This window comes from Lineus longissimus, chromosome 15 (assembly GCF_910592395.1).
Source record: "Lineus longissimus chromosome 15, tnLinLong1.2, whole genome shotgun sequence".
Taxonomy (NCBI): Eukaryota; Metazoa; Nemertea; class Pilidiophora; order Heteronemertea; family Lineidae; genus Lineus; species Lineus longissimus.
The window spans coordinates 825,374-959,290 of NC_088322.1; the positions used below are offsets into that span (position 1 = coordinate 825,374).

A 133,917-nucleotide genomic window follows, 5' to 3' on the forward strand; every position below is an offset into this window, starting at 1 on the left:
GCCTGGTACCTTCTTCTTACTGGTGTCATAGAGTGTATGATCTTTTGGATAATTACTGAAGTCAAAATAGTGTTTCAACTCCTTTAAGTCTTTAGTTAAGTCATCAGTATTAATGTTAAGTACAAAGGAATCTGTATCTAGATACAGCAGTTCAATATTTTTCTCACCAAAGTACGGTTGAAGAACTTCATAATAGAATTCATACATTAATAATTTAGACAATTCAAGTACTGAAGCTCCTATGTAGATTGGTTTGTTGAATTTCATTGATGTTTTCCTCATGCTAATAGCAGCATTATGTTCGTCAAATACGCATATCGATGAAAACCTGGGATTGGCCATTACATTCCTGGCTCTCTCCCCGTCCGATACAAATTCAATTTCAACCCTGTTCCTTACATTCTCACAAGTCTTTCCGTAGAACGCATTATTCATGAGCTTAAAATAGTCTTTCTCAAAATCAGTCTTAGAATCCATACGTCTTTTAGTGTTAAAATCAATGTATGGTGCTAACCACTTTGATTGTTTAAAGCTTATCACTGAATGAACCCTCTTAAGTACCATTCCGTGCTTGAGGTAAAATTGTAGCATTCTGTAATGCACTATGTAATTAGTTTTATCCTTTTGTGTTAGTATTAGTTTCTCTACATTTGATCTTTTATCATCGCCCAGTAACTCTCTCTGGTAAGGACTTAATTCATCATCTTCAATAAAGAGAGATTCGGGACAGAATGGAAAGTTCCTTGACTTAAATTTAATATTTCCTGGATACTCCAAATCAACCTCTAAAAAGTAGCCTACTTCACTATCACTTGGAATTGCCATAATCTGCTCTTTACTGATAACATTCATGTTAAGTGGATCAATATCTATCATTTCAAAACTACCATAGGGTTGAGGTTCCATCATGGACCAGCCGTAGAGATTATTTGCGTCTACGTAGAGTAGTTTGTGGTGTTCATCTGCCTTGACATGTCTTGTTCCCATAACACCCGAAATTCCACCTCGTATTGCTTTCTCAAAAGTAAGTAAGATGTTGGTATCAGTCAGTAGTTCTAGGTTTATTCCTGTGTACTTCAAACCAGCTTGCCAGGTTAGGCCTGGTGCCGAGTAACAGTGACATGGATCTATCTGAAAGTAGTTCAAATTGACATCCCTGAATTTCTCAAATAAATCAGCTAAAAGGATCACATCAGTTTTGAGGTAGAGGTCAATGAACTCACCGTGATTCCTGATCTTGAAATGATCCCATATTACCTTAGCCTCATCATAGGCAGAATCAGGTGCCATTTCATTTTTCAATTCGTCAAAAAACATAGACTTTTCTAGGTAAGTAACATTGTAGCTTTCATGTGATGTGTAAAAAGAGTAAGGTACTGAACCCTTCTTCCTCAATAGCTTAAAGTCAGTGGTATTTGGGAACAGCTGTCTGGTAATTTTAAAATCATCATCCAACATTGATTTGGTTATGTTGTCTAAACTGGACTGCAGGAATCTGTACGAGTCCAAAAACCTGAAACAACCGAACTGAAATGAAATGTATTCCTCTGATGTTTTGGCAAGTATTTTCAGTTTCTTGTACTGCGGTAGCTTAGTCATTAATTCTTTAATAAATAAGTGAGAATCGTAATTACTGAGATTGTGAAAAAACACTGGAACAAACATAGCTTTCTTTTCATTCAAATTACACGAGTTGTGAGCAGCACCTCGATATCTACCACAGTAGTGATCATGATCCTTGACCTTGTCATATCCCAAAGGTTGATTACAATAGTAACAATGTGTTTCTAATTGATATTTATGCCAGTCTTCATCTGTCATTGTTAGAGGAAAGTTACAGTTCAATAAATTAGAGAATTGTTCTTCCATCCTGATTAACCAATTACAGAACACATCTACAACATCAGCACCCCTGTGAGACACATACTGGCTACTGTAAAGGTGTGTGTAGTCTGAGTGAACATAAACACCAACAGCTGATGCATTTTGTTTAAAAAGTTTTTTAGTGGTAACAGTGGTATCTGTCTGAGTTGTGTCGGACTTCGTCCTGAGAGCAGAGCTCGAGTTATCATTGACTGTTGTGCTTATCGCTTCGAAATCAGCATAGATCACAAACGGAACTCTATTTTTGAATGAGTGTTTTTCAAATTTAATTTGTGACCATTTACTCTTAGGTGGAGGCAAAGTAATCTTACAGTAATCGTGTTCTCCACATTTCTTTTTATGCTTATCTAGTGTTGACTTCCTGTAAAAGTAATTCATGCATCTCCTGCAAAGATACACTCTATGAGCTAGTGTCCTGAAGAAAAGATTGATGTCTTTTATGTACATGAAATGGTCCTTGAAATACAGCAGATCGATGACATCATCATCATCATAATTCTTGGACAGGTAGAGAGGTTCTAGTTTTGCCTCACAGGTGCTCTTAGCCCATTCGTTCTCTAACTTGAACACATTAATCTTGAGATTATTATCACTCTCTATCTTAGGAATATCCTTTTGAATACATACAGGAAATGAGTCTATTACGACATCAGTATTTTGTAGCATATCGGTAGTAATATTTAATGTACTCTCGAGCTCTGCTCTCAGGACAAAGTCCGTCTCTGGATTTTCTTTCAGATATTTAGCGGCCAATAAAGACCAGAGAAAACATTTATTGTCATTTCATTCCACATTTATTACTGCTTTTGTTTTAAATGGTAATTTAGTGTAATGACCACCTTTACACCTCTTGTAAGAACAGATGGTCATGTTACAAGACTCTATTTTGTTCAGTGTAAGTCCAGACCCTTGAAAGTACCTTTCCTCAATCTGTGTCTTAATGTAGTTTAACTGGTTGGTTATAGCATAAATTGCCTGGTTCCTTGAAATTATGCTTTCCATTGGAGACTGAATGGGGTGTGTAACACTTTCACCTTGACGATCAATGCTCTGCTCTTCTACCAAAGGTCGATCAAACTGAGCAAATACTGATATGCTAATTTTGTGATGGTAATCATTGAGTTGAAATAATACCTCCTCTAATTTATCTCTGTATTCATACACTTGTTTAGCTTCTCTGTCAATCTTCAAACTAATGGTGACTACAGGCTTTCCAAATTGTTTTACTATTTCTATTCCACTCACTTTCTTTATGCCATCTAGCTCATTTTCCTAAAATGCAAGTTTCTTATCCATAGTTTTAGGGATCGGGGTTGAGCAATAGGGACATAATCCGGATTTAATTTACTTAAGTGACCTTTGGTTCTCCTGTGAATGGCCATATTATTGTAGGATATGTACTTGTCACATGTAGTGCAAAGTATTTTCTGATTCTTATCAGTCATTCTATTTATTAGATTAAAATTTATTAAATTCAATAAATCTCTTGAATTAAATAGAAATGGACTTCATAATCAATGAACAAGAATGTAATGAAGCCAAATTTGAGTACTACTTAACAGACCAATTAGACATAAAATCCATTACTTTGAAATCGATAACCTTTTACAATTCATGGTGGTCAAGCGATAACCTGCCAGCGAGTGCCCAAGTATTCATGTTTCTTTACGAAGAGTTTAAACTTAATAAAAAACTGAATGCAACCATAATAGAACAGTGCCTTGAAGTCATTAACCATACACCCGATGCGACGCCAGATGAATTTTGTAAGAATTTTTTAGTTAACCCCTCTATTAGAACAATAATAAAAAACAGACAATCTACATTGCCATACTCTCGACATTTTAGTTTAAGTGAGTTTTGTGAGGAATGGCAAACATACATAAAAGAAAATGGAATAAACTATGTGAAAATTTACTGTGATAACAATAATTACATAACCCTTGAACTTACAGAGGACAAATACTTTTACTTTAATAACAGATTTTATGCTATTGTAAATGATACACCAGCTGGCAAAACATTCTCCACACATATTGCCTTTGTGGTAAATGAATGGTTCGGCTTTAAACAAACTGAATTCACCAAGAAAGGAAAATACTACTCCATAAGACCACTCAACTTTTACAGAAAATATCTATTCCTGCAAGCTAATTTGGTTGACAAAGCTAAGACCCTCTACAACAATAAACCATCTAACATTTTCTGCATCATACCTGTAGAAGATGGTGACCAAATAAAAATGCAGCGATACGAATCGAATTGTAAGAAAACGATAAATAAGTGTACTAATCACATAAAATTCGAAATCACTCATGAGAATGGTAAGCTAGTTAATTTCAGAGGAACAGAGGTTTCTTTAGAGTTAAGAATCGAGCTTTGCTCTCAGGACGAAGTCCGAATAGAGTTAAACTCTTGTGGTGAAGACAAGCACCTCGGACTCGAGCTCTGCTCTCAGGACGAAGTCCGACTAGGACAAGGTCCCGAGAACAAAGTTCGACCACCTGATGAGATCATTCCATTAAAGGAATAGTACATTTCTTCTCTTTAACTACAGGTTTAACAAGAGGGCTAATTGACCCCTTCATGACTGCTTCATTCGGACTTTGTCCTGAGAGCAGAGCTCGATTCAAGCCTGATCGCTGCTCTTTACTTACTTTTTTAGGAAGTTTCTTAAACATGATAAATGCTGCTAAAATAACGGCACCTAAACCTAGTACATAGACATAAGTATTACTACTAGATTCACGCAGTGATACATCAGTATTTTGAGATTGTGGTTCTTCTTCCTCTACTTCTTCTTCCTCCTTTTCCACAACTCTGTTGTTTGGTGAGGAGTCCTGTACTTTAAATGTCGTCTTATCCTTTTTTATCCTCTTAAATTCCTTAGATCTTCTACCCAGTTCTCTAGACCATGCTAATTGTTTCTCTGATCGAGGTTTCTTAGACACTGAAACTTTAGTCGGACTTTGTCCTGAGAGCATAGCTCGAGTAGTATCAGTTACAGTTTCAAGTTCCATTTATCTTGCTCAAATTAATTGGAACTATGTTCTCATAACCAGGTTAATTTAGTCTTCTTTATCATCACTACCTGTGATATCTAGACTTTCATCTATTGATTTGTCACATTCAGAGACAGTCATATTTGGTGTATTCATATTTGATGCAGTCATACTCGATGTATTCATAGATGATTCCTCATGACAATGACCTAAAGTAATAAGTGTTGTTGAGGCAAGTGCAGTTAGTGCACCCATTCTCAAACTCAACCATCCAAGCCATTTATCCAACTCGTTAGTTATCAAATAATCATTTCTAAGATCATGGTAAAGATCATCCTCATCATCTATTGGTAATAACCACCTTGATAATTTAGTGTAAGCTTTAAGTACTGTCTTACCCAAAGAATCATTAAGTCTAGCAGCCATCTTTGTTTCATACATTCTATGGTGTTTTAAGATTTCTTTTTCAGTCATATTGTCTAAGTCATTAAAAGTTATTTGTTTATTAAGGAAATCCTTGCTTTTACCAGTTGCAACTAGAATCTCTTAGTCTTGTTTGGCTTTAAGGCCACTATCAGTCAAATAGTTCAAATTTTGCTGATTGCTACTTGAACCTTGTTGATTGCTAGTCGGACTTTGTCCTGAGAGCGTAGCTCGAGTTGATCCTAGTTGGCAACTAGAATTGACTATTCCTTGACTAGGAGTAACAAAATTTGAACTATTCAACTGCTTGTTTGAAACTTGTTGATTTGTAGAGCAGTTCTGTTGAAAGTTAGTTCTGTTTTGTTGGTAACTACCAGTGTTCTGTTGGTTAGAAGCCCCAACTCGAGCTAAGCTCTCAGGACTCATAACACCAATCTGTTTCATCTGTTGTTCAATCACTGCAGATGTCTGACTATTCATTTGCTGATTATTCATTTAAAATTATGGAAAAATGACTGTTAAGTGCAAAATGCTGTTTTCACAACTTTATTGCATCTTAACACTAGCTCGAGCTATGCTCTCAGGACGAAGTCCGGCTCGAGCTATGCTCTCAGGACGAAGTCCGGCTCGAGCTATGCTCTCAGGACGAAGTCCGGCTGGTGTAAACTTAATACTACTGATGCAGTTATTGTCTCTACCTGCACTGGCACTCAGTAAAACGTCAAACTGCTTGTCAATATACTGGTCATATTCCTTCTCAACCTTGTAATTCTGGAAGAAAATACTTTGAGTGAAATCATACCATAATCTCTCCAAATCATTAACTCGCTCCTTGTTGGTTAAAAAAGGTGTAAATATTACATAATCAATTTTCAGCGTTTTAAAGGCTTGGTGTAAAAATACCTTGTAGTTAATGGTGACCTTGACACCACAGTAATGCAGAAATCTAAGGAAAGCATAGTACACTAGTCTAAGGTCAGTGATATTCTCATCGGTTAATTGCGGTTTACCAATTGCCCTGTTAATAAATTCAATGGCAAGAAACCAATCATATTCCCCACAGTGAAATTTAAAATGCATGGCTTCACCATGTAACCCTTGGTTACATAACTTAGAGGGGAGAGTGTTAATACCCATTTTTAGGGCTGACTGAAGAGTACTTTCATATCTCTGCTTACTAAGACATTTTCTGTGACTTGAAAAGTAGCACTGTAAATACCCTTCCACAAAGTCCTTTAAATACTTAACTGCCGATTCGGACAGCCGCCTCCATCCAAGTTTCCTTAGAATACTGTCAAAGTAACGTGTCTTGTTGTCAATATTGATCTCAAGAGTTTTAAAATCATCGTCGTAAGTAGTCGAATTGCAATTGGTGCAGAATTGATACTTCACAGTTTTAGCTGCGTACCTTGCTGAATTCAAGTTTTTTTGATACTCAAAAAGGGTCCACCTTTTACAATTACGGCAGAATTGGGCATTAGTGTTGGTACTGACGTCATATTCTTTCATTCTTGGCAGGACTACTTTGTGTGTCTCAGTCAGACTTCGTCCTGAGAGCAGAGCTCGAGTAGGCTTATCAAATTTCCCACTGTCATAATTCTTGCTGTCATTTTCTTCACTAAAATTTCTAGTCGGACGCAGTCCTGAGAGCATAGCTCGATCCATAACCCTAGAACGAATGTATCCTTTAAGATTCTCATTGTTCCACTCACTAGAATACTAATCTTTAAATGAGATGTATTTATTCATATTTACATGATAATTATTTTTTAAACATTGTTTTGATAGAAGTTCACCTAAGACCTTTTATGTTTTTTACTGTTTTACGTGATTTTAAGGCTTTAACACCCTCTATTAAACCATAGATTATGGAGCTCACAATAGCAATAACTGCTATGATCAGATGTTCAGCTAGAAAGCCAACAACTGCACCAATTGTTTTCAGGAGAAATGATACGATAGAACCGATGATTCCCGGTAAAGCCGCAGCTGATTTCTTGGCTAGTTCTTTTAGCCATTCAGCAAACTTCTTGAGACCTTCTTTTACTTTATCTGATATTGATGGTTTTGGTCCTGGTCCAGGTTCTGGTGTAGGTCCAGGAGTTGGTTCTGGTCCTGGAGTTGGGTCTGGTCCTGGAGTTGGTTTTACAGATTTAGTGGCACCACTTAAAGCACTACTGATACTGAGACCTAGAGTTGTAAATGTCATTACAACAGCTGTTATTATGACGCTAATGGTTACACCATACGTCTTAAAAAGTAACTTTATTCTGTCCTTCAGAGGAATAGTTGAATCTGGTTTCTTTAGAACATCAACAATTAAACGTTTAATTTTTCTAGTTTGTGACTCCCTGTCATTGTCTAACCTCCATACCTTTGACTGTTCCTCATGCAATTTGTCATTTAGTTCATCTATTTGCTTTTTCAACTCCCCTTTATCTTTAATATCTTCTTCTACAGACTTTACATAGTCTCTTTCTAAGTTTTTAAGCTTATCTTCTAGTTCTTGTATTTGCATGTCCTTATCCCTCTTTACTGCAGCTAGATCATCACCAGCCTGTTTTAACCCTCTAAGTTCTCTCAAGGCATATTCAGTAAAACCCAGTGATTTAAGTTCATCATCATTAGAATCTATCAGTTTATCTATTGGTTTGTTTGAACTGTTTACCTCATTAATTAATATATCTGTTTGAGTGGACGCAGATTTAGGTTCCCTTACTGGTGGGTCAGGTGCAATCATACCTCTAATCATGTTAGCAAATCTAGTACCAAACTTATTCTTTAATGTGCCTTCAGAAAGGAATTTACCATCTGATTTAATTAAAGGAATGATAAAGGCATTCCCTCCATTAGGATTAGGAATTTTATTCATATTGTTCTTTTGTTGTTCTGTAAAGTTTGCTAATTCTCCTTTTGTAGGAAAGAAGTAAGGTTCCTCGTTGTGCAAATAAATACGTGTTGCTAGTTTACTTAGTTTGTTAGGGTCATATTTCCATTTACCACTTTTTTTCAATGCTGTATCAAGTTTATCCTCTTTATCATCTAGAAATGACTCCTTTTCCATCAATTCAGGGACAATACCTCTTGGCCTTTCTGGTATACTTAATGAAGTTTCATCAGTAAGATTTTCACCTCCTGTGTTGTATGTTGTGCCTGGCCTTTCTGGAGTTTTAGTGAATGAAGTTTCATCAGTAAGATTTTCACCTCCTGTGTTGTATTTTGTGTCATCATCTTTAAACTTTTTATTAACACCAAAGATATCATCATAATTTTCACCTCCTGTGTTGTATGTTGTGTCATCATATCGAGGCTTTGGATTAATACCAAAGATATCAACATAATCCTCAGGTTTGTAATCAGATTCGTAATCAGGATTGTAATGTGGATAGTAATCATCCATTTCATAATCTTCACCTCCTTCAGCCATAATTACTTATTTATCTAACCATAAAAACAATCAATGTACCAACAACTGAGTAAAGCATGAATTTAATTGTTTCATGAGTATCACCCACCTTCTCAACTTTGGTGTCAAGTTTAGTAGTAGTAGGAGTATTCTTTGAGGTTTCAGTTGTTTTTGGTGTATCAACATTACTCTTTGGTGTATGACTAGTCATTGATGTACCAACGCTACTCTTAACTCTTATTTTCTTAGAACTATTTCCTTCCATCAGTGGTGGTGGTAAGGTCTTTTTGTGGTTAATGTCATTCTTACCGGGTTTGGCATTTTTTGGTGCTATTAAAATGTTATTATTGTAGTTATCCAGCTTACCAATAACGAGTACCATATTTGATCCTATGACATACAATCCTGGTGCTATTACATAATCTAGTCTTGTATGAGTGTCACTCACTGCTTTTTGATATCTTTGAATTGAAGTGGGAATATCAGGATGTTGATTAATCGAGTCCTTTAATAGTTTGTTAAATTCCTTCTGAGCATCCAATTCTGTACCCGGTACTCCAATTATTGGTGTTCTGGTCAACGCCTGAGCACCCAGAATACAGTAAACATATGTTCTTATTGTGTCATTCAACCTCTCTATTCCAGGATTAGAGAAACCATTTGATTTAAATATCATGAATTGTTGATAGGTTTGACATTCATTTTGTGTAATTACATCAAATACATTCTTGTGTCTCCTGACATGATCCTTGATGAAAATATCTGGATATTTGAAATTAGCCATTCCAGCATCCCAGTCTTTACTGAACATCGGTGGCATTCTATTTTCATGAACTTGCATGAGGAAGAAATTGATTTTAGAATCATTGATGTAATATCCGGGATCAGTTATGTTCGGGTTGTAATCCGGTACACTCCATGACCTCCAACCACCGTTATTTTCAAACACCGAGAAATCGTACTCGTCTTTTAAACCAAATTCACTCAATAACCCTCCTAGTTTCCTACGGTTAATGTTATTGTTTGTCTCATTAAAATCACTTTCACCTGGAATTGGTATCTCTAGATTCTTCATGATCTTCAATATTTGATAGTAAACATGAAACCTGTAAATTGACCTTATCAATGGGTCACTGTGATTCAAGTGATCGTCTATTGAAATACCACAACCTGTTGTAGCAAACCAAACAGCCGTGTTAAATTGGTTCTGGTAAAACGATAATGGATTCTTTTCCAGTCGTAGACAGTCTTTCTTATTTTTCAGGCTCAAAAACCCAGGTGTTATCTTAGTTTCTTGTAGTCTGAAGAAATTGTTAGTGTTAACAGTTACTTCTAAATTAAAGAAGTCATAGGTGAATTTACTTTTATGTTGATTTGCTATTGGATAATACATTTAATTTACTTGAATTTTTTCCTTGAATTTTGGATAATGAAGATAGTAAAAAAGCCATTTATTTTAATGGAATAACCCATTGAGCTCTAGTATTCCCTCACCATTTCATTGACCATTTCATTGCAACGCTTCACTGGGAATCTCATGAATGATAGAAAGTGTATATTGCGGTGGATGGTTCTTTGGGGGTTGTAGGCTTATTTGGGGCAAAAGACCTGTAAGGTCTTTGGTCAAAAGGGCCTAAAACATAACCTAGTTCCTACCACCGCAATATACACTTTCTTATCATCTTTATGGTCACCTTAATCCCACACCCAAATTGTCCCTTCAAATCACGTGCACGGAGCTATATAAATACGATTGCCTTGTGCATGCACACTTCCGACTCCAAAAGAATCGACTCGAATCTTAGGTCTCGTTAGGAAGTTTTTCCCAAGTGAACGCGATGATGACGTGCCCCATTAACATGACGTAACATCTATTTTAAAATGCGTTTCCAAAGTGAATGCATGAGGACAACCCATTTGTGTCGTATATCACCGGAAACGCCCGATTCCCCTGATTCTGCAGGATGTTATATCGGGCATTTTATTTCTTTAAATTATTTATTTATTTCTCGTACTCTCGTACATTTCAGGAAATTGTGCATTGTGCGCTTACATGATTAGGTGCATTGGACAAGACAAATAAGAAATGTAACACTGTTGTTTAATAACAAACTACATATATATTACATAGTGGGGCGGCCACTCATGCGCATGCCAGATGCGTAATTGCATCCGACAGCTCATCTCTATCAAAGAGGTGATAATTACCCCTGTCCCTCATCAACAGAAGATCCCTGAGCACGCTACCTATGTCATTAATTTCGATTTCGCCAACTTGGTTTCCCCCTTCTAATCAGGTTGTCCCTATCGGTCCCTATCCTCTCACAAAGTACATTGATGTTTCCCCCGACAGAGGAAGTACTCCCGTAAAAAACTAATTTTGCAGACATTTCAACCAATTCGTTATTGCTTCTCAGAACAGTCTTAAGGAATTTTAAGAACCTGCTGTACAACTGAAACTCCGGTTTGTTATCCCGGCATATAGTAGGCAACAAATTTGAGTGAGTCCTATATGGTAATTTAAATAGATTCCTTATGCATTTCCTCCAGATCGTAAGCAATCTATCCATGTGCCTAGAAGAAAAGTCCCAGAGCACGCTGCCGTATAAACACATGACATATGTTTTGAACAGGCGATATTTTACATCAATGTCGCAATGACCAAATGCGGAGACAAATGCGTTTGTTCGGGCAATCATGTTTCTAATAGCTTCGTCAATAATAGCTTCATCAAAACAGGAATACTATTCGAACAAAATCGAAGAATTTGGCAGGGATAAAAAAGCAATTTTCAAACTAACAAACCACTTGATGGGCAAATCAAAGGAAGTTATTCTCCCGAACCATCACTGTGCCAAGTCACTTGCAAATGATTTCAATCGGTTTTACCTAGAAAAGATTGAGCGTATTAGAGCAGGGTTGGACGATCACACAACTTCGTTAGGTGCCTTAGACAGGGACAGTGCTTTCCAGGGCAATTGTTTGTCCTCCTTCAGACAAATATCTGAAGAGGATGTTCGCACTGTCATTCTTAAGTCTGCCACCAAATCATGTGATCTGGATCCAATCCCAACTTGGCTCATGAAACAGTGTGTTTCGGAACTATCTCCCATTATCACTTCCATGATAAATTCATCTTTGGACAATGCGGAGGTACCAGCCTCGTTAAAGACCGCGCATATACGCCCATTGTTGAAAAAAGCAGGGTTGGATAAGGAAGAGCTAAAGAACTATAGGCCTGTTTCAAATCTCCCTTTTGTCTCAAAGGTTTTGAAAAAGGTAGTTGCATCTCAACTTGATGAGCATCTCCAGTTTATAATGATCTCTATGATCATAACCAGTCGGCCTATAAAGTGTTCCATTCCACCGAAACCGCTCTACTTAAAGTTCAATCGGACATTGCTGATGCCTTGGATAAAGGTGAGATTGTGCTCCTTCTCATGTTAGATATGTCGGCCGCTTTCGACACAATTGACCATTCAGTTTTGTTGGAGCGGCTTGAGCATTCCTTTGGTATCGATGGGAAAGCTCTTGCCTGGATAGGATCATATCTTTCGGAGAGGACTCAGTCTGTTGTGATAGGGGATAGTGTGTCAGACAACATGAATCTTAGATATGGCGTACCTCAAGGGTCTGTACTTGGCCTGAAGTTATACTGCTTGTACACGAAACCAATTGGTTCCATTTTCAGAAGTCATGACTTACCATATCACCTATACGCTGATGACTCACAGAACTACTTGGCCATAAAACCATCTCTAGCTAACATCAATGAGGCCATAGTGTCGATAGAAACCTGTGTTAGTGACTTAAAGCCATGGCTTAAAGTCAATGGTCTTAAGCAAAATGATGAGAAAACTGAGTTCATGGCATTTTACCCAAAGCACCTCAAGCATTTCTGCCACGAGTTATCACTGAGAATTGGTGGCTGTACAATCATTCCTGTTTCTTCGGTGCGAAACCTTGGAGCACTGATGGATTCGACGCTATCCATGGAGAACCATGTGAACCATGTATCAAGAATATGCAATTTTCATTTGCGAAATATTGGCAGGATCAAACCTTATCTTAACCAAAACGCTTAGAAATCCTTGGTTCAAGCAACAGTAATCTCAAGATTGGATTACGCAAATGGACTTTTACATGGGATAACCAAGCATCAAGCTTCCAAACTTCAAAGAACTCAAAATGCAGCTGCTCGCTTGATCACTGGCACAAGAAAGAGAGAGCACATTACGCCGGTGCTGTACCAACTGCATTGGTTGCCTGTAGAGAGCAGAATCAAGTACAAGATACTCCTCTACACGTATAAAGCACTAAACAACACAGCGCCGGTGTACATGGCCAACCTCATTTCAAGACATCTGCCCGGGCGACGGTTGCGTTCCACGGACCAGTGCCTCCTGTTGGTGCCAAGAACAAGGACTAAAACCTATGGCACGCGGGCCTTCAAACAGGTGGCCCCGGTCCTATGGAACGCACTGCCGCTCGAGATCAAGATGAGCAGCACTGTCTCCATTTTTAAACGTTGATTGTTTAATCAATGTTTTATTAATATTTTTATCAGTTTTCTGAATAGGGCGCTATATAAATATTGTATAATAATAATAATAAGTGTCTGCTCGGCGTGGGGACCTATGATATGACCCAGGTGATTTGCTCTATCTTCTGCCACAAGTCGGTTGTCTTATAAATGCATTGGCTGCTTCTGCTCCAAACAATAGGAAGTGTGTTTTAATTACATTGAACAATAGTCTATACACCTCGGAAAATCTATCGCAAATCTTAAGCATTTGCTGCATGCCATGTCTGGTGGGGCACAATAGAACTGCATCATCAGCGTACGCCAATGCCCCTACAAAAAATTGGCCGATATAACATCTGAAACCCGACTTTTTCAAGTCCAGAAGCATTTCATCCGAATAAATGCAAAATAAAATAGGGGACATCACTCCGCCCTCCTTTATACCATTTTTTACATTGATTACCCTACTGAGAGTGACCTTCCATTTCACTTGAACATACTGACACATGTACAGCGTTGCCAAGAATTTCGCAATCAATGGACAACATTTCTTTTTTACTAACAAAGTGAACAGCCTGGTATATTAAATTCTTTTGAACGCACGACTGGCATCTAATAGCGTCACATAAACATTACTTCCATGAGATAGATAGTAGTCAACAACTTCTTTGAGCACAAATGTACACTGGGTGGTGGAGCTCTTTTTCTTAAACCCGAACTGAAGATCACATGAGCAAAAAACCTGAGGGCATTTTTCCATAATGATGTGGTCTAACACCTTACCTAAGACACTACTTAATGCAATCCCTCTATAGTTTTCGGAGTCGTTAATAGACGTTCTCTTGTTCTTGGGAATAGGAATTATAATCGACCTTTTGAAAGCCTCTGGTATGAAAGAATGAGACAACATAAGTGTGAAAAGCTCCGCTAGCCTCTTGTCAATTGCCTCTGTGCCATGAATCAAATGGTCACTAAATAGAGTCTTCTCACCATCATATTTTCCTTTATTCAGTTTGAGAATTGCAGATCGTACTTCAACTGCTGAAACAGTATGGCTAATGCAGCCACATCCGTTAGTTTCACATTGAGAGTCTATATCATTGCCCAAACCTCTGATTATGTCACTCATCTGTTCCTCGTCATAACCAACCGATGAGTACAAAGCTTCATATTTATCAGCAAATCTTCCGCGATGGATCTGTCATCCATAGCACCATCAATTCTCACCGCATAAGTCTGTTTCTTCTTTTTCCCCTATTGATCAGCTTCCAGAAGTCACTGTCATTATTTTCCAAACATGCACCTCTATTCTATTACTCTCAGCTACCTTTTTCCCCCTTTTGGAGAGTTTGATGGCATGGTGGTATCTCGCCCTAGTTGTTTTACGGATCTCGAATACGAACCCTTGCCTTTGCGACCCCCGGCCTTCCAAATGATATGCCAAAACAAAGCCCTTTCTCTAAGCCCTCTAATATTTTCGTTCCACCCTGGAAAGGGTTTCGGACCTTTGGCCTGAGTATTAGCCTGACTAGGGAAACATTCTTCCCCTGCTGTTAAACATGCGCCGATAATATCATTGTGCAGAGTCTCGGTCACTTCCTTGTGGTCATTACATTTGAATGTATTACAGTAGTCACGTGCCATTCTTTCCATGGCGTTCACTTCCCGATCTCGATTCAACTTATATTGCACAATGTGTTCTACGGTTAGTGAGTCCCATTAAGGCACATTTCGTCGGGCACCGGATGACTGCTCTTCATTATAAACATGTTCAATCTGCATGTTAAACTCGACGGAGAGTGGCGAGTGATCAGAGAAGTTATCGATATCGTGAGTTACTCCATGGTTAGATATGTCCCCCAAAAGGTTCTCTGTCACAAAGAAATGGTCTAACACTGACCTGCTGTTATTTATTTTACTCTCGAAGGTAAAATCAATCTCACCAAAATCGCTGATAGTCTTAAGAGACTCTGACCGCAGGAATATCTCAAGTTTTCGAGTCGTGTTCAGATGCGTTCAGACCCAATCTACATTTAAATCACCTCCCAGAATTATTCGGTCAATGTCTTGTTGTGCAAACAGAGCATTCAGTTCTTGCAAAGTGTCTTCGTACTAGGCGGGATTAGAGAGTATTCGCACCCGCACGGTTAGCCAAACGACTACATTAGGTCATCAAATATTGCGGTCTTATGACGTTTACACATACGGTTTGGAGAGATCATTATCCGTAGCTAGTTACAATACGTGAGTGAAAAACGGTTTGACAAAACAGCATGATTATCCAAAAAAAATCTTCCCACAATGATAGTTTTTCTTTTAAAATCATTAATGAACAAATATCTTTGCAATTTTTGTGAAACATTTCGTTTCTGGCATTTGTATCCATGTTTATTTCACTTTTAAATATCTTGTTTATAGCCGTCCATAAGTGTCTTTTTCATTGATGTCCAAGGCAGTCAAAAGAGGCATTTCGCAATTTAACTGATTACAAAATCAGCACTGTCAAGTCATCGACTTCTGTGCGGTCGTTACGTGTACACAGACCCTTATAAGGCTGCGTATCCATAGGCTGTTCAGTGCCCTGCACAACATTCCCTTTTTACCGCCTGGCGCGCCACACGGACAATGAACCTTCGTTGGTGTTATTGATCGTTCCCATAGGTTATGCCGTGTCACATTGCGGGCATATATGCACTGTGGATTGGGAATATAGGCCCATATTGGGATTGAACATGTCCATTCTTTTGCGAGTGAACAACACGGAAGCAATGTCTGAGGCGAAATTAATTCAAGAGGTTCATCAACGGGAACTACTCTGGGACCCCGAAACTGATGATTATCATAACAAGCACTAACCTGTAATTTGTTGCATTAAAGTCAAGTTTTATATACATGTACATGTCAATTTGATGTTGCAAGTGAAAATACAAGTTACTTGTATTTTCATTTTCAATATTCATAAGAAATTGTCTTCTGAAATAATGACAGCGTGCGGATAAACGCGATTGACCGCTGCGAAATGAGGACTACAAAGGCCTACATGACCAAAAAGGAACATCCAATGGAGACTCAGGGCATAGTGCCAGGTCACAAGGCTGTTACGCCATAACGCCACACTATACAAGGGCATACCCTATGGATACGCGGCCTTAAGCCTAGTTCATACTCCAACGCACGACCGCCAGCGACCGACGCACGATCAAATTCTCGACGCCGACGTCGTGGTGTTGATTCATACTTTCGCGTGCGACGGCGATGGCCATCGGCGTCCGGACGCGCGTTCGGTCGGCGTGCGATATTAAAGAGTTCAACAAATTTGAACTCTCTGCGTCCGATCGCGGCGTCGTACCAATGAATGATCACTTTTCTGGTCATGGGACCAAGGACTCATGTTTATGCATATTTTCAAAGGCGCCTTGTTCAAACTGGAAAGACGGGGAATGGGAATTGATTACGTCGTTTTACGCTTGAGCTTCCTCACATAACGAAGTTAAAATGTCGGACGCAGAAGAGCTACTAATATGTGAAGTAAAACGTTACAAATTTGTTTATGACATTTACAGATCCGACAACAAGGACAGCCTGAAGAAGGAAAATGCGTGGCGGGTAATTAGAGCAGCTCTAGGCAAAGGCAGTGAATATCTCCCTGTTGTTTTTTCACTTTGTTTATGAGACTTGCATTTTTCCGTCATTTTGAGTCGATTGTGGCATACATCATGTATATTGGCCAGTACCAATGCATTGAGTTAGCAGTCTTTACACCCTCATTGTAGGCCCATGTGTTTTTGCGGTGCCAGATACAATGTGAAGATTTATATAACCCGACGAGTGTCTCTATTTAAAGAAGATTTATTGTATGAGACATGGGACCAATAGTGTGGCCGCCTCAATAATGGAAATGTAGTTTTTAACAAAGGGGGCCTATTGAAGTATAGCCCAAGTCCCGTCATTCAGTCAGTCACACTGTAATCTTATAGAATGATAATCACAATGCCCCACAGGACGATGGTACTTACGCGAGTTTGCAGTGATTTATTGCCCCCCCCTCCCCCATTATGAGCAGGGGAAGTTGCCCACTGACGCGAATTTTGCTAGATTTCAAACGCATTTCATTAAAATACTGAAGGGAGCTCTTTAACTGTCCGTGGACATGAAAAAATGTTCACCAATCAAGTTAATTTTTGTTGCATTATGCGTGGAATGCCTTTAAGAACAGCCTCCATAGCCGGCAAGTGACGTACATTGGCCACAGCGCCTTGAAATTTAAATTTAGTGCCTGAGTTAAGGAATTTTCCTATTAGCGTTCAGTGGGGAACCAGTGGGAAACCAACAGGGTAATTAGCGCATGCGCAGTGGGTTATTCCTAAAATTTCTGGTAAGGCAATGCAATCACTGCAATCATGTATAGAGACACGATGCAATTGGACCAAACTTGACGCTGCAGTAGACAGGCCAAGATCTCTGTGAACACAGTAATAATTAACATTCTTCATAATTATATTTCAATTCTTTCCAGGCAACTGGGCTGCAAAGAGGTTCAAAGGTCTACGAGATGTCTACCTAAAAAAGAAACGAGAAATATCTAACATGAAGAGTGGGTCTGCAGCATCGTTTAAACCGAAGTGGAAATACTATGATTTGATGTCATTTCTTGCACCATTCATAAGAAGTGGAAGGTATGTACCATTTTAGATTTATGCACGGTTTGAGCTGCTCTTTCATGAACAAACCTATCCGTAAAGTTAGCTGCTATTTATTCCCGCACACGGTAGCAATTGAACAGGTGTTGCATTGAATTAGCATACTGGGGTGTTCATTGGTTATGCGGGGAGGGTGTAGGAAATTTCAGAAACCGGTGATTTGAATTCGAGTCGAAGGTGCAGGTATTTCCTTTCTAAATGACGACAATTTATTTTTCAGCACTGATGGCAACTTCAAACCCACAACAACCTGTACGGACACAGGTGCAAGCGCCATTGTGGAAGATGTTGCAGACGACCAAAGTACTGAACGGAGGCGTATGGAACCTTTTGAAGAACCCATTGAACAGGAGGACCAGTCAGCTGAAACGTCTGTTTCGTCAATTCCATCTACATCTAAACGTAAAAGAACGGATAGAGATTCTGTAGATAGTGAAATCCTTTCTGTGCTAAAGAAATCTTCAGATGCGATTGGTAACATCAAACGTCCAAACAGAGATGAAACAATGGTATGGGCTGAATCAATCGGTATGCGCATGCAGAAGCTGACATCACGCCAGAGAGTATTGATGAGAGTTAAGGTGGAGCAGATGATGTTTGATGCAGAATTTGGAGAACAGACAACAGCGCTCCAAGATGGTGTCAAGTCGCAAGCTGATGATTCGTTCTCCGGAAGTTCACCCCATACGTACACCGAACTGACATCTAATAACGTTGTATCATTTCCTGGTCTCCAAGATTATCAGCCGTATAAATATTGATACCGGCATGTGAAACTATGGTTTAAATTCAGAAGGCATTGCTACATGTATCAATCAGATCAATTGATCATTTGCCTAATCTGTCAAGTCTACATGTATTCATTGATAAATTGTTGAAAATATATCTTATTACACGATGATCAAGTTCGTTATCAATATTCATTCTATCAATCAGGCTTTGAACCCCTCTGCACGTGGTTAAGTTGCCAGGGCAGGGCTCCTTCTTCACTGGTGAAGTAGTCTTTGACATTGTTCCTAACCTCTGCAGCATTTATATCGTAATTATTAGCACCAACGCGACCGATGGGGTTAAGAGCAGAGCCCTCGCCTACTTCTTTCCTCCACACTCCCTCTGTTATGTTGTGTTGTTCATCCTCCTGGTCAACAAAGCCTGCGCTGCAGGTTGTTTTGCCCGATCGGTCTCTCGTAGAAAGTTGTGGAGACAAAGTGTAGCTTTCACTATACCAACATCATGCTCCGGTTTAGAAATGATAGGCTTTCGGAAGATTCGCCATCGGGCAGCCAGTATTCCAAACGCATTTTCAATTATTCTTCGAGCCTGGGAAAGACGATAATTGAAGATGAGTTGATCCTGGGGTAGGTTTCGTCCGGGGAATGGACGGTGCGCAAAGGAAACGCTTCATCTCCAACAAGCATGTGCGGGACTTCTCGATTTGTCCCTGGTATGTAAGCCTGAAGGGGGAAATTCATTTCTCCACGTTCAAGAACTTTGCCGAATGCTGAATTTGCCAATACACCTCCGTCACTGTTGCGTCCGGGTGCTCCTACGTCTAATAGCGTGAATTTGTATTTCGCATCACAAACGGCCATAAGTACTATGCTGTGTGTTCCTTTGTAGTTGTAGAATGCTGACCCTGCATTGACGGGGGCCTGCATGACCACATGTTTTCCGTCAATGCTCCCAACACAGTTCGGGAAATTCCAAAAGCGGAAAAAGTCCGAAGCAATTTCCTTTCATTTATCAGTAGATGGAGCTGCGACAAACCTACCCCCCAGAACTGTCCAAATGGCATTGCAGGTCTCACGCACAATAATGCAGACGGTTGACAGTCCCATACGATAGGCAAACGCGATTGATTGCTGTGAATCCCCAGAGGCGAGATACCTGAAATAAAAGAATGTGGACATTATTATATTACCCATAAAATGTGATTCTTCAGAGGAAAATAAGGATGCACGGAATAAATTAATTTAATCGGTTATTGAAAAGTAACCTACCTCAAAGTAAGAACAAGACGTTGCTTTGGGTCTATGTGTGTCCTGTGGGTGTGATGGTGCTGAAGAGATGGGCCTACAAGCTGGAGCAGCTCTTCTAGCAATGGTGGGGTAAGGCGCAGATACTTGAAAAAGTAGGTGTGGTCACCGAGTTCCATCTCGCGGACTAGATTGTTAAAGTCCCCTTGTTCCCACCGCCGAGCGAATATCTCCCTCACATACATATCTCGTCGGTGGTGTTTCCTTCGCATCCTGTAGAGGACAGCCATTGCCTGGACTTTCAAAATAAGCAGTGCGTCCTCCTCCTCCATTTTGACGTGGCAGAATGGTATAATCGCGTGAGCATTCATAGTCACGCGATACGACGCCTACAAAATCGTGCGATGGCATAGGCGACCGACGCAGGACGCTGCGTTCGACGCCGGCGATGGTCGTGCGTCGGAGTATGAATCCACCTTTAGAGGCCTTTTGGCTAGCCGTCTGCATTTCACGCATAACAAGCTGGATATTCGCAAGGTAAATGGCGTTTAACATGTTTGGTAAAATACACTACGGGTAGCTTGATTTTCTTTGGCGGTAGATCTCAGTGCCAGAAGTAGCTAATTTTTATTAATCCTTTGTTTCGGAAATAATTTCGTATTCTTTAAATGGAATTTTATGATTTTAAAAAAGGCCTGCATAAAACTTTCCTGATTCTCTTTTAGCATGGCGACCGAAGGTGCAAGTACCAGCAAGTCAACAAACAAAAAAAACGCGCCTACTCGATTTTTCCCAGCACTTGACATTCTTCTTCTCAGAGAACTGGTTGCGGTACAACCAACAACTAAGCCAGCGTGGGATCAAGTCCACCAACATGTGAACACAGCTTTGACGGAGGTCACAGTGAAGCGCGACAGCTTTGTCACTCTCCGGGCATGCAAGGATAGGGTGAACTCTCCGTGGCTCACAAGAAGGACGAGTTGAAATCTCTTAGAGCGTAAGTATATCTTAAACACTAAAACATTGCAGTGTAACACAAATGTGGCTGAGAGCGGTCATAATAGGCCATTGGTGATTTTTAGTTACCAGGGAGATATCATTTTCTTGATGGAAAAATTGGTCCAAGTATATATACATGTACTATGTGTTTTTCCATTGCTTTAGCACCAATTAAAACACTATTTTAAAATTTATACTCCCAGTTTCTTTCCCGGCTGAAAATGCGTCACGCTGACCTTTGATCAGGACCTGCAATGTTACTCATTAACTTTTGTGTCACTTTTTAGGTCTGGGACAGATGAGGAATACGACGAGCGAGCCCAGCCGCTTACTGAGTTGGCCAACCTTAGTGATGAAAGGGCGGCCAAAAAGCAGGAAGAAAAACCCGATCTCAAGGAAGCCCAGGGACGACAAATACGCCAGGCTGCTATGGAGACGCTGAAAGTAAGAGACGATCCGGAAAAACACGCGGATGGTTTTGATCGTGAGTTGGACGGAGCTGATGAAAATCTCGAACAACATGGAAAGAATGGTAAGAATAATTTTTTTTTCTCCACGAAAGTATGAAACTCGCTTTAATGGCAGCTACTGATTGACAGTACGTACATTGTATTACATGTAACATAACCCGACTCTGCATTAAACGGCGGGTACACTATTCTTTTTGCAGCTGCGAATTGCACCACCATGCTGGCAACGAAGAAGCGTCGAACTGATTCTGCAGAGTACGTGACGTATCTAAAAGATAAACTTTCCTTTGAAAAAGAGCGTTTCGAACAGTACAAGTCTGGCACAGGTGAGACAAACCCCAATGTTTTGATCAAACTCCTCAAAGTGACAGTGCGTCACGGTTGATAATAAAACTGACTACGGTAGTTTATTTCTGCCATCGAACATTCAAATCAACACTTCGCATACTTTTGCCCATGATCATGATGATGGCGATCATCGATCATCATGATCACCGAGTAATTGCTCAAACAGTTGCCCTATTCTGATTTTCATTCTGTGTATCTAACGAATATTTATCTGTAATTCCAGATACTGAAGATGATGACCTACCAGCTTCACAAGAACGATCGACCGCCCTCATATCAAGCAAAGACACACAGCATGTCCTAAGACTGGCTTGTATACTCCATATTATTAGCCATACGATGTTGGAGAGGCTCGAGAGAACCGAATCTACAGATATACCCTTAGAGGTACCATTTGGCCGCGTGGTTGCCGCAAAAGCTCTCTATGCAGCCATGACACAACAAAAGAACATATTTGTCCAGGTAATCAATCATCTTTCGACTTATCTACTCTCTGCTTCTGAATTTTTGATAAAATGAGCAGAGTCAACTTAATGTCGCTCTCATCTCATTGGACGCTACACATGAAAGGTGGTAATTTTCGCAACTGGTTTGACACCAAACACGGTTAACTTGCAGGGCGTTGATGTTTTGGAAAAATTACAATAACAATCTTTAAAAATTTAATCAAATCCTTTCCTTTTGCATTGCAGTCCATTAGGCAAATATCTTCAGCGGACAGTCACAGATTAGCCCCAGTCAAGAGCTTGCAACAGCGGGTATTACGCGCCATTTGCAACAAATCCGGTCCAATCACAACTCTTACCGAGGTTCAAAAACACGTGAAGGGATCTCTTGTACTGAGCCTTAAAGGTCAGCATCAGTTTACTTTAGTCTCCGGATAAAGAACTCAATCAAGTTGCTATGGGTTGCTATGAGGCATGATCGCATAATACGCATTGCTCCTTCTTCTTTTCACGCAGCAAAAGAGCGTTTCACACGGTAGAAATAGACCTATAGGCATTGTTTTGTCACGTCAAAAGCTGTCAACTGTTATTGGCACACACCGACAGGTCCTTTTGGAGTCTGGATATCACAAAACTGTATTATTCTGAACAACACTTTACTATATTGTTGCTTTTTCAGATGAAATGACCGAGATCACGCGAGGTGGCTTCGGGAAGGTGGTAACCACCAATGATCGATGGAAAACCACTGTCTTCATGAAACCCTGGCCAGGTTCAATCAAGGAAATGGACAAGCATTTGAAGTTGGCAGGGTCAACCCTGGGCCGCTATACCGCCAACTTTAACGACGTGAGTCGCCTCTCGGAACGACTTACCGACATCTGCCGGGAGCACCACCCTCATATCGAGGCGATGGACAACATAATAAGCCAAAAGGAGGACAGCGAGACCGAACCGGAGTAAATTGGACAGCACTTCACATCACAATAATCACAGATATTTAATTCCAAAGTGGTCAATTCGGATGTCAAAGTATAGTTCGCACATCGATGTTTAGTATTATTTGTAATGACACAAGGAAGCAATTATTGTCTTTGCGCTTTGTTAATATTATATGTATAGGCCTACCTACATGAAACTGCAGATTTCGAAATAAGACTGCATGATCTCATTGTTTGAGTGAAACGTATGTTTTGAATAAAATGCATGTTGTCAAATTTCTTTCGGTGTTAATTTTAAATAATGTGATCTTACGAAAACGACCCAAAATTCACACTTACCCATTATTCAACGGCCACTATTAGGGACCATCTCAAAATGAACTTGAAGCCAAAATGATTGAATATTTTCATCTCTTCTCTGTGAGTTTTTGCACAGCTACCCAAAAGGGCATGGATATCTACTTATGAATGATAAGTCACATCTAAAGACGAAGTGGAAAAGGATGACGTACGGTATGTGCCCATTCTGCGATACCCAGCGTTAGACTTCTGTCGTCCCGGGCCCGGTTGCACAATCAGCGTTAGACAAAACACTGACGTTAACTCTTTAATAAGCAATAACTCTTTTTAATGGAATTTACTAAAGGAAATAACGCTACACTATACTACCGGGAATGGTAGACGACTGTCGACAATCGAATTTCATAAATTTGACGTCTAAAGGGATCATCTCTTGCACTGGAGCCTTAAAGGTCAACTTTGGTCTCCTTTATTGAACTTTATTAAGTATTTTGCATTGAACCTTTTCAGGTTAGATCTTCTCAATGAATACCAACGGTTTTGGAAGTGGTTTTGAGTTTCCGAAAGTTCACATAGGAGACCATGGTGACTGTTCGGCGACGAAAATCGCGAGGGGCAGCTACTCTCGGTTTCAAAAGACTGGACCTACAACGCTCGAGGACATCCTCCACCTGGTTCAACGTCCGCAAATCGACATTATCAGATGGCTTCAAGACCACGGCCTATTAACAACACAGTACTTGTGTCCAAAATGCTTGCTACCGATGCACTTTAAACAAGCCACCGGATCGAAACGCAGCAGTGATGGATACGAGTGGACATGCCAAAGGACCATTGATGGAAAAAGACACAGGTATAGTAACAATTATCTTGAGAACGTTTTAAATTCCACCAGAGTCCTAGGACCGTCTATTGATTTCAATCACCCGTCAAAAACATCGGACCGGAGCGACGTTTGTTACTTAAGAGACCCATCCCAGTACATGTACTTCGTTTGAATGAATTGTTATAAATGTACCATCATCCTTATCATTTACATTTTTATCACAGGGTGACTAGATCCATCCGCAAGGGGTTGTGGTTCCAGAGCATGAACCTTACTCTGGGCGAAGCACTTACGATTATTTATTACTGGACAAGGAAAGAGAGTCAAGCCAATGTTCAGCACGAGATGAAAGTTTCGAACAAGACAACAGTGGACTGGTTCAATTATTGTAGAGAGGTCGCGGTCAACATTTGTGCAGAGAACGGTTCCCCAATTGGAGGAGAAGACATCGAAGTAGAGATAGACGAGAGTAAAATTGGCAAGAGAAAATACCATCGGGGCCACCTCGTCGAAGGCCAGTGGGTGTTCGGTGGATGCGAGAAGGATTCAAGTGACAATATATTTCTTGTCGCTGTACCACAACGAACGAAGGAGGTATTGCTACCACTGATACAGAAATGGATTCGACCTCAGAGCATAATTTCGTCCGGTATGTTTAGGTTGCCTCTGACAAAAAAATTGTTGTTGTCTGATCGAATAGAGGTACATAGAAGTAGTCGCTTTCCTTTCGTATTCACTGGGATGGAGGAACCTGTACCTAGAAATAATTTCCGCCATAAGCAGGCGACCTTTTGTTCGATCATAAGACGTTTGTTTCCTTATCACACTAGCTTTCGCCAGAAAGGAAACCTGATGGCAAACACTACAAGTTATAGAAACTGGCAAGCCAGTCGCGGTGGCCAAAGTCATTTCACGTTTTTTTAGAATACTCATCATCGTATCCTATAATTAATTCAATTCCTGTATGATCTTGTCATTTTTTTACAGATTGCTGGAAGCCTTATCAGGGGATCTGCGATCTTCCCGAGTGCTACGTTCACAAAACCGTGAACCACTCCATAGAGTACAAGGCAGCAGATGGAACATGTACTAATACCATAGAAGGCACCTGGAGGCACCTAAAGAGATCTCTCCCGCCGGCTTGCCGACATGACTTCTACTGTGGGTATTTGGCCGAGTACTTTTGGAGGAAGAAGAACTCCAAGACATACGACCTCTTCCTGAAATTCCTATCCGACATTGCACAGTTCTGCCCACCAATGCAAAGGGACTGAACTCATGACATTTTGAAGCGCCCTGCCTCTGGAAATTTTTGAACCAGGCATATGGGACCACAGAATGTACTTGTACAGGTCCTCGGCTGAGACTAGAGACACATCAGAATGATGCATGTAAATGTGATGAATTGTGTACACATTTAGTAGTACTAGTATATATTATAAAGTGCAAATTGCTGAGGATGATGATGATATATTTAAATGATTGTGACAACATTTATTATTTTCATTCTTTTCAATTCTCCTAGAAACTCTTGCCGGTGACTACCACTGAAGGAACATTACAGGAGAGTCGATTGCAGTACGGTCGGCCGGCATAGAGGGACAAGGGCATGAATTCAAAAAAAGGATATATATTGAAATAGCCCTACCTCTAATGACTAGCGTGGTGAACGCGGACCCTTCCACCGGACCAGGACAGTAAACGGAGTGGGTAGTTGTAAAACAAGAAACACAGAAACGAAACAGAAACACAGAAACGCAGAAACGAAACGCAGAAACGAAAATCAAACGGGTTTTCATAAAAGTTGGAATCAAGCGGCACGCCGATACTTTCCTTGCCCAATCCGTTGTTATTGTCGTTTAAAAGTAAAATCTGAGGTTGGTGGGTTGCGGCCAGCCGGAATGCAATAGAGTTGTTGAGGGGATACATGGAGCAACTTTGGGGGGGGGGGGGGGGGGGGGCGGCACGATATGGGTGAAGTCTTTTGAGGTGGTGGTGTAGTACTTTGGTAGGTTCGATTCGATTCCTACAGCATGTTATTTCAAATGAAGGTGCAGTGCAACATCTTGCCTTGTGGTGTTCAATTTACATGAAGTACCAGGATCATCCTACAAATCCCGTCTGATGCAGCACTAAATACAAGGTACGGTACCAGTACATGGGTGAATCATTTCGACGTTATGTGAGACGTGAGAGACCAATTTTGGCGACTAGAATAGAGTAAAGTGGGGGGGGGGGGGGCGGGCGGGCACTAGACTTGGACTTGGAGTAACTCAATCTTGCCTGCCCAGCTGCTGCCTTTAAATAGTCCCTTTAAATATCTGTTTATGTTAATGAGGTTGCAGTAGGGAAGTTCAGCCTAGTGTCGTGCACAGGCCATGGAATGTACAAAAGAACAGGACTCGCTATTCGAAGGACTATTTTCTATTTACGCCGTGTAGTACATACATGTAGTGTATTGGGGAGGTCAGTGTAAATAGAAAATAGTCCTTCGAATAGAGAGTCATGTTCTATTGTACATTCCTAGCAGGCCTATGGTCGTGTTCTGGTCATTGGTCATGCCGACTTACTGGCGGCTCATATCGATCATAAAGTCCTCATGCCCTACAGATGGTGGATCGGCATGGTCAGGGGCACGATCAAGGCCGGATGCTGCCAATCTGCGCACACGTTGATGAGGCTAAAAGGGGTATTGGGAAATGAGCATTCCTCCTTCCATTCCGACTGAATACCAGTTTTAGTTACACCCGCGTTCGCGGCCACAACCATGGCAACAAGATGGAGTCTGCAGACCAGAATTCGCCACAAGACTGGTTTCTGCGTTTCGTTTCTGTGTTTCTGTGTTTCTGTTTCGTTTCTGTGTTTCTTGTTTTACAACTACCCAAACGGAGTAGTGTATTCGATACCAGCACAGGAGATTGAAGTTTGAGTCAGTGATCTTTTGACACGCTGATTTGATGACGTCACGCATTTGACGTTGCGTCTAATGACGTTATAGTTGGTAACTCGGCGCAGCGTTACCATGGAGATTGATTGTTGTGCATTGATTTCGGACTGCAGGGAAGTTTATTCTCTGCATTATTTCCGATGTATTTGTCTATCTACTAATAGAACTTCGAGCTCCTGTGTCGTGCCAGAAAACTGTTAGACGATTGGGCCTACCATTTATTAGAATATAGCCCCGTTCTGCGCCCCGACTCGATAGAGTACAAAGACAAGCAGGAGAACACTGCATGGTGGAATGAATCACTAGCTGATAGTAATTAACATCTCGCGACCAGTCCAGATAGGAGACTGACGCCAATAAACATGTTGAGACCGGAGCGACGGGGTTTCCACTACCGGTACTTTCAGGTTAGCACGCTGCCGGTCACCTGACAACTTGACCACCCGACCAATCGACCAATCCGCCCCTCGGCCTCATCCCCTACCGACCAATCGACCACCCGACCAATCGACCACCCGACCAATCGACCACCCGACCAATCGACCACCCGACCAATCGACCACCCGACCAATCGACCACCCGACCAATCGACCACCCGACCAATCGACCACCCGACCAATCGACCACCCGACCACCCGACCAATCCACCATCCGACCAATCCACCACCCGACCAATCCACCACCCGACGAATCCACCACCCGACCAATCGACCATCCGACCAATCGATCAATCCACCTCGATCATCCCTACCAATCGACCACCCCTCATCCCCTATTATATTACCTCCATGCCCCAACGGCTCTGCTATTCAGTGCAATTGATTCCGGGACTACTTTTTATATTTTTTATTTTCATTTTTATTTTTTACTGCGCTACTTTTGACGGGGGATTCTACACTCCTTCCTAACATTTTTATGGTAGGTTCTCCTAGCAAGGATACATCAAATATCACTGTGAAACGTGAAGACTAGAGGGCTGACTTGTCCCGTACGCGGATTAAACCGATGTGATTGAGCGTTGTGTCAATCAGTGTCAATACCGTTGCATTGTACTGAAGTCGCTGCGTCATCCGTGGATTCGGTGACGTCGGGTTGACCCGTGGCGTCGCTCTTCGTGGAGAGACGTTCCCTTCGATGACGCAATTTGGCGTCAGATTTGGTGGGAAAACTGGGTCGCGCATGTGTCCCGATAGGTGGCGACATATAGTGTGTTTGCGGGTTTGGCTCGCCGGGTGATGGTTGCCATGAAAACGGTTTCGAAAAGGTGTTTTCTCATCAGTAATCAGTGCGGGAAAGAAGGAGTATGGTGCAGGTACCAAAGTGAACCCTGTGAAATCTTATGTGTGGTAAGACTGTGAGTATGTCCCGAAAGGGTCGATATTCACCACTGTATTGCCAAAGCAGTACACAGAAGGGTTGTGCTGGGTTTGCAAAATAAAGGAATGAAACTGCTGAGGTGTCATTCAAAAGGTGCGACAAAGTTGGGTGTGAGGACTTGGATTCTGAGTGATATCCCGGCTGATGCGCCGTAGCATGGTAAAGAAATAGTACGTGGGACCACAGCACTGTGAAGTGGTGTGCGAGACCAGGTAGCTCAGGTCCATTGGAGAAAATTAAATAGTGGAAACGCCAGGATGAATAGATCAAGGCTACCAAGACGTATTGTCTGTGTTGAGACCGAGAGGCGACATGGTGCGCAAGCGGTGGATCCAATATGACTCTCTCGCGAGTCTGATGGATTTGGAAAGTGGCGCCTCTGGTGGGGCATGTAGAAATTCCAGTACTGTGATAGTAAGGTCCGGTATTTCTGTGTGGGCATGGCGGTTGAAATGATGACCTATGACATCCGAGTCGATTTTTTTGTTTATGCTATAGAAGTGGCCTTGGAATCTTTCAAGAATGGAGCGTTTGGTTTCTCTCACATACTGTTTGTGACACCTTGAACATTGTTTGCAATAAATTAGATTATTGCTCTTACAACAAACGTTGGTCTTCGTTTTGTATGTTCTGTCCGTAACAGGACTGGATATGTGTCCCGATGTGTTGAGTTTAGGGCAGTAGCGGCATGTCCGAGGGGACAGGCAAGCGTGGTTACGGGGTGTAGGAGACGAATTGTCACTGGGTTGGCTGAGTTTTGCTCTGACCAGCCTGTCACGGAGATTGTTGGGTCTCCTGAAGCCAAAGACGATGGGCGTCTCGAATAGGTGAAGTGTGTTCCTATGTCGTGCCAAAATCTCTGAATTCTCCTTGATTATTGATCGTGGGGCTGAGAGAGCCGGGTTGAAAGTGGAGATGAAGAAGAAAGAGGGTGTTTCTTCTATGTCCTGATTCTGAGTAGGAAGGTTAAGAAGTTGATCCCTGTCTTGGCGATGTGCTTTGATAAGGGCTGTTTCGATGAGGTGCTTAGGGTATCCTTTGCGAATGAAGTCATGCGCTAGTTCGAGAGCGTGTGTCTCAAAATCCCCAAGGTTGGAGCATATCCTGCGTAGGCGTATGAATTGGCCACAGGGGATGCCCTTAACGCATGAAGGGTTATGTGCCGATGTGTACAATAGATAATTGTGAGCATCAGTTGGTTTGACGTGTAGGTCAGTATGTACTTCCCCGCTTGGTGCAATTTTGATTTGGGTGTCCAAAAACGTGACCATACTGTCAGAGATGTCTGCAGTGAATTTGATAGTTGGGTGTTGAGAATTGAGGGTTTGTACATATTCCTCAACCTGTTCCCTGGTGTTGGTGAACATCACATATTATATGAGTTTTTGATTTGACCTGCTTTTCAAGGTCACAGAGGTCAAATGGCGTAAATTGGTCATTTGAGTGTAACTATGGCACGTTTCTTAACCAATAAAGCTATGAACATGACTCCCTACGTCATGTAACCTCGGACACCAAATTTCGATCTGATTTTGTACTCAACTTGGCCACCAGGAGGCCAAAACTAAAATAGGTAAAAAGTGCAATATCTCGTTTATAAGTGACTTGTTTTTGATGATATTCTTATGGTACTTACTCCAAGCAACGATACATCACATGTCATACCGACTTTGTTCCAAATTGACATCGATCTTCGAACAATTGGTCATGTTGCTCTGAGGCGCGACGATGAGAGCTCTCTTGAGTAGTAGTTGAGTCGCTAAGTTGATTATGTCAGTTCTTCGTCATTATTTGATGTTCGCCCACCAGAACGGCTTTGATACTCGAAGACAAAATCAAAAACAAAACTGCACATTTTTGCTGTTTGTAGAAAAACTTTAATAATATACAATGTAAACGTATACAATGCACACTTACACCACTTCCTTTTCATCTGACACGTTATCTTCATAATGTATTATCACTTTATAAGGTAAGTTATGTTTTAGCAAGATTAGATAATCATAGCTTTAGCCTTGAACATGCATCACTGGAATGCATTGCATTTGCCAGTTCATTTGTTTTCAACGCTGGACCTGATACTCCTCTGACTAATTTCATATCGCGTAGAGTTTTAACCACTGAGGCAAATCTGCCACTGGCCTAATGCATATGATGCTTACTATGTATGTCTGACTCGTGCCTCTTTAATGTAATTCTAGCAATGTTTCTGTCGAATCGAATTCAGATTTGAGGACAGTTTACAGACATTAGCCCTACAGAGGGAAACAAGTTTCAATTAGTGTACGGTGTACTTTAAGATTAGGATCGCTAGTTGTGGGGGTTAACGTTTCTGGCATATACGTGGTCTATGTTATGATAAAATATTTTGCTGATATGGCAGCTTACGAGTGCGTGTGATTCCTGTAGGATCTATATATCACTGGCAATCGGCCAACACGCTACCGTGAGGTATACTGTTCTGTTTTGATGTTAGTTAACGTGCAGAATATAAATTGATTCCAAGAAGTGAGGTACTTTGATGGTTATATATTTGATTAGCTCGTGTAAAAGTCGGGTAGACTAGAGCTTCTAATGGGGAGTACTGGCTCTCTGGTGGCAGGGAGAGAGTACCTTCAAGGATCGTACCTATCTGCTAGGAGTAAATTTTGAAACACAGCAATGTTAGCGAGCACTCAATATCACCGAGAGAAGATTCAGATGTGTTTTATAATTCTAATCGAGGAAGTTAACAATATTAGGTATCTGGTAATGAAGGGCCTAAACCTTGGCTTGTGCTTTCAAAACAGGGTTAAAGGTAGTCTGATAAACTTGCTAATACCAAACTAATATATTATTTTTCTTTGCCAGAATATTTCAGAGTCGGAAGCTTTCAATAAACTTGCTAACACTAGAATAATTCTTTCTTTAACCAGAACATTTCAGAGTCGGAAACTTACTGGTTTTATTATTAATTTCGGCAAATAATTTCGGCATAAAATCCTTAGGGTGAACTCCCGGAGGTGAACTCCCGGGCGTTGATATCGTGCCCTTTTCATACCTGTTTTTAACCTATTTCTTCACAGTAGACCATTCGGTCATTACTATTTTAGCTGATTAGCTCATTTTTCGGATTGCCTCATTGTTGCATTGTTATAAATTCTTGTTTTTGGGCAAATGTTTCAAAGCAGATCCTTAATTACTTTCTGACTTACATTCTATAGATAGCCACTTGGCTACAATTCAAGCCTCTTTGAGCAGGTGAATCCTCACAATTATGCAATATTTACAGGTATTTTCCAATAATATGTATCATTTGGAAGCAGAGCCGCTAGTGTGCGAGGCCTATGTGGGGTAAACATGCAACAGAACGTGCATAGTTACATATGAAGAATGGAGTGATTTAGCTCCAAATTGTCCCTAAGTATAGTGATGAAGGCAGCGCTAGACATTAGGCTATTTGACAGGACGTGTCGACAACCGCTGGCTACGCCAGTTTCCGACATACGAGACTCCGTCACGGCGCAATAAAGTTTCTTGTACATTTTTCAGCACAGAACTTTTTTCTTTTCGGTGAGTTTTACCCCTCTCTGCTGGATTTATATGTAGGCATAAAACTTTCAAAGATGAACGAATGATACATAAACTGTACTATATAACTGGCGAAATTCATGATGTGCTGAAAAATACATTGCATTCATTCGATCATTGTAGATCCTTTTACCTAGGGACGGAAAAAACCGAGGTACGAGGACGTATGTTGCGTAGCCGACTTTCGACACCTGTAGGACAACCTCGTTTACCCAGGGGTCATTGCACGCTCATATGGTCACTCGGACTACCCCTGGCATCATGTTGAGCTAAAACATATTGGATTTGTCAACGAATAACGCTTGTACGGTGGCTGGGAAAGAACATCACATGATTTCTTTTTCTTCAAAATGAATTTTTTTTTCAGGAAATATTTCGATCGATGGACATATTATTATCTCAATCGCTCGAGATATTATTTCGATCACTCGAGATATTATCTCGATCGCTCGAGATAAATAACTCGGGCGCTCGAGATAATATCACGGGCGATCGAGTTACGAAATCGAGGCCAATCAACATTCAAACCGAGACTACAACTTGAATCACACGATTTAAAGCGAGATAGGGGATAAAAATGTTCGTCTTTGTGTGACGTTTGTACATATCTAGGGTGCTGAATCGAGTGATTCAAGTTGTAGTCTCGGTTTAAATGTTGAATGACCTCGATTTCGTAACCTGATCGCTCGAGATAAATAACTCGACCCCCAGATTCTGGCGGTGACGCGGCATGTGACGTATAGGTGTTTTGAATGGTAATCAAGTAGACCCCGGATTTAGAGGTTGCCTTGGGTATCTCTGTATATTACACTTTTTGGCTCACCGCAGTGTCCGTCGTCATCGTCGTCGTTGTCTGTATCCTATTTCAAAAATAGTGGCACGTTTCTTAAACGCTAGGTGAGCAGGCCCCGCATGCTATTTATAGCTCAATGGGATGTTGACATCGATTGGTTCCTGTGCGATAACACATGTTCTCAAGGTAAAACATTTCGAGGGCAAAAAAACTCAAACAAAAGCCACAACGACAGCCTATTTTTTATAAAAGATTGAATAGTTGTCAGTTGGCTTTCTCAAGGTGATGAGTAGATGTGTATGAATTTTTTTTTTCACCATCCTTGTTAATCTTGAAGTTATAAGGCGTAAATGTGGCATTTTTTCAAATTTGCGTTAACATACAGAGTGTCTCTGCATTGTGCTGCATCAGTCTATGCATGACTGTATGTCTAGACGAGGTTGAGACTCGTTTTCGATACAAATGGTAGGTTCTCCCAGCAAGCTTATCAGTAACTTGTTTTCAATGATATTTTTATGGTAGGTTTTCCGAGCAAGGATACATCACATATCATACGGGTTTGCGATTTGACCTATTTTTTAAGGTTACAGAGGTCAAATGGCGAAAATTGGCCGTTTGAATGTAATTATGGCATGTTTCTTAACCGCTAAACTTGAAATTTGGTTAACATGACTCCCTACGTCATGTAACCTCGGACCCCGAATTTCGATCTGATCTGATTGTCAACTTGGCCACATGGAAGCCAAAGCTAAAAAAGGCAAAAAGTGCAATATCTCGCTTATTAGAGACTTGTTTTCGATGATATTTTAATGGTAGGTACTCAAAGCAACGATACATCACATGTCTTACCGACTTTGGTTTGACCTTTATACTATATATGTAGAATGTTTCTTAACCAGGATGAAATCCTAACCACCAAATATCTAGACAGTGAGCACAATGGCCCCTGGCCGTTTCATTGAAGCTAGCGTTACCATTTATATTCAGGCTCTGAGGCACTCATATCAGCACCAACTGTCGGATGTTTACAACACTACACTCAAAGGATTTCTAACCAGGTCCGACAAAAAAAACGTCTTCTGAAATACATTACAACAGGTCAAAAGAGATAAACGAGCGCGTTGAGTTCTGCTCCACAAAAACAATCTATCTTTGGATGCTCCGAGGTAATTCGGTACATTCCTGAGTTGAATCTTGCGCTATCACAATCCCATTTGCAGGGCGGGGTTTTAAAGGGCCAGTGCCCGCGCGAGTAATCAAATCTGCGTTGAATTAGGGTAGCAATCGGGAGGTGTTAGTGCTTAGCGCCATATACCTCCGACAGTGCCGGCAGATATGACAAAGCATGATTAAAACTAGCTCATTCGCTGCTGATCACGGGGTCATTTTGCAATATAGCGAACGTGCAATAGCAAAAAGTTTCTTATTTGCGGTGTATTGCTATCTCTAAAAAAGATAAGTTGGAACTATAAGGCGGAGTTGAGCATGAACATGGTAATGACTGTTGTTCATAAAACAGCAGAGGACAACTTCTACACGGCGGTGGCCATATCAAAAATACTTTAGCTGCGTGATTGGCGCTTAGCTGCACCCCTTTAAAACTTCACGGCCGGTCCATAATGCGCTGACTTCCTCTGTTGGCCAGACCCCTCCGCCAAAGAAAAAAACCACACTAATTACAGATAAATGCATAGGTTTATTTTGCAATATATATTCTCCAAGACCAAAGCTTCCCGATTTGATATAGAAAATGTATCTACACGGCTTTGTATTATTTTGAAAAATCTTGGTTTAAAAGTTTTAACATATGATCAAACTGAACCCCATTTTCCACCACTCCTCCCCCCCCCCCCCCAAAAAAAATTGTCGATATCCGATTTGCTTAGTTCAAGCGAATTTAAAAATGTTCAGTTCTGTTTTTACCCCTAAGATGGCGATGGTGTCGTTCCAGCGATATTTCAATGATACCTCCTCCGATAACCAACCGGGGAGGGGTTTGGACCACCTCGCTCTTGGTGACTTGGTCGTGAACGTAAACGCTTTTTTTGCAACTGGACCGATGTTGAACACGCTGCGTCGTGCGCTGGTCGTGCTTAGCTTGATAGTGTCATCGCATTAGTAAAACATATCATGGTTAGTGTGACTTGGCATGAGCCAGATTCTTCTGTTATTCAAAGCTGACTGGTAAAATATCCGTAGTAAGGCCAAAACCAAGCATTCAGAATGTTCGTGAAGTGTATTTTGATCTTCTGCTTCATATAGCCATTGCCTTAGTGCACAACTGAAGCATTGTCATTTTCTGCATGCACCGCATGGTACACTTCGAGTGACAGCTAAGAGATGCATTCTGAAATCATGATACAAATGTCTTGACGGCAACGTCGGAAGATGACAACTCACCGACCACTTGACTGTATCACCAAGAGTCTCATCTAAAACATGGGTTTGCAAATATTAGTCGACCAAACTATTTACATGCATTTTTAGCTTTAAAGGCCTAAGCCGTGAAATATTTGAAAACTTTCATTGAATTTGAAATGTCCTATTGTGGGAGACAGATAAACAGGATGTTTCAAAAAAAGGAAACTGAGATTAATTTGTTAATTTCCTGGACATGGCTAAATATTTTCGAAATTGGCCACCACAATTTATTACCCAATGATGTCCTCTTCCTTATAACACCAAACAATTCAATTTACTATCACAGTGACTGAACACGAAAGTAAACAAACAACCATGGCAGAACTGGCCCTTTAAAATCTGTCGACGCCAATATATCACTACAATGTCTTCGGTTTATCATCAGTTTATTAACCGAATTTACGATAAAACATTTCCTATATCGGTTTCGGTTTCGGACTGCATCTCGATTGTGCCGTACAAGATACAGGAACTTCAGGAGCATTCACGACTGCTCGGCCTTGGCCTAACGCGGGGAAGTATATTTCAGCCGTCAGCTCTAAACATACTCACAGTCACGATCTCATATAAGAGTTGCATCCTATCCAATGTGCAAGGAAATTCATGACATGATGTTGCCCATCATCAATTATAAGAAGAAGCCCCTAAGTTCTCAATACCTGACGTTAATCCAAAACTGCCATATCATGTATTGCGAAACTAATACCTAAGGTCACTTAATTATGAATGTCACAAAGTAATAAATCCGGTGAATAACAACAAAGATAAAAACACTACTGGCAATATAAAAGATGGGGTAACGCCCCTACTAGAATTGCAAAGGTTGCTTTCACAACAAAACGTCCGATGTGTCGGCCCTTCTCCGTCGGCGACGTTTTCCTTAGCTGAGTGTGGTTTATCGCTGCATTTTAAGTGCTGACAGTTTCGCTCAATGACATGCGTGCCTTCTTCATTGTACGTTTTCTGCAACGAAAAAGAAGAAAGTCAACAATAGCTGCCTTCACGTCACGATTTTAGTGTTGTGCAGAAATCTTTGCTGTCCTAACTGGATTGTCGTTTCTGTCATCTATGCAGTGAGAGAGGACTTGCCCTTTTTTGCCACACTCCTTCTGGAGATAGGCCAAGCATATATGGGCCGTGACATTCCGTACCAACGGAGAGCCTACTGTTTTCACCGTGTTTGTATTGGAAGACATCGATTATATGGGGTCACAATAAGAGTTTTAAGTTCTGACCACCCATCTAATTCTCCCAACGGCTTGTTATAGTGTTATTATGTAGCGTATTTTGGAACTTTTTTCACGATTTCTTTTGTGCAACCTTTAACAAATTTTCTTACTGATTCATAAAACTGTCAAGATGTTTAGGTATGCTTATCAATGTAATACGAAACTACTTTTCAACAACTTAAACTAAACAATATTGTCTAGGACACGTCCGGCAACTCGCCTGAACGTGAACGTCCACTTCACTCTCTTTTAATGACATCACTCCCTGTCATCACAGAATGGACAATGGCACATCATTTACTTGAGCATTTCGAAGATCGGTGTAACTCTGGATTAATCATCCGCTTCAGCAAAAATCAATCAAATCTCACTGCCACGATCATCAATTAAATACTGCGTGCCCGAACAAACTCTAGGGACTGGTCAACATTTTATTAAAAACGGCACGTTTCAGATTAATTAAACCGTCCGATTTACGAGTTATATAAATTCTTAAGTTCGCGTCTGGGCACGACAGGCTCCAGCCAAAAATGTTCCTTTTCCAACCGTCCAAACATGGAGGACGTCGATTGGTCATCCTAGTGAGGGTCATAGGATGTCGTTTGTGGTTCGAGCATTTTGATTGGCTCCGGGCATGGTCTAGGCCTGCTTTATAACATCTTAACCCAGGCGGAATCGTCAGATCATGTTGCAGGAGACCAAATAAACTTCATCTGACCATAATTGACATTCTTGTCTCCTTTTCTACAGGTAAGCCAACTTTTTACTACAATTTTCATTGGTTATATTTCACCACACCTTTAGCTCTCATGACGCGTCATACATGTACTTGATTTGAGTCTAAAAACTATATGCCTGCTGCCCAAATACTTCTCGAGTTGTATTTAGCTTATCTGATATTGACATGTACAATCTGTAGCTAGCTTTTATATCACCATGTGAATCCGTTACTGCAATTGTATTTATATTGTATTGTATTGTATTATATTGTATTGAGATCATGTTGCAGGAGACCAATTAAACTTCATCTAACCATAACTGACATTCTTGTCTCCTTTTCGACAGATTCTCGTTATAATAGTGTGAAAAGGTCAAACTGTCTACGAGCAGACGTGTTTTCTGGGGATCAACTCATAACTTAATTACATGTAGATAACAGATCATCATCATCATCATCAAGTCCCTAAACCTAATGGCCGTTGGGGCAACGCAGCAGTGTTCACAATTAACCTCCACTGATTTGTTTTCAGCGGCCCGTATTAGCTGCTTCTTACATAGTCCGGCGCACTCCTTAAAGGCCATAACTCCAGGTTTTTTGCCATTTTCTGCTGTAAGACGATTTCAAAAGTGTACCTAACACTTTATACAATACAGAAAACCAAATGCAATTAGCTCCATCCATTTTGAAGATATAGCCAATTATGTGTTTGAGAACTTGATTACCTAATCAGGCTAGCAACTGGCTTGTTAGAGCCAGGCGGCGGGTTCAGCAAAAGTTGTGATGTAGATCAGGCTATCTGTTCATGTCATGCAATCATAAAGGCAGGAGGGCCTTAATTAATTATGCACACCTGGAAGTAATGTGTTTCATTCACTATGGTGTATTGCGTGGCTCCGAATTGTGTCAAGGATAGCAAAAAGAACAATCGAATGACGGATGGGACCCATTTTCATGAATTTCCAAAGCCAGTTGAACGAGAGAGGAGGAAGCTGTGGATTCGGAAGTGCAAACGTTTGTAGTGTTGGAAGCCTGGGCCTTCGGCCAAACTTTGCAGTGATCACATTATCGATACGGATTATCACATGAAGCCGGATATCTGCATCCAACTGAATATTAAATGCCACTTGTTAAAAACAGCTGTTCCATCTGTATTCGATTTGACCAACCCAACTTACATGCGACAGCCTCCAAAGGAACGTTCGTTAACCAAAAAAACGTAAACATCAAGAAGTGAGTTGAACACTATTTCATGATTTATACACTGCTGATGCACACAACACTCATACTACCCAAATGGTACATGTCATCCACTGTACAGTGGCTACACACCCATGTCAATTGCATTTAATGCCCGAGGCTGCTGAGGTCGGTTGTTGTACATAATGTGTAGGCCCTATTGGGGCCTGTGATACCGCATAGTGTCTTCTTGTGTTCCAGCCATAGCAAGGTGACAGCGACACAGGTAAGTGTCAGTGACAGCCACTGTCAATGACAGATTATTGTCATCTGACATCTAGGCCTATCTAACGTTGCACGGCATTATATCGTCACATCAAGATGATTGTGCATAATACCGTCACTTTTCAATAGTAGTTCAGCGTCATGACATAACTGGCGATACAACACAGACGAGGCGAAACAATATTGTGCAACATTAGTCTGTTCAAAAATCATACATGTTATGCATCTGCAACCGTCTATCAATGTCTTCTTTGCTATATCGGCAGGTCTGCCATGCAAATTGATTAACCACAAATTCTAATTTATTAACTTTTGACTTTCAGGCACTCCGAGCTGCCGTCCAAGACCCTCGTTTAGGCCTACAGCAACCCGAAGTCCATGTAGATGCAGCCAGTGCTCACTCCTCTCACTCTCTGAACTGTATGCGGAAGCCATCTTGCTTTGTTCTGACTAGCCTGATCTACGTCATCAAAAAATCCCTAGCGGCCACATGTGGAACTAATCTAAAGTTGTGTGTGGTGGGAAATTCAAATAGTTTAAAATTGAAAATTGAAATAACTAAATAATGACTTTATTATAAGAATTTTTTTAATGTCTGGGATCTTGTTTTTTTAACCCTCAACATATTTCATGAGTATCAAGCATGTTTTCAAACCTAGATATATGGCCTTTAATATCGCTATTAAGGCACCATCGTTTCGGTCTGCCCCGTTTCCTTGAGCCCTCAACTGAACCCTGCAGAACATTTTTTGCCAGAGTGCTCTTTGCACGGGTGACACGACCGAACTACCTGAGCTTTCTTTTCTTCACAGTTATATGCAATATTTCATGTGGCCCTATAAGTTCAGTCACTAGATTCATTACCCTCACATTGCTAGTATGGGTAGACCAATGGATTTGTATAAACAGTCTCCGATAACCATTCATATCGAATGCCGCAGTACGTTTCTCAATTTCTGAATTGAGCGTCCATGATTCGACTGCGTGCAGAAACATGGATAGAACAAGCAAGCGAAGCATACAGAGTTTCGTCGCAGTTGAGATGGTGCGGTCACACCAAATTTGCTTGAGTTTTGCCAGCGCTGCTGTTGCTTATGCAATCCTAGCCTTGACCTCCATTGGTGAGCTGCATGCCTTCCTCGGTTTGGATTGACCCCAAGTATGGGTGAAATTCTCGTACCTCTGAAACAAAAGACGACGGATTCCTTCTATCCAGATACCATGTCCTTTTTTTCGCAGGCTAATCTCCATGCCGTATCTCCCGCTTATCACCCTCTGTGAGAGGCTAACGGGGGACTGATGGTCAATTAGCGCTTCAGACATAATACTATCAAGGAAGATGTTGCACAGGGCAGGGGAGAGTAAGCAGCCCTGCCGTACTCCAACTGATGTTGGGAAACAGTCGCTGAACTCCTCCTGTCTTAACCATGCTAGTCTACGAATGTGTGGAATATTCTTCGGTTGAAGATCTGTTCTGCTGTTGATCTTCCTTTCCTGAAACCAGCTTGCTCTTCCGAGAGGACAGCTTCTGCTTGTGGTTGTAGGCGCCTCAGAAGTACTTTCAACGGAATCTTGCTTGGGTGACGAATAAGGCTAATTGTTCTGTAGATCTGGCATTTCGGTAAGTTACCTTTCTTGGGGAGTTGGAGGACAATGTATGTTGTCCAATCATGGCGTCAATCTCCAGTGCGGAACACATGATTACAGATTCTGGGTAGGCTTTCACGACAGGCTCACCACCACTAGCCAGAAGCTTCGCCGGTATGTCGTTTATACCTGGAACCTTTTCGTGTTTGAGGCTTTTAATTGCTGCCTCAACATCGTACATATTGGAGTATATCTGGGTCTGGATCATCATTGTCATATGTTCGTTCCTTCAATTCCCGGAGGATGTCCTGTTCTGCGGATATCTGGTATTTGTACAACTATTTGCAATAGTCGTGCTAATGCTTGTGTACTAATGCTTGTGTGCTAATGTAAAATATATTGTTAGTTGTACTATCTAGCGCACTACTGCGCATGAGTAATAAAGCAGAGGCTTTCGAATGGACTCCCAATCACAGAGTTGTTTATTCATTAACACAGGTTACCATCTTCATCCTTCAGCTCCTTGGCTCCTCGGTGTGCATCCTTCATGTTGTTTACTTTCATGTTGTTCTCAATCCTGATGATAGCAGATAGCATGCACCAACATACTGTGGCATTGTATTAAAAGCACTGGGGGTGGTGGTGCTATATGAACACTACACACTGCATGGACGAACGAATAATGATGGTGGTTTTGTTGGTGGTGGGAAGGGGGGGGGGGGGGCTTGCCACCAGAAACAAAAAAAGGGATTAACTAGGCAACCGAGGTGAGAATTCTCGAATTAGCGTCATGTAGCCAATGTGTGAACGCCAGACTACATGAAAGCGGACCTCATTATTGGTTGGCATCCTGCCAAATTCGCGTTGTGGTTGTCGAAGCGTTTACACCATTCGAAAATGCCGGGTCTGGCGTTTACACCGTTGAAAATTTGATCCAGATTAGTTTAGCACGCCAATTGCCGGGCTATTTAGTCTGGCAATGATTGGAGGTGCAGACCCACCTTTTGACCCGGACCAAAATTTAGCCCGGTGTAGAAGTTTAAAATGTCCTAGGATAGAATGCCCGGGAAACAAAGAATTCTATTATGCGCTTCAATCTCTGAGCTATTGACTGTCAGGGTTTCTATAGAACCATATTGCAGAATACAATAGGGCCGGACACTTTTTACAGGGGGGCATTTGTTACTGTTACACCGGCTTTAGGCATGGTGTGGACAGAAAAAGCCGGGTTATAATGTTTATTTAGCCCGGCTACAGATGGCGCTTGTTGGACCTCTCCTCATTATACCGGTATACTCTGTAATCATAGGCGACTTTTACAATGTATTCGGTTGCACTATAGTTTAGATCTCACACTTGCACATATATTAGTACATGACTTACGGTAAAATAAACTTATTTGAATCTTTGTGGAGATTAGAATCACACATATCAACACAAACCACGCTGTCAGTGTAACTTTTTCATCATTTTCGATTTGCTATCGCCATCTGCCGCCATTTATCTATCGCTGATGCTATTTATAGCGCCATGACGAGCTTACGATGAGGGGGAGAAAGTATGGTGTGGACGAAAACGGTATTGGATCAGGGACAAATTATGAACCGAGTTAAATAAGCCGGGTCAAATTTGTATGGTGTAAACGCCGATGGAACCATCGTAATACTTACGATTTGCCGCAGTGGTAACGGGCGACAGGACGAGGCCGGTCCTATGTGTCCGGAGTGTATCGGTGGTATAGGCCTCTCACCTCAGTGTTTCTGGTAATGGACAACGGGGGGGGGGGGGGGGGGGGGAAGGGGGGGATGCGATCCCAGATACATCAATGCCTCATAATCAATTTACTTCCACCATCAATTCCCCATACTTTTTCAATCAACAGCGCCAATAAAAAAAACACCTGAAACTCTCCTTTAGCATTTTCAAAGATGCGTGCCATGCTTGATCTTATATATCATCACACAGTTTGGAAGTTTGCCTCACGACTTCGTGTTACGTCCAATTTACATGAAATTCATTTGGGGCAATTCTGCACCTAGGATAATTTGCTAGTTAACAATATCATTGAAGCTATACGAAATATATCACGCCTCAGCGGTAACTCTTTCACCTATTCAGAACGAGGTGGCAGCACACTATCTCATGTAATTTCACTTGCAGCTATTTTCCCACCAGTTCCCTCAATATGTGGCTTGTTGTTATATTTACTGCACGACGAGTGCCACTGTCTGTGCATATAAGTAGTATTAAGCAGACTAAAATGCGAACTTACTAGACAACTGAGTCCAGAGCAAGTAGCCATCTTCTCTCCACTGAAGGGCTCCTTCCCACACATCCAGTCCGAGGAACGACGACACTGATAGCACTTGACAAAATCATCCTCAGCTGAAAATGAAAACGTCTCGATAAATCAGGTTTGTTGGATGTTTGGCAAGAGCAGGAAAGTTAGGGGAAGCCACCATTGCGATTTGATATGTGCCAAGAGAGCGATAACGTATCGTCAGTCTTATTTCCAGTCGTCACCAGTCAAAACGGCGCCAAAACTTTATGCCATTGCATAGAAGCCGAATAATTATATGTTGTGATGCTCTACTATTTAGTATCCTTCTCGTGTTGCACTCTGAAGTACAAATCACTAATGGTGGACTTCCTAGGTTCCCTTGAGAGCAATTTCGAGAACGTAAGCATCACTGCTTGGCCAGTCTAAGCTTCTCGAATTCAAAATGAACCAACGAAAACGTGTTGCTTTGTGATGTAGCATGCGCTGTGCGATTTAAGCGAAATCACATTAAGTGGAAACCTACTGAGGGCGATTGCGACAACGCATACGTAATGGCTTTGCTATTTCTCGCCTTACTTCTAACCGAAACAAATGATTTTTTTGCGATTAAGCTTAGCTTGCTGCCTGCGATTCAAGCAAAATTGCGACATCGCAGATCGAAAGATTTTGTTGGTTCGGTCTGGGTGGAGTGAAGCATGTTATAACAAAACCGTGAAACCCGCTATTCGAGAAGGTTTCCACTGAGTGTTGTTGTGACAACGCAAGCAATATTTTACCTTCAAGATTTGAAAATATTGATGTTTTGTGTTATTTTAATAACTTGATATTTTAATGTCATTTGGCACAGGATAACAATATTTGCACGTGATCAAAAAATGAAGAGGTATGGCATGCAACATTTAATAGATGAAGTAGTTTTGGTCAGAATCGCAGATATTTTCATGTATATAGAAAAGTTTGGGCAACACTGTCTCCCCCACTGTTCAATCAATCAAGAGATTAATAACTGGAAATAAAGCAGGGCCGACTCTCATACCATTCATGAGTTCCTCGATCTAGGTTGTTTCGTGGCTTTATCAGCATAAAAACCTTTAGTTTTTATACATAATTTCAGGGCCTTTTGGAAGCAAATGTGTAAATGTTGCGCCGTCAGTGCAGAGCTCTACTGTAAAATACATTAGTGCTGGCCTGCATTATCTCTCGCTAATCAGGTCGAAAATCGAGATGACATTCTTATTTGATTCTGAAAAAAGATTAGTTGGGATCTAATTAGGTCTCATGTACATTTAAATGTACACGACCATGTACATTCGTGAGGTTCATGTACAGTCCTACCAGAAAGAAAATATCCACACGTTTTTTTTTCAATATTACAGAGAGATAGAATAAGATAATTGAATGCGGTTTTGAGCAGATAATGGTATATTAAGTTGTTCATGTATCCGTTGTATTGTGGCCCAAGCTAATCCTGTCTCTTCATCATGTAACAGGCAATTTTTAAAATGTCCAAAATCTAACTTTTTTATTTTATTTCATTTTCGTTCTTTTTCATAATGTAATAGTGAACTATGATGCAACACGAGGGAACCTCGATAACACAATTGGTAGAGCAGTGGACCGGCAATCCAAAGGTCTGTGGTTCGAATCCCAGTCAAGGCAACTTAATTTTTCTGTAATAATTTCATTCTTTCCTTTCACATCAGCTCATCAAGAGCAACCTGTATTTGTCATTTATCAGCCAACAGTAGGCACCAGGCACCACAAAATGCTAATTAATACTCGTCCAACTCAATTAATATGGTCTATGGCCAACTATAATGAGGTTAATGGATGCTAAAATCTCAGTTGGCTCAAAAATGGTGTCACACAGAAATGCAGGGAACTCGAAAGTTCAGTTGGTAGAGCAGTGGACTGGCTATCCAAAGATCTGTAGTTCGAATCCCACTCAAGGTAACTTGATTTTTATGTACTAATATCATTCTTTCCAATGAAATGGTCCAGGGACCATGTGCACACCCCGGGTAATGTAATGCATGTCATTTGCAGTGGATATGGGGAGAACAGTTTCAGGCTAGTTTCATCAGTTTTGATTCCATTGAATAATATTATTCTTCTCGGTTCAATGGCACAAAGAAAATTACCGGTACCATCTAAGTATATCATTTTGCTTACAAAGTTGACTGAATTTCAGGGTTATTGAAGAGTGCACATGTCACATGGAAATTGGTTGACATCTGTTCAACAGTTTAGGAGTACTAGGACTTTGTTGGATTTTCAAGATGGCGGCCTGGTGGCCATATTTGTCATGGGATTTGACTGAAAATTAGGGATATCGATAAGAGTGCATAAATACATAATCACATGAAGTTTGGTTGCAATCTGATCATTAGTTTCTGGGTATAGGACTTTGTTTAAACTTCAAGATGGCCACCTGGCGCCATATTGGTAGATGGATTTGACTGCAAATCAGGGATGTTGTAGAGACTACATAGATATACAATCACATCAAATTTGGTTTTAATCCGGCTTTGTTTAGTTCTCAAAGTCTCAAATATAAACGAAACGTGCCACCTATCGGTGATTTAGTGAACGTTGACCTCTGTGACCTTGAAAAGTAGGTGAAATCAAAAACCCGGGTGATATGTCATTTAACCTTTTTAAGTACACCCACCATAAAATTTTCGTCACTCTACGTACAACCATTAGCTTCAAAAAGGCCAAAAAAATTCCAAGATGGCCGCCTGGAGGCCAGAAAGTAGATCATATCTCGAAAAGGAATAGCAGGTCTGTGATTATTGCCCAAAGCTACCATCACACCAAGTTTTAGCCATCTAGCCCTAGCGGTGACGAAACGTGCTCCGCTAACGGATGACGACGCACGAAGATGACGACCTACGACGGACGCCACGGTATCGCATAAGCTCCCCAGAGGTGAGCTAAAAATGGTATCACACAGAAATTCAGGGAACCTCGATAGCTCAATTGGTAGAGCAGTGGACTGGCTTTCCAAAGATCTATGGTTCGAATCCCAGTCAAGGTAACTTGATTTTTCTGTACTAATATCATTCTTTCCAAAAAATTATGGTCATGAAGCACAGCTCAGTATGGGCTTGTGTGAATTTTTAGAAAAGGCACATTACTTGAAAAAGTTAATTTGGGGCCTTTTTAAAAAATCGATTTTACATAATGAAAGGCTGGAATTAGATGCATCCAAATACAACAGATATATGACCAACTGAATATACCATACTCTACTGAAAACCGCATTCAAATATCCTATTCTATCACTGTGATATTTTTGAAAAACGGTGGACATTTACTTACTGGAAGGACTGTACGTCTATGACCAGATTTTTATTTAAGATCATAATTCTAAGAAACTTACAGGTGTCTGGTAATGCTTGTAAGTGTGAGTAAATTGCACGTAGGAAAACCAAGATTTTTTACTCTTAATACCAGGAAAAAGTCGACAGAACTCCTGCTATTGTATTCGATTTATTTCGACTTGAGTCACGAAATTGACGATATTTCGATTTTCACAATTATTTTTATTTTGAGCACATTCTTACATTTTTGACAGATTCCGCGGGGCAGAAAAGGGCCGAAGACAGGTTGCGACATCCCCCCCCCTGAGAGCCGATTCCTAGGCTTTACACAAACGATTAGTTCCCCACGACAGTCCAAAAATTACCTCAGAAACACAAATGTATCCACTGAAGGATGTTCCTTTTCAAATGTCAGTTATCCAAGTCCTGACTTTGTTAAATGCTTTAGAACATGGTCTGTCTCTTAAACCAGTCAAATAGTTTCTGAGCATATCACCAAAATCACACTCTTTCAATGGAACCCTGGGAAGTAAGTCTGATTTACGAGAATTGTATATGACATAATCTTGGTTAATTATATCACAGTGAACATGAAAACAATCAAATGGTTTGAAATTAATTGGTTTGTCATCTAGTATTAGATATTCGGGATCAAACCTAGTTAAATTGGGATCAGTGAACCCCAAAAGATATCTTATCCCCTCGGTTAATGGTAAGGTATAATGCAGTCGTTCTCTACTGAAAGTGGTGATGGCAAATTTAACAGTAGCCTCCTCTAATGTAAAACGAACCGCATTCTTAGGCAGATTTTGACCCTCCATTTGTTCACAGAATTCTTTAATGAAAGACTTTACTGTGTATAAACCGTCTGGAAGTATAATAGTGTATTCATTGTTGGATCTTCTCTTAACATCGACCACCCTAATTACAAAAGTACTGTTTCCCAGTTTGCTAGAAATGTTGTAAAACGTACAGGGGAATCATGCGAAGACAATTTTCATCCCACCAACATTAGTCAACGACTCATCCAACTGATTTGTCAGATCATTGCTATTTTGACCATCCAACCACTTAAACTCAATCATAACTATGTTCTTACACATTTATCTAAGTTAGTTTTTATTTTTATCTTGGGGTGTCGGCACGAGTGGAAAAGTCAGCTCTCGCTGGGGGTGCTTTTTAAAGTTGGTTTTTAATGGGTGTTTTTGTGTTTTTTTTAAGTTGATTTTTGTGTGTTTTTCTCTTTTTATTTTTTATGTTTGATGTTTTCATTTTTGGTGTTTTTATTGCTTCTTTATCTCGCAGGGGTAAAGTTTATTGCACAACGAGATATCATGGTGTTAGTTTTTATTTTTCCCATTGTAAACAAAGTAAATCTCGGGATTTCCTTTCAGGGTTTCCCTCTGGACTTTTGTCATTTTGATGAAACGTTGTGGTAGGTAAACTGTGATTTCATCAGTGTTCCGAATGGAACTGACGTTCCCCAATTCCGAAAACTCTAGAGTAATTTCCAATCTGTTGCCAAACTTACTTAGAGTTTTGCAAGTACTTTGATTTTTTATTTGCGCTTATTATGTTTTATAGTTTACCAGGTTTTTGTGTTTCATGTTTGAAATCTTCTTTAAAGACTTCTTAAAATGTAGAATTATTTTTGCTCTCTTCAACATCTTCAACATCTTCATTTTTTTGTTATTTGCCCTCCATTTAAAGCACATTTTTTTGTTGTTAAATAGAGGAATTTACCAAGTTTTTGACAGTTTAAGAAAAAATACTTATCTTAACTGGAACATACAAAGTGCAGTACTCACTCAAATAACAACTAAAAAAGAGGTATTGCCAGGTTTGTATCTCTGAAGTTTCATAAAAAAATTACAACAAACATCGAAACTCTGAAAGAGTGGAAATATCAATGTCTGTCCAATTAGCCGATTATCAAAAAATTTCCGAGGTCAACTACCAGTTTACTTTTTACCGTTTACCTGCCCGACTGTCCGGAATATCATATCAAAATTTCAGATTCACAACCGCACGCAGTATTTGATGCGTCGCGGTCAAACATTGACAATTGAACTGCTAAAAGGCTTAAAAAATCTATGGTGGTCTTGCCTCCAACAGAGACAAGACCACAAAGAACGCGTGGTGTTGTGAATCTGAAATTTAGATTATGTTATTCCGGACAGTCGGGCAAGTAAATGGTGAAAAATAAAATGGTGATTGACCACGGAAATTTTTTGATAATCGACAAATTAGACAGACTTTGATATTTCCACTCTTTTCAGCCAACTGGCAGAAAAAAACTCAAAACACGCCCCCTATTACCCAATTAGCAAAATTCGAAATTAATTTTTTCATCAAATAATTTCTTTATATCTGTAGACTTGCCACAACAAATATTTTTTCAATACCTCTCCAAATATGTACTTGAGAGTTAAAAACATGCACTCGTCTAATTGATAGGGCCTCGACCCTCCAACCTATGAATATTCGTTAGTGGTCTTGTCTCAACATTTCCTGGATCATGGGCGAAGTCATGTTGAAAAACAATCCCGAAATGCAACGCGCTAAAACTCTTATCCAATGGAGGCGACAATTCATTGCCAGCATGGCAACAAGCTGTATTTGTTGGAAAACACTGGAAAACACTGAAATCGCTGTTAGAAAGAAAGCTAGGCTCCTAATGGTTGATAATAGTTTTATTGGGGAATCCCGAGGTAAAATAAAAACGATGTTGTGACGTTGTTTCTGTAAACAGCGATTGAGTTTGGTGATTTTTACGGATTTTAGACCAAGTAAAGGAGATAAAAACTTATACTTGAGTTGATTAAACGTCAATTAAAGTACTTTTAAGTCTTGTTTACTGCAATTTTGCTGTTACAGACGATAAAAGAGATATTAGGTAATACTTTTCAGCAATAATTAGTCTATTGATAATTATTTGTAATGCATTTTGATAATTGCAGGCTCATAACACGAAACAATTCTGTGCGACAAGCGACTCTTTTTGCTGGAGCTCACGCATTCATCCGGCTGGAAACAGTCTATTCTTTGCGACAGAAGAAAAACTAAGTGGCTTCAGATAAACAAAGAAGTAACATACATACACAAGTAACATACGCACAATTCCTAGTTCTGATGGGTAATTGCTTGATTAAACATCGCTTGACCGAATATTTAGAATCAGGGCTCTTTACATCCATAATCATCTCAAACATGATTATGAGTGTAAACGATCGTTCTTTATTGTAACAAGCCCTTCGGCGATAATGGCTCACTGTGAGAAATGATTGCTATAATGTTGTCAACAGGGACTGGACCAATTGGTTCACTTACTGAATCCAAGATGGCGGACCACCAGACTAAAATGCGAGTACTAATTGAAGAGCTTAGAGGTATAATCAGGCTAAGGCACATTTTAAACCCTATATTTGGAGAAAAATGCAAAAATATGAAAAAAATCTTCACATTCCCTGGAAACACGCAAGTGATGATTTCTAGATATCGCTGAATCATTAAGAGGCACAGATTATATGTGTTGAAAGCATTTGCTTCTTTAAGGGTATAAATACTGCAAAATGTGCATAAACCAAGAAGGGTTGTTACAACTAGTTACACTACAGACTTAGTGATAAGGCCTCGTCCCATCGCCCTTACCGGCCACTACGACAAGTCAATACTCTTGCTGATGATTCGTCATTATTGGTCGTCGCAAAAACAACGAATTGACACAGATATCAACTAGGTCAACCAATCACGCGGTAGTCTGACGGACACACCTCCACGACACACTTTATGTGACTTAGCATGGTGTCCCTGATGCGGCCACTAAAGACATGATGACGTAGATTGCCACAACAAACTTGTGGTGTGAAGCTGTACTCCTCCTACTATAATATTACGTCTGGAGGCAAAGTCGTAAGGTGTACAGTTAGCCGACGACGTTTGGTGTGCAGGTTTCTAATGTCTTCGGCATTCCGCGGGCGATGTGGAATTAGTCCGCCGAGGTTATGGAAGAAAAAAACCAAAATGGCGGGAGTGTCGGAGAACGAGAAGCGTACTGCAATTTTTTCCGCATCAATTTTGAAGTACGTGGATAATGAGGCGTTGGGGAGTTCGTTCAAGAGCCATATAACTTTTGCATACCAGGGTTATGAAACTGCCGGCTTGTTTGAAAAATGTCGGCGGATTAGATGGTCTTCGTTTTTGGACATTTTTTTGTTGGTTGGCACGAACGATTGTTGTAGTCGTGCCAGTGCAAGTGGACATGGTGGAGCCAGTGCTAGTGGGCCAGGTTACTCTACCAGTGAAATATGCAGGCGTATTGATGTAAGTTTTATCTGTTATAGTGGTGACTTCTCGCTACGTTAATTGCAAAATACATGTACATGATAAGAATGAGTTTACATGAGCAATCTAATCTTTGTTTAAAAATAGTGAAATACATTGAAAAGACTTCACCACGGACACGAAGGAGTGCAGGGAGTTTTCATATCCATCGCTGTTGGGAAGAGAAGGCAAATAAGCCTGGCCAAAGCCTGGGGCCAAATTGGTTGCCATGGATGAGCCGTCATCAGTGAATTCACCTTTTTCATTACAGATTGTTAAATTATTCACAGACATACTTGTGGGTAGGCCTAATCCAGAAAAAACATACCGCCAGCCTTTCCTCCGGGTTTTTCCTACAGCCTTCTAGCACAGATAATTCACTTATTTTTCAATATATTGCAATAAAACTTGCTTTACATAACCTATTTTATTGATTTATGTCAAGAAAATATAATTTTGATAACTTTGAAACCTGGTGGACGCTGGTGGACGCTGTTTAGGATGTCCGGCCTATACGTATACGTTGACTTCAGAATTCACCGGCCATCTGCATCAGGCTACAAGTGCAACTCTGTCAGTCAGTGTCACCCAAACCAGGTCATACCAATGCTGCCAGCGATTCACAGACAACTAATTGACACTTCGATGAGTATTTCCATCACCTCGACATCTGAAAACTTACTGATTTTGTACGGAAAGCAGGCACAACACCGGTATCGTTTTTTAAGTCATTTTCCAGTTGTTTCAAAAATCAGCGAAAAATATCAAATCCGGGTTTCAAACCAAACCGCTTTAGGGGGTCAATATACATCATCCGGGCCACTTACCCTGAAAATTTTGCGTGGGGTTCACCACGGAAATTTTGAGAAATATTGATTTTTAAAAATGTACCCTCAGATTTCACACGCTCAGTCAAACTTTCTACTGGTACAGAAGCTCTCCTCTGTGCTGCCCCCTGGCATTAGTTGGACGAAACCCCTGCCCAAAATGAATTTTATTCTAAAGCTTGAATCCAGTTTAATATTTCAAATCCCTATTTTTCTACTTCAGCTAATCATTAACCCCTTCTATTCCAGTGTCTAAATTATGTTTTTTATATTCAACAATTTGACACCCATTCCATTACAGTTGGCTCTGGTGTTGTGCCAGCAAGCAGTGAACGATGTAAACATTAATGGATGACGGGAATTACGGTGATTACCTCGTTCCGAATGCTCACCATAAGCTTAGTTGCATACAGTCCTACACCTGCAATACTTCATCGATCCCAGGTTGATTATCGGCTAATGTAGCATATCATTATCACACCCCCGGATCAAACCTTACTAATCAAACCTGAAACTATCGAACTGGCACGATATTCGTTCTTTTCTTTAAATATTTGTGATGGAATCAAATGGAATCAAATGGAATAAATTGTTTGTGGCCGATTTGAACTACTCACACGCGTCCAAAAAATCAACATTTTGCGAATGTACTCGATTTGTTGGAACATAGTAAGCTCGTCCCCTTGTACGAATGTACGTACATATGACCATAATAAATCAATATGAATAACACCCTGGAAAAGGGGCGTGGCAAAATTACATGGAAAAACGAAAAAAACAGATATATACGATGGTTTGTTGTCCAAAATCACTTCACGAGACACACCTATGATGCCAAACACAGCCAATGATGCCGATTGCGCCCGAATCGGTCAGCCCTTATGGACAAACGAGGTTATCGCAAAATGAGGTTAAAAAACCCATGCAACTTTAATGGTCACTATAGACAGTGAGCCAATAAACTAACTACATTAAGTCCCCATGCTGTGATATTGTTATTTTCTGAAACGATCACTGATTGTCAAATATGAGACTCAATAATTATATTTCCTTGGGGGGGGGGGGGGGGGGGACCTGTCGACGACCCTTTTTACAGTTCTCCGGAGGACAAATTGGATGAGTCTCAGGATTTCCAAAAAACTACGCTTCTTGCCAATTTGCGGGACACTGGAGACTTGCATTTCCCTGTCCATCCAACTCAAAAGCTTTCCTACAGCTCCAAATCTTCAAATATATTTTATATGCGGGAATCACATGTTGTAATAGGAAACAAATGTTCTGTAGGTGTAAATTTTGTGGATGTAAAATGATTTAATAAAGTTGCTACGAGACTTTGATAGTGACTGGGCTGGCGATGCCGATTTCTCCTGGACGCCACCATCTGCAAAAATATATAGCTCTTTTTGAGTATTTGTTTCTCAAGTATTGGTAAGTTATATCATCACTTTCTGTACAATTCAATTCTTTATAGTGCAGGGTTACTGCTGGCTCATTCAAGAGTATACCTTTTGCTTAGTTAGAATAGGGCAGCGGTCATGTGGAAATTCACCCATAATTTGGGATTTGGTTTACCTGGATTAGTGTAGGTAACAGTACCTCCCGAACGAATCGATCAAAGACAAGAGACAACTAGGTTGGTTGTGCCCATCATTTGTAAGCATTCAAAACGTATGTGTGTATTGCGTTATGTCTTTTCAATTTACCGAATATTATCGGGTCGAGTATTCAAGCCTCATCTGAGATTGATTAAACGAAACATTTCGAGTACAAGACATGTGCCTTTCCAGTGACTGCATCACATAGTAAAATAACATTTACGTAAGTCAAAGATGGCCCACGGTGGATTGGACCTTTTAGCCAATGCTGTTCAGGAACAAATAGCTCGTGAAATGCTAGAATTTGAACGTGAGATCAGCTATCTGCAAAAAACGCTGAACGTTACGCCGCGTGCTTGGCCCTGGCCTAAGCCAACCAGCAAGGACAAAGCATACCTATCAGCCCAGGATAAGGCCCGCGACGCCTGCACCAAGGACCAGTACCCCCTGTCACCGGTTACGGTTGAAATCTACACTAGCAATAGCATCGCAGCCTGTGATCAGTAGTCCTGCGTCCCCCAGCCAGGGATGAACGATTCCGGGTACCCCAGTCAGGGGGTACATTCTCTAACTCGGCCTGCTTTCCAACCTACGGTACCTGCAGCTTTCAATGTCGGTGAATCGTACCTGAATGATAACCTGTCGTCAGTTGCTGTAGCGAGGGAGCAAATGAAGTCGAATGTGGCCAACGACAAGTTTGATACGTTCGAAGACAATTTAACAGTCATACTATATGCGCACAAACTAACAGCTATATAATAAGCTACCTATTGCAGTTAACAACTACACTCCAGTGCAGTGGACCGGCTGTTACGCTCCAACTCTATAATAGTGCCAACTCTGATGGACATGATTCCAACTTCAAAATGCCAGCTCTGATGGCGATAGATAAGTACTCAGCCGCAAGATGTCTCTACCCGGTGAACGGTTTGTTCCAACTCTAATATGCCAACTTTGAAAGCGGAACTGTGTATACAGTTTCGATACACGTGCGAGTCAAGATATTGCGATCATTCCTTATACTTTCTTCGGTTATCTTTTGTCATTGTGAATTGGGGTTGGCCGGTTCCGATACGGTACGTACATGCATTGGTTCACTGATTAATCTCATGCGTCTGTTCTAAGAAGTTCGTTGACTTAGTTACACAACTGAGTTGCTGATGATACCCTCAATGGCCACATTGATATGCTTGGGTCTGTGCTCGTGCAAGGTGGCACAAAATACACGCTTTTTCATAGCAGATAGGGCCGAAGGTAAATGCTCTATCCCATGCTAGGCTGGATAGGCAGTGTTGGAGCAGTCCAAGCCCCGGCCTAGGCCTACTGCTAGAGGTTGATGTTAATAAATGGACGTTCGGCCTCCTGGAAAAAAAGATAGACATCTTCAAACACTTGTCACGGGAAAGGGTACATAGGCCTACATGTATTTTCAAAAATTCTATCAAAGAACTCGGCCTGGAAGGGGGAGGGCTGAAATTCACCTGAAAAAATTCGTCGGTTTACCCGATCGATGATGACGTTTATAAGGAGTTGTATCGTTTTCTGTCGGAAGACGTACGATGGCGGGAACTTTCAACGCCTGCGGAAATGAAAGCAGACCAGAAGAAGAATTCTGGCAGGTACCGAATCATGAGAAAAACCAATCCGCTAAATGGGAACGACGAGGAAAGAATTGTGGAAGTCGGTGGACATAGGATATTTCCGAGGATATCAGAAATTGAGCCTATAGTCAGGTATTTCTTTGGCAAATATAAAGGACTCGCTGCCAAGAAACTATCCGCCGTTATATCCAGGCAATACTGTGCGATGGGAGAAAAGCTTGTGCGTCGATATCTTGCGAAAATGAAAGAGAGTCAGAGCCGAAAACCTCTCTTCTCCAACAAAGCTTCGGCCTGTTCTGGCAAAATCAGTGATGGCCCGGATCCAAATGGACCTTGTGAACTTCTCAAACATGCCCGTAGAAATAGAGGACATGAAGTACTGTTACGTTCTTTCAGTGCTCGACATCTTCTCAAGATATCTTTGGCTGAGGCCACTTTGCGACAAAGGGTCGCCTAGGGTGGCTGAAAAGATTGAACACGGCTGACCCAAAATAATCCATTGCGATAACGGCGGAGAACTCAAGAAGATGGTTAGCAGACCAGCAGAGAGGTTAAACGTAAAAATCATCAAGGGTCGGCCGTATCATCCCCAGACCCAAGGAAAGGTTAGTTTCAATGCGCTTAAATGTTTAAAAAATGCAAGTTCAGTAGGACAGATTAGAATTTGTTTCAATGAATCTGAGCAAGGACACCCCCCCCCCCGGGAAAATGAATTTAACTCAGGGTCTTGGAGACATATGTAGTTCCACTGGTAGGTCCGACTGTCAGTGAATAAATTTATATCCAAATCGTCACTTTACATTTATCGCCTGTTGTTACTGCAACCCATGAACTCCTCCATGAAATTATAGGTCCCGCAGATATGAAATTCGTGCTTGTGAATAAATCTTAACGGACAATAATAATCCTGTTCTTTGTTTTCAGGTTGAAATGGTACAAAGAACGTGAAAAGAGAAACTCGCGTTTGACATTTCACAATTTGTGCAAACGGGTAAGGCTCATTATTGGGTTGAAGGATTGCCGTCCTACGCAAGACTGTATAACAACTCTCCGCACGAAGCTTTTAAGAGTAAGTACACACCTAAAGGTTTTTATGATCCGAGGAGACTACAGTACTTGGAGATCTCCAGGAGATCGCCATCAAATTTTGCCCCCTCCTGATACCCCCCTCTGAATTAATACCCCTAGGAATTCCTAGTAGGACATGAAAGTTTTCGTCTGTGATCAGAGGGGCAGAAAATATTTTGGGGAAGACAGAAGTCCGGTACATGTTCCACAAAGCAATGGAAAATTGCCCGACGACTTTTCATGTGTACCTTTTTTCAGATAAATATTGTCCTTTTGAGTCGTTCTTCGCCCGAGTGCCTTGGTTGCCTGGCAGTAAAGAAAAGAATAAGAAAGACGATGGAACAACAACCGAGGACGAAGACGAACATGAGGAGGAGGACGAAAAATAAATGGGGGTGATTATCCTTTATAGATAATTCCTAGATGCGGGATGCAGTCATCCTTCGTCCAGCGGGTTTATTTTTGCTTGCTCCTTTTTCATGTGACAAATCAGTAAAGAGATTCTGGCTTAAATTTCTGTGTTGAGCTTCCAAGATAGTTGAACACCTGAGCGAGAAATCACGACTTAATGCTCCGAAAAAAACGAAGGTGGTAGGTTCGAATATTCCTCGTCCTCATGTGATATTTTCCTCGATGGGCCCTATGTGTGCTGAAGATGAGCCAAATTGGAAGGGGGAGGGGGTGTTGTTTTGGCATGGAATGACCCACATGGAAAGTAAAATCTCTCCCGTTGTTTGCCTCATACTCTCAATGTTTCTACGTCTTTTTCAGGTGGATACAAAAGAGAACAGTGCAACCTGGATGATATTCAAGCTTTCACAGCAGCTGCCGATGAAATTAGGGAAGAGGTCAGAAAGACTTCGAAGAAATACGCACAGAAGATGGTTAACAAAAAGCTAGGCAAATCACCTCCAAGTGTATACGCAGTTGGGGATAAAGTGTTGGTGCGGATTCAAGGTACAGAACAGCGGAAAAGTGGAAAGAAGGTGAAGGCACCAAAGGCAGTCGAGGGGGTCGTTACAAAGGCTCGGAAACAAAAGTGTTGGTGCGGATTCAAGGTACAGAACAGCGGAAAAGTGGAAAGAAGGTGAAGGCACCAAAGGCAGTCGAGGGGGTCGTTACAAAGGCTCGGAAACAAAAGTACTGTTACAGGGTAAAATACATCTTAGATGATACCGAAAATGAAGGATGGTTTTCGGTGAGCGATATCACGTCTATGACGCGTAAAGAAGAAGCGAAACGCCGACCGAGAACTGCAAAGACAACAGAGGAATATCTATTCGAGGAGTATTTAACGAATACAGCGTCTTTCTCATCTGTGGAGGCAATGTTGGAATTCATTGAACTCAACCAAGCAATTGAATGCTCAAGATTGGAACACCAGTCAAGAAATAGCATGCAAGAGCGATTCTTCGCAACCATCACCAACCATGGTCTCCAGGTTAGACGAAAAATTGAAGGCGATGGGAACCGCATGTTCGCAACTCTCGTCGACCAGTTGGAACGCGTCGGCATAAACGATTTTAACCCGAGAACGCTGAGACTAAACATCGTAGAGTTTTTACGACGCAACCCAAGGATGTCAGATGGCACCGAATTATTCTCGTTTGTGAGTGGTGACAACAGTTGGGAGGAGTACCTGAGTCGAATGAGCCGCCAAGGTACATGGGGAGACCACTTAGTTCTGCGCGCTGCTTCAGAGATGTTGAAAATGCAAATTGTGGTAATTTCGAGCGTATCTGATCGTCCTGTTACCATCCACCCTTCTGCTGAAACCACTCAGTGCCCAAGACTCCTACTAGGACACCCCTTTGAACTACATTACACGAGCCTTGAAGAAGCCCAGCATCAGGCAGAAAGTCCCAGTATCGGTGCTGCACACTTGGACCCAAATGATGCATTTACAAACGAAAGTGTTCTTGAGAGTACCGAGAATACCTCAGATGATGTGCGTGGTTCCGTAGACTTGCAGTCCCAAACAGTGTCGATGGGAAAACCCCATGACCCATCAGATACTTTACCTCTGGATGCTGAATGGCCTTTGGATGATGATGAAATAAGACAGGCTGTAAGAGCGGAAAGGGGTGAAAATTTAACGGAATGGGATGCTGTCCCAGAAAATCACTGGCTCTTTGGCATAACGAATGCGAGCGTGCTGTGGGCCAGAGATGCACAGACGAGAGGAATCACACTGGAAAAGGTGAATGGGCATTACGTTTTGAATGAAGAACTGATGGACGATTTTGACGCATTCCAGGGGAAAATGACAGCAGAGGATTCTCGAAAACGCTTCAAAGACAAGCTTCTTAAAATTTGGCTTGCCAAATTTCGACCTTCAACAGCTTTTCCAGAAGACGGTGATTTTTTTCCTAATGAACTCAACATCAGCTAGAGAATTTGATGAGTGGAAGTGCTCCTATCTGATATAGTTAATAACAACCGTAACATGTGTAGCTTCACTTTACTTTACCGTGAACAAAGGTCTAGTTTTGTTTAGTAAATAGTCAACTAAACATATACTTGAATATGACATGAACCATGATTATACACTTTATGATAATTTGGATGAGAACATTTAATTTCGTTCAAAGGCTATCATTCCAGATATTTTTCTGAGAAAAATATATCGTAGTCAGTAATTGTACTATCTGTATCTATTAGAAAATACATAGTAAGTGATCTTGATCTTAATGTTTTTATACTTGGTTTTCTTGCTTTTTAATGTATTTGTACAGATTCATTTTACGTCAGTCAAAGCACCAAAAGAGGCGAATTTTGCATTTCTAGACACTTTAGGCAATAGCTTTGTTCGAAAAAGACTAATAAGGGTCTAATTTGTTAGCCAACTCCTTGAGACACAAAAGGATGTCGTGTCTTTTTCACAAGCTAGCTTTCAAAATTAAAGTGCAATTAGACCTTAAAGGCCATATATCAAGGTTTGAAAACATGCTTGATACTCATGAAATATGTTGAGGGTTAAAAAAACAAGATCCCAGACATTAAAAAAATTCTAATAATAAAGTCATTATTTAGTTATTTCAATTTTCAGTTTTAAACTATTTGAATTTAATTCCCACCACACACAACTTTAGATTAGTTCCACATGTGGCCGCTAGGGATTTTTTTATGACGTAGATCAGGTCAGTCAGAACAAAGCAAGATGGCTTCCGCATACAGTTCAGAGAGTGAGAGCAGTGAATTTGAGGATGTTTTGGTCGATACAGAAGGATATTTAAACGTTGAGCCGTACATGTTCGAGCCATTAATATCACTAGATCATAATGAGAGTGATCATTCGGACGAAAGTGATTAGAATTTGTGGTTAATCAATTTGCATGGCAGACCTGCCGATATAGCAAAGAAGACATTGATAGACGGTTGCAGATGCATAACATGTATGATTTTTGAACAGACTAATGTTGCACAATATTGTTTCGCCTGGTCAGTGTTGTATCGCCAGTTGTGTCATGTCGCTGAACTACTATTGAAAAGTGACGGTATTATGCACAATCATCTTGACGTGACGATATAATGCCGTGCAACGTTAGATAGGCCTAGATGTCAGATGACAATAATCTGTCATTGACAGTGGCTGTCACTGACACTGACCTGTGTCGCTGTCACCTTGCTATGGCTGGAACACAAGAAGACACTATGCGGTATCACAGGCCCCAATAGGGCCTACACATTATGTATAACAACCGACCTCAGCAGCCTCGGGCATTAAATGCAATTGACATGGTTGGAACAGCTGTTTTTAACAAGTGGCATTTAATATTCAGTTGGATGCAGATATCCGGCTTCATGTGATAATCCGTATCGATAAAGTGATCACTGCAAAGTTTGGCCGAAGGCCCAGGCTTCCAACACTCCAAACGTTTGCACTTCCGAATCCACAGCTTCCTCCTCTCTCGTTCAACTGGCTTTGGAAATTCATGAAAATGGGTCCCATCCGTCATTCGATTGTTCTTTGTGCTATCCTTGACACAATTCGGAGCCACACAATACACCATAGTGAATGAAACACATTACTTCCAGGTGTGCATAATTAATTAAGGCCCTCCTGCTTTTATGATTGCATGACATGTACAGATAACCTGATCTACATCACAACTTTTGCTGAACCCGCCGCCTGGCTCTAACAAGCCAGTTGCTAGCCTGATTAGGTAATCAAGTTGTCAAACACATAATTGGCTATATCTTCAAAATGGACGGAGCTAATTGCATTTGGTTTTCTGTATTGTATAAAGTGTTAGGTACACTTTTGTAATCGTCTTACAGCAGAAAATGGCAAAAAACCTTGATATATGGCCTTTAATTACTTATTTCTGTCCAAAGTTAGGCCTCTTTTTGTCTAAAAGGTTTAGAAATGCAAAACCTGCCTCATTTGGTAATATTAGTGGTGATGGGTGTCCCCACGACTCGATCATCTGACTAGTCACGGGTAGCTGGACCTAAGATCTTTGGATCTCAATGCCAACTGTCAACTGAGATATCCTTCATCTACGATTGTTTTATCCTTACTAATATCTGTCACAATAACCTATGTCTAAAGATGATGAGCAAATGTCAATAGACATGAATAAGCAGGGACAAGTCCTGATGCAGGGCGGTCAAACAATCTTTGGAGGACACCATGTACTTTTTCTACACTCAAAAAATCAACATGAAAATCACACAGCCGACGTAGAGGCATGTCAAATGCCTGTGCCGTCATTTTACAACCCGCATTCATTAAACACCAAAATACCAATGGCTACAATCAAATTGTTGCTCTTTTTGTGCCCAATATCTTCAGGATGTTCAGGAAGTCAGCTGAATGGACCATGGGAGATCTTTGCGTCCTTGCGGATAAGAAGACGAACGATCATCCTGCTTTACTTTAGGCGTTTTTAAATCATTCAGACTGATTGCAAACTCTCGTATAGTTGGCATATTAGAGTTGGAACAAACCGTTCACCCGGTAGAGACATCTTGCGGCTAAATACTTATCTATCTCCATTGGAGTTGGAATATTTAAGTTGGAATCATGTCCATCAGAGTTGGCACCATTATAGAGTTGGAGCGTAACACCGGCCACCTTCCTCATCCTAACCACTGCGACAAGTGGTGAGCTTTCAGGGGGTTTGTGCCGACGACTACAACAATTTGACGGGTGAATGTGGTGACGATAGTTTATCAACTGGCTGAAAGGGGTACTGTAGTTGGCATAACATTTTGTAATTAAGTTTCGTTAATTGGCACAAATAAAATTTAAAGTTGTCGTATATCCAGTTAGCTAGTGTAACCTGAGATTTTATAGTACAACGATTTTTGCATTTAATCGTTTTGTTTGTTGTTTATTCAATGCAGTCCATCTAAACCATGGGAAAATTGCAGTGTATTGCAAATTGCTTGGGGTATTCACACCTGAACGTCGAGCTAGGATCCCAAGCAGCCATAGCCAAATTTCAACAGTACTATGGGGATCCTGACTATGCCACCCAGGCTATGTCTTGGACTGACATCAAGCTAAACGATGGACCAGCCTTGGACGCTTTTGCGATATTTCTCCGGTAGTGTCAATTCGCTGTTAATGAAATTGAAGTATCCCGACCATCTGATACGCTTGGTTCTAATGCTGCCAGATAGGTTACACTATAAATGGCGTACGATTGTAGACACTGCTTGAGATCAGAATCGGTAGCCAAATTTAGCCAACTGGTGGAAACCAGAAAAGCCAACGACCGAGTGGGGTCATGCAAGAATAAATTAATAAAACAATAAAATACACTAAGAATACAAGCCATCATCATCGACAAAGCCATCAAAAAGACCTGTTCCAAATCCGAGGATGCTTAATGCAAGATCGTCTGAGCCCCAGGGTTGCACCCTGTTAAACATGGCCTCATCAAGGCAAGCAACCGCACCATCGGGGGGAAACAACCGCATCCGCCCACGGTGCCTGCAGGAGGGGCACACTATCCCTAAATGCAAGAGAAGGGCGTAAAATAACGATGGCAGTGTGTCAGAGGCCTTTAACTCTGCTTCAATTGCATTCGGCTCTCGCATCAAGTAAGACCGTGTAGAACACCGTCACGTTGTTATGAAGAGGGGTGTGTGTGGTGCCGCCAACCATGCCTAGTTGTATCAGCCCACCAAAAAACAGGGTAACCAGGACACCCCCGGAAAGCAAATCCAATGTTACGCTAGCAAGATGGTCGCAAGCTCCAGCCGTAACACTCAAGGTCCTGCTTCCAATCCTGCCGATATACTGTCTTCTCCCACTTAACCGAGCGCCAGGAAAATGGCTCGAAAATGACTAAGTCCAGAAACATGGCAGTCTGTAGTTTTGTACCGGTGGGCTGCAAACATTCAATATGACAGCCAATTATAGTGATCAATCGTTATATATATAACGCCTGGTCGCGGCCAGGGCCAGTAATCCTTGCAGTCAGGGTGATGATTATTGGAAGCTACGTACGTCTATTACAAGTCCGTGTAAATGGTTGACCAATCCAGAGTCTTTCAAATGAATTTATTTTATCTAATCGATTATGAAATCGTTTTCTTGTGGGCGAATTCTAATAAAGGGCACTTTCGTGTCAAATGTCATAATATTGTTGTCTGCCATCTTTCTTTGACCACGTTCTTTTGTTAAGATGCACGCAATTCGATTGATTTTATTGGTAGGCCTAGCAGGCTCCCTGATGATCATAACGTATGGAATGATGACGATGACGACGACGACGACGATGATGATCGAAAATCGGTCACACCGATGATCAAGAACATTGTGAGCGGATCACCAGGCGGGAAGTGGTCAGGATGATCAGCCTCGGCTGGGAAAGGGTCACACTACAGACGATTATGAACAGTTGGAGAGCCAGTGGCCTAGTTCCTGAGGACAATGACGAAGTCGGGGAGGGGGTAGAGATGGTAAATGGTGAGCTTGAGCAGTTTGTTGAGGGGATTGAGTTTTCGGAAGGGTAAGAGGATGATGATGCTATTGATGATGACGTGTAAACCCCATTTGGATAATAAAATTGATTGATAAATTGATAAGTAAATCTGTGATCTTATTTAATTTATTCGTTGACAGCAAGACTTCTTGATCGGGACATTCTGCAGACCTATGAAGCTGGCTTTATCATAGACCCCAGATTAGAAATATCTGGTCAACCAACACTATAGGCATAAAATGAGGACGCTAGTAGTATTGTATTCATTCATTCAGTACAGGACTACCCCATGTCAATGTTCATGTCTTTTATCCACTTACGTGGAAGGCATTGGCATTGTCCACGAAAAGGGAGTCAATTATCAGCTGTGGCTGTTCTTTCTAATGTTCGCCTGCCACCAGTAAAATCAGCCTATTCATTCGGACTTAAGTCATTTTATGATTCAGCCGCGCTCGGTTAAGTGGGAGAAGACAGTATGTGTGTGGCAATGGCCGATCGGTCCCAACGGTTGCTCTTTTAAACTCAGCGAGTCACTCACAATCATCCGCTCCTCTCTCCACCTCGAAGGAATTGAGTTTCAAGGGTAAAGCACGAGTCCTGACCATAGATACCGTTGAAGGTTCGGCAGTCAAAAGAAGCAGAACTTTGTCCTTAGACTCAAATTCCAGGACTTGTCCGTCGACACACCACTGCACCTCAATGGAGCTGTCTATGGACTTGCCGTCGTTCCAATGCGGCACCCAATAGCTTGACCAGCTGGAGACATTGCCACAATCTCCACACCCCCCCCCCCCCCACATTATCAACCCCTCAGAAATCCACATCCTAATTGGTATGGACCAGTCAGAGGCGCACATGCAGCTTGAAATCCGAAGAGGCCTGGATAACCAACATGTAGCCGTCCTAACCTGCCTGGGTTTGACTCACATTGGGGGTAGAAAACAGCAACAAACCCCGCGTCAACAATTTGACAGCCGATGACGCAACGCTACACTAAATGATGGAGAAGTGTTGGATGACTGAGTCCTTTGGTGTAACCACAGCTTTCTTGCGTCAGAAGACAAGAAATCAGAGAAGATCTTACAAGATACCATATCGCTGGTAGATGGGCGGTATCAAGTGGGAATGTTGTGGAAGGATGCTGATTCTATCCTGCCGAATAACCTGCCCATGGCACAACGTCGTTACAACCACCTGCTGAATCGTTTCCAAAAAGACTCATAATTTGGTGAGCTGCATCAAGAGACTACGTCGATAAGGATCATGCATGTAAACTGACTCCTGTTGAAGGGAAGACAACATCGAGGAGAACGTGATATCTCCCACATCATGGGGTTGTTAACACTCATAACCCTGGTAGTGAGAATGTATGACTATTGTGTGTGTTCGTGTGCCTTGGATGTGACGTGCTGGTAACATCACCATCTATTAGTATGAACAGTATTACGTAGCGCATGATCGCCTATGTTACGATTGAACATATCCGCATATTGCCGTCAGTAAATCTGACCAGCTAAACGCACCTCTGTCTTAACCTTCACCTTTGAAGTTGGGCTTTGCCCTCCATATTTTGCTTTTAAAATATTTTTTATTATTTTCTCTGGGTAAAGCTAAAGGGTTGAATTTAAGTGGATTCACAGCTGGGCACAAGGTACACATCGGTGGAACAAGTTTTGAAACAAAAGCAACTTTAGCACCTCTGAGAACAAATTAATGTATGTCATTTTTGTCTTGTAAGAGAAAAATGCTCTACTTCTTAGTCATGGGAATAACGTATGCAAGCATGATCTGTTGTAACCTTTTTGAACTAAAATTTACACTGTTTGAATTGTGTCAGGTGAACATGTGAGTGAAATTTGATAAAAAAATTTAATCTAAATAATGAGTGATAGAAATCAAAAGGTTAACTGTCCAACGTGTAATAAATACGTTTCTTACGGCAATATGGCAGCTCACAGGAAGGCGAAGGGGCATGAGACAATACCACCAATGAATATTCATAGGTTGGAGGGTCGAGACCTGTCAATTAGACGCGAGTGTGCTTTTAACTCTCAAGTACATATTTGGAGTGGTATTGAACAAATATTTGCTGTGGCAAGTCTACAGATATAAAGAAATTATTTGATGAAAAAAATTTATTTTGAATTATGCTAATTCGGTAATAGGGGGCGTGTTTTGAGATTTTTCTGCTAGTTGGCTGAAAAGAGTTGAAATATCAATGTCTGTCCAATTTGTCGTTTATCAAAAAATGTCCGTGGTCAACTAACAGTTTACTTTTCACCATTTACTTGCCCGGGTGTTCGGAATATCATATCAGTATTTCAGATTCACAACCCCACGCAGTATTTGATGCGTCGCGGTCATACATTGACCATTGAACTGCTAAAAGGCTTAAAAATCAATGGTGGTCTTGCCTCGCATTTAAATAAATTAATGATACCTTCTATTCCATCGCTAATACCTGGTGTAGATAAGAAGCTTGAGGAGCTTGAGGAGCTTGAGGAGCTTGTTAGCATAAAGAAAATTGAAGGAATTGAAGAAGTGAAGGAGTTTGGTAATCCTGTGGTTTCCATTAGAGTGAATATTGATAGAGAAGCAAAACAGGTTTATGAATACAGGGAGAAATTAGAGAGAGTCCTTTTTAAGCTCAATGATTACCACCATAAAATAAGCATATCAGTTTGCCCAGTTCAATCGACCTTTTGTCGCAGAGCAGAGCTTTAATCGGCCATCGGCTGTAGATCATAGCTTGAATCAGCTTTCAGCTGTAGAGCAGAGCTTTAACTGGGAAGGTGATACAGTTACCCATCCAATTCAATCTCCAATGGAAAGCATAATTTCAAGGAATCAGGCAATCTATGCAGTAACAAACCAGCTTAACTACATTGATACACAGATTGAGAAGAGGTACTTTGAAGGGTCTGGCTTGTCTTTTAACATAATAAAGTCCTGTGACTTGACAACTTACAAGGGGTGCAAAGGTGGTCATTACATTATATTACCTTTTAACACTAAAGCTGTAATAAATGTTATGTGAAATGAACAGGGAAATGATCAGAAGTGTTTGCTCTGGAGTCTACTGGCTGCTAGATATGACAAGGAACATAAAAAGAACTTCAAGAACATGCGGAGCTTACTACTGAAATGCTGGAAAAGATGTATGCAAATGATATGAAGATCGAACCAAGCTCTCAGTTCGGAGTTCGAGTAAAGAACTTTCCTGTATGTATTTAAAAGGATATTCCTAACACATCCGTAGCACACTGTTTTATAAAAAATGCATCGCCCTGTCCCAAAAAAATCCGCTAGGTATTTGTCATCTCTTTGCAGCGGGTTATTTTTATTGCTTGCGAATAGTAATCAACAGGCAAGTACATTCTTGATCCAAACACCACGCTCGAATGTAGAGAAAATGTCGACCAGCGATGTTTTATCATCATGCATACTTTACGAAAGGAACGCATGGGTATTTTTTCGGGTTACCCTGTATGAACTGAACATGGACCGATTAAATAACACTGATTGCATAAACCCAATCTCCAGACACGGTCTGGAACACTCGAGTAGTTTGAACGCCGCAATAGTAAGGCCTGGCGATTGGTCATCCACAGTGAATGAGTTTTGTGTACCTATTTCGGGGGCGGTACGTAGAATGCAAGCTTGAATATCTAGAAGGGGTGTTATTGAGAAGAAACGAGAGTATATTTTATCCTATCAGTCTTTTTCCGTATTGACTGTGCATTTAAGATACCTATGGTCAGTTTCTGGGCAATTTGTTGAGCCCGAAATCTGATCCCGACCTCTCTTACCCCTATGGGTTGGTTTGTGACGTTTAGGGAGAATAATCCTCTTAAATTTGCAATCCAACGTGGTAATCCATGGGTGATCGGTGGTGATCACAGTATTGCGTAACTGGATAAGGCGGTCTCTGGTGTACACAATGTTCTGCATTGTTGGTTCTCCTGAATAAACACCCGAGTGTATGTCTTGTACAACCATGTACATACACATGAACCAAAATGGCTATAGTCGCCAATGTAGCCAACCCAGAATGTTCACCATCAGAGTATTCCTTGAAGACCACATATGGGCACAGTGAAAATAGGTTCACACGGGTCCATGCACATTCACAGGAAAATCCAGTCCAAATGCCTAGAACCACATGAAAAATGTGCTGATGTTCGGAGCTGATGTGAACGGCTGCTCCTCAGCGCCTGTTCACCTTTTACCTTTGTTTTCCTTTTCAGTAGTTAAATTACTTCTAGTATTGACATCAGTGTTGTAGCTTGCATTATCATCACGAAGTCTACTTAAAATATTAGTATCATAACTTTCGTCACTAGTATCATTTGGTCTAAAACTTCCAACCCCCCCCCCCCCCCATTTCAAACTCTTCTCCTCCCTCAGCCATATTTATTATTTCTGCAATTATCTAATCAGAAATTATCTATTCAGAAATGATCTAATCAAAAAGTTATGTAATCATAAAAAGTAAATAATGCTCCAAGACTACCAAGCAGTGTGTCATAATCCTGTTTAATAGTAACATGAGTAACAATATCCTTCTTAATAGGAAAATTAGTACTAGTACAAGTATCGTTTTGTCTATTTTCTCTCACATGGGGTCTTAAACGGAGGATCCTTAACTTTCTCAACATTAGTCTTAGCCTTTATTTTCTTAACACTAACTCCTTCCATTAGTGGTGGTGCTACTATATTCTTTTTATTGACATCGTTAATACCTGGTTTAGCATTACTTGGAGCGATCAAGATGTTATTATTGTAGTTATCTATCTTACCTACATCTAGAACCATGTCTGACCCTATGATGGGGTGTCTACAAAACCAAGACCCAAGACCCAAGACCCAAGACCTACAAAACCAAGACCCAAGACCCAAGATGTTGATGGGTCTTGGTTTTGTAGGTCTTGGGTCTTGGGTCTTGGTTTTGTAGACACCCACACGGGTGTCTACAAAACCAAGACCTACAAAACCAAGACCCAAGACCCAAGACCCAAGACCTACAAAACCAAGACCCCCATCTACAAAACCAAGACCTACAAAACCAAGACCCCATCTACATCTCTCCTTTTTTCAGCAGGAAGTTGCAATTTATCAATAAAACAGAAGCTCCTATATAAACAAGCTCTTTGATGCTTTGTACTCAGATTCTGTTCAGAACATTTAACACTGGTTAAGCTTTTCCAAGAAAATAAGGATCTCGGGGTAAGGATATAATACAAAAGCTAAAATACCTTAAATAGTCCTCTCGAGGCTATTCGTGATAATATAGCCTAGCTTTCTAAAGGGTTAGGGTGAATGAAAAAAAAAAGAACAATGTAATTACTTCTTGGGCAGGTACTATGGTACTAGGTACTAGTTTGGAGTAGGTTTGTTGATGGATCTTGGTTTTGTAGATCTTGGTTTTGTAGGTGGGGGGTCTTGGTTTTGTAGGTCTTGGTTTTGTAGACACCCGTGTGGGTGTCTACAAAACCAAGACCCAAGACCCAAGACCTACAAAACCAAGACCCATCAACATCCTGGGTCTTGGGTCTTGGTTTTGTAGGTCTTGGGTCTTGGGTCTTGGGTCTTGGGTCTTGGGTCTTGGGTCTTGGTTTTGTAGACATCCCCCCTATGATGTACAGGCCAGGTCCTATTACAAAATCTAGTCTTGTACATGTATTGGAAACTGCATCCTGGTACCTTCGACATGAAGTCGGAATATCAGGGTGTTTATTTATCGAATCCTTTAGCAGCTTGTTAAACTGCATCTGAGCATCTAATTCTGTCCGGGTATTCCAACTATCGGTGTTCTAGTATCTGCTTGTGATCCCAAAAGACAGTAAACATATGTCCTGATAGAGTCATTCAACCTCTGTATACCAGGATTACTTAAACCTTTAGATTTTTTAATCATAAACATATGATATGTTTGAGTAGAATTCTGATTTTGAGAATTAAACACATGCCTGTGTTTATTAAGGTGATCTTTAATCCACCAAAGATCCAAACTTAGGTTATCCATACCAGTTTTCCAATCTTCTTAGAACATAGGAGGTGTTCTATTTTCATAAACTCGATGTAAAAGGAAATGAGTTTTATTATTCACAAGATAAAACCCTGGAGCTTTTATCATATGTAGAGTGGTTCACTCCATACCTGCCAACCACCATTTACATTGAATCCTGAAAGTCATACTGATCCTTTAAACCAAACTCACTCAATAGCTCTTAAAGTTTCTTACGATTAATGTTGTTATTACCTTCATTGTAAATACCTTCACCTGGTGTTTGTATCTCTAGATTTTTAAGTATCTTTAACATTTGATAGTAAGCATGAAACCTGTAAATTGATCTAATCAAATGATCATTGTGATTGATCATTGTGATTCAAATGGTCGTCTATTGAAATACCACAACCAGTGGTAGCAAACCATACAGCTATGTTGAACTGGTTCTGGTAATTTGATAGCGGTTGCTTCTGCATCCTTAAACAATCACCCCTGTTTTTCAATCTTAAATGTCCTGGAACTATGTTGGGTTACTTAAAGGGAAGTGCCCGGGAAAAAAAAGGGAGTTTTGCACGGCCCGGTCAAAACCTTAGGCGGGAATAAGGTTTCATTGATAAATATAAGGAGTTTCAAGGCCCCCAAATCACTTGTAAGGTTCAATAGATACTGGCCTTTCATTGGTTTACCGTTTGCGTATCATTTACATACTCTCATCTTGATAAATATGACAATATTTACGATCACGTTATTGATTTTTGCAACATTTTCGGTAACGCGCCCCTTGCGGATCTGTAAGGTACCATTCGGATGCTTGAAAAATGCCTCGTCTCGTCGATTCGCTCGCGGATAAACGCATCAGGTTGACTGCAACAATTCTGGCAAATATCTTGAGTCATCATGGTTGTCAAACAAGTCTTGGATAATATGCTGCTCTATTTCTTCTGCACTGTTAGGATCAGGGGCCTCGCTCTCCACCGGCCCAGAATCCACCGGCGATTCCAAATCCATAATACTATTCTCTTCATTTTCCATTTTCTCCTCTCTTCAACTCACTACTATCGCTATTGACTGCGTAACATACATTAACATTCTTTCATTTTCATTGCTAACTTCATTTACTAGAACACTGGCCTTTTTGTAGCCGAATATGTAATCCATAGTGGAAACACCTGACAGCGCCGCCCGGCATGATCGACGTGCTACTGGCATATTTATAACTCGTAGTAAATAAGGTTGTAAAAATATGCAAATGAGATGCCGTATATGGAAACCATGACGTCACTAAGCAGTTCTTGTTTCTGCTACGGGTGGCGCTGTGGCTTGCTTCTGGAGGCGCTATTCAACCTCTTTAAGTTTAAATACGTAATTAGTATTAACACTTATTTGTAAGTTAAAGAAATCGTATGTGAAATTAGTGTCTTGCTTGCTTCAGGATAGTACCTAATATCTTGTTTTACCACTGAAGGTGTCGGTTCTTGTGTTCTTTTATTTTCACCACACCTTCGGTGCTAAGCCATTCTCCAGGACTAGAGACTTAACTAAAACTCTTATGCCTCTTCATCCTTGTACATTGTATTTATTTAATCTAAAATACATATTACTTCTTACAGACTTTACAGACTTTACAGGTTGTAGTAAATCTGTAAAGTATAAGGAAAGTACATGCTAGATTATTCGGTTTTGTATTGGAATTAAGGCAACTTTAATGGGGAAAAACTTCCATATTGATTGATTTTGGCCCTTTTTGCTACAATAATCGTAGAAATCGTGGATCGCTCTTTCCTTATACTCTTGGTCAGAGATGTGCCATATAGTTATTTGATTTGATTATATTTGACCTCAGTGTTAGAGTCTATAACGCAAAAAATCGAGGATAATCATTTGGACATTAGCTTATGTGGTGACGCTGTGTTCATTGTTAGAAACCACAATTAACATTTACTAGCCTTGTGCTCCGCCTGCTAAAACTCTTTGAGACTTTTCCGCCAGGATCTGTACTGTTATTCCTGAACGCGAAGTGCTGTGAACTCTTCAGGAGACGTCAGGTCTCATTAAAGACATGACTGATTTAGGACTGTTTTAACATGTTTAAGTTGTTGCTTGAACATTCGATAGTTGACATTTTCTATTGTTATGCTAGAACTGCCATTCTTCCAATGCAAGCAAACGTGTAGGTCTGTTCCTTTTGTGTTCTAAGCAATGCCCTCTGTTTGCAGTTTGGTTTGTGGTAGTTGTTTGTCATTTTAAGTAATCTGAAGTTACTAGACAACATCAGAGGGATGGTAATGTCAAGTATGATGGTCAATAATGTTATAACTCCTAGTCTAAGAGTTGAAAACTGACTAACATAAACAAAACATTCTTCTAACGATACACTTTTGTTGATATTCATTTACATACAAATTACTGTATAGTATGACTAATCCAGCCACCACGACTAACTTGCCTAACACGCAAAATATTGAATTACACAATCCAGGCCAAGTTATAAATACCTTTCACTTGTGAGTTTCTCTTCACCGGCAGGCCACAGTTTTAATCCACAGTATAGGCCTGGCTGAAATTGACGCCTTTTTCAAACCATGCTGGTCAAGACATCTTAGTCATGCTAGACATTGACAAAGACCGGGACATTTTGTGGTCAAGATGAAGATTTTACTCGCAATTTTGGCATTTAGTCTCCTCACATCTGTCTCATGATGGAAAATGCTGATGATGTTGATGATGATGATGTCTACCCACGACGTCACAGATCTTATTCTTTATCTGAAAGAATCCGTCTGTTAGATGATTTTTCATGCTGCTCACACTTTTTGAGACAGCCTCGTGGGATTTCAGCCAGCGAATTTGCAAGGGAGCACAACATCCCTCGAAGGACGATGCGACGGGAATCAGGACTTTCCCCTGGACATTTGCCCCCTCAGGATATTTCTCCCCCCGGATATCTCCCCCCGTAGGACATTTTCTCCCCGGACTATTTTCCCCATAGGACATTTGCCCCATGGGCACCTACCCCCGTAGGACATTTGCCCCCAGACAACTTCCCCCGTATGACATTTTCCCCCAGGATTTTTCATTTCATTTCAACGATTTCGTTTCGTTCCGGGTTTCATCACTAACCCTTATTAATAATTAGACGGTCCATGGACCGTGTGCTCACCTGTGTGTTGTGGTTGAACATGGGTAGAGTTCAAGAAAGACTTGCTGGCAGCACTGTATCGCTATGGCTGTTCAATCCCCGTACTATTAGGCAAATCTTAGAATCAACTATGTAATTGAGACAAGAGGATTCAGGTGATCAATTTTTTGTTCCTCCTACTGGTTAGGTTGAAATTGAATTAGACAACTGGGGACCGACAGGGCCTAGCAAAATAATGAAACCTTTTGATTTTATATTTGTTGTATTTTGAATGGGTTTAAAAGCTTATCTTTTCAACAAAAGTTATGGTTACATTTGTACTTGCATTTTTTATTTTGTAGTCTGTTAAACTTGCCAAATCTTACCAGCTTACTCGTGCATTACCCCTACTGTACAGTAAATCAGGAGAGATGTCCACTTTCTCGATGGCAGTACATTGTACATTTCACAAAATGAGAAAGCAATGCTCAAAATCCAACAGTGCTGCCACTTGGAAAGAGGAAACCTCTTGTCATGTACCGTATGTATAACAAGGTCCAAAACCTGGTGGGCAAATGTCCTATGGGGGCAGGTGTCCGGGGGTTAAAGTCCTATTGGGGCAGATGTCCGGTGGGCAAATGTCCTATGGAGGCATGTGTCCTATGGGGGGAGATGTCCAGGGGGCAAAATTCCGGGGAGAAATGTCCTAGAATCGATGCGACGATGGTTCAATGAAGAAGAAGACATTAGAGAGAGGTAGCGTGGGGCCACTAATCGCCAAGCTAGAATGCATCGGCAAAGACAAAGAAGCGCAGGTAGGTCTCAGCAGAAATTAACGAAATGGCTATGGGATGCGGCAGGGGAACATTTTTAGCATCACTTTTTTTTAGCTTAATCCCACAATCGAATGATAATCAACAATGTAATCGCTTAATGTGGTTTTTGGGAACTTTGTCGTTATTTGGTGATGATCGAGATGAAACTTTTTAATTCCGCCCTCTGGCCCGAGGTCGACCGTTTGGTTACGGAGTGGATGAACGGACGACGTGGACAAGGACTCCCAGTGTCCGGAGAGGATTTGATGATGCAGAGCCAGCGTGAGTTCAATGGGATGGTGGGCAAAGCTACCTGATGACCAACAAGAAGAATACCAGATGAACATACCTCACTTTGCAGAATTTAAAGCTTCAAGAGGATGGTTACATGGATTTTTAAACAAAAATGACCTAAGTTACTGAAAATCGTGCAAGGATTCAACAACTTAAACTACAAATGCTGATGAACTGGTGGAAAACCTCCGCAGGATGTCGCTGCCACTTTGGAAGAAAATGAAATTGATCTCATCGTTAATGTGAATGAGACTTTTGCCCTATGTGACATGGCTCCCCGATACACGTACAGTACTAACGGAGCCAAACAGGCAGACCAAAGAACTTCCCGCGGTAACACAAAGCTTGGTGTTACTGTAACGTTGGGCATTACTTTCGATGGGAGAAAGATGCCCGCCAGTGTAATCTTTAGGAGTTTAAGGGCAGACGGAGATGAAATGCAAAATTTACAAGCTAACACTCCAGAAAATGCCTGGGTAACAGGTTCACCAACAGGTTGGGCTGACTGGGAAACGCTTCTGGTCTTGGTTAATGATTGCCTCCTGCCTTTTGCAGGGGATGCATTTCCCTTTCTCTTAATTTGGGACATGTTCCCAGCCCACAGAAATGTCCACCTCCAACAGACAATCGAATATTCATCCGATTTTGTGCACATGAATCCTGGGAGGTGTACCTCGATTGTACGACCTCTACCCTGACGATAATACGACCTTTCAAAAGTAACATGAGCAGGCTGTTGAAGGCATGGACAATTGCAAACAATGATGAACATGGCCAATCTGCCATATCAATGTTTGAGGTCATGCACATCATTGGCGAGTCCTGGGGTCAGATAACCGCTGAAGCGATCCACACCGCGTAGAGAGTCTCTAGGCTACTACAGAATGAAGAGCCTGTGCGGGAGCATGTAGACCATGATGTAATAGATTTTGGTGGGTCAGACGATGAAGGTAGTGAAGATGGTTTGATCTATGAGGATGAGCATGACGATATTGAGTGATTTCAGGTTTTTGTACCCCTTGCAGAAGATGCGTGCATTTTGATTTGTAGTTTGGCACAGGAGGCGATAAAATTGTTTTTGTTGAAATCGTGAGATTTTTCAATTGAAGTCCGTTAGTCGCAGTCATGTCATGTCATTTCTATAAACTGACATCACCACGGGATCACAATTACAATGTACGCCTAGGACGATTTCCATGAGCATGTGACCCTAATCAGGCCTTTCATAACTTGGCCTGGAATGTGTATATTCTATAATTTGCTTGTTAGACAAGTTGGTCGTGGTGGCCGGATGAGCCATATTATAGAGTACTAGCATTGTACCCGTGGCGCAGGCAGGTTCAAATGGGCTATACCTTGAATAGATTGAATTTCAATAAACATCTAATGCAATATCAAAGGAGCCATATCGAAGAGACAAAGTAAACCAACCATTTGTCCACAGATCGGACCTAGCTGTGGCGTGCTGTATGCGTGCATATAAAAGTATATCAGTTGGTCCGATAGAGATGATGAGGCAATGCCTCGTTCCTTAGTCAGCAATATGCGCCTTTTTATACGGAGAAGAAGGAGTACCCAGATAGGCCTTCACATGTCGGCCTCCAAATGGCTCGAACCAATTGCACTATCACTACTATAACTTTAAAATGCGTGCTCCTCCTACATGTAGCCAGGTCTCGGGCAAGGCACATCGACAGGCAAGCTAGAAGTTCAGCACCGTGAGCAGCTCCTTGATAAGGCCATTTCAGGTTCAGCGCGCCTCTTCAGACCAAGTATTGAGAGCTGTGGTGAGCACATAAACATACCATGGTAACCTTCATTATCACGGGTTTATAGCTCTGGCTAACACAGCACCCATAAACAATAGACCACCAATTTGACCCCAGCTCCTTACTGCGGGAATACCCAAGTCCAGCAACCGAAAGTACCAAAAATACATTTTTGTTTACATTTGAACTGCACACATACGTTTGTTTACAATTTCTTTCCCCGCGAAATCTCGAAGATCAGGTGACCTACAATCGTGGATTGAAAATAACATTAACCTTAGTTCAGCAGGTCAACACGTGTACAGGCTGTTCCAATCACCCCCCTACAGCCAGCCGTTCAACAGGTAGTGTTGGTCACCCCACAGGGAGTGCAGGTGATTCATTAATCCCCTGCATAACTAAACAGCAATGGCTTGGCTTCTGTGAGTGGTAAGGAGAATTGACCGTGTCCGATTAAAAATCCCTCCTTACTGCTTCGCTGAAGTAAATTTCCGAAAATAAACATGACGTTGCATCAGGATAACATATCACCTGCAAACGTGCAAAATTTCGAGACGAAACACGACACCCAAATGGCACTTTAGCGAGCCGCCTTATAGTATTATGATATAGATATACATAAGATACACTATGTGTTGAATCAAACCATTCCAACCCATGTTACACAATCTCCTTCACATAATTCAAACGTAACCAACTGTAAAGTCCACGTTGCAGCAGGTGCAGACCCACCAAGCATCGTATTTTATAGCTCAAGATAAAATGATAAACAAGGCTTCGAAGAACTGATCACGAGGCAGCTGTTCATTCATTTATGCGCCTGTTGTGGTCACATGATGTATGTTTAAAAGTACATTTCGCAGCGACACTTCACAACGCACTTATCACTAGTGGCAGCAAATATGGCGGGTATTGCACTTTTAGCCTTTTTAGACCTGAACCCGCTTCCAAGGTGGCAGGCGAGTTTCCTCAGATGGCTTCAAGGCCTGATGATTATCTGATCTCAGGCCCTGGTTGTTATAAGAAGTGGAATATTTGGTATCAGGAACAGAGAAGTATGTGGAACGAAAAAGGCACTTCAACAAAAAACCCAAAAAAGTCTAAAATAATCGAACAATTGATAATTAATTGTTATTTTGTGATTAAATCAATTGACATGATTTTGACAGTCATTGTTTTTTTGTTTTTTTTCTGTTATAGTATTCAGTAGCAGATTTTGATATGTTTATTGGACCTGACTGGAAAAGTACATGAATTCTTCTAAAATCATAAGTAAAACACAATCCACAAAGAAGACTAGAATTGAATGTTTTCAGTAGCATGTGACAATTTTGCTCCCATTTGTATAGGCCTAACCCAAAAGGCCTAAACAAACCTGGTCAATTTAATGTGCATCATTATTTCCAATTGATAACAAATTGTTTACACACATTTACCGAAAACATCAAAAATCACAAAAATGTATGAAGAACCATGAATAAAGCTTGGCATAACCAATAGTTACTCTAAGGACAATGCGAAGGTGTAAGTTAAAACAAATACATGATCATTATTATTTACAGGTAATTGGACCAACACAAATCATCAATTCATTCTTTTAACAATTTTGACTGAAGCTAAGAGTCTAGAACATTTCAAGCTTAAAAAGTAAATTAAGACAGCATAAATTCGTCCTAATCTGATAGTATGGCCTGCATAGTAATATGACCCTATGGGCCGGCGCCTTGCTATAGGTAGGAGCTCAACGATAATGCTGACCAGTATACCCTAGCAGCAGACATCCATTGCAAAAGCAAACAAGTAATCATGTATGGTGGTGGTGGGGCATAGGGCAGGCTACTCAGGCGACCTAGAACCACTCTAGAGAACCCATGCAGTCCCTTGAAATTGAACCCAAACTGCCCGTAATTAGGTAAGTATCGATCCATCCTGATTTCGAAACTTTTTTAGAGGCTGGCAAAAACGGCTTTATTTAGGCCTACATTCGAAATTACGAAGCCTAAGTACTTTGAACGTTGAGTAAACTAACCTTTTTGTATGGTAATCCGCTTTAATTGCACATTCCAAAGAAGGGATATCCACAAAACAATGTTCCGTGAAGTGCTGATTGCAAATGACTGTCGACGTATTTTGTACATCAGGCTCAAAGAAGTTCAGCCTCGATCTTTTCACAAACGTTACCCGTTTCCTACGTACCGTGCCATCGTTAGGAATCGGGTACGTAGAAATACCGACTTTTCTATTTTGTCGCATTTTTACACTTCCCAACGACACAATAATTCGGCATTCTCTTTAGCTCATTACGATTGCGACACTATATAAAGATTCGGTGAGTTGATGTTAAGAAACTGCTGCATCTGTACATGTTATTGTCAGCACCGTTTGTGCTTGTTAAAAGGGGTAATTTCATGTTGAATCTGGAGTGATTTTCTGAGAGAAAATGCACCTAGTGACCTTGGCTGTCACAACCTAAAGTTCTGAGACGGTTTATATTGTATTTTGCTGATGTCATGGGTTTGCTAATCAGTGCATTGTTTGCCTCAGAAGTTGCTTTGTACCTTTGTGTGTTCAGGACTGAGGTTTGTCATCTTTATGTAACTTTAGGAGACAGTTTATTGGAAGTTTGTGTAGAAAACCCAGTTGGAGTTTAGTTCATTTTGCTTAACGTAGGTGGCAGCATTCGTGTTAAACTTTGTACTGTAAAGTGCTGCAGGAGCTGTTAGTCAGGTTATAGGAATTTTGTTAGTCTCCTTGTGACATTTCGATTCCATTGTATATTTTCAGTTAATCATCAACATCATCATCATCATCGTATGTGTTCAAGTTGGTTGTCAAGAACAAGAATACAGCTTTGTCGAAGTAGATGCATTTTCGCCTTTATCTGTTGTGCTAGGGTGCTAGCGCGAAGCCACGGCCGGGACAATATTTGAGGCTTTTTTGTTTGTTTTCTTTTGTTCATCTGCAACTTTTAAAATGTTAAAATATTTCGACAGAAATAAAAATTAAAACATTGACTGTCAAATTCATGTTAATTGATTTAATTACAAAATAAACATCAATTATCAATTGTTAGATTATTTATTCAGAGCACCTTTGTCTATTTGTATCACCTTTCTTGTACGTTTAACTTTATTTAAACTTATTAACTGAAAAAATTAGCATGTAATTTAAATTGGCCTGGATCAGGATTGTTTCATTATTTCCTGACTGTAAAAAGACATGCTTTGCAAAGGTAAGGTGTTTTAACAATGTCTCAGTAACCAACCAAACTTCAAATGTTGACACTTAATTGCACAACGCTTTTGATGAATTGTGGGCCATATTTTAGGATCTTTTGTTGGTTTTTCTGTTGTGTGCCTTTTTCCTTCCACCTACTTTTCTGGTCCTGATACCAAATATTCCACTTCTTATGACAACGAGGGCCTGATATCAGATAATCCCCAGGCCTTTAAGCCATATGAGGAAACCTGCCTACAATTAGTCGCAACCCGCCTAAACTCGCCCCCTTAAAAGCGGGTTCAAGTCTAAAAAGGCTAAACGTGCAATACCCGCCATTGCTGCAAGTGTTAATTGATGTGCAAATCGATGACGCCACCCCATTGTATTAATAGCTAAACAAAACACATGTCGTAGGCCACCGATGCTTCTTACCCGATCAAGAATGGCCGCCGTGGTAATTGGTAAACCTGTCACTGTCAAGCAAACAGATTGTTTGGTTTGTCCGCTTTTTACAGTTTTTAAGCCGTTTTGACCAGTCCAATAGTATCTGGCTGTCCACTTTCCACATTCTAATGGTTGCTATTTCCTTTTTCGTCGGGGTTGTTAATGTTTGTGTACAAATCTGAAAACATTGGAAACCAGTTATCCTGTCTGTCCTTATCCAGTTCACTGATATTATCTAGAAGTGTTTTCCATAATGAATTCGAAATCTTAATGAGCTTCTCTGTTTTGCAAGTGAATCTGTTGTTTCTTGAGACATAACTTAAATGTATTACTCTGCTAATTTCTGCTTAGATCATTTAGTAAATCGAAATGTCTGATGAGTTCCCTTTAGAACCGTCTGCCCGGTCTGAGTTTCAACGTCAGCAAGTCTCCAAGTAAAAAGCTTGTAACCAGAATTGAACATGCATGATACGGGAAAATCCCACTTACCTCGGCCTCAACCCGTTCGAAATGTTCTAAATTTTATAGACCGGTGCCAGGGTCATAGTGATTTCAATGGAATAGCCATTGTCAATAGTCGCAGGGTTAAATGGGCCTTTCTCTAGCACAGGGTATTCTTTCCACGGTAGAATATATGTATTGTGGTGGTAGGAATGTAGGTAATTCTAAGCTATTTTGACAAAAGCCCTTACAGGCCTTTTTGTCTCAAATTAGCTTAGAAACCCCTAAGAAGCAGACACCACAATACATATATTCTATCATTCATGAAATGGTCAGTGAAGCGTTGCAGTGAAATGGTAAGGGAATACTAGAGTTCAATGGGTTAATGTAATCATGACTTACTGTATTCCAACAGAAAGTACACGTCAATAGCTTTCCAAGGAAATATCCGTTACAAAATAGCAGAGAAATTGACCCTATTCCCATGCATGTGCCACACTGAATGAGATATCAGCTGTGATGCGCATAATCAATAGGCGCTCTTATTACCTTAAACAGATGTTACTTTTAAATACGCATAAATATTATTGATCTAAATAGAAAGTTCAATAGCCTAGTGGGATAACATATGCTTACCACGCAGAATACCCGGGTTCGAGTCTGGCCTATGTCAAGCTTGTTTAGTTAGATGTTACAATGAGAGATGTCGCAATCGGTTCTGGTCAACAAGATGGTAGTTTGTGTTTGTACATAGCAACCATCCTTCTCTCAGGGATCGTTGTTAAGGACCAAAATGCGCATGACTGAATTGCTAATGAGAGCCGATCAATATTACAATAAAGAATAGATTATCAATTACCATATGTGGCATAAAGCCACGCTCCATGAATTTTAGAGGCCTTAATTTTGCCTGGAAAATGTAAGTATTGTAAGTATTGTACACTGTACATTCGTTTCCGTGCATTTTACCTGATATATGATGTTGGCACTGTTCACTGCATGTACATAATTTTACTAGTAAATAAATAGAAAATGGCAACAGGATATTTATTAAATACCGAAAGGGCACATAAGATTCCACTTGGTTTGAAAGCTGAGAGGCAGCATCATATCATTACTCATAACCCATCATCTGCTAACCCCAAAGAAACACTGTATGTTAGAATACCGGCATTGCGAGAGAATACATTCTTTGTACCTAAATCTCTTTATCTGTCTGCTGATGTAACCATTTCTGGTGATTCTAAAAATAGTGTTGTAAATAATCTTGGTAGAAACCTGATTTCAAAGATGGTGGTTAAGTGGGGAACAGAGCAGATATTTGACCTTGACGAATACAGTCATTATTCTACATTTAAAGATCTGTGGTTTACAGAAGAAGAAAGAAATGATAGAGTTTTTCAGGGTATTCAGTCAAAAAATCTTAGAGAATTAAGATCAGGAGTCGCTGAAGCTGATGTCACTGGAGAAACAGCTAATGAAAAGACTTTAAAGAAAGTGTTTGACAAGAAGTACAAAATACCATTAGATTTTGAACTATTCCATCATCATGCTCCATTTTACAAGTTTCCAATTCAAGAAGATGTGATTATTGAAATAACTTTAGCACCAAAGGAGGAAATCATAGTCACCACAAACACAGCTAGCATGGGCTACAAACTAGAGAATATTTGTTTTGAATACGACACGGTTACTAATAAGATGATTGCTAGTCAATTGAGTAACAAGTACAATTCTGGATTCTCAATATTTTATGATTGGGTAGACCATTTTAAGACAGTCAATGTTACTGCTAATGAAACACTAATTAATGAGAACATCAACTTTCCAAGAATGTCTATTAAAGGAGTATTATTACTATTTGTGTCTGACTATGTAGATGGAGCTAGAGATTCAGAGAAGTTTGAAAACCCTAACATAAGTAAAGTGCAGATCACAATAGAGGGTGTTGCCAATCAGGTGTTCCCAGAAGGAATGAGAATGATGGATCAATGGGAGGAGATCAAGAAACATTTTATGTCTGAAGATTTGAAGAAAACTCATGACTGTAACATGACCATGGAGAAATACTATGGTGATTCTAATCACTATGGTTTATGGTTGGACCTGAGAACTTCTGAGGATAATCGCCTTCACGGATCAGGAAAGAAGCTCCAGAACACAAAAGATGGTATTCAATTATCTATTACAAAGAAATCTGGAAAGGGACCATACAAAATGCACATATTCGTGGTTTCTGACGCCCAGGTAAACATCCAGAATTCTCAGATTGCTTCACTCCAGCACTGAGGTGCTGCAAGAACAAAGTTCGCTCCAACACTGAAACAAAGTTCGTACAACACTAAATTAAATACTGAATACTAGATAAATGAGTTTTACTAGTGATTTTCTAAGTAATTAAATGGATACACCAGGAAAGAAAGATATCATAAATACACTGTATCAAAGTTTACTGTTGGCATCAACAACAATTGGTTACTCTATGTTACTGAAAAGGTTCTTGAGAATCAATATTGGTCCCCCAAGTCAGGCCGACCTAGAGGAAATTCTTAAACTGGGAGGAACTGTAGCTATTAGTAATGGAACATTAGAGTACCTTTACGATCAAGGAGTCCTACCCAGAAATATTATGAAGTAAGAATAATTTACTTATTTGATAAAAGGTAAATTTGAAAACGAAAATTTGCTTAAGTAAATGGTTACTGTAATGAACATAGATTCAAGTGACTATCCAGATCAGAGTTCAAGTGATTTAACAGTCAATCTCAAGACTGAAATTCAAGATGCATGTAGCATCACTTTAACTTTTGCAGTAATACCTTGTACATTCTACAACATAAGTGCAGCCAGGGAGAATAACCGAATCAAAGTTAAGGGGTTTGATGTGGCAGAGATTACGCTACCAGATGGTCTCTATGACCTACAGAGCTTTTCAAAAGTATTTGCGGATAAGTTGAAAGAAAATAGTATGAGTAGAGGTGCTGTCAGATTTGACCTTGAAGAACCAACAGGTAAGGCCATCTTACACTTCCTAAAGAGAAAAAATGAGGCGCATTATCAGATCTATTTTATTGGTAAAAGTAATGAATTATTTGGCATGAAATCATAATGGCCTTATCCTTTAGACAATAAAAGTAAGGATGATGTTGTAAGCGAGAAACCCATCAATTTTAGACCAAATAACAATTTTGTTTTTCACTGTGACATAATCGAATCTAATAGTGTATTAAGTAATGGTGAAGCATCTGATGTGCTAACCACAAGACCAATAAAGGAAGCTAATTTTGGGGATTTAATAGCATACACATTTGAGAAACCAATAGCAATTCCCTGTAAACCAAGATTCAATAAGCTGAATATTCGCTTAACTGATGAAAAAGGTGAAATCATCGATCTTAATGGTCATAATGTACATTACCAATTGGTATTAACTCGAGCTATGCTCTCAGGGACACATCATTGAAATTAAAATTCATTGGAATTAAATGGCTGGCATTGGCATGTTATTTGGATCTGCAATAATCAATGGATTAGCATTCACTGGATCCGGTTACCTTTTTAAAAAACTAGACAAGAATGGCTATGAGACTGAAGTGAAAAGACATGATTTGGCTCAGGAGCAATTACAAAAAGCTTCAACCGAATGGGAAGAGCATAGGAAAAGTACCATTGACTTCGTTAATCTTGAATTAAAGAGAGAAAGAGACGCTTCTATTGATTTTAACAATACTGATTCAGCACTTACTGTTTACAATCATTTACATCCAGAAAGAACTATTGTACTACCTCAGCGACCACAATTAAGTGATTACTACCAACCTAGTGATGAAATGAAGAAATACGAGTACCTATGGATTATCCTAGGACTTAGTGGTTTAGGGTTAATAATTTATTATTTTACTAGGGTTAGAAAGACTAAGACCACTGATGAGAAGCGGGACTAAGATTTTTGATGGGAAAGAGTAAATCCAAATGGATGTTGTAGTCTAATGATCAGTTTTGATCCTTTTTTCATCTTAAGTTCTTCTATGTAGTACTGTCTTTTCTCCTTAGGAATAACACTGTTTTCTTCTAAGGCATCTTTCATGGCTGATTCATCCTTATTAAAAAATAATACTAAAATTCTTATGTTCTCTCTGTAGTCCTTGACAACTGAATTGTACTTCTGAACTAGTAACCAAACAGTGAGATTGTAGTGCCTGCCGGAAAAGGCAAGATTACATAACTCGGACACCTTCTTTTTTGTGTCTCTCAAATTAGCACAGTCATCAATGAGGAATAATGTGTTAGAACCAGCAAAGGTCAGAGTAGCAAACTGAAGCACAAGGTCCAAATTACTGGCCACAGCTTCGGGATTAACTATGTAGACGTTCTTGTCTTGGTAAATCCATTTCCTTTCATATGTCTTATTGTTGAAATATGTTGGACAGAAAATTACTATGTTCTGGAACTTGTGCCGATACTCCTTTTCTAAGAGGTCAAGGGCAAAATATGTCTTACCACAATTGGTAACACCAGAAATTAACATATTGTGTGGCTCGTAAATAAATACTTCACTCATTTAAATGAATGTAAAGGATGACACACAGCAGTATCTAAGGGATTTGTACTACAACCCTGAGAGTCCCGTGGCTTACAGTTCTTTGAGTAAAATCTGGAAACAGGTCAAGGAAGATATGACTTCGTCACGAGAGCAGAGCACAACTTCGTTGTTAGGGACAAATTCCCGCTCAGGAAAACTTATTAAAAAAAAAGAAGTGAAAGAATTTCTAGAAACACTACCAACTCACCAACTACACAAACCGGCCATTAAGAAATTCACCTTCAGGAAGACAATGGTATCGTACATCGATCAACAATGGCAAGCAGATCTGGTTGACATGCAGAAATTCGAGAGTAAGAATAAGGGTTTCAGATTCATTTTAACAGTCATAGATCTACTTAGTCGTTTTTCTTGGGCTCTAGCAGTTAAGAGTAAGAGGGGAGAAGAAATCAGAGATGCATTCAAATTGATTTTCAGAGAAGCAAAACCAACGAAAATCCAGTTTGATGACGGTAAAGAATTTTACAACAAACACTTCAAGGAACTCTTAACAGAAAATGACATAGACTGGTTCTCCACAAAATCTGATAAGAAGGCAGCAGTAGTAGAGAGATTCAATAGAACCCTTAAAGAAAAAATGTGGCGTTATTTCACCGCTAAGGAGACTGACAAGTGGATTGACGTTCTGGATGACCTGGTCAGCGGCTACAATAACACATTTCACTCATCAATAGGTATGAAACCTGTAGACGCCAGAAAGATGGAAAACGAAGGAACAGTGTGGTACAATCTTTACGGTCTTCACCTCAAAGAGACATTTGGTGATCCAAAGTACAAAGTAGGTGACAGTGTAAGAATTTCAAAGTACAAGTCCATTTTCGGTAAAGGTTACATGCCCAACTACACTGAGGAGGTGTTCCAAATCAAACAGATCATATTTACTCACCCTATCGTCTACCAGCTTGAGGATTACCACAAAGAAGAAATTCAAGGATATTTCTATGAAGAGGAATTGAGCTATGTTCCTAATCCTGACCAGCTAGAGTACAAGATCGAGAAAATCCTAAGGTACAAGACCAGTAAAGGCAAGAAATACGGATTAGTGAAGTGGAAGGGTTACAGTGATAAGTTCAATGAATGGTTACCAGTTTCTGATATCAAATCATTGAAATGAAATAAAGTCTCTAAAGTGACTTAAGTCACAAGAACAAGTTCGAAAAACGTAATTTAAAAAAAAATGTCCTACTAAATAAAGAAAGAAATGGATGGAGCAATATTTAATGCTACTGTCAATGTGTATCAGCAACAACCTATGTATCAGCAGCAACCTATGTATCAGCAGCAACCTATGTATCAGCAACAACCAGTAATTTCAGGACCTACAATTTATTGTGTTAAGTGCTGTATAAAAAAGAAACCTGAAATTAATTTTGAAAAGAACAGGCGTAATAAACTACTTGATTACTGTAAAGAATGTGGTTTAAGTAAAATCAAGGGATGTAATAAATGTTATGAAAATAAATTACTAAGTGATGGTGAATTTGGTAAAGACGGAAATAGAGGTAACTGTAGATCATGTTTTAATTCATATTACAAAAAGGATTACCTTGACCAAAATGGTAATAGAGACAGACACAAAATTAGAGTTGGTCTAAACCGCATTTCTAAGGGAGAGTGTAAAGGTAATTCCTCATTTAATCTAGGATGTACAGACAGTTTCTTCTCACAGTGGTTAAAGTACCAGAGGAGTCTATCTCCAATAGGACAAAGTCCCGAGAACAGAGTTCGAATAGTAGAAGAAGAGTTGGATCATGTCTTACCAATCAAGGAATTCAAAGATAAACCTGAACTGTGCTTTGCTTGGTTTAACATTAGACCAATGTCTAAAACACAAAACAGACAGAAGAGTGCTAAAGTAGACTACACACTATTTAAGGATCAATTGGATAGGTCAATGGATTTCATGGTAAAAATGAGAAGTGAAAACTGGTTTGTCTTTCGAGACCAGGATGTAATACCAAATTGGAAAATAGTGATATCACAGCATTTCGGGGATTATCTTCGTGATGAAAATATGATTCTGCTTGATAGATTATCGAATTTAAATAATAACATGAGAATGAACCAGAACATTAACATATGTAGTCAGACAGAAATCATAAACGGGATGATTAAGTTGAATAATAGACTTGAAAGAAATTTACTCTTTGCAGTGAATTGATTTTATTTTACTTAATTAAATGAATAGAACTTGGGGTTACACAAAACGACCACGTAATTGGAAAGAAAGATTAGAACGATTTCATAGAGAATTAGAGGCAGAAGTAGAGTCAAAGTTGGAGCCTGGTCCCGAAAAACCTTTAAAACCTTCTGTGCCTGCTGGGACAGAAAAACCTGTTGGGTCAGAAAAACCTTTAAAATTTAATGTACTTCAAAAACCTGTAGTGTCTGTAGGATCAACACTAAACACTAGAAATGACAGAACAACTGATTCTAGTTTTTCCCACTAATTAAATGGATGGAGACAATAAGGTTTATCCAGATTTAAGTAATTTAAACTCTGAAAGTCATTTGAACTATGAAAGGTCTGAAAAGCATACAGAAAGTAACCCTCAGGCTTTCAGACTACAACAAATATGTGAGGTTAAGAGTTTCTTAGAAAGCGAGATTGAATTTAGAAGAAAGATATTTTCAAAGTACAAAAAAGCATTTAGCGTAATTACTGGCATTAGCCATTTCCTTAATTTTGCCAGCGTTGCAGCCGGATCTGTTGGTGTTTCCGCTCTAGCTGGTGTCATCACGGCACCGATAGGCTTAGCTTTGGGTGGCGTAACAATAGGTAGTGCCATTATTTCATCAGCCTTAGGCTGGGAGAAAAAGAATATTCTTAAGAAAATTGAAAAACATGAGAATATCAGAATGTTGGCAATTTCAAAACTGAACACAATCAATGATTTGGTTAGTAAAGCCTTAACCGATTCTCACATATCTACAGATGAGTTTACTTTGATTCTCAAGGAGAAGGAGAAATACATTTCGATGAAAAATGCCATTAGGAAAAAACGAAGGGAGGCAAGTTCAGCTGTTGATGTAGAGTCTTTAAAGAAGACTTTTTTAGAAGAAGGAAAAAAACTAGCACAGACAGAGATGCTAGAAAAACTAAAAGTTCAGTAAATCAAACAGGACCCGGACTACGTCCAGAGAACAAAGTTCGACTCGAGCTATGCTCTCAAGACGAAGTCGGACCCGGACTACGTCCTAATCCTAATGTGGTGTATCACTATCACTATTATCATGACTTCGGTGTTAGGGATGAATTTCACCAAGTAACACTACCATCAGCACCACCCTATTCATTAGTTTAATCAAACTTTGTTCTCAGGACAAAGTCCTAATCGAACTTTGTTCTCTGGACGTAGTCGTACTCAAGCGAAGTTTGAATCGCTGTAATCTATGTAGCCTTCATAATACATTCCAAATGGTAAGGTGCTTATTCCATCTTCAAGTATGAACCTCTTGTCATCAAAAGGACTGAGGCTTTTTTTGTCAACTTCTTCCAAATAGATTTGGTGTTTATCTGATCTTAAGTGTCTCATCTTGTGGTAAAATGACCTACTCTTTTCAAGACAATCAACATAGTCATCAAATGAGATATTTCTCCTTACTACATTCTTGGCAATACCCTTCAATTTCTTAGAATCGTAATCTTTTGCTCTGTAAGCGTACATCTTACTTCTCAGGGCAATGAATTCAGTCATCTCTACTCCTCCTAGCTCATCCTTAAAGTAGCCTGGTACCTTCTTCTTACTGGTATCATAGAGTGGATGATCTTTTGGATAATTACTGAAGTCAAAATAGTGTTTCAACTCCTTTAAGTCTTTAGTTAAGTCATCAGTATTAATGTTAAGTACAAAGGAATCTGTATCTAGATACAGCAGTTCAATATTTTTCTCACCAAAGTACGGTTGAAGAACTTCATAATAGAATTCATACATTAATAATTTAGACAATTCAAGTACTGAAGCTCCTATGTAGATTGGTTTGTTGAATTTCATTGATGTTTTCCTCATGCTAATAGCAGCATTATGTTCGTCAAATACGCATATCGATGAAAACCTGGGATTGGCCATTACATTCCTGGCTCTCTCCCCGTCCGATACAAATTCAATTTCAACCCTGTTCCTTACATTCTCACAAGTTTTTCCATAGAACGCATTGTTCATCAGTTTAAAATAGTCTTTCTCAAAATCAGTCTTAGAATCCATACGTCTTTTAGTGTTAAAATCAATGTATGGTGCTAACCACTTTGATTGTTTAAAGCTTATCACTGAATGAACCCTCTTAAGTACCATTCCGTGCTTTAGGTAAAATTGTAGCATTCTGTAATGCACTATGTAATTAGTTTTATCCTTTTGTGTTAGTATTAGTTTCTCTACATTTGATCTTTTATCATCGCCCAGTAACTCTCTCTGGTAAGGACTTAATTCATCATCTTCAATAAAGAGAGATTCGGGACAGAATGGAAAGTTCCTTGACTTAAATTTAATATTTCCTGGATACTCCAAATCAACCTCTAAGAAGTAGCCTACTTCACTATCACTTGGAATTGCCATAATCTGCTCTTTACTGATAACATTCATGTTAAGTCTAGCTTTGTCCTGAGAGCATAGCTCGAGTGGATCAATATCTATCATTTCAAAACTACCATAGGGTTGAGGTTCCATCATGGACCAGCCGTAGAGATTATTTGCGTCTATGTAGAGTAGTTTGTGGTGTTCATCGGCCTTGACATGTCTTGTTCCCATAACACCCGAAATTCCACCTCGTATTGCTTTCTCAAAAGTAAGTAAAATGTTGGTATCAGTCAGTAGTTCTAGGTTTATTCCTGTGTACTTCAAACCAGCTTGCCAGGTTAGGCCTGGTGCCGAGTAACAGTGACATGGATCTATCTGAAAGTAGTTCAAATTGACATCCCTGAATTTCTCAAATAAATCAGCTAAAAGGATCACATCAGTTTTGAGGTAGAGGTCAATGAACTCACCGTGATTCCTGATCTTGAAATGATCCCATATTACCTTAGCCTCATCATAGGCAGTATCAGGTGCCATTTCATTTTTCAATTCGTCAAAAAACATAGACTTTTCTAGGTAAGTAACATTGTAGCTTTCATGTGATGTGTAAAAAGAGTAAGTTACTGAACCCTTCTTCCTCAATAGCTTAAAGTCAGTGGTATTTGGGAACAGCTGTCTGGTAATTTTAAAATCATCATCCAACATTGATTTGGTTATGTTGTCTAAACTGGACTGCAGGAATCTGTACGAGTCCAAAAACCTGAAACAACCGAACTGAAATGAAATGTATTCCTCTGATGTTTTGGCAAGTATTTTCAGTTTCTTGTACTTCGGTAGCTTATTCATTAATTCTTTAATAAATAAGTGAGAATCGTAATTACTGAGATTGTGAAAAAACACTGGAACAAACATAGCTTTCTTTTCATTCAAATTACACGAGTTGTGAGCAGCACCTCGATATCTACCACAGTAGTGATCATGATCCTTGACCTTGTCATATCCCAAAGGTTGATTACAATAGTAACAATGTGTTTCTAATTGATATTTATGCCAGTCTTCATCTGTCATTGTTAGAGGAAAGTTACAGTTCAATAAATTAGAGAATTGTTCTTCCATCCTGATTAACCAATTACAGAACACATCTACAACATCAGCACCCCTGTGAGACACATACTGGCTACTGTAAAGGTGTGTGTAGTCTGAGTGAACATAAACACCAACAGCTGATGCATTTTGTTTAAAAAGTTTCTTTGAACTCGGTTCTTTCATCATAGGTGGCTCTACTGATACTACTGGTATGTTGCCTTCGGCAGAAGAACAAGGTTCGCTTATCGCTTCGAAATCAGCATAGATCACAAACGGAACTCTATTTTTGAATGAGTGTTTTTCAAATTTAATTTGTGACCATTTACTGTTAGGTGTAGGCAAAGTAATCTTACAGTAATCGTGTTCTCCACATTTCTTTTTATGTTTATCTAGTGTTGACTTCCTGTAAAAGTAATTCATGCATCTCCTCCAAAGATACACTCTATGAGCTAGTGTCCTGAAGAAAAGATTGATGTCTCTTATGTACATGAAATGGTCCTTGAAATAGAGCAGATCAATGACATCATCATCATCATAATTCTTGGACAGGTAGAGAGGTTCTAGTTTTGCTTCACAGGTGCTCTTAGCCCATTCGTTCTCTAACTTGAACACATTAATCTTGAGATTATTATCACTCTCTATCTTAGGGATATCCTTTTGAATACATACAGGAAATGATTTGATTTTGATATCAGTAGTGATATTGAATGTACTCTCGAGCTCTGCTCTCAGGACAAAGTCCGTCTCTGGATTTTCTTTCAGATATTTAGCGGCCAATAAAGACCAGAGAAAACATTTATTGTCATTTGATTCCACATTTATTACTGCTTTTGTTTTAAATGGTAATTTAGTGTAATGACCACCTTTACACCTCTTGTAAGAACAGATGGTCATGTTACAAGACTCTATTTTATTTAAAGTAAGTCCAGAACCTTGAAAGTACCTTTCCTCAATCTGTGTCTTAATGTAGTTTAACTGGTTGGTTATGGCATAAATTGCCTGGTTCCTTGAAATTATGCTTTCCATTGGAGACTGTATGGGGTGTGTTACACTTTCACCCTGACGATCAAACTGAGCAAATACTGATATGCTAATTTTGTGATGGTAATCATTGAGTTGAAATAATACCTCCTCTAATTTATCTCTGTATTCATACACTTGTTTAGCTTCTCTGTCAATCTTCAAACTAATGGTGACTACAGGCTTGCCAAATTGTTTTACTATTTCTATTCCACTCACTTTCTTTATGCCATCTAGCTCATTTTCCTCAAATGCAAGTTTCTTATCCATAGTTTTAGGGATCAGTGATGGGGCTCGGGGTTGAGCAATAGGGACATAATCCGGATTTAATTTACTTAAGTGACCTTTGGTTCTCCTGTGAATAGCCATATTATTGTAGGATATGTACTTGTCACATGTAGTGCAAAGTATTTTCTGATTCTTATCAGTCATTCTATTTATTAGATTAAAATTTATTAAATTCAATAAATATCTTGAATTAAATAGAAATGGACTTCATAATCAATGAACAAGAATGTAATGAAGCCAAATTTGAGTACTACTTAACAGACCAATTAGACATAAAATCCATTACTTTGAAATCGATAACCTTTTACAATTCATGGTGGACAGGTGATTTTCTACCAGAGGGAGTAAGGATTTTCTCATTTCTAGTCGAAATAACCAGAATTACAAAACATGAGCCCTTAGATAAAAAATTATGGTGTAGTACATTATTTGCTCCTGGACTTGAAACAGATACACTTGAAAAGGAAGTCATGAAAATTTGCGAACGGCATTTGGAAAATGATTCTACCACAACTAAAGACACCATTACTCAATACACATTTCCATACTCTCGACATTTTAGTTTAAGTGAGTTTTGTGAGGTATGGCAAAAATACATAAAAGAAATTGGAATAAGCCATGTGAAAATTTACTGTGATAACAATAATTACATAACCCTTGAACTTACAGAGGATAAAGAGTACCCTCTGAAAGTAGACAAGTTAGATAAAAATGAAAAAATCAAGATTGAGAGAAACACAGAAGGTTTTCAAATAAGCAAAACCATAAGAGAGGTGATAGAAAAACAGCTCACAGTGGTGAATGAGTGGTTTGGCTTTAAGCAAACTAAATTCACCAAGAAAGGAAAATACTACTCCACAAGACCACTCAACTTTTACAGGAAATATCTATTCCTGCAAGCTAATTTGGTTGACAAAGCTAAGACCCTCTACAACAATAAACCATCTAACATTTTCTGCATCATACCTGTAGAAGATGGTGACCAAATAAAAATGCAGCGATACGAACCGAATTGTAAGAAAACGATAAATAAGTGTACTAATCACATAAAATTCGAAATCACTGATGAGAATGGTAAGCTAGTTAATTTCAGAGGAACAGAGGTTTCTTTAGAGTTAAGAATCGAGCTTTGCTCTCAAGACGAAGTCTGACTGAGACAAGGTCCAGAGAACAAAGCTTGACTCGAGCAGAGCTCTCAAGACGAAGTCGGACCACCTGATGAGATCATTCCATTAAAGGAATAGTACATTTCTTCTCTTTAACTACAGGTTTAACAAGAGGGTTAATTGATCCCTTCATGACTGCTTCATTCGGACTTTGTCCTGAGAGCGTAGCTCGAGTTGAGCCTGATCGCTGCTCTTTACTTACTTTTTTCGGAAGTTTCTTAAACATGATAAATGATGCTAAAATAATTGCACCTAAACCTAGTACATAGACATAAGTATTACTACTAGATTCACGCAGTGATACATCAGTATTTTGAGATTGTGGTTCTTCTTCCTCTAATTCTTCTTCCTCCTTTTCCACAACTCTGTTGTTTGGTGAGGAGTCCTGTACTTTAAATGTCGTCTTATCCTTTTTTATCCTCTTAAATTCCTTAGATCTTCTACCCAGTTCTCTAGACCATGCTAATTGTTTCTCTGATCGAGGTTTCTTAGACACTGAAACTTTAGTAGTATCAGTTACAGTTTCAAGTTCCATTTATCTTGGCCGAATTTAATTCGAACTATGTTCTCATAACCAGGTTAATTTAGTCTTCTTTATCATCACTACCTGTGATATCTAGACTTTCATCTATTGATTTGTCACATTCAGAGACAGTCATATTTGGTGTATTCATATTTGATGCAGTCATACTCGATGCAGTCATAGATGATTCCTCATGACAATGACCTAAAGTAATAAGTGTTGTTGAGGCAAGTGCAGTTAATGGTCCCATTCTCAAACTCAACCATCCAAGCCATTTATCCAACTCGTTAGTTATCAAATAATCATTTCTAAGATCATGGTAAAGATTATCTTCATCATCTATTGGTAATAACCACCTTGATAATTTAGTGTAAGCTTTAATTACTGTCTTACCCAAAGAATCATTAAGTCTGGCAGCCATCTTTGTTTCATACATTCTATGGTGTTTTAAGATTTCTTTTTCAGTCATATTATCTAAGTCATTAAAAGTTATTTGTTTATTAAGGAAATCCTTGCTTTTACCAGTTGCAACTAGAATCTCTAAGTCTTGTTTGGCTTTAAGGCCACTATCAGTCAAATAGTTCAAATTTTGTTGATTGCTAGTCGGACTTTGTCCTGAGAGCGTAGCTCGAGTTGAGCCTAGTTGGCAACTAGAATTGACTATTCCTTGACTGGGATTAACTATTCCTTGACTAGGATTAACAAAATTTGAACTATTCAACTGCTTGTTTGAAACTTGTTGATTTGTAGAGCAGTTCTGTTGAAAGTTAGTTCTGTTTTGTTGGTATCTACCAGTGTTCTGTTGGTTAGAAGCCCCAACTCGAGCTAAGCTCTCAGGACTCATAACACCAATCTGTTTCATCTGTTGTTCAATCACTGCAGATGTCTGACTATTCATTTGCTGATTATTCATTTAAAATTATGGAAAAATGACTGTTAAGTGCAAAATGCTGTTTTCACAACTTTATTGCATCTTAACACTAGATCGAGCTGTGCTCTCAGGACGAAGTCCGGCTCGAGCTGTGCTCTCAGGACGAAGTCTGGCTTGTGTAAACTTATATTACTGATGCAGTTAATGTCTCGATCTGCACTGGCACTCAGTAAAACGTCAAACTGCTTGTCAATATCCTGGTCATATTCCTTCTCAACCTTGTAATTCTGGAAGAAAATACTTTGAGTGAAATCATACCATAATATCTCCAAATCATTTATTCGCTCCTTGTTGGTTAAAAAAGGTGTAAATATTACATAATCAATTTTCAGCGTTTTAAAGGCTTGGTGTAAAAATACCTTGTAGTTAATGGTGACCTTGACACCACAGTAATGCAGAAATCTAAGGAAAGCATAGTACACTAGTCTAAGGTCAGTGATATTCTCATCGGTTAATTGCGGTTTACCAATTGCCCTGTTAATAAATTCAATGGCAAGAAACCAATCATATTCCCCACAGTGAAATTTAAAAAGCATGGCTTCACCATGTAACCCTTGGTTACAAAACTTAGAGGGGAGAGTGTTAATACCCATTTTTAGGGCTGACTGAAGAGTACTTTCATATCTCTGCTTACTAAGACATTTTCTGTGACTTGAAAAGTAGCACTGTAAATACCCTTCCACAAAGTCCTTTAAATACTTAACTGCCGATTCGGACAGCCGACTCCATCCAAGTTTCCTTAGAATACTGTCAAAGTAACGTGTCTTGTTGTCAATATTGATCTCAAGAGTTTTAAAATCATCGTCGTAAGTAGTCGAATTGCAATTGGTGCAGAATTGATACTTCACAGTTTTAGCTGCGTACCTTGCTGAATTCAAGTTTTTTTGATACTCAAAAAGTGTCCACCTTTTACAATTACGGCAGAATTGAGCATTAGTGTTGGTACTGACGTCATATTCTTTCATTCTTGGCAGGACTACTTTGATTGTCTCAGTCGAGCTTTGCTCTCGGGACTTTGTCCTAGTCGGACTTCGTCCTGAGAGCATAGCTCGAGTAGGCTTATCAAATTTCCCACTGTCATAATTCTTGCTGACATTTTCTTCACTAAAATTTCTAGTCGGACGCAGTCCTGAGAGCTCTGCTCGATCCATGACCCTAGGACGAATGTATCCTTTAAGATTCTCATTGTTCCACTCGAGCTCTGCTCTCAGGACGAAGTCCGGCTCACTAGAATAATAGTCTTTTAATGAGATGTATTTATTCATATTTATATAATAATTATTTTTTAAACATTGTTTTGATAGAAGGTAACCTAAGACCTTTTACGTGATTTTACTGTTTTACGTGATTTTAAGGCTTTAACACCCCCAATTAAACCATAAATTATGGAGCTCACAATAGCAATAACTGCTATGATCAGATGTTCAGCTAGAAAGCCAACAACTGCACCAATTGTTTTCAGGAGAAATGATACGATAGAACCGATGATTCCCGGTAAAGCCGCAGCTGATTTCTTGGCTAGTTCTTTTAGCCATTCAGCAAACTTCTTGAGACCTTCTTTTACTTTATCTGGTATTGATGGTTTTGGTCCTGGTTCTGGTGTAGGTCCTGGAGTTGGGTCTGGTCCTGGAGTTGGGTCTGGTCCTGGAGTTGGGTCTGGTCCTGGAGTTGGGTCTGGTCCTGGAGTTGGTTTTACAGATTTAGTGGCACCACTTAAAGCACTACTGATACTAAGACCTAGAGTTGTAAATGTCATTACAACAGCTGTTATTATGGCGCTAATAGTTACACCATATGTCTTAAAAAGTAACTTTATTCTGTCCTTCAGAGGAATAGTTGAATCTGGTTTCTTTAGAACATCAACAATTAAACGTTTAATTCTTCTAGTTTGTGACTCCCTGTCATTGTCTAACCTCCATACCTTTGACTGTTCCTCATACAATTTGTCATTTAGTTCATCTATTTGCTTTTTCAACTCCACCGTGTCTTCAGTATCTTCTTCTACAGACTTTACATAGTCTCTTGTTAAATTATGAAGTTGATTTTCTAGTTCTTGTATTTGCATGTCCTTATCCCTCTTTACTGCAGCTAGATCATCACCAGCCTGTTTTAACCATCTAAGTTCTCTCAAGGCATTTTCAGTAAAACCCAGTGATTTAAGTTCATCATCATTAGAATCAATTAATTTATCTATTGGTTGGTTTGAACTGTTTACCTCATTAATTACTGCCTGTGTTTCAGGGGTTACTAATGTAGGTTCCCTTACTGGTGGGTCAGGTGCAATCATACCTCTAATCATGTCAACAAATCTAGTACCAAACTTAGTCTTTAATGTGCCTTCAGCATAGAAGATTCCATTATCCTTAGTTAAAGGAATTAACTTTATCTTTTCTCCATTTTTATCAGAATATTCAAATAAATTTTTGTTTCCTCGTTTATCTTTTATCAAATCAAATTCAGAATTTCTCGGATTGTAATAAAGTTTGTTTCCATTGTAACTAATGTGTGGTGAAAGATTACTCAATTTTTTCTTGTCATAATTCCAGATTGATCCTCCCAATGCTTTATCAAGTTTATCCTCTATTGTATCGTAACTTAACTCCTTTTCCATCAATTCAGGGACAATACCTCTTACTCTTTCTGGTGTACTGAATGAAGTTTCAGTAGTAAGATTTCCACCTCCTGTGTTGTATGTTGTGCCGTCATCTTGAAAAGTTCTATTGATTTCACCTGTATTAGGATCTATCTCATCCATTTGGATATATTCATCTCCTGTGTTGTATGTTGTGCCGTCATCTTGAAAAGTTCTATTGGTTTCACCTGTGTTGTATCTTGCGTGAATATATTGATTAATTAAATCATCCTTTCTCATTTCTAGAATTTGTTCAAAAGTTCCTGATGATGATGATGATGATTGTGAATCGTAATCATCCATTTCATAATTTTCACCTCCTTCAGCCATAATTACTTATTTATCTAACCATAAAAACAATCAATGTACCAACAACTGAGTAAAGCATGAATTTAATTGTTTCATGAGTATCATCCTCCTTCTCAACTTTGGTGTCAAGTTTAGTAGTAATAGGAATATTCTTTGAGGTTTCAGTTGTTTTTGGTGTATCAACATTACTCTTTGGTTTATGACTGGTCTCGAGCTTTGCTATCGGGACTTTGTCCGTCATTGATGTACCAACGCTACTCTTAACTCTTATTTTCTTAGAACTATTTCCTTCCATCAGTGGTGGTGGTAAGGTCTTTTTGTGGTTAATGTCATTCTTACCGGGTTTAGCATTTTTTGGTGCTATTAAAATGTTATTATTGTAGTTATCCAGCTTACCAATAACGAGTACCATATTTGATCCTATGACATACAATCCTGGTGCTATTACATAATCTAGTCTTGTATGAGTGTCACTCACTGCTTTTTGATATCTTTGAATTGAAGTGGGAATATCAGGATGTTGATTAATCGAATCCTTTAATAGTTTGTTAAATTCCTTCTGTGCATCCAATTCTGTACCCGGTACTCCAATTATTGGTGTTCTGGTCAACGCCTGAGCACCCAGAATACAGTAAACATATGTTCTTATTGTATCATTTAACCTCTCTATTCCAGGATTAGAGAAACCATTTGATTTAAATATCATGAATTGTTGATAGGTTTGACATTCATTTTGTGTAATTACATCAAATACATTCTTGTGTCTCCTGACATGATCCTTGATGAAAATATCTGGATATTTGAAATTAGCCATTCCAGCATCCCAGTCTTTACTGAACATCGGTGGCATTCTATTTTCATGAACTTGCATGAGGAAGAAATTGATTTTAGAATCATTGATGTAATATCCGGGATCAGTTATGTTCGGGTTGTAATCCGGTACATTCCATGACCTCCAACCACCGTTATTTTCAAACACCGAGAAATCGTACTCGTCTTTTAAACCAAATTCACTCAATAACCCTCCTAGTTTCCTATGGTTAATGTTATTGTTTGTCTCATTAAAATCACTTTCACCTGGAATTGGTATCTCTAGATTCTTCATGATCTTCAATATTTGATAGTAAACATGAAACCTGTAAATTGACCTTAACAATGGGTCACTGTGATTCAAGTGATCGTCTATTGAAATACCACAACCTGTTGTAGCAAACCAAACAGCCATGTTAAATTGGTTCTGGTAAAACGATAATGGATTCTTTTCCAGTAGCAGACAGTCTTTCTTATTTTTCAGGCTCAAAAACCCAGGTGTTATCTTAGTTTCTTGTAGTCTGAAGAAGTTATTAGTATTAACAGTTACTTCTAAATTAAAGAAGTCATAGGTGAATTTACTTTTATGTTGATTTGCTATTGGATAATACATTTAATTTCCTTGAAATTTTTCCTTGAATTTTGGATAATGAAGACAGTAAAAAGACCATTTATTTTAATGGAATAACCCATTGAACTCTAGTATTCCCTTACCATTTCACTGCAACGCTTCACTGACCATTTCATGAATGATAGAATATATGTATTGTGGTGTCTGGTTCTTAGGGGTTTCTAAGCTAATTTGAGACAAAAAGGCCTGTAAGGGCTTTTGTCAAAATAGCTTAGAATTACCTACATTCCTACCACCACAATACATATATTCTCACGGTGTTTCCCATAAACGATGATTACGACATCGCATCGAGAGGCCTTACACAGAATTTTGTCACATTCATGGCATTGGCTGAGCTTCCGAAAGTTGCGTTCAACAGTAAAATTCAAAATGTAAGGCGAGATTCTATTTTTCTTTTTATTCGTCGCCTTGTACTGCACATGTACGTGCATGGCGATGGACCGCATGTTCGAACCGTATGCGCTCGTAATAGACCACTTGCTAAAGTCAGCCGACAGTTAATTCAACTAGCATATACCCGTGGCGCGGGCTGTTCGAGGTATAAAAATCGGATTGTGTGGGTGCTGGTATGTTGTGGGTTTGGTGAAAATGGGGTGCTGGTTTGTGAGTAAAATCTCCGGGCGTTATCTATATTTACGTCAATGGCGACAGTGGTATATTGATATTGATAGATGATATGTTACTCAGAGTCATAAAATTTCCACTGTTTTTCTGTGTAAAATGTCTCCAGTGTTGTTGTTGTTGCTAACAGTAAACTATGATGCGGCCTTACTGGAATCCCCTACTTACTTATACTTCTAACAACAACAACAAACAACTACTGCAACTACCAACTGGAAGACATTTTTTCCTGCACCTTAGAGGCATAGTCGATTAATATTCATTCTAATTTATATTCATGACGTCATTCTCAATTTTCATTGGTTCTTCCAAATAAGGCTCGACGAATGAGCATCGATGATAAGTCTTCCGGCAACAAAAACACGTGCTTAGCGCAATGACAGTTCAGAAACATTTAGTACAGGGTAAACCATAATGAATGTAACAAAATGAATGTTTTGGATTGTATATTATGGTCCATATATCATGGTCCATTGGTCCAGGGCCATGATGAGGGGGGCACACCCCTCTTTTCCCAAATCTGCATAGAAAACATGAGGTCTCAGGGAGGAGGGGGGGGGCAGTTCTCAGCCCACACTATTATTGCAGGGCTTTGTACAGCCCTTCGAGTATAATACGCGGGGGGGGGGGGGCTGGTGATGCGAGTGGCGATGTGATGATCAATTCTGTTTTGGATGGACAAATAATTGCAAAACTTGCCCTTTCAATTAGTTGAACAGGACGTCATCATAGGCTACATGTTGCCAGTAGGCATAATGTGGAAGAGAAGTGATATAAAATAAGTATGTAGCCTAGGCCTGCCCTAGGCCTAGCCTAGCTATAAGCCTAAACATGAGATTTTCTCCGCTAGGCCTACATGTAGCCTACCTATCTGGCTGTAACATGCACATCATCATGACAATTGTCATAGCCAGCCTCCCTACACTGCAGTAAGTAGTCATCATACATACAGATGTCACACAGGACCACAGGCATGTACATCATGTACACGGTCTATACTACATACTTTTCTGACTTGTATGTTGGCCGAAATGATGTTCTAGTGCTTCGTGCCACACACTGAACTTGCATGCATTGGCAATTTCATACGACCGTATGACCTCCTTCATTGGATCTTTATCTTTAGAATACTCATGAACTTGAATAAGACCATGATATAAAGAAATATCCAATGTACTCTCTACTATACAACAGTAGAGCATTTCACTGTTGTCGATATCGCATTAAACAGTGAACATTCTACTGTGTGTTTGCTTTTGCGCACATTCTCTGCGCAACGAAGAATACCATTGAATATTCTGGAATACTGTTGAATGACCACGTGTTTTTAATTTGTACTATATATACAGTTTTTGACTGTAGCCAAATAGATGATCAATCAATATATTGAAATTTTGACTCTTTAATTTCATTTTAGCAGTGAGGATGGGCGGCTACAGGCGGTATCATTTCCAACAACATGTCACATTAAGAGACCTTTTTCCCCTATGTGCCAGGAGTATGAGGGGTTGGGGCGGTTAGGTTCTCTCATTCCCAGCCGCCAGTCACAATCTGGTAATTTTTTGTCTCAAGTGTGAATTTTGGCAATGATCATGGGTCGGGGTCCTATCATTCACAGCCACGAGTCACAATCTGGTAACTTTTTGTCTCACATATAAAGTTTGGCAGTGATCATGGGTCGGGGTCCTATCATTCACAGCCACGAGTCACAATCTGGTAACTTTTTGTCTCACATATAAAGTTTGGCAGTGATCATGGGTCGGGGTCCCATCATTCACAGCCACGAGTCACAATCTGGTAACTTTTTGTCTCACGTATGAAGTTTGGCAGTGATCATGGGTCGGGGTCCTATCATTCACAGCCACGAGTCACAATCTGGTAACTTTTTATCTCGCATATTTAAGTTTGGCAGTGGTCATGGGTTGGGGTCCTATCATTCACAGCCACGAGTTACAATCTGGTTACTTTTTGTCTCACATATTTAAGTTTGGCAGTGGTCACGGGTAGGGGTCCCATCATTCCCAGCCGTAAGTCACAATCAGGTAACTTTTTGTCTCACATATAAAGTTTGGCAGTGATCAGGGGTCGGGGTCCTATCATTCACAGCCACGAGTCACAATCTGGTAAGTTTTTGTCTCACGTATGAAGTTTGGCAGTGATCATGGGTTGGGGTCCTATCATTCACAGCCACGAGTCACAATCTGGTAACTTTTTGTCTCACATATTTAAGTTTGGCAGTGGTCACGGGTCGGGGTCCCATCATTCCTAGCCGTAAGTCACAATCAGGTAACTTTTTGTCTCACATATAAAGTTTGGCAGTGATCAGGGGTCGGGGTCCTATCATTCACAGCCACGGGTCACAATCTGGTAACTTTTTGTCTCACGTATGAAGTTTGGCAGTGATCATGGGTCGGGGTCCTATCATTCACAGCCACAAGTCACAATCTGGTTACATTTTGTCTCACATATAAAATTTGGCAGTGGTCATGGGTCGGGGTCCCATCATTCCCAGCCGTAAGTCACAATCGGGTAACTTTTTGTCTCACATATAAAGTTTGGCAGTGATCAGGGGTCGGGGTCCTATCATTCACAGCCACAAGTCACAATCTGGTAACTTTTTGTCTCACGTATGGCCATGGGCCCACTCATTGTTAGTTCAAGAAGCGGATAATAGACGGCGAAAGCATCTGGCCAACTGTGAACTGGCTACTGTGTAAGCGGAAAATGGAGACAGTGAAAAGTTCACTGTTTTGTGCGGTGCATGCTCTGAAATATCATGATCCCAATAGGCCTGCCACTGAGGCTGAATGACAGGCTCTTCCGCCATTTTGAACTCCCGCGAAAAATGTGACAGATAAACAGTGCCACGTGTGTATCTATTTTTATAACTATGTCACGTGACTATGCCTCTAAGGTGCAGGAAAAAATGCCTACCGTGATCATGAAAACTGGACTACAAAATGCATGATATTGTCGCAATGACTTTATTCAAAGTACTCAAACATACCTATTAACCTCCCTTGTGTAAAACTACATATTGTCAGTTGATAATGGATGTCAGCAGAGGTAAAACCAGGCTTATTAAGGCGTTCAACGCTTAGTGCAACTCGTCAATAGTGATGTCACGTGACTATGCCTCTAAGGTGCAGGAAAAAATGCCTACCGTGATCATGAAAACTGGACTACAAAATGCACGATATTGTCGAAATGACTTTATTCAAAGTACTCAAACATACCTATTAACCTCCCTTGTGTAAAACTACATATTGTCAGTTGATAATGGATGTCAGCAGAGGTAAAACCAGGCTTATTAAGGCGTTCAACGCTAAGTGAAACTCGTCAATTATAATAGTAGATGAAATGGTTCCAAGTTATTGTTTACCTTCGATGTATTGTACTCGCCTGGGCCTAGGCCTAATTTTGCAGGCCAGGTGGCTAATGTGGATGCGTACACAGTATACAGCATGGAAATAACTGTGAATATTGTTTGGTTTTTTTGGGGGGGGGGGGGTCGGGTAAGGTGAATGTGAACTGTTTGATAAAATGTGTTGTCCTACAGCATTCATGTATGGTGGTACAGAAGCTTTTATCCAGGTATTTGACCAGAAATGGAAGATTCCACAGTTGAGACTTTGGGTTGCCAGTCTCTGTACAAGACTTAAAGGACCAAGCCGGTAGGGATTTCCGACGATGGGTGGACAATATCCCTGGAGATGAGAGGGCGCAGTTGGAAATGTCTCGACCTCGGCGTTTGGATTTCAGAGCCTCTCCGCACTGGCTTGAACGTTTTATGAAAAGGTGAGGGGAAATGTCAAGAAAATGAACATCAAGTGCACCACTGACTGAAATGTGAATAAACAGTGCAATGTTACATTTTACTTCTACTTATGGGTGTAATTGAAAACAACAACCTCACTGATTCATGATATTCTACCGCGTAGCCATACGTTAACCATTAGTATGACTAGTGATGGACAAATCGATAATCAACGGTATTCATGTTTTTTGGATACCATTATCCGGCTTCTTACCATTATGCGGCATTTCCTTTTTTCTTTGAAACTGATCATTTCATATTTCAGACATCGCATCAGTTATAGAAGATGCACAAGGGATTCTAAGAAAATTCATTAAAGCGCTGCTCAGCTGGTAGCTGACTTTCGGGATGTTATTCAACGAGGAGTGGAAGAGAGGAACAATTCTGAACGACACCTATTTAACATGAACCAGACATGTGTGCGATGATTTTCCCCCTACTTGTTCGTTTGATAACACAGGTAACCGCGACGTCGACATAAAAATATCGAGAGGAAACCCGAAGGAAGGATGCACAGTCACCCTTTTAATTGCGGCTAATGGGAACAAAGGCCTAGCTGAAGTGAACTTCCCTCGACTGGTTGAACATGGGGCAGTCGTAGCTGAACTTAGGGAGCATGCACCGGAGAATGTACGGGTGAGTGTGGCTTGGACTACCATGTGCAATGACGAATACCGTATGATTAATATCGTATTCCTTACATGATGTCCAACGAATATCGTGTAAACAATAGCTGACCCAATATTGTTCACAACTGTATCGACCTATACCCGCGCTGAGCGCATAAACTTGTTTTGCTTTCTCCCATTCTTCATCACAAGCGTTGGGTTATAAAAAGTTTCAATTTCATTCCAGGTAACTTCAAATCCAAATGGATGGGCACGAATTGATTCATTGATTCAATGGACAGAAACTGTACTGGTTGGATTTGTTAATGATGAGGAAGAATTCCTCCTTTTTGTGGATAGATACCCGGCCCACCTATTCCAGGAGGCTGTTGGGGACCTTTGTGGACGTATGGACTATGTGCCAGGGGGTTGTACATCGCTCGTGCAACCCCTTGACCTGACAATCATGTATGCATTTAAATGCAGATTAAGGGCAATATGGAAAGCCTGGAAAGTGGGCAATACAGAAGAGGATGGGACCTGCGCATGCCCACCAATTTCCCGTCTAGAGGTCCTCCGTGTGATAGGCCATGCTTGGGGTCGAATTACGGAGGAAGCAGTTCGCCTTGCCTGACAAGCGAGCAGATTAGTACAAAATAATGATGTAAAAATAGACATCAATGATCTAGTTGTTGAAGAGGAAGAAAAGGGGAGGGTCTCGAGTTTTGAGTATTAAATATTCTTTTCTTGCGAACATGCGTCTTTTTCTGTGTTTTGTCAACGGTACTTGTGTCACAATAAGAGTTGATAATTGTCCTAAGTCTGTTGATGTTGGCGATTTCAACACAATTCCGTGACATTTGACTGGTGCCATGGAACGTGTGCCCTTAACACATGTCTAATTCTAACCACGAATATTTATGGTACACCCTATACCCTGACAGCCACATTCATACAGCCAGGCCGACAAAAAGGCCTACATGAAATGACACGGTTAGACCGCCTCAGCCAGTGTAAAGAAACATTGAAACTGATGAGTCGGTCCACTGACAATAGCAAACATCCAATACAGTGTCGTCACAGTAAAGCACGCCAATTGTATGACACAATAGGCCTTCACCGGGTGCGACGGCGATCTTCCAATGACACCAAACCGCAATACTCGTATGTAATACCTCGAGCTGTTCCATTGAAATCACCTACTCCTTGTACTGGTCTATAAAACTTGGGAATTATCGATCGGGTTGAGGCCGAGATAAGTGGGATTTTCCCGTACATTGCAGACATACTCTAATCAAGCTGTCACAAATCAACTTGTATTTTCTTTGGGACACTCTGTATTGTGGTCCTTTTTATTATCTTCTTGAGGTTTTCGCTATCACGTGTCTCTCTTGGCTCTTAGCCAACTTCCGCCCACGGAAGCCATTTTTCTGAACTATCTTCTTGTGAAGATTGCTTCTGTTGTAACCTTAATCAATCAAATATTGTATCAAAACCCGAATATAAGTGCAGGAGAGGGTTTTCGCAACGTTCTGTAAGTAATTTCATGTGTAAATTCTATATAACTATGTCATTATTTGGGCACAAAGTTGTGCATGTTTCCAATCTGTTTAGTTCAGTTGTATAACGCCAGGTGGCGACTTCGTACGGTCAAGTTGTGGTTAACAGTACTAGTATCATCATTTTCATGCATCTTTTGCTCATTACTTATGAGTCTTGTATTTGTATCTTTCCAGAAACGAGTTAGTACCTTATTAAATCATATAAGATGTTGAAAGCATATTGGAAGAATCGTATCTGCATTTTCGACCTGCGTGATCCCCTTAACTCCTTAAGGACATTAATGGGAATGCGATTCCATAGAGCTATACCGAACCAGTTGCCCCAGTCCAATAGGCAATCTGAGCGGAATTTTATCACTGGAGATAGAAACTCCAACGTCCTATAATGAATTGATATCGCCTACATGGATATTGGATCTAGCATAATCTGTGTTCGAGTTAGTACTGGTGAGAATTCACGATATGCAAAAACTGACCGACCGATCACGATAACATATCTGTATTGGTTGCATCAAGACTTAGCGGGAAATCATCTCTAACGCCAAACGCCCAACCAAGACGCAAAAAGGGCACGAGTTATGTCGAATGAAACAAGCATTTAAAAGCAAATGGTGTATGCCAGACACCCGCTGATCAGATGATGATTTCAGCACTCAAACTATTCGTACCCGCTAACATATGTATTTGCTAACTTAAACCATTCAAATTTATTTTAATTTCAATTTAATTCCGCAAGCAATATTATGGGTGACCTCCTATGCTGAACACGTAAATACATTTTTTTTACCATTTTGGTTCGCATTTTTGGATGCAGCCATTTTGTGTTCTTTTAGACCTCTCCAACGATTTTTATACCGTGGATCAAAACGAACTCCTCATCACTAGGATGAGAGACCTACTCGAGATAAAGGGCACTGCATTAGGAGTGGTTTAAATCATATCTGTCGGGACGCTACCGATACGTTACTATTTGGGGAACAATGTCTGCTGCTGTCCAACTCGTGTATGGAGTATGTAGGGCTCAGTTCCTGGGTCGCTCTTCCTACCACGTGGGCATCTTATCAGTGCTAATTTTATGGGACGATATGGTTTTGCTGACGACAACCAGAGTCTTTCAAATAAAACAAAACTTTTCAGGAAGTACTACTAAGTACAGATGGGAGGGCGCACTTGAACAGGCCTCTTTTGCCTGGAGAGTTGATTGATTGATTCCCTCCAGGTCGCCAGTGTGTAGCGGTTATTTCAATATAGGGGACACTCTCTGTTACGTGACTGAAGGGAAGAGAATGGTGGTACAACAATTGTATTAATTGATTGGTTGAAATTCAATATCGTACATTACATGTATGATTCAAAATAGCATTATCAACATGAGTAGAAAGGTTGAATAGCCCATTGGAGTTTTCCCCAGTTGCCCTATGGACAGTGAGGCAAGGATGCCCGAACAACGGGTCGTCGGCCGAACGAGCTATTTTGCCCGTCACGCCAGCCAATTCGCCTATCGCCTATCGTCTAACGCCCATTTTGGGTTCCTGACCGCACTCCGGCTTCCCCTGTCGTTTCTAAATATGGATTTACACAAAAATCGGCCAACCGCTCATGCCCTTGTAAAATATAGTGATGATTTCCCATTTCGATATGTCTATTGGTGAGGTCACAGCTGGGCAGTCGACGAGATATCACCCATTTATTACGCATAGAAAATGGGGCAAAAATTAAAGGACCATTGGTATTATTAAGGGCAATATCTCCCAGCTGTCGGCTGCCCAGTCACCTCTTATTCATCTGGAGGTTTCCATCAACAAATTGCGCCAAAAAAAGAAATGAAATGGTCCAGGGACCATGTGCTCACCTGTGTCAAAGGGAGGCTATGGGGTCAGTGATTCTGACATTGGTAAAGCTGTATATATCATTTTATGGTCAGACCAGCAATTGTCATTGACCCCGGTATGGTCCACATGATGTGCATTTGTAAATACAAGGTCTAATTTGGTGTGGTAATCAGTTGTTTCTTCAGTGACTGTTTGCTTCATGTTATATTCCTGGAGAAAGAATTTTTTCAAGTTTGGCATTGAAATTTTCACCTCCCACTATTGAATTCATGTTGATGTCACCAAGAATGACATATGTTTCAGTCGGCTGGTATGAACGGAGGCAGGTGGTGTTGGCCTCCTATTGGCCAAACTGTGAATTGTATTACGCCAAGATTCGGTCTCTGAGTAGGGGTCACCCAGGGGTACATTTGTACCAAGTTTGAGATCTCTGGCTATAGTGGTTACAAAACGTGCCACCACCGACTAACGGCGTTGCTGCGCATGCCGACAAACTTTAACCTCTGTGACCTTCAAAAGTAGATCAAATCAAAAACCCGGAGGATATGTGATGTCCCATTGGTAGAAGTATCTACCATATTTTTTCCAAATTTTTCGGACCGGTAATAAGGGAGAAAACACAATTTTCCATTTTTGACCTCTGGCCCCCTGGTGGCAAAACCGTGTATCATATGAGGCCAGGATTCGGTCTCTAATTAGCGGTCACCTAAGGGTACATGTGTACCAAGTTAGAGTTCAAAAGCTTGAGCGGTTACAAACCGTGCCACCACCGACTAACGGCGTTGCTGCCGATAAACTTTGACCTCTGTGACCTTCAAAAGTAGGTCAAATCAAAAACCCGGAAGATATGCGATGTCCCATTGATAGAAGTACCTACCACATTTACTTCAAATTTTTCGGACCGGTAATAAGGGAGAAAACACAATTTTTCAATGTTTGACCTCTGGCCCCCTGGTGGCAAAACCGTGTATCATATGAGGCCAGGATTCAATCTCTGAGTAGCGGTCACCTAGGGGTACATGTGTACCAAGTTAGAGTTCAAAAGCTTCAGCGGTTACAAAACGTGCCACCCATGTCTAACGGCGACGACGACGGACGACGCCGGACGACGACGGACGACGAAGGACACTGTGTGATGGTAAAGGCTCACAGGTGAGCCAAAAATGGAAATCTGATTGAATTATCACGTTTCCCATGTTGACTCCGACGAGAGTTAGCTCTCCATGCGTCGATCATTTTCATGTGGAAGGATGCACTAGAAAGGCGCTTCTTGGAGCCATGGGTCTACCCTATGGCGTCTTGGAGCAGATATCGATATTTCTTACGTCACACTGATGCTGTATGATAAGAGTGACGATAATAGAAATGACGTTGCGTCGTAATAGCGGGGCGACGTGAACTCGGACCTCAGCGTGCAATCACATGGCGGGAAAGGTATTACTATCTTAGAGCTGAAACAAAATTGGAAAAGTATCGAACACGTTTAGAAAAATAGTTTACTGATGAACCTTCATACCTGGAAGGAAATTAGCAAGAAATGCAAGGACTATCTCATTCAGAGAAAACCTCGCACACCACAATTCTACCTCTTACCCAAGATACACAAGGGAGTCCTCTCACCTCCGGGACGACCCATCATGTCAGCAAATGGATGCCCCACAGAACGAATATCTTCGTTTGTAGACAGCTTCCTGCAACCACTGGTCAAAACAACGAGATCCTTCATCAAGGATACAACACACTTTTTACGTGTATTACACGACATAGGCCAAATCCCTGACGACGCACTACTGGTGATCATGGACGTCACCTCCCTGTGCACCAACATCCCACATTTAGAAGGGAAAACGGCTGTGGAACGCATTTTAGCACTCCACCGCGACACCAATACAATACCCACCAACTTCTCACTCGTCCTGCTCCTGGATGCAGTTTTCACTATGAACAACTTTGAGTTCAATAGGGAAAACTACCTCCAGACCGGAGGTGTTGCCATGGGTACCAAAGTCGCCCCCTCCCTAGCCAACATCTTCATGGCACATTTTGAGGAGACGCACGTCTACACATACCACCTACAACCCCTCACCTGGGTTAGGTTCATCGATGATGTGTTCCAAATATGGACACACGGCCGCAGGGATCTCTTCATCCAACATCTCAATGATTGCCACCCGACAATCAAATTCACGGCGGAAATCTCCAGCCAGTCAGTGAATTTTCTAGACACAGTAGTCAGCATCAATGAAGACCGTAATATCATTACGTCCCTATACTGCAAACCTACTGACGCGCACAACTACCTGCTGTTCTCCTCAGAACACCCGAGACATTGCCTCAAAAGCACACCTTACAGTCAATTTCTCAGGATCCGCCGGATCTGTAGCCTGGACACAGATTTCGAGGAAAATGCCGTCATGATCGGCCGCCACTTCATGCGACGTGGCTACCCTTCATCGCTTGCAGAGACAGCCCTCATCCGGGCCTACCGCACCTCTAGATCTGATCTTCTCAGAGATGAGGCCCAACTGGACACGGACGATCAACCAGGGACGACTGAGGACAATTTCTTCCTCATATCGACCTTTATCCCGGGCTTCCAAGCACTACAGCGCATTGTTAGCCACAACTGGCCCGTGCTCCTGAAATCCATTGCAACACGTCAGCTACATGACTCTCGCATCACATTTGGCCACAGAAAACCTCCCAATCTCCGGGATCTTCTGGTCAGAGCCAAATTCACCGACACCGCAACACAATCAGGGGGACCTACAATCCCCACTGCCGGCGCAACCCGTTTGCCTCCGGGTTCCCGCAACGCGTGCCCAAGAGCCAATACCTCCTATCGTTACTGCCCTAAACTCAACCTGACGGGAAGGATCGGCAGCACAACTACCACGCGCTCATACACGGCCATGAAGCACATCACATGCAAAAGCAGTAACCTCATTTACTGCATCACATGCAAAAGATGCAACCAACAATACGTTGGTCAAAGCAAGCTCCGCCTCATGGACAGATTTGTAAAACACTTTTACAATATCTCCAAGGGCAACAAAGATGACACCATCGGCCTTCACTTCACCAGCCATAACCACGCAGGTATTGAAGATGTGTCCATATCAATCCTGTCCTTCATCCACATCCACCCAGAATCGCCCCAAAGTGCTGTACTCAGGTATGGGCCGTGAAAACCGCAAAAAATCTGTACATGTTTTTGTAAGCGGTCGTCGCTCGCGCAAACTTGTCTTGCATGTTTTTGTGAAAGAGGACGTCGGAGAACGCGGTCGTATATCAAAACAGACGTTGGGTGGCGCTCGCGCAAACTTCCCTCACATGTTTTTGTGAAAGAGGACGTCGGCGAACGCGGTCGTATATCAAAACAGACGTTGGGTGGCGCTCGCGCAAACTTCCCTCACATGTTTTTGTGAAAGAGGACGTCGGCGAACGCGGTCGTATAAAAAAACAGACGTTGGGTGGCGCTCGAGACGGGTCATCCTATTTAGCGTCCAGTGGCGACCAGTGGCGTCCAACGCGAAATAATAGGGTGTATATGGTTAAAAATGTTTTCAAGCTCCTAAAACACTTTCAATAAACAAGATTTAGAAGTTTGGTTGAGTTTGCAAACCTAGTTTTTGAATAATTATCACCAGAAAACGATCTTAGTATGCGTCCAGCAAAAGTACTGGACGCCATGTTTGTTTTAGCTGCCGTTCCTTGGGTTTATAGAAAAAGCGGAATCGGGATATGGCATCAGGTTGGCATACTAAGATCGTTTTCTGGTGATCATTATTCAAAAACTAGGTTTGCAAACTCCACCAAACTTCTAAATCTTGTTTATTGAAAGTGTTTTAGGAGCTTGAAAACATTTTTAACCATATACACCCTATTATTTCGCGTTGGACGCCACTGGTCGCCACTGGACGCTAAATAGGATAACCCGTCTCGAGCGCCACCCAACGTCTGTTTTGATATACGACCGCGTTCGCCGACGTCCTCTTTCACAAAAACATGTGAGGGAAGTTTGCGCGAGCGCCACCCAACGTCTGTTTTGATATACGACCGCGTTCTCCGACGTCCTCTTTCACAAAAACATGCAAGACAAGTTTGCGCGAGCGACGACCGCTTGCAAAAACATGTACAGATTTTTTGCGGTTTTCACGGCCCATACTCAGGGACACCATCGAAATCAGATGGATCCATAGATTGCGCACTGTAGCTCCGCTGGGACACAATGTCATAGACAAGTATGTACTGTACACATACATTGCCACGTCTTTTAATAACGTTTCCCTATGTGTACTCTACAGGGTTCCCCCAGTCTTACTCCAAAGACAGGGACAGTATTACTTAAACCGTATCCCGACACACTCCATGTCACATCCTATCCACTCAGGACAGGCTATCCGTCAAGCTATTGACTCCTGGAACTAACATCGGGACCATTCCGGTCCCAGACTGTCCGACGCGTAAAATACTTACAGGTCAACTGGATATGCGGTCTTTTACTCCCCACAGCCGCACATCTAGGATAGGAACATTTTTCTATCAACAGTCCACGGCCCGCCTCTGCAGGGCCAACCCATCTTGATCAATATCGCCTTTATAAGTGTCTGATGAGCAACTCCTGCGAAACCGTTCACACCACCCCTGGCATAACCCATATGGCGCGCCTCCCCGCCATTCCGCGCAACTTTGCCGCCAGGCTCCCTAGGAGCATGACGTCATGTCCGTCTCAAAGCCATGACGTCATAAAGGGGCCCAGCATCACGTCAACCACTGCGTCTTGACGTCAGTTCCAACACCCCACACGGTTTAGGTCTCACTAGCCAGTGCAATGGCCGGGCCTACCTGGCTCCACAAATGGCGCGACGTCATTTCATGCATACCCCTGTTCAAGTGGCTGTCGACCTTGCAGTATATCACTCTCAAACATAAACCTATACATTTCTGAATAGCTTGTCGCTTCTAGAATACATCTGGTCAGCTTTCATTGTTATCAAGTAATTCAGTCATGAGAACATGGGGGCAGCACAATACATGAGACACCCTGTACATCGATGAAAATTTTGAAAATTTCACCTTGCCGCCTTATAACTTGACAATTAACATGGATGGTGAAATAATATTTTTATAAACTTCTACTTATCACCTTGAGAAAGCCAAATGATAACAATTTTAAATTTTGATACCAAAATAGGGTGCCGTTGCGGCTTTTCTTTGAGCATTTTGACCGCGAAGTCTCACCTTGAGAACATGTGCACTCTGACAGGAACCAGTTCATGTCAACATCCGATTGAGCTATAAATAGCATGCGAGGCCTGGTCACTGCGGACGTGCACAGAAGAAGCTGATATTTTCCTCAAATAATCGTCAGAGCTACCTCTTCACAAAATACCCAGGACACCGACATTTGAACATGCAGCAATAGCGATATGATAGGCTTATCTGTATCCATGGTAATCGCCTGAGATTGAAGAACTTTTTTTAAAGGGGGACCAATGTTGACCTGATCACCACTGGCTAGTGAGACCTTAAGAGGTCAAGCGAAGACTTTTGAGCCTTCACAACGGTCACACAAGCCAATCTGGTCGCATCTCATCGCATTGCCACGTCAAAAATATGATGAACCTGAGGAAGAACAAACATACTGCAATAAAAAGCCACCCACTACTTGAAGGATATTTCGCCACATGCTGGCATAGCTCGACCGAGCTATCTCCCTCGAAGGTCGAGCGACACCATGGTATCTCATGGCATAGTCGAATCGAGAGGTCTTTGGTCAAATTGAAAATAACGCGCAAAACGGGCATCATTGGCAGGCTCATTATATAGTTATTAATGATGACGACATAAAGCGAGATAAAATTATCGGGTAAACGCCAGCCCATAAAAACCTCAAGGGCAAAGATGGCTGATTGTGCAGTTGGAACAAAGGCAGCTACACGAAATTTATGCGTGAGTGTTGTTGTATGATGAAATCGTCGACAAGTTATTCAGAACCTCTGGTCGAAATGATGAGTAATTAGGCCATTCCACTCGGGGCGATTTCTGGCTGACGGATGACAGTGTAAATGACCACTTAGTTTAATAAAAATTCACCAATGCGGACATATGTAACTGGTTTTCAAGTTTATAGGGCTGGGGAATCAGGTATATATATATAATCGAGGATGAATATTGGCTTGATGTCATCTCCTTTATTGCCCCCAACGACGAACAGCAGTGTCCGTGATATGGAATCCATAATATGTCATTGAGAGCTCTGTGCGAATCCACATAAGCCAAGGAATCAACTCCAACTTAGTTAACTTCACTCAGATAATCAACCTATGCTAAATTTCAAAGGTACATGCTTTCAGGGCAACATACACACAGCATGCAATTAAGAACGTCTTACTTGGTATTGTCTTTAGCAAATCTATCGTTGAAATCATTTGCACCAGGATGTAAGTTTGCCATGCTTTTGGCAATAAAGTCAACATTCTTGATTTTCGGTGGACTGATAGGTCATTATTTTTGTAATCTCTTTATGTGACCTACCACACCAAAATGGGCAGTTAGTTGAATTTTGACATTATTAAGTTATGCACATTTTCTTGTTCCTTATACCTAGAACTCCATTCTGACACCACTCTTAGCTCCATATGTCTTCTGATTCCTGAGATATTGCCGTTTACGTTTCTTTTAATTTGAGAAAATGAAATTAAACTGCAGATTCGTCTTAGCAACAATCATTTGATATGTAAACGTTCACTTCTAATTTGATGATATGGACATAATAAACACATCCTGTGACCATTCCATGTTTTTTTTTGAAAACGGTGAAAATGAAAATCGGGTTTTATTGAGAAATGAGTTAAAATGTCACAGCAATACTCTGTACTAAAAGACCATTAAAAATACTATGTACAATCACATTTTTATCTATAAACTCATATAAATGCAGGTTACGAACCATACTAGAACAACACTGACTATTCATCACTACATCACTACAAAATTTTTATCTCCATATTCCCACTGTTTTTCCTAAAGTATGGATTTTTAAAAGAATTCCACTACTCTCAACAATCACTGTATAATCTCAAACGTTGTTCATAGTTGATCTACAAAAATGCGTGATCTTAAAATGTAGGTAATGCAGTTTACCTAGGACTTCAGGCAAACCGTTATTCTTCGAAGTAGGCCAATACCTTTACCGACCGTGTTGTTGCGTCGCAGCACAACATCTGACCAATTGCTTTCTTGCAATATCAAGTCGGATATCCTCGAAAGGGATACATTTCAGGGATTTTCTTGATTAATCGAGGTACGACTGTGTGACAGAGGGTGACAATATGGTCTTATTGCATTTTTTTCTGGTATTGTTTTATTGACCATCACCACAAATTCCCATTCTCAGTCATATCGCAAGGACACCGTAGCCGAGAAACGAACAGCGATTGCCTGCTCTTTCACCCACTGATTTCATTCATTCACTTTTGAAACACAAAATATTCCTTTTGGGTTACAGAAAATGCCTCTAGCTACCATGGTTACTGCCTTTCATTGGCCTATGTAATAATGTACTACGGAAATTGGTGCATGGCACTTACGACTTCGATAAGAAAGTTCGTTGTGTAGTGTTTATTGAGAGTAACATTTAGGCATTATGTCTGTCAGCCAGTTATGTGTGGTCAACTGCATCAATTGCGGCTATTGGTTCTAAACCTTGCCCTGACAGTCAAACAACTCATCCAAGTGATCATACTTGTCAGGAATGTCGATTTAGTGCATACATTATCTTTTAATAGGTTTGGTAAATTGAAATTAGAGCTTGCGCAATATCTAAAACAATCTATATCCTCACGGCTCATTAGCTAAAACGATTTCTTATAGGTACACTCGCTGGCCAACCGGAAACAAGTAACAGCACGAGACTAAGCAGGATGTTAGTTGATACGGATGTAGTGTTAGCATGCCGGCTGAGGGTGCCTGTTTAACACGGTCTGGTACCTGAAACTTGAAATCTGAATTCCGGACTTTTATAATTAACATAACACTTGTGTAGGACGATATCCACGATTGACGTGAGGTCAGTCCAGAGTATAAGGCCGTTCATTTCAAATTGATGCAACAACAATTAGTGTAGTGACAAAAAACCCAAATGACAGACAAGATTTTTAAGTTTTACAATGTGAATATATCTTGTGCATTTTCGTTAGGCCACCAAGACTTCACAATTTAAAAGCTAACATAATATGTCACACTTCGCATGCCCGAATGTTTAACCCATCCGGGATCCGGATGTTATAAAAACCTTGTACCTTGCTGGGGAAATGTTATGTGTTTTCCCGCATTCCAAAGGAACCCTTTGCCAAATCTTGGACAATGAACAATCACACACCACCTGATTCTCAGAAAAATGGCCCTTAGAACCCCCCTCCCCTCCCCCAAATATGTTGATTTGCAGCCTACCTTGCCTAAACTGATGATTGTGGGATATTAATATGACAAAATAAGACTTTACTTACCTTTAACGTAATAGAAACATAAAACAATTAAAGCCGAAACCTTTACCAAAGACATGGTTTATCCACGACATGAAAATGACGATAGAAATGACGAGGCTCAACTGAGTTATCCGAGAACGGGGATGCCACGCGTGAGTCCTTGTCTTCCTTAGTTGCTACTACTGATGATGCTCGTTTATGATGCTTGGGGAGAAACGTATTATACTCTGTTTCGAAATCTTATGGATGATGCGAACTGGATTTAACTAACTAACTGTCCTAACTAATAGCAGTCGGTAAATACATTTGTCTGTCCAACCTCAATATTATTTACTAATTTCACTGACAAAGTGTCACACGGGTTAAGGCTGCCAGGTCTAATAAAGTAAAGGCCGTGGGTTCGACTCGCTGAATGATCGCCTTTAAATCGTGGTGTCTTTGAGCAACACACTTTATCTGACTTCACTAAATTTCTCACACCATGTGATCTAAAGCAAGAGCACTCCTGAAGCCCCAGAATTGGCAAAGGTAATTATCATCGGGGTCAAAGGTCAAACTTTCATATCAACCGTACTGTTTTGACGAAACGTTGAAGGGGCATGTAGGTTGACCTTAGGATTGCTGACGAGGTCGAATCAAAAAGGGCAAGTTCGAATTCTAAACTACAGATTTCAGCGAGACCTTTCAACTTAACTTGTAGAGGTATGCGGAATGAGCTCAGGGTTAATAAATTTGATATACATTTATATAATTGAGGTCAAATTCGGTTTTCTCTCATTTCTAACGCGCCCAGAAAGTGAATGATGGGGCACTGGCCCTTCCGAAGTTTGCAAATGTTTGTTTAAGTCAGACCACCATTTATGGCATAACACCAGCTGAGTCAAAATCTGCATTTATTTTTGTGCAGATCGCCGGAGAGCAACCCTTCACCAATAACTCATCAGCGCCGCAGACGGCCCCGGAAGAGCAGTTTATGACGCGATAGGTCGTAACAATATGGCGGCCGATACCCACGTTCAGTGGCTCAGTCGTGTCTGGAGGGAAACATGATATTTTGTAGTGATGAACCGGCCTTATAACCTATTGCCTGTCAGTACTGTTTATTATATGGCTGAAATCGACGAAGACTATAATTATGTTGTACAAATCGTTTCCTTGAAACAACACTGACAACAAAGTAAATCATAAGTTCGATAACAATGTCCCGTTTTGTTTTATCGGTCTGCAAAGAGGCGCCACGGATTGCATTGTTCACGAATGTACGCATTAAACAAGCCGGTTTTTTTTCATAATTGTATCATGTCTGATTTATATTGACATTCTTTCTTTAAAAATACCAAACTGCTCTATTAGGTGGAGAAAAACCAGCTGTATGCGTAAGATCAAACTGTTTTTATCCTCAATCTGTTTTAAAAGATGCAGGCAGTAAATATTTATGCCTGAGCAACAGTCATTCTCAAAATAACTCATACATCGACTAGCTTACATGACGCCTGAGCTAGAATTACATGTAATGAATTGGTGGTATAATTCAGAAGAAGCCCGCTGAACCCTGTAATAGACTTACATGTAATGAATTGGTGGTATAATCAGAGGAAGCCCGCTGAACCCTGTAATTGACTTACATGATATGAATTGGTGGTACGATCAGAGGAAGCCCACTGAATCCTGTAAATAGACTTACATGTAGTGAATTGGTGGTATGATCAGAGGAAGCCCGCTGAACCCTGTAAATAGACTTACATGATATGAATTGGTGGTACGATCAGAGGAAGCCCGCTGAACCCTGTAATCGACTTACATGTAATGAATTAGTGGTACGATCAGAGGAAGCCCGCTGAATCCTGTAAATAGACTTACATGTAATGAATTGGTGGTATGATCAGAAGAAGCCCGCTGAACCCTGTAATAGACTTACATGTAATGAATTGGTGGTACGATCAGAGGAAGCCCGCTGAACCCTGTAATTGACTTACATGTAATGAATTGGTGGTACGATCAGAGGAAGCCCGCTGAATCCTGTAAATAGACTTACATGTAATGAATTGGTGGTATGATCAGAAGAAGCCCGCTGAACCCTGTAATAGACTTACATGTAATGAATTGGTGGTACGATCAGAGGAAGCCCGCTGAATCCTGTAAATAGACTTACATGTAATGAATTGGTGGTACGATCAGAGGAAGCCCACTGAATCCTGTAAATAGACTTACATGTAATGAATTGGTGGTATGATCAGAAGAAGCCCACTGAATCCTGTAAATAGACTTACATGTAATGAATTGGTGGTACGATCAGAGGAAGCCCGCTGAACCCTGTAATTGACTTACATGTAATGAATTGGTGGTACGATCACAGGAAGCCCACTGAATCCTGTAAATAGACTTACATGTAATGAATTGGTGGTATGATCAGAAGAAGCCCGCTGAACCCTGTAATAGATTTACATGTAATGAATTGTCGGTACGATCAGAGGAAGCCCGCTGAATCCTGTAAATAGACTTACATGTAATGAATTGGTGGTACGATCAGAGGAAGCCCACTGAATCCTGTAAATAGACTTACATGTAATGAATTGGTGGTACGATCAGAGGAAGCCCGCTGAATCCTGTAAATAGACTTACATGTAATGAATTGGTGGTATGATCAGAAGAAGCCCGCTGAACCCTGTAATAGACTTACATGTAATGAATTGGTGGTACGATCAGAGGAAGCCCGCTGAATCCTGTAAATAGACTTACATGTAATGAATTGGTGGTACGATCAGAGGAAGCCCACTGAATCCTGTAAATAGACTTACATGTAATGAATTGGTGGTATGATCAGAAGAAGCCCACTGAATCCTGTAAATAGACTTACATGTAATGAATTGGTGGTACGATCAGAGGAAGCCCGCTGAACCCTGTAATTGACTTACATGTAATGAATTGGTGGTACGATCACAGGAAGCCCACTGAATCCTGTAAATAGACTTACATGTAATGAATTGGTGGTATGATCAGAAGAAGCCCGCTGAACCCTGTAATAGATTTACATGTAATGAATTGTCGGTACGATCAGAGGAAGCCCGCTGAATCCTGTAAATAGACTTACATGTAATGAATTGGTGGTACGATCAGAGGAAGCCCACTGAATCCTGTAAATAGACTTACATGTAATGAATTGGTGGTACGATCAGAGGAAGCCCGCTGAATCCTGTAATTGACTTACATGTAATGAATTGGTGGTATGATCAGAGGAAGCCCACTGAATCCTGTAAATAGACTTACATGTAATGAATTGGTGGTACGATCAGAGGAAGCCCGCTGAATCCTGTAATTGACTTACATGTAATGAATTGGTGGTACGATCAGAGGAAGTCCACTGAATCCTGTAAATAGACTTACATGTAATGAATTGGTGGTACGATCAGAGGAAGCCCGCTGAACCCTGTAATTGACTTACATGTAATGAATTGGTGGTACGATCAGAGGAAGCCCACTGAATCCTGTAAATAGACTTACATGATATGAATTGGTGGTACGATCAGAGGAAGCCCGCTGAACCCTGTAATTGACTTACATGTAATGAATTGGTGGTACGATCAGAGGAAGCCCACTGAATCCTGTAAATAGACTTACATGATATGAATTGGTGGTATGATCAGAGGAAGCCCGCTGAATCCTGTAATTGACTTACATGTAATGAATTGGTGGTATGATCAGAGGAAGCCCACTGAATCCTGTAAATAGACTTACATGTAGTGAATTGGTGGTATGATCAGAGGAAGCCCGCTGAACCCTGTAAATAGACTTACATGATATGAATTGGTGGTACGATCAGAGGAAGCCCGCTGAACCCTGTAATTGACTTACATGATATGAATTGGTGGTATGATCAGAGGAAGCCCGCTGAACCCTGTAATAGACTTACATGTAATGAATTGGTGGTATGATCAGAGGAAGCCCGATGAACCCTGTAATAGACTTACATGTAATGAATTGGTGGTGTGATCAGAGGAAGCCCGCTGCACCCTGTACTAGACTTACATGTAGTGAATTGGTGGTTTGCAATCATGAAGGTGAGTAGCAATCCTATTGCTACCCCCCCCCCCCCCCGAGAGAGAGAGAGAAGAGTTTTCTCGGCCACTGTCTTTAGATTGGCCTGATGTAGTGCTATATTATCATGGCTTATCATCATATATGCTGTCGGCAGTGTTTGTTTCTCTGTAGTGTGTGTAGGCCAGCACACAGTACACTGTACAGCACCAACTGCATGGCTGATCAGTGACTGACTGTGTAAATCTTCAGCCAAAAAACATAACACTCACTGATTTCAAATTAATGACGTGACCAGGTCAGGTCTGGGTTTGGTATGTAACCTACCCCTCACCAAACTTAATAAGGGGTGTACCTAATGAATAAACTGATGAATTTCAACTGTAAAGTGGTACTTCATAAAAAGTTCATAAAGTTGTTTACAGTACAAAATGATGACATCATCAATTCGGCTAGCATGACCTATTTTTCATATGGGGTGCCTTTATTGAATTAATTTTAAATATGATATACAGAGTGTCACATAGTAACATGCACCATGTGGCCTTTTTTCAATTAATGTTAATTGTGCTGGATAAATAACATAATTGAAACTTTTTGCTGCTAATCTGACGATATGTTTTCAATCTATCTTTTCAGAAAAGCTCACCAACATAGTAGCGCGCTGGCCAGGGGCAACCCATGACAGCAATATCTTCAGAGAGAGTGAGATTGCCCAGCACCTAGAGAGGAATCCACGTGAAGGCTATCTGCTGGGGGACAGTGGTTACCCATGTAAACAATATTTGCTGACACCATATCTCAACCCAGGGACCACAAGTCAAAGGCGGTACAATAGGGCTTAAATCAGGGGCCGAAATATAATCGAACGGATCTTTGGGATTATGAAACGCAGATTCCATGTATTAAAAGGGGGGATACGCATGCAGCCAGACCGGGTATGGAACATAATAGTTGCTTGTGGGGTACTTTACAACATTTGTGTAGACAGGCGGCTGCACATACTAGAGGACAGTAGTGATAGTGACAGCAGCAGTAGCAATGACAGTAGTAGTGATGAAGAGGAGGTCTATCAAGGACATCACAATGGACGAGCCACTAGGGAATATGTGTCAAACACATTCTTTTGAGCAATGGGATATGGATATTATCGCATAAATTGATGTATCAACATTTAATTGTATTTACAATTTGCTTAAAACTCTAGTCAATTAATAAAATATTTATCAACCTATTTTAACTCTTTCAATAACAGTTCATTGTTCATTGTTCATTGTTCACTTGCATGAGTGATGTCCTTCCCACGAATCTTCTCAAGCTCTGCCAACAAAAGTAATTCCTTGATTTTCGCGTTCTTAAGCTCCTGTACGAGAAAGGCATGCTGCACCGGGCAATAGCATTTACACCCCATGTCACTTTCAGAGTTTTTGGCATTGCTGGTCTTCTTAGCTGACTTCTTTGATTTCTTCGACTTTAGCTTTGACCCTCTGCCCTCAATGTACGCCGCCATATCCCTTGCTGACATTTCCCCGGCGTCATCTTCATGATCTTTCAGCTCAGATTGCTGGAAGTCGACATGAAACTTGTCGGCTGTCACAGGGGAGAATTTGGCGTTTAATTTGGCGCACTTCCTCTCCAGCTCATCTAATTTGTCGCCTACTTCCCACACGGGAACATAAACTGAAAATAGAAAATAAAGAATTGTGTGAATTTTAAAGCTGATTCATGCATGGCAATTAATAGGCCACTCATTTGATTCCCCCCCCCCCCCCTCTCCCAGGACATGCCCCACCAATAACTGAATGTTATCAGGTCCCCTCCCATGATCCGGAGGGGACCTGATACCATTCATTTGCGATTTATTTTTTTAAAGATTTCTGATACTTGTTTTTTTTAAGTAGGCATATTCTGGAAAAATGGTTAGATCTCCTTTTTTCTCCTTTTAATACTTTGAAGGCATCCCATATGCATGAAATAAAAGCGGACTTCGCCAAGTTGTAACATGGCTGAGTGTGTGCCCAAAACTGGTCGTATATAAGTGACATTTCTGCTCAAATGGTGTTGGTCATGGATCATGACTTAGTGGATATTCTTAGGCATAGCCAGGTGATCATAGTGATGTTGATACTTGATTATCATGATTTTATTGTCTGCTGCAACTTTGGATGCCAGTTGAAAGGCCCATGCTTGTGAAAATGGAGGCGGCCATCTGCAAAGTCTGCCAGGTTATGGCCCTGTGCCAATGTTAATTCGGCATGGCGAAAAGGCGGATAATCCGCGTCCGCGCTATAATCCGCGCTATTTTTAGAAATTCCATATAATGTATGTTATCATCATTATCATTGCAGATATATTTACATTTATAGGTTCTCATCATTTGCACACTATTTTTGAAAACATTCAGCTCTACCTTATTAATTAAAATGAAAGAGTTCATTGGGGACTATTTCATCCGGCGAGCGAGCAAGTTCAACGTAACTGGCTGAGTGAGAAGGCTCCGATCGAAAACCCCGGTCGAAAACATGGCAATGATGTCCGTGAAAATGCGTGAGTCAACTGGCTTCTGGTAAGTTTATAACTAGGCCTACTGGGGTATTAGGGAAAAATGTCATACACCCATGTCACTAGTCAGAAATTATATATAATTTAAGATTTTAACATGCCATCCAGCATCCTAAGCGAGTGGGCGTATGAACTGAGTCTGTGCTTGCATGCAATTTCTAAAAATAGCGCGGAATATAGCGCGGACGCGGATTATCCGCCTTTTCGACATGCTGATGTTAATTGGGTCAAAATAGCAGACGCTTTCTGTCACTGTACTGCACTGTACATGCTACATACATCATGTACATGGCAATATATTTCAAGTGTTCAATGCATGAATTGGCTAGCCTTTTGCAGGCCAATTTCAATAAAAACCTGAAGAAACTCACCAGATTTGGCTGCTGCAGTGGCTGATGTTGATGCCTGTGGACTTGGACGAGGTGCTGGTAGGGCTGTTGCTGATGATGATGATGTGCATGATGATGTGGGGCCAGTCTCACTCCCTCCTCGAATGCCATACCAAGATGGATTGCCTTTGTGGAGGGCACTCACCTTCTCCAAAAGAGGGTCCTCGGTGTCATCTTCCATAGCTGGGTCACCCCCAGTCTTACTGGCCGCTCTCTTCCTCTTGGATACATACTCTTTTCTACTCGTACACATCTTGTGCCACTTGGGCTTTGAACAACCGGGCCAATGAGGTGTAATATTCTTATTTTCCAGCAATCTGAGAACTCTTACTCAATTGTTTTTTTTAATTTGCTGCTTATGTGCATTTATATATGGGACTCACCGTTATTGTATCTTTGATGGAATCCCCATGGATCTACTACCATGGGCCATCATAGAAACTGTGATGGCCCATCATAGAGTCTATGATGGGATCCGTTTGTAAAACGTCCTTGGTCATAGATTCATCGATGGTTCATCAATAATTCTTTATCATGCAAGCAAATAGTCTTGGCCAATGGCATTGTTTGAGTCATATCATGTGATCTAAGGTTATCATGTCGTATCGGATCTAAAAAAGTAATTGCGCATTCCTTCAATAGTTTAATCAAATCAATCATCAATCTTGCAAAGAATCTTTGAAGCTTGGCCATTGTTGGTGTGTTTGTCATGAGTCAGATCCAAGATGGCCGGCTGTCCACTTCAACTTATTTTTGGAAGAACTTCATGCAAAGCCTCGTCCATGATGATGGATGGGAGACTGAAATGGATTCTGATGGAAGAAGGTATTTCCGTGGACGACCCACTTTTTAGTGACCAGTTCGAATCGCCTGCGATTGCATCGCGAAAAAAGGATTTAAAGGACCATTGGTATTATTGAGGGCAATATGACCCAACTGTCGGCTGCCCATCACCTCATATTCTACATAAATAGTTTCCATCAACAAATTGCACAAAAATCAAAATCTGACTGAATTATCACGCTTTTCCGATGATGAGTCCGATTTGAATCGAGTTAGCTCTCGATGCTTCGATCCTTTCCATGTGCAACGATGCACTAGTAACGCACTTCCTGGAGCCATGGATCTACCCTGAGACGGCTTCGTGTCGATTTTTCCGACGTCACGCTGATAGCGCTCGATTACCCCGCTACTGCGACTATAATGGAAATGAAGTGTCGTAGTAACAGCGGGGTGACATGAACTCAGATCTCGGCATGCACTCTTGTGGAGGGAAAGTTATTTCGTGCCAAGACTTGCACGTTCTGAAAATAACGAATAACGCGTTTTTCTACTTATTACACGTGTTGGTACATTTATGGTATTATAAGACTTCTTGGGCTCTTTCATTGGCATCTTAGAAATGGCCATTGAAAAATATGGCTCATGGAGAGACCAATAAATAAACAGCACCTTGTATGAACACATCATATGTATTGAGATGAAGTCATACAAAAAGTTCAAATTTTCGGCCCTAAATAAGGGCCTTCTTCAGGCACTATCACGAGAGTAAACTACTAGTACGGCATATACAGAGTAAATGGTAAGTCCTGGAGTAAACCAGCTCATGGAGAGACAGTACATTGTTCTTTTCATTGCTGTGTTGCACAAAACGAGATTCTATGGTTTTATAATTCAATTTAGCCCACATTTGAAGACAGAACATGGGGCCGGGCGTAGCTAGCTTTTCAGTCTTCAGGGAATGACTTTTTTGACCTTGACTAAAGAAAACATGCTAACTTGGTAGTTGTGCAGCTAGTCGCCCTTTTCAAGAGAACAATACATTCACAAATGGTGTACATGTATATCAAAAAGTTCATCAGCTTGGTCTAGTATACATGTTCAATTTCAATGTTGCCAGACACTGTCAAGGTTGGTCTCAGTTGTCATATTTGGAGCTACCTTGCCTCTAAATATGCTAAATATCATGTAAACCGCATTGGATTTAACGCTATAGAAATCTCATCATTATTACTACTAAGTATCAGTTCTTGAAAAAAGGGCCAGATGATTAGATCAACTGTCAGGTAAAGCCAACAAAGGATATTGCAAGGAGTGTGGTCAAGCATTTGTAGAACAAGCGCTTTAACAGCTGAAACGTTCTGGGAAGCGCTATATAAATGACAGACTTATTATTATATAGTCTATTCTTACAGCATAGATTTGACCGAAACGATCAACAACATCAGCATGCTCGCATTAACGTTGAAGCACTGTGAGGCATAGCCTCTCGTCATGGAATGGATGTCACCAAACTCCTGTACATGAAGATCATGAGATGGCAGAATACTTGGACCATAACAATCAACATTAGCCATAAGCTCACACACAGGTGGAAGACTGGAAGGTGAATAATGGAACACTGGTCGGTATGATAGAATTATGTCGGCCTGTAAATGAGATCCTTTGTTGATGTGGCCCAACGTCCAGGACATGCAGGCCATTAGACCATACCAAATGATGTATATTTCATTTAGCTCTACCTGAGTGCGAGCTTGTGAGTAATGTTGACTGTTATGGTCAAATCCAAGTATTCTATCATACCAAGCACTGTACATGTACATGTACTTCCTTGACACGTCCACCCATGGGTGTGCTTGACTGTTATGTTACGATCCGTCCATTGGCATTGCCCAGGGCCACGATTATCCTCTGTCATTGTTCTAGAAAGAAAGTTTCCTTGCCACGTCATGCTTACAGAATGGTTTATGTACAATGAACTACAATTAATTCAGAGCACACTGTGGGTGTGAGACAGAAGAGTGACGGAGGCAGCTGCAATATGATAATGACGTTTGAATAGGCATTTTATACTGGGAACCAATTCAATACTTACTGTAAAATTTAGTCTGGGGGGTGTGTCTTGTTTCAATACCAAAAATAAAAACCAAATGTATGTGATGTATTAATATTATAGGTCAATTAATTGTAAAGGAGCATGGTGGTGTAATTTGCCAGCATGTTCCTAGCAAAAGTTCCATGTAATTACATACGTTTGATTAAATAAAAATTTAAAAATTTAAAGAAAGGCATTTTATACTCAGAATGCTCATCCCAAAATTTAGCAATGAAAAAATACACTACATTTCTTTTCTATTTTCGGACCCAAAATACTAGTGACTAGATACAAAATGATAAAATTCATGATAAAGAGTAAAACTTGTATGTTTCGAAGGTAGTTTACAGGTACAAGGACAATTAAAGAACGTCACATATTTACGGGTTCTTCTCTTGATTTGAGTTACCTTGAAAAAGGGATTTTTGCTGCCCAAAATAACGCGATATGAGTTATTTTCGGATTTAAAATTATTATCGTTATTTTTTTTAAGTACAAGAGATAAGCTCTGATTTTTATTCCTTCCAACCCGGTCGATAAGCTGACATCCAGCGACAAAACCTCATCGCCAGATCGAATAACTGAACATTTTGTAAACTCGAAACAAAATTTTGCCGTTTTTTTTCGTCCATTGCCATGAAAACTAAATTTTCTTAAAACGCCTAAAGATGCCGAAATCGCATTCCTCTGCAGCCACCTTGGCATTGTTCCGTCTTGGCATTAATTGGCCGCCATAGCCAGACTAAACTAGGCTATTTCATGTTTTATAGCTTTTAGGCCCGCCAATCACCCGAAAGTTTGGGTCATGGTTGAAACGATTCAGTAAAAAAATATATTAGTTGATTTTAGTCAATATTCTTGAATTCTTGAATATTATGTCTGCTTTAGCGAATGTCTCCTCTGATTCTCTGAGGGTATAGAAACTACCAAACATTGCTGTTATACGATTTACCAAACAGCCTTGTTACACTTGTGCCTTTGCTGATCTGCCTTATGTACAGGTAAACATGAAATGACTCATCGGCAGCACTGGAAGTTGTTTGCCAACTTGATTAGCCCCCAATGCAAGCTCTCTTATTGGAGGTAATTAGTTTCATACTGCACCAGCTGCATTTGAATAAACAATTAACCATTCAGGATCCAAACGATCGAGAGAGAACTAATATATCTTGTCAATGAACCAAATGCACAGGTTGTGGTTTGTTTTGACCCCCCCCCCCCCACTAACATGACTAAGGTAGGTTGTGCTGGTGAGTGTGGCAAAAATTTGTGTACCTAATCTGTCGAATGTCGCCCCTTTGGGATGCAATGTCTCTCTCGCCTTGTTACCCAACGTGAAGGCAATATTTATTACCTCGTATCGTACCAAAAGTCATTGGTAAAAAAGAATTGGCTATTTACGTAGAGATGCTGACGTCGGAGAAAAAAACACTGGTCACGGCACAAGTAAACAATATCAACTTAGATGCGATCAAAACTCGACAGAAAGGCTCGTGATGTCAGTATGTATTTGACAGTAATGTATGATTGTCAAAATCGACACACTTTTGGCATATTATATAAATATTGCCCGCCACGGAGGATAACATACCGAATATCGCCCCGCCGGGAGAATGGCAAAATGTCGACCGGCTGGAGCGGGCAACATTGCGAATACCACACGGTCACGTGACGTGTATCAGCCACTCATATTCACGGAATTTAACTTGAGGTATGATATATTTAATTGTCGCAAATAGCCTGCTTCTGTAGCAGCCAGATTAACACCGAAGTTTCCCTTTTTGTCTCGGTACCGACTGCAGACATCATTTGAACTATAAGTTTTCCATACTCCCAAACTCAAAACTTATAAAACACCAAAAGGGAAATTCACTCCCTCCCTCCCACACACAAATAAAATAAACGGCGCTGAATTCTTAGACTAAAGAAAAACACATTCAAATATTTGCACTAACAACCGCCACAAAAACACGGTTTGAACCATAACACTCCCCCCCCCCCATAGTTTTGTGAGTACAATATGCATGTATGTACACGCATAATTATAATTACAATCCATCTGGGCATTTCTCTTGTAACTTGGCTGATCTTGTTTATCTAATACATTGGGATCTATGCCCTCACGCTTGTCATATTGTTGAAACGAGCCAATCCCTAAGACAAGGCAGAAGGGACACAAACAATCCCTAAGACACAAACACTTGTTCGTAACCGTTGGTAACCATTTTTATAATCCCAGACCATCCATTCATAATATGAGACTCTCTCTCTCTGCTGCAATGATTTTTGCTAACTTAACGACATATAGCGGAACAGAAACGTACAGCTTCATTGACATGATTGTCTACAAAATAGTTTAAAATCGTGACAGCGTGACAGCCTCTCCCCTGTTTATAGAGGACTTTTGAAGTTCCTTTCAGTTCAACTTCACCTTAATATTTGTATTACCCTCTTTCATCCTCCTTCATAATCATCCAGCCTATTGTTTCATTTTGACCTTTTATTCCCTAGGTCCTACTGTAGTACCTACTCTATTATCCCATTTACCTGTCCGGATCCTCAACCCGAAAATGAGTGAAAAATGTCTAAGTTCAATTTATAGAGGTGGGGGCATATTCACAAAGTAATGTCCGTGATCAATAATAACGAGTTGTCCACGATAATGTCCTCCTGAATTGAACTTGGGTAATCACTTCGTAACTAATGCATGGTAACTAATGCATGGCAATGCATGTAACTATTTGTATATATTTATATTTTGCAGTAGTTTAAGCCTTCGGCTTTTAACTGTAAAATACATGTACAATAAACCGAATAAACTCTTTGTAAAAACAACCAAACTAATGCATGGGGAAATCTCTCACATGCCTATACCGGTATGCGTACATTCTCTGTTGTGTCGCAGCTAAAAATCAGGATAGTTGATAAAGCTTGAAATCAGTGAAATCATGTAACCAGTGATAAACCTTGGAATAGTCAGTACTAAACCGTGGAATCACTGTGCAAGTACCGCGTGAAATCGGGCGCGTTCCTTCCACGATTTATACCCTCCCAACAGCCAATCTCGTCCCAGCTGACTTTATTGATAGCAATTTGCCAGTAGTTCCAGAATCAACCTTTTTGTGGAGGATGACGTCATCATTGAATGCATTGGAAATGTGTTGTTGTCGTTAAAAATAAACTTATATTCATAACGGGCCGCCATTTGCATATATCTAATTATTGCTCTTCGATGAAAGCAAAAGTAAGCTTTTGTGATTGCTTTGTATTCCATATACTAAATAAAACGTTTTTATTAGAAGAATCATTTGTATATATATATAATGCTCTGATAAAGCTCAGTAGATATGACAAACATGCACACGGGAATCACTAAAAAATGTGTCCGCTTAGAACTGGTTACATCACGAAAATATCTCTACATCCCTCGATGTGTACATGAATATGTACGAAATCGCTCACAGCGAAGGAATTTATTCACATTTTTCATCTCCAAACCCGGCTAAAACCTTTGGTAATAAACTTCCATCTACGTTTCTACGGATAAGTGCCAGCCGGTACTGCATGATGTAGTCAATCTTCTCTGTATCACCCTGTATGATCACACCGCTCCGTAGTTCAAATAGGCCCCGTGTGGTGGCGTAGTAAGGGGAGCGCTGATTGGTCCATATTATGGGTGTGTGGTGGGCGTGTCGTGATGTGCATGATTATATTTGGGAGATCAGTAATGTATAATGGAGGCGAGGTATGACTGGGTTGTTCTAAAATATAGATTATTGAATCGGATATGCGACTGATTTCTAAACTACCGTCAAATACCGATCTGATCATGTAAAAATAAGCTCCAAATATTGATTCGTAACCACCTTAGGTTCAAATGGCATTATTTCATGTTTTTATTCCTTTTTAGGACTGATTCCAAGGTTTATATCACCAGTTTCAAGGTTTCACTGGTTCCAAGTTTTATCACCTACCAAAAATCGGGGTGATGCAGGGTTTGTCAGCGACAGTTAGGACTTTGACAAAAGTAAATGGTGTTCCCGACCAGTTTTCTCACCAACTGTTTTAAACAAGATAATGAGCATTCAAGACAACTTTTTTTAAAACGAATATGATTAACATGATCTGGTTTTATTCATCATCAAAATCGATTTCATCATCAGAAAAAAACAAGCTCATCATCATCATCTTCTACTAGATCCTCATCTAGTGGAGGCTGGATCACTGGATCGTTATTCCCGTCAGGAAATAGCCCGCTCAGCCTCCATCCACTCTGAGTCTAATGGTTGAAGGATGGAGATCATTTGGCCTGGAATAAAGGAATCCTGTCCGTTCTCACGTGGAATTTTTTCCCGAAAAAGATGATGCAGGTGGGCAAGGAAGCGGTCCAGAATCAGAAGAAATGTTGCTCCGGCAATGAAAGGCAGAACGATTCATTCAAACCATTCGATCAACGACTGGTGCCTTGCCCAGTCATTCGGGGTAGCAGTCACCTGAATTGAAACTGGTGCGTTTAGAAAAATAACAACTACAAACAAGAAATCAAAGCGATGAATATTCTTGAAAATTTGATGCTGAATGTGTCGGCAAGTGCTGCTGTTCACAGAGATTGATTAACTGCCAGTGGTCCTTCGTACAGAGACCACGTAACACCGTCCGGGGTTTCATCCTATAGGCTTTTCATTGCACAAGGATAACGCCACAGAACAATAAAAAAGGATAGTAAATGAAAAAGGTTCACTTACTCGCAGGTTCTGGGGAGCATGGTCTCGCAGATCTTCAACCACGTGGCCCTCGGGGGCCAGACCCCTGAAGTTGATCTCAGTCGGAAGTTTCCGCGCATCACTGGTTATTGCCAGTGTGACGGTGCAGCCGATTTTTCCATACCCTCTTGAGAGTCGGATGACGATGGAAGCGGATCCTTTTGTTGCCATTATCGTTCTGGGCACCATGTCGAAATTGACAAAAGTTTAGTCCATGTTGATCACGAAACGGAAAGCTCCATTCCTGATGATGTGGTGCGTTTCACGACGATAGTCGGCCGCAATTTACCGTGCATTGTCAGGGATGGTTCGTGTATCTTTATTCTTCCTTCTATGGCTTATCCTTTTTCTGAAAAGAAAATGACAGATAAGAAACTTAGATCCCAAACCTTGGGAGGTAAATTTGTCGGAAGAAGACAAAACCTGTACGATGGGCCACGATGAGGCAAAGCAGAAGATTAGAGATTCCAAGGGTGGATAGGTGACTCAGTTAAGGAGTGAAGTTGTGTTTACCTTTACATGAAGCGTTGCAGCCAGTAGGCTGATGCTCGAAAATGTTGATGGCGCTGTCTTTGTGCCCTATGTTCCTCCGTCAAGGTATCCAACCATCGTCAGTGTTCCCTGGTGGCTTAAGACTGGAGATCACACCCAGAAACTGGAATTCCAAGTTGGCGGCGCTCAATAAACCAGTCAAACAGCTGGCTTTCCATATCTGGTCAAAATGCTGAAAGAGACAGAACGCATAAGGAGAGGGTTACATGTATTGGCTTAAAGTCCCTTTGAAATTGGATGGTTCAGAAAAGTTGTGGAAATACTGAAACAGTCATCATTATGGGGATCCTAAGTCTTGACCTAAGATTGAATGTCTTTCGCAAATTCCTGACAAAATTGTGTTACCTTGTTGATCAGTTCCACTCTGCCGGATCCTTCGCCGTATCCGATCCGTTGGGTGGAACGGTCGCGGCGTTCCGCCATCTCTTCGTATTGATCCACCCATCTTCCGAATGTCCTAGGGTGGATGCGGTGATGTTGCGCAAAGGACGTTCTTGACCGGGCATGGGCAATGCCCATAGCATGGTGGAGCCTATAGGTGTCCACGTAGTCCAGATGTTGTTTTAAACTGTATCCATGAAGATGCCTCCTTTCATGTCTTTCGTTCACAGCATCATCATTGCCACCATCGATACTGCCTCGACTATCATCATCACCACGGCCACCATCACTACTGCCTCCATCATCATCACCACGGCCACCGTCACTACTGCCTCCATTTTCATCACCACGGCCACCGTCACTACTGCCTCCATTTTCATCACCACGGCCACCGTCATTACTGCCTCCATCATCATCACCACGGCCACCGTCACTACTGCCTCCATCGTCATCACCGCGGTCACCATCACTACTGCCTCCATTTTCATCACCACGGTCACCATCACTACTACCTCCATCATCATCACCACGGCCACCGTCACTACTACCTCCATCATCATCACCACGGCCACCGTCACTACTACCTCCATCGTCATCACCACGGCCACCGTCATTACTGCCTCCATCATCATCACCACGGCCACCGTCACTACTGCCTCCATTTTCATCACCACGGCCACCGTCACTACTGCCTCCATTTTCATCACCACGGCCACCGTCATTACTGCCTCCATCATCATCACCACGGCCACCGTCACTACTGCCTCCATCGTCATCACCGCGGTCACCATCACTACTGCCTCCATTTTCATCACCACGGCCACCGTCACTACTACCTCCATCATCATCACCACGGCCACCGTCACTACTACCTCCATCGTCATCACCACGGCCACCGTCATTACTGCCTCCATCATCATCACCACGGCCACCGTCACTACTGCCTCCATCATCATCACCACGGTCACCATCACTACTGCCTCCATCATCATCACCACGGCCACCGTCACTACTGCCTCTATCATCATCACCACGGCCACCATCACTACTGCCTCCATCATCATCATCATGGTCACCATCATTAATGCCTCCATCATCATCACCACGGCCAACATCACTACTGCCTCCATCATCATCACCACGGCCACCATCACTACTGCCTCCATCATCATCACCACGGCCACCGTCACTACTGCCTCCATCATCATCACCACGGTCATCATCACTACTGCCTCCATCATCATCACCACGGTCATCATCACTACTGCCTCCATCATCATCACCACGGCCACCATCACTACTGCCTCCATCATCATCAGCACGGCCACCGTCACTACTGCCTCCATCATCATCACCACGGTCATCATCACTACTGCCTCCATCATCATCACCACGGTCATCATCACTACTGCCTCCATCATCATCACCACGGCCACCGTCACTACTGCCTCCATTTTCATCACCACGGTCACCATCACTACTGCCTCCATCATCATCATCATGGTCACCATCACTAATGCCTCCATCATCATCACCACGGTCATCATCACTACTGCCTCCATCATCATCACCACGGCCACCATCACTACTGCCTCCATCATCATCACCACGGTCATCATCACTACTGCCTCCATCATCATCACCACGGCCACCGTCACTACTGCCTCCATCATCATCACCACGGCCAACATCACTACTGCCTCCATCATCATCACCACGGCCAACATCACTACTGCCTCCATCATCATCACCACGGCCACCGTCACTACTGCCTCCATCATCATCACCACGGTTACCATCACTACTGCCTCCATCGTCATCACCACGGTCATCATCACTACTGCCTCCATCATCATCACCACGGTCATCATCACTACTGCCTCCATCATCATCACCACGGCCACCATCGCTACTGCCTCCATCATCATCACCACGGTCATCATCACTACTGCCTCCATTTTCATCACCACGGTCACCATCACTACTGCCTCCATCGTCATCACCACGGTCATCATCACTACTGCCTCCATCATCATCACCACGGTCATCATCACTACTGCCTCCATCATCATCACCACGGCCACCATCACTACTGCCTCCATCATCATCACCACGGTCATCATCACTACTGCCTCCATTTTCATCACCACGGCCACCGTCATTACTGCCTCCATCATCATCACCACGGCCACCGTCACTACTGCCTCCATCATCATCACCACGGTCACCATCACTACTGCCTCCATTTTCATCACCACGGCCACCGTCACTACTGCCTCCATCATCATCACCACGGTCATCATCACTACTGCCTCCATCATCATCACCACGGCCACCATCGCAACTGCCTCCATCGTCATCACCACGGCCACCGTCATTACTGCCTCCATCATCATCACCACGGCCACCGTCACTACTGCCTCCATCATCATCACCACGGCCACCGTCACTACTGCCTCCATCATCATCACCACGGCCACCGTCACTACTGCCTCCATCATCATCACCACGGTCACCATCACTACTGCCTCCATCATCATCACCACGGCCACCGTCACTACTGCCTCCATCATCATCACCACGGCCACCGTCACTACTGCCTCCATCATCATCACCACGGTCACCATCACTACTGCCTCCATCATCATCACCACGGCCACCGTCACTACTGCCTCCATCATCATCACCACGGTCATCATCACTACTGCCTCCATCATCATCACCACGGTCATCATCACTACTGCCTCCATCATCATCACCACGGTTACCATCACTACTGCCTCCATCGTCATCACGACGGCCACCGTCACTACTGCCTCCATCTTCATCACCACGGCCACCGTCACTACTGCCTCCATCGTCATCACCACGGTCACCATCACTACTGCCTCCATCATCATCACCACGGTCATCATCACTACTGCCTCCATCATCATCACCACGGCCACCATCACTACTGCCTCCATCATCATCACCACGGTCACCATCGCTACTGCCTCCATCATCATCACCACGGCCACCATCACTACTGCCTCCATCATCATCACCACGGCCACCGTCACTACTGCCTCCATCGTCATCACCACGGTCATCATCACTACTGCCTCTATCATCATCACCACGGCCACCGTCACTACTGCCTCCATCATCATCACCACGGCCACCGTCACTACTGCCTCCATCATCATCACCACGGCCACCGTCACTACTGCCTCCATCATCATCACCACGGCCACCATCACTACTGCCTCCATCATCATCACCACGGCCACCATCACTACTGCCTCCATCATCATCACCACGGTCACCATCACTACTGCCTCCATCATCATCACCACGGCCACCATCACTACTGCCTCCATCATCATCACCACGGTTACCATCACTACTGCCTCCATCATCATCACCACGGTCATCATCACTACTGCCTCCATCATCATCACCACGGCCACCATCACTACTGCCTCCATCATCATCACCACGGTCACCATCACTACTGCCTCCATCGTCATCACCACGGTCACCATCACTACTGCCTCCATCATCATCACCACGGTCACCGTCACTACTGCCTCCATCATCATCGCCACGGTCACCATAACCATTTCTCTCGTCAACATTATTCATTCCACAGACACACCCCACCACCAAAGAACACGGAATCCAAAATCGCAACATCTTGACAGAAATCGAACAACATACTTCATATCACAACTAAGAGAGAGCTTGGCCAACACCGAGGTGTACAACTTGCATTACATGATTTGTTATGTCACTTTCTCTATTGATCATTTGAGCCCTTATCCCATTCATATCACTCTAGAATCTTGAAAGTAAAGCCTGCTGCACCCGAGGTGATTCGGCATAGGCTCCAACACAAGAGAGCATGCATAGTGTAGGCCCTGTGCGACATTTCTTCATGCATTTGACCGATTACAGAGCGATTACCTAAGTCTAACCATGAGGACATTATTTTTTATGGTCACGTTAGTCCATTGACAAGACAACTTTATTGATCCTCACAATCGGCACACAGGGGTTTAACATTTTATAAGTTTAAAAAACATACTGGGGAACTTTCTGTGGCTTAACAACCTTTAGACCTTACTTAAGAACATCATGGAAGAGAAAAAAAAATCGCTTAACTTTTTGGGAAAAAGAAACTTTTTTGAAATTTTCACTTTTCACAGTAGGTAGCAGTACTCCTGAAGTCATGCTCAAACATGAAGATGTAAAAGCAATTCAAGTCCATACCGGCATAAGCCAGAAACAAACCCTGAAATTGGCTGAAGACTTACGTTTTGTGTCAAAAAACCGCAAAATAATCCAACCAGGATTAAAACGCTTCCTAAGTGACAACAACCTACTCTTCGATGATCTCTTCTCTATTGTAAATGTAAACGGAGTTGAAGGAATCTTTTGCAGTGATGTTGATGAGTTAATTCGTAGAGTTAGTGAGAAGCGATGCCATAGTGATGAACCAGCTATGTT

General features: G+C 40.9%; 1 long non-coding RNA gene across 1 annotated transcript; it reads right to left on the bottom strand.

The window, feature by feature from the left end:
• Positions 1 to 34,609: 34,609 nt before the first annotated feature.
• On the bottom strand, positions 34,610 to 114,064 carry LOC135499520 (uncharacterized). The gene is made up of 3 exons (XR_010449304.1): positions 113,891 to 114,064; positions 42,625 to 42,737; positions 34,610 to 36,317 (listed from the first exon to the last, which is right to left on the bottom strand). It is a non-coding gene; the product is annotated as an uncharacterized LOC135499520 (long non-coding RNA).
• Between the last annotated feature and the right edge of the window lie 19,853 nt (positions 114,065 to 133,917).